At 44.9% G+C, this 144179-nt stretch overlaps 1 protein-coding gene across 3 annotated transcripts; it reads right to left on the bottom strand.

Annotated features, from left to right (window-relative positions):
- Window positions 1-34368: 34368 nt before the first annotated feature.
- On the bottom strand, window positions 34369-131985 carry LOC147626065 (uncharacterized). Of its 3 annotated transcripts, XR_015268768.1 has the most exons (9): window positions 131575-131985; window positions 96086-96201; window positions 95675-95743; window positions 95487-95555; window positions 95296-95370; window positions 62717-62800; window positions 35057-35322; window positions 34857-34911; window positions 34369-34726 (listed from the first exon to the last, which is right to left on the bottom strand). XR_015268768.1 is itself a non-coding variant. In XM_086817624.1 (7 exons), exons 1-7 carry the CDS (start codon window positions 131972-131974, stop codon window positions 35215-35217), a joined length of 921 nt encoding a protein of 306 aa, XP_086673750.1. In that variant the 5' UTR covers window positions 131975-131985; the 3' UTR covers window positions 34745-35214. The 3 variants fall into 3 exon arrangements, 1 of the variants encoding a protein (XP_086673750.1); XR_015268767.1 differs by lacking the exon at window positions 34369-34726 and having other exon boundaries at window positions 34745-34911; XM_086817624.1 differs by lacking the exon at window positions 34369-34726 and having other exon boundaries at window positions 34745-35322.
- Between the last annotated feature and the right edge of the window lie 12194 nt (window positions 131986-144179).

The following is a 144179-nucleotide window of genomic DNA, read 5'->3' as shown; positions in this document are numbered from 1 at the left end:
CTGATGTAGCTTTGTCTATCCCACCAGAGTTGATAAATGTCCATGCTGCAAAACACCATATGGTCTCCATCAGGATAGCCAAGCGCTACGGACTATTGTGGACATATGCGAGCATACTGAGAAAAATCATTTGGAATGAGGTCCGTGAAAGTGGCACTCAAAGGGGAGATATGATGAGAGATGAAATAACACATCATCTTCATCACATTCTCTATAGCAGTGGTTGCATGGAGGTCAACCAATTAGACATGATTTCTTTTATGGAAAATTTACATGTTGAAATTGGGGAGCATCTAAGTGGATATACTAGGGAATGTAAAGAACAAGCCAATTCATTAAAAGAACAAGTACGGCATTAAACTCAGAGGTATTAAGTCTAAAGATATATGTTAATCGACTCAATGCTATTATGAAAAAGATCAGCCGCATGTTGGAAATCAGGATAGTTGCCAAGAGATTTTGTGAGAGTATAATGTTTTTATCTCTAAGATTCCTCCCCAGCCTCTCAGGAAGTCCAGTATCTTCCCCTGTAGTCAAATCCCTCTTCAAAAATATAAAAGATCTTGTTTCTACCTGTTTTGACCTAGAGAGAGAAAATATTCTAGAGAGAGATTATTCAGATTTTGGATATTTTTGGATGGAAAAATATCTCTTTGTATTTAAATAAGTTCCCCCGAATAGAAGTTCAAAAAGATTTTCAGAAGGTGCATTAGAAATCAAGTATAATCTGTTCAAGAGGCCTTATCCTAGGGGTCGAGATTTTTTCGAAATTTTAAATTAAGGTTCCTATGGACCAATAAGATTCATCCAAATGTAGGGAGGAGATAAATGGAAGAATAAAAGGAAAATCCCCCAAAAATGAGTAAATACTCACATAAGATGAAGAGTTGACTAAGGACAAGGTTAATAGCTAAAAAAGAGAGATATTTAGAAGAAATGATACATTTTTGACACCTCAGTATGGGGGAATTTTCCTCATGAAGAAGGCGCCTATTTCACATGTGTAGGAGAGTTTTAAACTCCCAAATAATGAGATATTTTTATCTCTCCTCTCTCCTGTTTCAACTAGATCCAAAAAGTGGACTAAACTGACCCAAAAATGGTCAAAAATTGACCAAACTGATCTGGAAAATTCTAGAATCAGTTTGCTTGGTTAGAGGCTCACTTTCTCCTATAAATAGAAGCCTCCCCCTTTGTTGAAGTTTAATAGTATTTTTTGCACTGTTACCCTGCTTCTCCCAAGAGCCAAAAACTGTGAATTTACTCATAATTCATTAGTTTTTGACCTTTCCCTCTTCTAAAGATTGGTGGCCACTCTTGTTTCAAACAAGAGTAGATCCCTCAAACCATCAAGCCAAAGGAAAGCTCTCAAATTCTCCTTGTAAGTTGGAGATTCTTCTCTTTTCTATTTCGATTTATGGTTTTTATGATTTTTGTCTTCTCTAAAATGAATATGATGTTATGCCTCATTGAAAAAAAGGCATTTCCCTCTAATCTTTAGTAAATCCAACCATTCTTTATCCTAGATGAATGATTAATGGATAAAATCAAGTTTTTCATAATGTTTCTCTTAAATAAGTAGAAAATATTTACATTAGAATGATTTAAATACTCTTGGTGAAATTCTAATTAATTTTAGAGAAATACAAATTGAAAAATGGTCAACCATACAAAGGAGGTTATTGTAAAATTTTCTAAAATTGTGTAAAATAGGTTTTTTTTTAATTCAAAAAGAGTAATTCTCATCGTATATGTATTCTTAAAGTGTTATTTTTCATCCTAGGTATAGAAAAATGCATATTAAAAATATTTTATTAAAAAAGTATTACTTTCTTTAGAATTAAATTCTATGCATAGAAGTAAGCATATTGAAATTGTTAATTTGATTATAAAAGTGTTATATTCATCATAAATGATTTTATGCATAAATGAATGCATAAAAGAAATTCTTTTATATTAAAAGAGTGAATTTCATCATAAATGATTTGTATGCATAAACATATGCATAAAAGATATCTTTTATATTAAAAAAGTATGATTTTTATCATAAATAATTTTTAAAAATAAATGGATGCATAAAAGAAATTCTTTTATATTAAAAGAGTGATTTTTATCATAAATGATTTGTATGCATAAACATATACATAAAAGATATCTTTTATATTAAAAAAGTGTGATTTTCATCATAAATAATTTTTATGCATAAATGGATGCATAAAAGAAATTCTTTTATATTAAAAGAGAGATTTTCATCATAAATGATTGTATGCATAAACTTATGCACCATAAAAGATTTTTTTTATATTAAAAGTGTGATTTTCATCATAAATGATTTGTGTGCATAAACATATGCATAAAAGATTTATTTTTATATTAAAAGTGTGATTTTCATCATAAATGGATTTTATGCATAAATTAGATGCATAAGAGAAATTCTTTTATTCTAAAAGTGTAATTCCTACTTAATTGGATTTATGTATGGAAAGATGCATAAAGTTTCAAAAGAGTTATTTTCATCAATTTTGATTTTATGCATAGAAAGATGCATAAAGAAATCTATTTTTATTTCAAAAGAGTTATTTTCATCAATTTTGATTTTATGCATAAATAAATGCATAAAGAATTTTATTTTTATTTCAAAAGAGTTATTTTCATCAATTTTGATTCTATGCATAGAAAGATGCATAAGGAAATCTATTTTTATTTCAAAAGAGTTATTTTCATCAATTTTGATTTTATGCATAAATAAATGCATAAAGAATTTTTTTTTAATTCAAAAGAGTTATTTTCATCAATTTTGACTTTATGCAGCATAAAGAATTTTATTTTTAATTCAAAAGAGTTATTTTCATCAATTTTGATTTTATGCATAGAAAGATGCATAAAAGATTTATTTTTATTTCGAAAGTATTATTTTCATTGAAATTGAATTTATGCATAGATAGATGCATAAAAGATTTATTTTTATTTTGAAAGTGTTATTCTCATTAAAATGGAATTTATGCATAGTAAAATGCATAAAAGATTTTTTTTTGAAAGTGTTATTCTCATTAAAATGGAATTTAAGCATAGTTCCAAAGTGTTATTTTTCTTAAAATTAAATTTATGCCTAAATAGATACATAAAAGGATTTTTATAAAAGTGTTATTCCTACTAAATAGATGGCATAAAAGGATTTTTATAAAAGTGTTATTCCTACTAAAGTTGTCTTTATGCCTAATTAGATGCGTAAAGATTCTTTATATCAAAAAAATTAGAATTCTCTTACATTCTATAAATAGATGTGATGAGATGTGATAGGAATCAGATAGATGTAAATGGATGGATGAAAGTGATATGAATCAGATAAATGAAAATGGATGAATGGATGTGATGTCTTGTGAATTAGGATGTGAATGAACGGTATAGGATGTGAAGGAATGTGAATCGTGATATGAATGAATGATAAGGGATGTGAATGAATGACGGCATGTGAATCGGATGTGAATGGATGATGTGGTTTGACGTGTGAATGATGTAGGTTAATGTAGATTGATGTATGGATGATGTGGTTTGATGTGTGAATGACGTGGGTTGATGTAGATAGATGAATGGATGATGTGGATGTGGATGTATGGATGTGGATGTGGATGTATGAATGTGAATGGGGTTGTGTGGATGTATGAATGTAGATGTGGATGTGGATGTATGAATGTGAATGGAGATGTGGATGTATGAATGTGGATGTGGATATGGATGTATGGATGTGAATGTGGATGTGGATGTGGAAATGGATGAATGGATAATGTGGATGTGGATGTATGAATGTAGATGTGGATGTGGATGTGGATGTGGATGTATGGATGTGGATGTGGATGTGGATGTGGAAATGGATGTATGGATGTGGATGTGGAAATGGATGTATGGATGTGGATGTGGATGTGGATGTGGAAATGGATGTATGGATGTGGATGTGGATATGGATGTATGAATGTGAATGGGAATGTGTGGATGTATGAATGTAGATGTGGATGTGGATGTGGATGTGGATGTAGATGTGGATGTATGAATGGGGATGTGGATGTATGAATGTGAATGGGGATGTGGATGTATGAATGTGGATGTGGATATGGACGTATGAATGTGGATGTGAAAATGGATGTATGGATGTGAATGTGGATGTGGAAATGGATGTATGGATGTGGATGTGGATATGGATGTATGAATGTAGATGTGGATGTGGATGTGAATGTGGATGTGGATGTATGAATGTGAATGGAGATGTGAATGTATGATTGTGGATGTGGATATGGATATGGATGTGTATGTATGAATACGGATGTGGGAGTGGATATATGGATGTGGATGTACGAATGTGGATGTGTATGTAGAATAATGAATGCGAATGTGTATGTGAAATGATGTGACGTCGATATGAGTGAATGGATGAGATGTGATGACATGTGAATTGGATGATATGTGATGTGAATGAATCTGAGGTGATGAGATGGAAAATGATATGTTTGGATGACAATGAGTACACATATGAATGGAATGTGGAATAAGTAATGTGGACTGATGAGGGATAATGTGGAAAGACGAGAGTTCATTATAGAAACTGTATTTGTGACCTGTTTGTAAATGACTATTTTATGTCAAGAATGTTGGGGAAGCATTTTGACCATCTTGTGAGGATTAAGGTCGTGGAGACCTAACTGATAAAGTTGCAACAGCTGATGGGGAGAGTCAACAGAGGACGTCTCGCGTAGCATGGTCGACCGAGGTCTTGACTAGCCTCGGTTCCATTTAAATGGTGAGCTTCCGGTACGGTGGATGAGGGACCAAGGAAGCGGCCTATGAGTGAAGCGCTAGGTGACCTACGAAGGATCCTAGAGGGTGCTGACCATACGGTGCTCGGGCTCTGGGTCGCCAAAGATACCCACACGTGCGTCGTGAAAGATATTGAATCAAGGAGTAAGAGTTGTTTTCTGAAACCGGGCATGGATCTGGTTGATTGACCTTGCTGGTCCTTAACGGATGAGTCCATGACTCTTTTATATGGATCTGTTGGTTGATCTTGCTGATCTTCCACGGAGATTCCATTTTGTTATGTGAATATATTGCCCGTTATTATGAGCTAGGAACTATCGAAAAGGTCCCTGTGTGAACAGGTGGTGAGCGTTCTGGTTGCCAATGATGCCATAAGTACACCGATGAAGGAATGATTGGAAATAAGGATTCAGATTTTGAGGATTGTGATCAGTGACACAATGGTTTTATTAAAGGATTGTTTTAAAGATAGCTGATGCTGAGAAAAAGGCAATTTCATATGGGGTGTGTAAGTGGTGTGACTAGTGTTATGTTTGCATGAACATCCGGCTAGGGGGCCTGGGAACTCTTTTCCCTGGTACCCGGGATAAAACCTAACCAAATTCCTAATTGGGTCCCATCACTACAGTGGTTGGGTGGTTGGCTAACCTATGGGACTGGATGGGGTTAGGCTGGACTGATGGATTCGTAAATCGAGATTCAATTTCTGTTTAGTTTGATAGATGAAGTAAATTCCGAACAAAATTTGTTCTATGGAAAAGAATCAATGGTTGTGCCTCTCAATGAGGAAAAAAGCATTGGTCTCTATGATCCAACTACAGTCTTTTTTTCTGATCTGACTATGGGACTTATTACGAGTTCGGTCAGATGAGCTCAGTTAGTTAAGGCTTTTGACTACATTAGGGAAAAGTTATCTTGGTAGAATCGCCCGTGCTTTCCAGGCAAAGGAAGTTTTTTTGGGTTCGGTTTTAGAAAAACCGATGGATTAGTCTCTTGTCCGGATATCCGTGGGTGAGGCCCCAAGTGTGGGACCCTGCCCCGCGCAAGAAGTGCTACTTCCGCTCCCCTGAATTTGTTGCGCGGTGGGGACAGGGATCTTACAGTTGGTATCAGAGCTATTTGGCTAATGAGGATCAATCGAGAAGCCAAATATGTCAAAAATTTATCAAGAAGCACTAAAAGGTTGTAATTGTGTGATAAAATTCATACAATTTGATATTCAAACTAAAATTCATAAATTGGTGATTGGGTCTTCAGATGGAAGTACCGCAATTGTATGGAATCCCTAACTTGCTTGAGACCTAGACATGATGGTATTTACCTTATAGTTCCAAGAACCATGACTACCCGTATATACGGAGGGTATAACTACAGCTCTTTACTGGTTGTATATACGAGTAAATCTAAGACTTGAAATTATAAGCATTAATGCTATCCAAATGATGAATTCGAATGTGGTTGATATGATTTTTAAATTCTGGTTGAGAACTAATGAGTTGATTTGGATTCTGATTGAAAAATGATGATCCCTGAAATTTGGTTAAAATGTAATAAGCTGAGCAAAACCGCAATGAGGATGAATGGGACGAGTCCCTGTGATGATGTTCTTAACTAGAATGACGTTAATGACTTCAGCCAATCACTATGAGATTAGTGGATTGTCCTGGCAGATTGCTACTGTTAACTTTTTTTCAGTGGATCAAGTTAAGGGATGATAAATTAAAAATCTGAAAAATTAATATTCCCATGGAGGACTGTTCAGATGGAAAAACTAAGTCTAATGGACCATTATTGTGTTAAAGATATGAATGAGATATTCTGAATGAATTATTAACTGATAATGCATTCTATATGAGTATCTTTATCCCTTGATTCTGTGGGGAGCCGACCTATTTAGAGGACCCCAGAATCAGTTGAATCAAAAATCGAATTGAATCATAAATAAAGAGACTTAACAAGAATTTTCGTATTGATAGGGACATGGATCGAGGTCGTCGTGGTAGAAATGTTAACCCCCAACTCGATGAAAAAGAGCTCGACTTGGATGTTCGTAAAGCTCTTCATAGTTTGCAGCCTTGACCTTTCAAGGGTGAAGGGGAAAACTTGGGCGAGGCTATAGAGAAGTGGATTGAATCAATGGAAGAATACTTCGATGTCACCGGGTACAATGAGAAGAGCAAAATGGCTTTTGCAAGATTGAAGATAGTGGAGACAGCTAGAGTTCCATGGAGAAACCACTACGAGACAAACCGTCTCGACCAAAATACCCAAACCTGATCTCAAAATTTACCTAAGGACGAGGTTCTGTCCTCCCGGCTTTTTAGAAACAAAGATGAACGAATTCTTAGAGTTAACCCAGGGGAGTAGAACTATTGAAGCATATCACCAAGCATTCGCCCTCCTCCTCAGATACTCGCCTCCGCTGGATGAAGAACAGCTGATGGCCAGGTTCATTCAGGGACTGAACGAACCTTTGAATATCTTGGTGAAGAATGCCAAGCCAGTTTGGCCGAAGCAGTTCGGATGGCGAAGGATTTCGCCAAAGCCTTTGATGTCAAAGTCCCGCCAAAGCCAGCACCATCACCTTTCAAAAGGTTTTTATTCCCAGAAGATGATTCCAACCTTCCTCCGCCTAAAAGATATCAGGGTATATGGGAAGTTCCAGAATGGAAGAAATGTCCTTTTCCCAAAACTCAATCCCCTGGATTCCAACTTGAGAAGTTCCACCCTCGAACAAGAGAGTGAAATGCTATAACTATCAAGGGTTTGGATATCGCAGCATGGATTGCCCAACTCCTTTTGGATCAACGTTTTCAGGGCAAGAAAATCAGGGATCAAGATTCTAGACTCCAACCCCTTCCGTACACAGAGTAATCAGGGTTCTATCTGCCAAAATTAGGAAAATCCCAGAGGTAGACCCTCTATCCAACCTGCAGTTTCAATCCAAAGTAATGCAAGACCTCCACCTCAGAATAGGGGAGAACTCAAAGACAGTTGTTCCCAAATCAGCCGTCCACTTCCAAGGCAGTAACGCTGGAAGTGATTGAAGAAGAAGAAGAAGATGAAAGAGATCGTACTCCACGTGCGAGATGAGGACATCTCGTGTTTTTTAAGTGGGGTAGAATGTAAGATTCCTCCCCATCCTCTCAGGATGTCTAGTATCTTCCCCTGTAGTCAAATCCCTCTTCAGAAATATAAAAGATCTTGTTTCTACCTGTTTTGACCTAGAGAGAGAAAATATTCTAGAAAGAGATTATTCAGATTTTAGATATTTTTGGATGGAAAAATATCTCTTTGTATTTAAATAAGTTCCCCCGAAACAAAAGTTCAAAAAGATTTTCAAAAGGTACATTAGAAATCAAGTATAATCTGTTCAAGAGGCCTTATCCTAGGGTCAAGATTTTTTTGAAATTTTAAATTAAGGTTCCTATGGAACAATAAGATTCATCTAAATGTAGGGAGGAGATAAATGGAAGAATAAAAGAAAAATCTTCCAAAAATGAGTAGATATTCACATAAGATGAAGAGTTGACTAAGGACAAGGTTAATAGTTAAAAAAGAGAGATATTTAGAAGAAATGATGCATTTTTGTTACCTCAGTATGGGGGAATTTCCCTCATGAAGGAGACGCCTATTTCACATGTGTGGGAGAGTTTTAAACTCCCAAATAATGGGATATTTTTATCTCTCCTCTCTCCTGTTTCAACTAGATCCAAAAAATAGACTAAACTGACCAAAAAACGATCAAAAATTGACCAAACTGATTTGGAAAATTCTAGAATCAGTTTGCTTGGTTAGAGGCTCATTTTTCCTATAAATAGAAGCCTCCCCCTTTGTTGAAGCTTAATAGTGTTTTTTGCACTGTTACCCTGCTTCTCCCAAGAGCTAAAAACTGTGAATTTACTCATAATTCATTAGTTTTTGACCTTTCCCTCTTCTAAAGATTGGTGGCCAGTCTTGTTTCAAACAAGAGATCCCTCAAACCATCAAGCTAAAGGAAAGCTCTCAAATTCTCCTTGTGAGTTGGAGATTCTTCTCTTTTCTATTTCATTTTATGGTTTTTATGATTTTTGTCTTCTCTAAAATGAATATGATGTTATGCCTCATTGAAAAAAAGGTATTCCCCTCTCTTCTTTAGTAAATCCAACCATTCTTTATCCTAGATGAATGATTAATGGATAAAATCAAGTTTTTCATAATGTTTCTCTTAAATAAGTAGAAAATGTTTACATTAGAATGATTTAAATACTCTTGGTGAAATTCTAATTAATTTTAGAGGGTTAAAAATTAAACAATGGTTAGCCATACAAAGGAGGTTATGGCAAAATTTTCTAAAATTGTGTAAAATAAGTTTTTCTTTTTTTAATTCAAAAAGAGTAATTCCCATCGTGTATGTATTCTTAAAGTGTTATTTTTCATCCTAGGTATAGAAAAATGCATACTAAAAATATTTTATTAAAAAAGTGTTACTTTATTTAGAATAAATTCTATGCATAGAAGGAAGCATATTGAAATTGTTAATTTGATTATAAAAGTATTATATTCATCATAAATAATTTTATGCATAAAAGAAATTCTTTTATATTAAAAGAGTGATTTTCATCATAAATGATTTGTATGCATAAAAGATATCTTTTATATTTTTATATTAAAAGTGTGACTTTCATCATAAATGATTTTTATGCATAAATAGATGCATAAAAGAAATTCTTTTATATTAAAAAAGAGATTTTCATCACAAATGACTATATGCATGAACTTACGCATAAAAGATTTTTTTATATTAAAAGTTTACTTTTCATTATAAATGATTTGTATGCATAAAAGTTTTTTTTATATATTAAAAGTGTGATTTTCATCGTAAATGGATTTTATGCATAAATTAGATGCATAAGAGAAATTCTTTTATTCTAAAAGTGTAATTCCTACTAAATTGGATTTATGTATGGAAAGATGCATGAAGAATTTATTTTAATCCAAAAGTGTTATTCTCATCAATTTTGATTTTATGCATAAAAAGATGCATAAAGAAATCTATTTTTATTTCAAAAGAGTTATTTTCATCAATTTTGATTTTATGCATAGAAAGATGCATAAAGAAATCTATTTTTATTTCAAAAGAGTTATTTTCATCAATTTTGATTTTATGTATAAATAAATATATAAGGAATTTTATTTTTAATTCAAAAGAGTTATTTTCATCAATTTTGATTTTATGCATAGAAAGATGCATAAAGAAATATATTTTTAATTCAAAAGAGTTATTTTTATCAATTTTAATTTTATGCATAAATAAATGCATAAAGAATTTTATTTTTAATTCAAAAGAGTTATTTTCATCAATTTTGACTTTATGCATAAATAGATGCATAAAGAATTTTATTTTTATTTCAAAAGAGTTATTTTCATCAATTTTGATTTTATGCAAAGAAAGATGCATAAAAGATTTATTTTTATTTTGAAAGTATTAATTTTATTGAAATTGAATTTATGCATAGAAAGATGCATAAAAGATTTATTTTTATTTTGAAAGTATTAATTTTATTAAAATTAAATTTATGCATAGATAGATGCATAAAAGATTTATTTTTATTTTAAAAGTGCTCATTAAAATAAAATTTATCCATAGTAAAATGCATAAAAGATTTTTTTTATTTTGAAAGTGTTATTCTCATTAAAATGAAATTTATGTGCATAGTAAAATGCATAAAAGGTTTATTTTTAATTCGAAAGTGTTATTTTCCTTAAAATTAAATTTATGCCTAAATAGATGCATAAAAGGATTTTTATAAAAGTGTTATTCCTACTAAAGTTGTCTTTATGCCTAATTAGATGCGTAAAGAATCTTTATATCAAAAAATTAGAATTCTCTTACATTCTATAAATAGATGTGATGAGATGTGATAGGAATCAGATAGATGTAAATGGATGGATGGAAGTGATATGAATCAGATAAATGAAAATGGATGAATGGATGTGATGTCCTGTGAATTAGGATGTAAATGAATGGTATAAGATGTGAAGGAATGTGAATCGTGATATGAATGAATGATAAGGGATGTAAATGAATGATGGCATGTGAATCAGATGTGTATGGATGATGTGGTTTGACGTGTAAATGATGTAGGTTAACGTAGATTGATGTATGGATGATGTGGTTTGATGTGTGAATAATGTGGGTTGATGTAGATGTGGATGTCGAAATAGATGTATGGATGTGTGGATGTGGATGTGGATGTATGAATGTGAATGGGGATGTGTGAATGTATGAATGTAGATGTGGATGTGGATGTGGGATGTATGAATGTGAATGGGGATGTGGATGTGGATGTATGAATGTGGATGTGGATATGGATGTATGAATGTGGATGTGAAAATGGATGTATGGATGTGGATATGGATGTGAATGTGGATGTGAATGTGGATGTGGATGTGAAAATGGATGTATGGATGTGAATGTGAATGTGAAAATGGATGTATGGATGTGGATGTGGATATGGATGTATGAATGTGGATGTGAATGTGGATGTGGATGTATGAACGTGAATGGAGATGTGGATGTATGAATGTGGATGTGGATATGGATGTGTATGTCTGAATGCAGATGTGGAAGTGGATGTATGGATGTGGATGTACGAATGTGGATGTGTATGTAGAATAATGAATGCGAATGTGTATGTGGAATGATGTGATGTCGATATGAGTGAATGGATGAGATGTGATAACATGTGAATTGGGATGTGAATAAATGATATGTGATGTGAATGAATCTGAGGTGATGAGATGAAAAATGATACGTTTGGATGACAATGAGTACACATGAATGGAATGTGGAATAAGTAATGTGGACTGATGAGGGATAATGTGGAAAGACGAGAGTTCATTATAGAAACTGTATTTGTGACCTGTTTGTAAATGATTGTTTTATGTTAAGAATGCTGGGGAAGCATTTTGATCGTCTTGTGATTAAGGTCATGGAGACCTAACTGATAAAGTTGAAACAGTTGATGGAGAGTCAACAGAGGACGTCTCGCGTAGCATGGTCGACCGAGGTCTTGACCAGCCTCGGTTCGATTTAAATGATGAGCTTCCGGTACGGTGGATGAGGGATCAAGGAAGCGCCCTATGAGTGAAGCGCTAGGTGACCCTGCGAAGGATCCTGGAGGGTGCTGACCATACGGTGCTCGGGCTCTGGGTCATCGCAGATACCCACATGTGCATCGTGGAAGATATTGAATCAAGGACTAAGAGTTGTTTTCTGAAACCGAGCATGGATCTGGTTGATTGACCTTGCTAGTCCTCAACGGATGAGTCCATGACTCTTTTATATGGATCTGTTGGTTGATCTTGCTGATCTTCCACGGAGATTCCATTTTGTTATGTAAATATATTGCCGGTTACTATGAGCTAGGAACTATCGAAATGGCTCCTATGTGAACACGTGGTGAGCGTTCTGGTTGCCAATGATGCCATAAGTACACCGATGAAGGAATGATTGGAAATAAGGATTCAACCAGAGATTTTGAGGATTGTGATCAGTGACACAATGAATTCATTAAAGGATTGTTTTAAAGATAGCTGATGTTGAGAAAAAGGCAATTTCATATTGGGTGTGTAAGTGGTGTGACTAGTTTTATGTTTGCATGAACATCCGGCTAGGGGAACTGGGAACTCTTTTCCCTGGTACCTGGGACAAAACCTAACCAAATTCCTAATTGGATCCCATCACTACAGTGGTTGGGTGGTTGGCTAACCCATGGGACTGGATGGGGTTAGGCTGGACTGATGGATCCGTAAATTGAGACTCAATTTCTGTTTAGTTCGATAGATGAACCAAATTCCTAATTGGATCCCATCACTACAGTGGTTGGGTGGTTGGCTAACCCATGGGACTGGTGGATGGGGTTAGGCTGGACTGATGGATCTGTAAATTGAGACTCAATTTCTGTTTAGTTCGATAGATGAAGTAAATTCCAGACAAAAATTGTTCTATGGAAAAGAATCAACGGCTGTGCCTCTCAATGAGGAAAAAAGCGTTGGTCTTTATGATCCAAGTACAGTCTTTTTTTCGAGTTTAGGAAGTTTTTTCGAGTTTGGTTTTGAAAAAACCGATAGATTAGTCTCTTGTTTTGATATCCGTGGTGGGCAAGGCCCCGAGTGTGGGACCCCGCCCCGCACAAGAAGTGCTACTTCCGCTGCTAGCACCCCTGAATTTGTTGCGCGGTGGGGACAAGGATCTTACAGTTTGTATCATAGCTATTTGGCTAATGAGGATCAACCGAGAAGCCAAATATGTCAAAAATTTATCAAGAAGCACTAAAAGGTTGTAATTGTGTGATAGAATTTATACAATTTGATATTCAAACTGAAATTCGTAAATTGGTAATTGGGTCTTCAGATGGAAGTACGGCAATTGTATGGAATCCCTGACTTGCTTGAGACCTAGACATGATAGTATTTACCTTATAGTTCCAAGAACCATGACTACCTGTATATACCGAGGGTATAACTGTAACTCTTTACTAGCAGTATATACAAGTAAATCTAAGACTTGAAATTATAAGCATTAATGCTATCCAGATGATGAATTTGAATGTGGTTGATATGATTTTTAAATTGTGGTTGAGAACTTATGAGTTGATTTGGATTCTGATTGAAAAATGATGATACCTAAAATTTGGTTGAAATGTAATAAGCTGAGCGAAACCGCAATGAGGATGAATGGGACCGTGTGATGATGTTCTTAACTGGAATGACGTTAATGACTTCAGCCAATCACTATGAGATTAGTGGATTGTGCTAGCAAATTGCTACTGTTAACTTTTGTCCAGTGGATCAAGTTAAGAGATGATAAATTAAAAATCTGAAAAATTGAAATCTCGATGGAAAAAATTAGTCTAATGGACCATTATTGTATTAAAGATATGAATGAGATATTCTGAATGAATTATTAACTGATAATGCGTTCTATATGAGTATCTTTATCCCTTGATTCTGTGGAGAGCCGACCTATTTAGAGAACCCCGGAATCAATTGAATAAAAAATCGGATTGAATCATGATTCATAAATAAAGAGACTTAATAATAAGAATTTTCGTATTGATAGGAACATGGATCGAGGTCGTCAAGGTAGAAATGTTAACCCCTAACTCAATGAAGAAGATCTCGACCTAGATGTTCGTAAAACTCTTCATAGTTCGCAGCCTGGACCTTTCAAGGGTGAAGGGGAAAACTTGGGTGAGGCTGTTGAGAAGTGGATCGAATAAATGGAAGAATACTTCGATGTCACCGGGTACAATGAGAAGAGCAAAATGGCTCTTGCAAGGCTAAAGATAGTGGAGACAGCTAGAGTGGCATGGAGAAACCACTGCAAGACAAACCGTCTCGATCGAAATACCCAAACCTGGACTGATCTCAAAATTTACCTAAGGACGAGGTTCAATCCTCCCGGCTTTTTAGAAACAAAGATGAACGAATTCTTAGAGTTAACCCAGGGGAGTAGAACTATTGAAGCATATCACCAAGCACTCGCCCTCCTCCTCAGATACTCGCCTCCGCTGGATGAAGAACAGCTGATGGCCAGGTTCATTCGGGGACTGAACGAACCTTTGAATATCTTGGTAAAGAATGCCAAGCCAGTTTCCATGGCCGAAGCAGTTCGGATGGCGAAGGATTTTGCCAAAGCCTTTGATGTCAAAGTCCCGCCAAAGCCAGCACCATCACCTTTCAAAAGGTTTTTATTCCCAGAAGATGATTCCAACCTTCCTCCGCCTACGAGATATCAGAGTCAAACCTAGGATATGGGAAGTTCCAGAATGGAAGAAATGTCCTTTTCCTAAAACTCAATCCCCTGGATTTCAACTTCAGAAGTTCCACCCTTGAACAAGAGAGTGAAATGCTATAGCTATCAAGGGTGTGGACATCACAGCATGGATTGCCCAACTCCTTTTAGATCAACGTTTTCAGGGCAGGAAAATCAGGGATCAAGATTCCAGACTCCAACCCCTTCCGTACTAGAGTAATCAGGGTTCTATCTGCCAAAATTAGGGAAATCCCAGAGGTAGACCCTCTATCCAACCTGCAGTTTCAATCCAAAGTAATGCAAGACCTCCACCTCAGAATAGGGAAAGTCAAAGGAAGTTGTTCCCAAATCGGCCGTCCACTTCCAAGGCAGTAACGTTGGAAGAAGAAGAAGAAGAAGATGAAAGAGATCATACTCCACCACCAGCGAGATGAGGACATCTCGCGTTTTTTAAGTAGGGTAGAATGTAAGATTCCTCCCCAGCCTCTCAGGATGTCCAGTATCTTTCCCTGTAGTCAAATCACTCTTCAAAAATATAAAAGATCTTGTTTCTACCTGTTTTGGCCTAGAGAGAGAAAATATTCTAGAGAGAGATTATTTATATTTTGGATATTTTTGGATGAAAAAATATCTCTTTGTATTTAAATAAGTTCCCCCTGAAACAGAAGTTCAAAAAGATTTTCAGAAGGTGCATTAGAAATCAAGTATAATCTGTTCAAGTGACCTTATCCTAGGGGTCAAGATTTTTTCGTCGAAATTTTAAATTAAGGTTCCTATGGACCAATAAGACTCATCCAAATGTAGGGAGGAGATAAATAGAAGAATAAAAGAAAAATCAACCAAAAATGAGTAAATACTCACATAAGATGAAGAGTTGACTAAGGACAAGGTTAATAGTTAAAAAAGAGAGATATTTAGAAGAAATGATGCATTTTTGACACCTCAGTATGGGGGAATTCCCCTCATGAAGGAGGCGCCTATTTCACATGTGTGGGAGAGTTTTAAACTCCCAAATAATGAGATTTTTTTTTCTCTCCTCTCTCCTATTTCAACTAGATCCAAAAAATGGACTAAACTGACCCAAAAATAGTCAAAAATTGACCAAACTGATCTGGAAAATTCTAGAATCAGTTTGCTTGGTTAGAGGCTCATTTTTTCTATAAATAGAAGCCTCCCCCTTATTGAAGCTTAACAGTGTTTTTTGCACTGTTACCCTGCTTCTCCCAAGAGCCAAAAACTATGAATTTACTCATAATTCATTAGTTTTTGACCTTTCCCTCTTCTAAAGATTGGTAGCCACTCTTGTTCCAAACAAGAGTAGATCCCTCAAACCATCAAGCCAAAGGAAAGCTCTCAAATTCTCCTTGTAAGTTGGAGATTCTTCTCTTTTCTATTTCATTTTATGGTTTTTATGATTTTCGTCTTCTCTAAAATGAATATGATGTTATGCCTCATTGAAAAAAAGGCATTCCCCTCTCTTTTTTAGTAAATCTAACCATTCTTTATCCTAGATGAACGATTAATGGATAAAATCAAGTTTTTCATCATGTTTCTCTTAAATAAGTAGAAAATGTTTACATTAGAATGATTTAAATACTCTTGGTGAAATTCTAATTAATTTTATAGAGTTAAAAATTTTATATACTCTTAAATAAGTAGAAAATATTTTTACATTAGAATGATTTAAATACTCTTAGTGAAATTCTAATCAATTTTATAGAGTTAAAAATTAAAAAATGGTCAGTCATACAAAGGAGGTTATGGCAAAATTTTCTAAAATTGTGTAAAATAAGTTTTACTTTTTTTTATTCAAAAAGAGTAATTCCCATTGTATATGTTTTCTTAAAGTGTTATTTTTCATCCTAGGTATAGAAAAATGCATACTAAAAATATTTTATTAAAAAAAGTGTTACTTTCTTTAGAATTAAATTCTATGCATAGAAGGAAGCATATTAAAATTGTTAATTTGATTATAAAAGTGTTATATTCATCATAAATGATTTTATGCATAAATGGATGCATAAAAGAAATTCTTTTATATTAAAAGAGTGATTTTCATCATAAATGATTTGTATGCATAAAAGATATCTTTTATATTAAAAGTGTGATTTTCATCATAAATGATTTTTATGCATAAATAGCTGGATAAAAGAATTTCTTTTATATTAAAAGAGAGATTTTCATCATAAATGATTGTATGCATAAAAGATTTTTTTTACCATACGATGCTTGGTGGGCTCTGGGTCACCGAAGATACCCACTCGTGCGTCGTGGAAGATATTGAATCAAGGAGTAAGAGTTGTTTTCTGAAATCGGGCATAGATCTGGTTGATTGACCTTGCTGGTCCTCAACGGATGAGTCCATGACTCTTTTATATGGATCTGTTGATTGATCTTGCTGATCTTCCACGGAGATTCCATTTTGTTATGTGAATATATTACCGGTTACTATGAGCTAGGAACTATCGAAAAGGTCCCTGTGTGAACAGGTGGTGAGCGTTCTGGTTGCCAATGATGCCATAAGTCAACGATGAAGGAATGATTAGAAATAAGGAGTCAACTAAAGATTTTGAGGATTGTGATCAGTGACACAATGGTTTCATTAAAGGATTGTTTTAAAGATAGCTGATGCTCAGAAAAAGGCAATTTCATATTGGGTGTGTAAGTGGTGTGACTAGTTTTATGTTTGCATGAACATCCGGCTAGGGAGCTGGGAACTCTTTTCCCTGGTACCCGACACAAAACCTAACCAAATTCCCAATTGGATCCCATCACTACAGTGGTTGGGTGGTTGGCTAACCCATGGGATTGGATGGGGTTAGGCTGGACTGATGGATCCGTAAATTGAGACTCAATTTCTGTTTACTTCGATAGATGAAGTAAATTTCGGACAAAAATTGTTCTATGGAAAAGAATCAACGGCTGTGCCTCTCAATGAGGAAAAAAGCATTGGTCTCTATGATCCAAGTACAGTCTTTTTCCCTGATCTAACTATGGGACTTACGGGTTCAGTCAGATGAGCTCAGTTAGTTATGGCTTTTGACTACATTAGGGAAAAGTTATCTTGGTGGAATCGCCCGTGCTTTTCGGGCAAAGAAAGTTTTTTTGGGTTCGGTTTTGGAAAAACCGATGGATTAGTCTCTTGTCCGGATATCCGTGGGTGAGGCCCCGAGTGTGGGACCCTGCTCCGCGCAAGAAATGCTACTTCCGCTGCTAGCACCCCTGAATTTGTTGCGCGGTGGGGACAGGGATCTTACATTATCTAGGAAAATTTTGTATCAAAATTTTTTGCTTTGACTCTCCGGGAGATATTAATGAATTCCCTATTTTCTCGAAGTCTTTATATCTCCCTTTCTATTTTATTCTCTGACTCTTTCTTTCTTCATCTTCTCAACATATTTTATAGTTCTATGTTTTTTTCTTGCTCTCTCTCTCTCTCTCTCTCTCTCTCTCTCTCTCTCTCTCTCTTTGGAGTAATGCCTTTGTCGGCAAAGAAAGGTGAGAGATGGAGAGATATTATCACTTATTAGTGTAAATTTGATTGTATTTGTTAGACACCTTGTATATTATAAATCTCTCTAATAATTACATCATGTTTGCTAATTTGCTAGAGTGTATCCTTGTTTGAGAGTAGGTCATATGTGTGATATACATGCCAAGATCGTACATGAGGATAATGGCACTTGAAGTAGAATAAATGTAATAAGATAATAAATTTAAAAAGAAAATTAGTATTTTCTTTTTCTTTTTCAAAGGAGTTTGAAGATGGTTAGGAGCTGTATATACCTAAGCTCAAACCAAGTTCATTGGCTCTTCGAATTTTGGATGTAACACACGCATCTCGTCGTCGTAAACAAGGGCTAGCATTCGAAAATAAATTCATGCTAATTTAATGGAGTACTTCAATGTAAATGAAATTGAAACATTTAGAAGGGTTGAAGATAAGGAGCATAGAGAATTGTATGTTAGAATCCACTTGGATTCTAACATAGAATTCTATGCTAATTTAATGGAGTACTTCAATGTAAATGAAATTGAAACATTTAGAAGGGTTGAAGATGAGGAGCATAGAGAATTCTATGTTAGAATCCACTTGGATTCTAACATAGAGAATTCTATGCTAATTTAATGGAGTACTTCAATGTAAATGAAATCGAAACATTTAGAAGGGTTGAAGATGAGGAGCATAGAGAATTCTATGTTAGAATCCACTTGGATTCAAGTAATAGAGCAACTCCTACTGCTACGGTTCTTCAAGAACTACTGGGAAAAACATGATCTAAAAAAAGCATATTTAATCATTAAAATGGCTAATGGAACATCTTCGAGACCCATTGGGCTCTTGTGGAGAATGTTAAATTCAAACTTTTTACGTTTTGCTATCGTCATACATTTGTGGTCATGGACTTCCTACGCCAACTTGATACATATGACATAATATTGGGACGACCTTTCATGAGGGAATCCAAATTAGTGCATGATTGGGCCTTGGATCATGTGTATGTACACAGGGATTCACAAATCTTGAAGATTGATCTAAGAGCATGGAAAGCACACCCCATGGAAGGGCAATTGTTTGGTAATGATTCGATCACAAACGAAGCGAACCACATCCATATAAATATGCCAACCTACAAAGGGGGAAACCAAGGAGGAGGAGGAAATGAGAAAGTATGCGTCACTACCTCCTCCAGACTTCAGTGAAAATTGGATGCATGTGTTGGTTACTAGTGATGTAATACAGCCTAGGGGAACCCATTATTTGGAATCTGGAATCATCCCCATGACTTCTATCTGCATGGTTAATTAGCAGACACAGGAGGGGAGACATCAAGTACAGAAAGTATTGTGGCAAGAAGCCGTACTAGTGCTCAATGCCTCAGACGATGGTGGTGGCAGATACAAAAATGGTATCTAGCCCAACGAAACGCCATGCTACGAAGCAGACCTACGAATGCCCAATGGTTGAGATACCTTGAAGCTATGAAAGTACATGATGAATTCTCAAAGGAATGGAGCGAGGAGTTGAGTAAAATATCATTGGAACGGAGGCACAAAGAGAAAATTTCCCTTCAAGAAACCGATGCACCCAAGCTTATAAAAGCAGGGCGCCAAAAACGTAACAAGGCCTTAGCAGAGGCGGAGTGTGAGGCCAAGAAGATCATGGCAAAAGCCAAAAGCGACAATGAGGACAAACCAGACTTGCTTTCAGTACCCAACCATTTCAAGAACTATACGGTTTTGAGTGGTCCGGCTGACAACTACTAGGGTAAAAGAGGAGGGGTTGTCAACATCATATGATGGCCCGACAGAAGTCAAGGAGGTTGATATTGCGGGACCAGGGGAAGAAGCACGGCCCGTATACATTGCTAAAGATTTGACTCCTATAGGGAGGAAGGAGAGCTCATTGTTCTCCTCAAGGAATATAAGGATTGTTTCGCCTAGAATTACAAGGAAATGAAAGGGGTACCGCTGGAGGTGGTACAACATGCGATTTCAATCATGGAAGGTTCGAGACCAGCCATGCAGAAACCATATCAGATGAATCCTAAGTATGCAGCAATTGTAAAGGAGGAAATTGATAAGCTCATTTTTGCGGACTTTATCTATGAGATCGAACATACGGATTGGTTGTCACCAATTGTGATAGTGCCTAAAAAGAATGGAAAACTGAGAGTATGTGTCGATCTTAAAAAAGTAAATGCAGCCACTCGAAAGAATCATTACCCACCATTACCCTATACCGAACATGTTTTGAAAAGAGTGGCTCTGGGAGGGAAGCGTACAGCTTCTTGGATGGGTTTTCTAGGTACAATCAGGTGTCCATAGCACTAGAAGATCAACATAAGACAGCCTTCAATACAATGTGGGGGACATTTGCTTACAAGGTTATGCCATTCAGTCTCACAAATTTCCCTGCAACCTTTCAACGGTTGATGTGCACAGCTTTAAAGGACTACTTGCAAAAGTGGTTAGAGGTATTCATTGATGATCTATGTGCGCATTCTCGATGGGAAGATCATCTGGCCTGCTTGACGAAAGTGTTTGAACGTTGCCGATTATATCATATATCACTAAACCCTTTGAAGTGCCAGTTCTAGGTCAAGCATGGTGTGATATTGGGACACAGTCTCAAAGAATGGTATATCAACTGATGATAACAAGGTCAAACTGATCTTGGAGCTACCACCACCTACCAACTACAAAGGAGTGCAAAGGTTTATGGGTCATGTGGGGTATTATCGACGCTTCATCATTTTTTATGTTGAGATAGCCAGACCTTTGTACAAACTTCTCATTATCTTTGAGTGGACTGAGGAGTGTCAAGAAGCTTATGATCGTCTGAAGCAAGCCTTGGCAAGCGTGCCTATTTTGCGACCCCCCAATTGGGATCTCATATTTCATGTACACATCAATGCATCAAATTTTTCTATTGGTTACGTGCTAGTGAGTTCAAATTAGACTATCCAGTTTGCTTCGCTAGTCGTCAGTTGAATAATGCAGAGGTGAACTACACCACTACTACAGAGAGAAGAATTGGCCATGGTCTACGCCGTCAAGAAATATCAACATTATCTCTTGGCCAACAAATTTATATTTTTTGTAGACCATCAAGCCTTACTATATCTAGTGAATAAACCTTGCACCACGGGAAGAATCACCCGTTGTGGCTACTATTGTTGTTGGAATTTGACTTTACTGTCTCACAGTAAGGAAGGGAACACAGCATGTGTTGGCCGACCACTTGTCCAGAATTCCAAATGGGAAACCAACAACTAGTGTCGATGATGACCTTCCTGATATTGCTTGTTTATTCAAGTTGGACATGGTACCTGAGTGGAGCGAAGAGATCTTAGAGTATCTAGCTTATGGTTTTCCGTAGGACATGCCCTTGAAGAAAGATAAGATGCGGCGGCTTATCAAGCTTGTAGCACCATATCAATTGATTGCAGGAGAACTATATAGGCTAGGCAAGGACGATGTGCTTAGACGGTGCGTACGAGAGGATGAATTCGTAACCATATTGGAAGAGTCTCATTCAGGGATAGCAGGTGAGCATTTTGCTGGATAAATTAGAGCTCGAAAAGTGCTTCAAGCTGGACTCTGGTGGCCTACGTTATTCGAGGACGCTATAGAGTTCGTAAAAAGATGCGAGGAATGTCAACGATTTGCTATTCCACAACAAAAAGACAAGATGCCACTGACCCCCATCATCGTAAGGCAACCATTTGAGAAATGGGGGATAGATTTTGTGGGGCCGATTAGTCCAGCGGCACATCCATCCCAAGCCCGGTACATAATCGTCGTGATGGACTATTTCACGAAGTGGGTGGAAGCTAGAGCTTCGAAGAAAGCTGATGAGCGAATAACTATAAAATTTATATATGAGCAAATCATATCAAGGTTCAACTGCCCATTAGAATTAGTGAGAGTGATCGTGGTTCACATTTTATCAATGAGATGATTAATCATTTACTTGTAGGATTCTTAGTGATCCATTGAAAACATCACCTTACTATCCACAAGCCAATGGTCAAGCAGAAAGTACCAACAAGATTTTGTGTACCATCTTGAAGAAGCAAATCGAATAGATTGGGAGCATAAGCTGACAGCAACTCTCTGGGCCTACCGCACATCATATAAGATAGCGAGACGACGAGATATACTCCTTTTCGTCTAGCTTATGGTGTTGAAGAAGCGGTTATGCCCATGGAATACCTACTCCCCAGCTTAAATATTGTCGTACAAGAGCGTCTAATTGAGAATGCATTAGCTGAAAGACTAATTGACTTGGAAAAACTGGATGAGACCCGATTGATAGCATCACATGGGCTCATGGTCGAAAAGTTATGCAGGAAACACTGGTTTGATAAAAACCCTATGCAAAAAGAACTAAAAACGAGGGATCTTGTCCTCATGTATGGTGTGGGAAACACCAGGAAAAAGAAACTTAAATACCAAGGGCCTGGGACCATTCCGAGTATCGAAAATCACACCTCAGGGGTCTATTCGAATAGAAACAATTGATGGCATCCAAATAGAGGGCTATGTCAATGAGAGTAAACTAAAAACATATTTTGGACCATTGACCCAAGAGATGCTCTTGCAGGAACACCTCTCAAAACAACAGAAATAGCTTGCAAAAGAAAAAATCCAGCAAGCGCAAGAGGAAGCTAAGGCAAGTCAAAAGCTAAAATGCATAAAGGCCTAATACATGTCAACATGGCATCCGTAACCCTTGAGGACGAAGGGAATCTAAACATTGAGCCAACACGAGTCAAGTTGGGACTCACAATAGCTAAGGGCGTTGCAACAAGTATTTCATTAATAGAAACAGGGCTGATCTCATATGATACTTGGGTAGCCTTAGAAAAACCACACCTTGAACCCACGAATGCGCAAGTTCATAGTGTGCACCCAACCACAAAGGCCGAGGAATATTTAAATGTTAATATTTTCATCAGTAATAATTCCTTGGTCGGGAAGGTGTTTGTGATACCTGCAGGTACAATGGAGAAAGAGATGATCCTAGGACAATCCTGGATCTGTGCCAACAAGTGCAATATCCAATGGGAAGAAAGAACATCATCGTTGAGCATTGGTGAGAAGGTCATGTCCATACCATTATGGAACTCGACAAATTAAGGGAAACAAAGCACTACAGAGGTAACACCTTAGAAAATAGAACCTTCAACCGTTATGCTGAGTTTGCTTGCACAATACCCAAAATACAAGGGTACACATAAATGGGTGCTCAAAAATTAACTTAAGGATCAACCAGAGAGAAAGGACACAATGAGTAATGAAAGGACTCAGGGGAAAACACAATTCAAAAGTTGGCCATTGCCAACACCTACCAAGTGGCAGAACTCCAAGCACTTGCAAAGGCCTCATGCCAATCGTCAGCAATGGGTCCGAAAGGACCTACTGCACGCAAGCACAAGGCTACTATCAAGGCAATGCAGCAATATGGATACCCAAACCCAAGTCCATGGCCAAAACCATAAAAGATTCGAATCAATATACAAAGAGATGTGATGGCTTACAGCATCAACTCCCCGATCGAGCCAGCACCACACCTACTTTTCTGTGGAGGAGAAAGAAAATTCAACCAACTGAATTAAGAATGACCAAGGTAACAACAATACCTACTCTGACTATAGAATTGAACAAGAAATGTGAAGATAGAAGCAAAGAGGTTCCAAATGAAAACCATCCACAACCAGACGCAGCAACAAAATTGTTTAGTTAGATGGAAGCAACAATAAGGAGCTCCCACATAGAACTAAAAAGACTACATCAGCAAATGCCCAAAAGTACCCAGGTGAACCCTTGGTTTTCATGGTAATATCAAAGGGACAAGGTAAGCAATCCATCATCATATGCATGTGTGAGTGTTTGAACACGAAAAATAAAAATTCGATCTTATACACTCCACATGAAATTGCTAGAAAATGGTTCACACCGTGAACTACCCTACAGTCGTTCACGTCGTGAATCATTGTTTAGCGTTTCACGCCATGAAAGAGTGCAAAGAGTTTCACGCCGTGAAACAATAAAAACTGCGATAGCCAATTATGCAATGACACGTGGCTTTTCATTAAACGTAGCTACCCTGTCCGACGACTCTGTTATAAAATCAAATTTTCTTCTTTTTTCCTCACTTTGCATCATGTGAGAGCCATGTCTTCATCATCTGATAGCTATTTGCGTTCATCACGCACTGGCATTCAACCGCCTACCCAAGCCATTCAACCGCCTACCCAAGCCATTCAAGGTGGAAGCTTAACCTTTTTTCTTTTGTCTTTTCTTTCCTTTTTTCTCTTTTTTCTATGAGTTATCAATTGATTGTGTGTGTCCAAATATGTCTACTTGCGTTGAAATCAGTCGATTGAATGAACGAATGCCTGTCATCTTGTGTTGGATATAAATCAATTGTATGCAATCAATACATGTCGTTTTTCAATAGATGTATGTGCACACAGTTGTAAATTAACGACCCCTGCCAAGTCCCTGCTATTTCACGTCTATAGGATCACGTCCTACTGATTCACATCCCATTGTTTCACGTGGTTGTGTTTCATGTCGCACAGTTTTACGTCATGCACATTCACCTCATTGTGTTTCATGTCTTGCTATTTCATGTCTGCAGGCCACGCCACTAAGTTTCACAACCACAAATTCACGTCCCACTGTTTCACGTCTGCACATTCACGTCATTATGTTTCTTCACACCCTACAGTTTCACATCATGCACATTCACGTCATTATGTTTCACGTCTTGTTAGCCATCATTGAAGAAATTAAGGAACATGTCCAATAAGAATGGCTAAACACAAAGGTCAAAAATCATAAAAATATCGTTTAGAATTAATCCAAACAAAAATAACTACTAATACGAGGTACAATCGTATTAATAATATGTGAATAACCCACATCTATCTAATGTCAGCACGAGAAAACATACTTCAATATTAAATAACCCTCGAAAATATTAAATTCTTGAGAAAAAAATTATCATGATTTTTTTTCTAATTTTCTAGGATCTCAAAATATAATAATTTTGAATTTCACCAAACCTATCTTATGGCATTTCAAACCTATATTTTTTCAAAAAAAATTAGCAATTTAATTTACCAAAATACCATTGATACTTTGAAAATATCAATTTTTAAGATTTCTAAAAATAATTTCTAAAATATTTCTAATTTTTTCTAAGAATCGCGTCGTTCATGAAATTTCTAATTTCGCCCGAGAATTCTCAAATCTAATGAAAAATTTATATTTTTAATGAATTTTCTAATTTTTTGGATCAAAAAATATATTTTTAAAGAAATTTGAATAGTCACGGGCGCTCGAATGGACACACCACATGCCAAACACCAACCCCACATTTTCTCGAAATTTAACATAACCTTCGTCTAATTTTTGAGTTTTTTTTTTTAAAAATTAATTTACTCCGAACGCATTTAGAATACGAACCGTCAAAAAATTTCAGAATTCCAATGGTTTTTCCGGAATACGGAAAGCCAACAGTTTTGAGAAGTCCCACACATCTTATTTTTAAAAACCTCTCTCCTCTCAAGGATTCAAGCCTAGCAGATACACCAACAAAGGCAACTGAGAAAAACAAGCACTGAGAAACCAAGCTGCGGCGGATGGATAAGTAGTAGCACAAGCAACAATCACAGTACAAGAACTGGAGGCTCCCCAAGAGTCAAGTAAGAGACAACGAACGCCAGAACCTTCAAGTCCAAGCAAAAGTTGGAAGATAAAGCGCACCTGCGCCAGCAGCTAGCCTCCTTCCAAGACATGGATTATCAACAATTCATCCAGGAAACCATGGAAGGCCTAGAAGCGATCCTTCACGATCCACTTAAAGAATTGGAAGCTGAGTCAAGTATAAACTGGGAACAAGAGTAAAAGGTATGGTGTTGCTACCTATTAGCAACACACATGTTACATGACAAGAACGCCACTCTCTGGAAGCAGCTGAAAGATGCAAATACACAAGTACAAAGTGTAAAGGCAACCCTTGAGGCAGCAGAGTCAACTCACACGGAGGTTATCATGAAGAGTTTAAAGGCTGCAGAGAAACAATAACAGAGGTACAATTCCTTAGAAAGTAATAACCTCGTCTTCAGCCAGACAATTGTACAGAAGATCAACGAAAATGTTGACTTAAACGCAAAGCTGGAGCAAGCAAAAGATCAACTTCAAAAAGAGATCGCACACATAGAACCTCACAACTCTGCATGCCCGACAAATCAAAGAGTGCCAAAACAGTGCAAAGGCTAATGAAGATGTGCTTCACCACCAACAAATCGAGCAACTGACAGCCCAACTCAGAGCAAGAAAGAGTGCATAATCTGCAACAAGAAAGAGAACAAGCGAACAAAGCACATGGAGAAAAGATCAAAGCCCTCAACAAAACCATAAGTGCAAACCAGGTAGAGGCACAAAAGAATGAATTGGAGCATCAAGAGGCCATATCACAGCTTACAGTGCAACTATAAGACACTCAAAGATTGGCGGCACAAAGGCTCAATCAAATTACTGAAGCACAAGAAAGGGAAGCCACTGCCCGACGAGCACAAGAAGATGCAACAAGGAGATTTGAAGAGATGGATACTAAAAGGATGATCCAAGAAACGACCATCTCCAACCACCTCAACAATGCCAACTCTCGCCTGCATGATCTGGTACGTCAGCTAGCGGCCCAAGAAAGGAATCAACGCCCAGAGCCAACCAATGATCTGTGTATCTTCCTTGAGCGTGCCTCGGAGTTGGACCAGCTGCCAGTAACTCCTCGAGCCCCTCCTCACACTCTTACTTTGTTTTTATCTACACTAACACTCTCATTACTTCAGTATAATATAAACTTAGCTAAAGATATAAGCCTAGGTGAATTGACACTAATTAAACAAAATACTGAACACGATGCTGACCCAACAATCATCATGGGTATTTTAAGGGGTGACCTTATATTAACTAACCCTCAGGACATCTTCTTCTACCCCTTGCATCCTATAGTGCTAAACCTCCATAGTTGGTATCGCGTGCTCCAAAATTCAGAAATCCTAGACAACAGTATCGAAAAACTCGACCTGTTTGTTCCAGATGACATACCGACGCCAGTCAACTACGAGGTGGTTGCAAATACTTATCAATGGGTAATTAGTCATGCTTGCATGGCTGGAAGTGTACAATACTCACCAACATTTGAATCTCTGTGAGTCTACATTATATCATCTTGTCGGTATCCTTAAACTCTATACTAATATCCACAACATTTAGAAGCTATGCTCACCAATGTAAGATATAATTTTGATGCCACTCACATAAACTACCACTCACATAATTTTGATGCCACTCACATAAACTACCACTCACATAAACTACCACTCATATAATTTTGACGCCACTCACATAAACTACCATGATATTGATAATGAAGAAATTCCTGAAATACAAAACTTTTTTAAAGCCCGTAAGTCTAGCCACCCACCCCCTAGCACTGGTCAAGGTTAAGAAGAAGGACCCTCTCCAGTTTCAAAATCCACTTACCTTGTATATTCTAATATAGCCAGTAAGCTTCTCAATCCCTATCCTAGCGTGCCACCTACTAACTCCTCAAGCTGACTGTATTTACTCTTCTTTCTCTCCTCCGGAGTTAGATTTTTTCCCTAACACTCTCGCCCCGAGGAGGAACTGGCACCTAACCCATCTCCACCACGGCAACCTCAGGAGGTACGTGATCTCACTCCACAACATGATAATATTGCGCCTTTCACTAAAAATAATGTCTTGGATTCTTTGATAGCTGCAGAGTACGAGGAATATATTCGAGTATGCAATCTGCTTTTAAAGCCAAAACTCATGTTCAAAGTTCTCATGCAGATTGCTCCATTCGACCCTACCTGCCAGATCATGCCAGAAGCATACTCTACATACACACCAACAAGGTAATATTATGTACCATACCCTCTCCATGCCCACGTCCCGACTTAGAAGAATTACTCTCTTTGGCTGGAGAGGATACATTGTGGGCAAATGTCGCAAAACACACAAGGCTCGCCAACCCTCATTTAGCTGACTTGCTGGAAATTCACATTGTCACATTATAGAAGATGGAGAAAGATACATCCTGTGCACACGAGAGGTGGTTACGCCACCATCATCACTAATGAAGAACAGCCACAAATGACAGATTTTGAAATCCAACCCACATGGAGGAAGGAGTTTCTATCAGTTTCAAAATACAGCAGAGTATACATGAGCGCGCCACCAACAATGAGAGTAGATCCATTGTACATGCCTATCAAGAGACGGTGGACGCCACTGGAATTCCAAGAGGCCAAAAATAGGGACTCCCGTGTTTGTTATAACTTTCCTATCTTCACACCAACAACATTTGGCCATATTCAAGAACAAAGACAGTAAATTCTGACATGGATAAGAGCATGGCAAAGGATACCTGATCCTGCCATTTGTCAGGTTTATGAAATTATTGATGGTACTAATACACCAACCAAAAGAAACTATTGATGGTACTAATACACCAACCAAAAGAAACCTATGATGGCTTTGAAGCACAACACCTGAAGTTCGACATGAATCAAGGGCCTTCAGACAGAGGAATGATGTTGTACTATCACCGATTACGATGTTTTCCAGCCTACATGCATGTTACATTTGAAGACATGGTGGACACTGGATTTTGGAAGTCACACTCGGCATTCCGTCACACTCTTCTATGTAGTACAAGCTCATTTGTATGAATGCAAACATATCCTTTTTTTATCATGAATGCCTCACTTGTATTCCCACCTTAGTTTAAAATATGGTATCAGAGCATAGATCTTTATTTTAACCTTTGCATTCAATTTTTGGAGCCTTATATTTTGGATCCTTCTAGCAAATGCTAGCCCATCTCCATGTGGCGTCTTCATTTCTAGGACCGTCTTAATGGTGTAAGCTAATGGAACTTCTTCATGTTGGGTGTCTTTTGGGTCTTCTTCATTTTACCTTTACATTTTATAGTAGCGCCAATCGCTACTAGCTATACCCAAGTCATCGCACCTATAGCCTGCCTTCTAACCCGTGTCCATTGCAGCTTCTTTAGCTTACGTAGTAGAAACCCCTTCAATCAACTTTCATTTGCCCACTTTCATTTTTCTTCTAACTCGGCCATTGCAGCGCCCTTAGCTTGCGCAGCGCTTTCATTGTCTTACCAGTCTATAGGCCGATCATTACCTGCGTGCCTCGCCCGCTTTCACTACCTCTACCACCTTCAGTCGGCTACTAGCAGCAGAGATGAGCGTCCGCAAGGTTGGTGCTACCATCGCTGATACACACAATCTCCGCCAACCTCTGTACTGCCGTCTCCGCCAAAACCACTTCAATTGCTTGAAGGCAAAACCTTGGCTTTCCATATTTCTCGCAGTTTCATACAAGATCGCGCAACTTGCAGCCCTCTGCTCGTATAATCTTAGGTCTACCAGCCGGCTGCACAACCCTCCACATAGATTGCAATAAGGTTTGCCACATAGATTGCATTAAGGTTTAATCAAGCCTCAGGATAAGTCTTGATAAAAGCCTCTTATTAAAAAGGCTTGGAAAGAGCCTCCATCATCAAAACCACATGCTACAAAAATCTTTAAAAAAAAGAGGGGACATCTTGGATTCGAGCTTGCATTAGAGCAGAAATCGACAATAGAAGAAGAGCTTGGCAGAGGTCAAAAAGAAGGTACAAATCAATTTGAGACTTTTTTGTATTTTTTACAAAAATCCATCTTAACTAAAGCATTAATCTCAATTTTACATAATTTTTCAAAATTGAAAGCATTTGAGTGCCACAACTTGTAAAGGGTTTATAGACACTACCCCTAGCCTCTTATCTAAGTGGTAAGACTACCCTTAAATGGCATCTATCCTAATCATGGCTACCAACGCAAAGTTCCCCGACAAATTCAATGGTCAAGGTTTTCACACTTGGCAGACCAAAATCAAAGAGCATCTCATAGAGAAAAATCTTTGGGCATTAGTTAAACTAACAGAAGAGAAAGATGATGTGTCCACTAAAGCTATCATAGCCGCAAATCAAGCACGGGATAAACAAGCCTTAGGTATCATTATCACTACACCACTAGATGATAATTATATTCATTACATTGATGATTGTGACACTGCATTTAAAGCTTGGGACACTCTAGAGAAAACCTTTGCAGCACGAGCAAAGCACTTTAAAATAAGTCTAAAAATACAATTATGTAAACAAGTTAAAAAACATTATCATCCAACTTATGTATGTAAAAGCCCATGTGCCTGATGAGAATGCTATAGCCATCTTGCTTAAAGCAATATCAATAGACCGTGATATCTCAAGCACTTGCATTAAGCTACATCGTCGATAGTTGTCTATGTACTTTTCTAAATGAGGAGACCATGGTGGGCACAAGCCTAGTCCATGATACGACCTGTCACCTGGACTCTCCTCAAATCCACATGAAGTTTCTTTGACTCCACAACACATTGACCCACATTGCCTCCATCCCCAATGCTCCCTAACGCCAAATACCTTGAGCCACAAGGATGACCCAGCTCCATTGCAACTATGGACAAAGACAACTACCATGTATCTTGTGACACCCTATGAAAAGGGATGTTTAGAAAATGTCGAAGAAAGCAATTAAGTTGGTGAAATCTTTAAGTTGGTGGAGCACACACACAAGGACACACCTTTTTCCCATTGCACATGCACGTCAACTACATATTTCACTACGAGCACTTCTTTTTTTTCCATACCTCGCATTTCACGGCACACACAAATATATACAACTGCAACTAACCTTGTCAACACTGACACTCCGAGTACAACTCTAGATGGCGAGACCATGGTAAGTGCAAACCTAACCCATGCCATAGCGAACCATTGCTCTTGCATGTACCTCATATAAGCTTCAATGCATGCAACTTTTGCTTCAACTCTAATTCAACCCCAACAAAACCTTACCCCACCACCAAGAAGAAACCCAATCACTAGGCATCATCCTATGAGCTCAAGATATAATATCATGTCACGCTAAGAAAATCTAGACTATCATCTACCCATGCAAATCATTTCCACAACAAAAGGAAGCCTCGCATGAAGAACTTCTTTAACACCTTTACCCTTCATGCGCATCAACAAGCTACCTACCACTAAGGCTACCCAAAGCTCCTCACCAACATACCCTGCATTTGGTTATGATTCAATCTCGAACCATATCACTTAACCTCGTATGCCAACTTCAAGGCGTACCCTAGATCATCCACACCTTCCTACCTTGACAACAACACCAACTTGGTTGACATGAGGACGTTGTCACCATTAGGAGGGAGAGTATTTTAACCACTTTAGAGATTGACATGGTTTCAACCTGCCCTTGACCTAACGTAAGGGGCTTTGATCTTACCCACTCAAACAAAACTTGACCTATTTGTAAGACAACCATGGAACATATAAAACGACCTTAACTTGTACCTAATTTCAAACACGAAATTATAAGGACTTCGTGTACATACTTGATTAAAGACTAGTAATAGAAATTATACTATTTTTTAATTTGGTCGACCTAGTGTGAGAACTAGTCACTTGCATATAAGTCATTTGCAATACACAATCATTCCTTCGCAATACTACAATTCGATTCATGTATGCTAGATAGATGCTTACCTTATACTTTCGTGTACATACTTGATTAAAGACTAGTAATAGAAATCATGCTATTTTTTAATTTTGTCTACCTAGTGTGAGAACTAGTCACTTGCATATAGGTCATTTTTGCAATACACAATCATTCCTTTGCAATACTGCTATTCGATTCATGTATGCTAGATAGATGCTTGCTTGAATAGGTTTGTCTATAGTAGGTTATCATCTTGCATTAGCTTCCCCTTCATTCCTCGTCTTTAAAGAGGACCATGGCAATGGACTATCTCTTTTCACCGTCATCTAGGCATAGAGAGCTCTCCCTTCACCCCTTGCGCAAAGGTGCATTCCGGAGCGAGGACATCACGAAATAACAAACGTACCCACATAGAAAAGTTCCAATTTGTGACTCTAATGTAAAACCCAACAACTCATGCTTTAGCAAGACTAAGGTAAGCTTTTGACTTAAAGTGTGTGTGCAAACAAACATATATATGTATATATATATATAATGCATACATACATACATATATGTATGTATGTATGTATGTATATATGCATGTATACAAATATATATATATATATATATATAATTTACATATGCTTTATTTATTTATATTTATATTTATATTTATGTCTATATTTTGTAGACACACATATATACACATATACACACACATACATACATATATACACACACACATAAATATATATACATATATATGTATGTGTATAAGTATATGTATATATGTGTGTACAGAGGTACATATGTTTATATATATAAACATACATATAATGCACATACATGTATACATACATATATACACTTTTTCTTTTGGTGAAAACCACTATTTTATCTTATATTGGAGAAACCTCAAAACAAGAGGCTCTCATTCAAGTACATCCAAAAGTAGTGAAAAAACACTTCGTAGTTTTGCTGATCAATCTACTACAGCGCAAAACTATCATGCAATGACTGACATAATGATCCAACGGAAATAAATATACTTGTCATGCAAACACCTCTCATAATTACGATCCAACCATAATGTCTATATAGCCTAATATCTCATCTGCCCGAAGAGAAGAGCATATTCCTACAACCTGGAAGAAAATCTTCCAAACATTCAAAACATTTTTCCTAATGTGACTCCAAGGGATCTTATTGTCATATTTGAACATGGATGATTCAAAAACTCCTTTCTGTTAGTACAAAACCATAGCAAATGAATAGTACTCTCCATTTGATGATGGCACTGCAAACAATTTGGAGCCACAATTTTCCACTTTGCGAGACCAATCCTATGAGGCATCTCCATAAAAAAACCTTCTTTTTAAAGACAATTTGTTTTATCATATCTTCCCCAAATTACCTTTCTACCAATCTAAGGACTTATTCATATGCCACACCCTATCCGCATGTCCCTTTATCCATGGCTGTGGAAAAAATAATAGATATGTCCTTGCCACTATCAATCCATACACATTAAACTATGTAATATAACCTAGTCCAACTGTTTTTTAGCAACCAATCATCTTGTCTTTGCCTAAACGATATATAAGACATATTCCCATGTCCTACTAGAGCTAATCAACGAAAAGCCTCCATACACAACGGTAATGGGCTCCCAAATGCATCGTATTTGTGCTTGTGGAAACGTCAATGGTCTACCTTCAGTCGATATGCCATCTCCCACCTTACAAATTTCTTTTCGTACTAAAAAATAAGCTTTTCTTGGCTCAGCCACAACCAATGGCATATATGTGTTTCCAAGAGGCATTGGCTCATGTGCCCAATGCAAACCAAATGTATGAGCACAGACTTCCAACCTTCAAGGAATCTGAAAGAGTAAGAGCACCCTAGGATTTTTCCTTTTACCTCACCTACCAAGATATCCAAGTAGGAAAGATTCCAATGCCCAAATGAATCGACTTTGTAACACGTATACATTGCAACCAGCATCTGTGCTCATGGTTGTCCTTGTTCTACAAAAGTTATTATCATGGTACTTTTCCGAGCCAGTACATAGTAATGCACATTCAAAGTATTCAGTCCTCCATGCATTTTAGGGCTGCAACATGCACCATTTTAAGTAGCCTCAAAGCCTACTTATCAGAACTAGTTTTCCATAACAGTTCCATTGTTGATGACATGAATGTGCCGATCGTTTTTTTATCCCAAATCAACAATGGCAAGGAGAACTGCATGTAAACCATTATGATATAAATGTGCGTGTGTGAGAGGAGGGGGGGGGGGGGGGAGGGAGGTTGATTATTGGCACAATCTACATGACCTTTGCATGTCAAGGTGCGAATAATACAATCATCATAAAGGTTTATATATATGTGTGTGTGTGTGTGTGTGTGTGTGTGTTGGGGGGGGGGGGGATTATTGGCACAATCTACATGACCTTTGCATGTCAGGGTGCAATAATACAATCATCATAATGGTTTACATGCAGTTCTCCTTGCATAAATATGAACTTATGTGTTTTTTTCATTTATATCCCTCCACCAACGTATGGAAGGTCTATTTTCCATGTAAGCATTAATAAATTTATATCTCTTTTGTAGGCTAGTCAAGCTAGTGCAACTGTTACACACAAACCCATAAGTTGCCCTATGTTGCTCCCTCGGTTACAATGAAAAGTAACAACCAACCCTCATGTACAGTAATATGATTTTAAAAAACCTAGAAAACAGATAATAGTTACCACACATTTTGACCATTTACATCAAAAAGCACTGTCAATCAAGGATCTTGTTCAGGAGCATAGATCATAGTCACCAGAAACGAGAAACGGGAATGGAAACGTTTGAGGAATGGAAACAGAGAAACGAGTTAATAGGGGTGGAAATGGCCGTTTCCTATGACAACATCACTTGGGAAACGAGAAACCGCCATGGAAACGGATGGGGTCCTGAAACGGAGAAACGCGTTTTTAGGGGCTGAAACGGCTGTTTCCTATGACTATGACATAGATCCAAGCCTCTAAAATAATGTACACTTCGTGTGAACGTCACAGGCCCTTAGTGGAAAGAAATTCTTACAGTGAACAGGAATTGCCACAGATCAAGGTTAAGGCACGCATGATCTTCCAAAAATCTGCATAATGCAGATCAGCACAACCGAAACTCACATTTGCATGTGTTGATGCTTGTTGCCATAATCTACAAATGCATCCTCCTATATCACAGCATTAAAAGTCTGAAGACATATTTGTACAGTAAAAAAGATTTAATGATCGCACCTGATACCAAAGCAAGCTAAAATTCGTGTGTCGACTTTTACATGATTTTCTCAAGCATTGCACCATTGCTCTTGGCTTTGATCTTTAGTAAGTTTTTGTCTGAGGTCAGTTGTATTAAGATCCCCGTCCATCAAAACTTTCCCCCTTGAAATAGCAGCTTAATTCATTTCTGGATGAGATTTCAGGGCTTTGCCTTGCTCCAACTGCATCGTATCAATTTTTTTCAGCATGTCCATGACCGCCTCAGCAGGCCAAAATCCCTCAGCCTGGCATTCAAATATAGATTAAATACATCCCATTAGATACATGTCTTACCTGCACAAAACACAAGCACATCCTTGGGATCGCTTCACAATAACGAAGGGGAGGCAATTTCAGTACACCCAATACAGGACCTTTACCTCCAAGTCTTGTCTTTTCTTTGCTCTAGGAAGAGAAAATAAAATGTATACATATTTATTTTGGGAAAGGGAATTAACTGACGTGCAAATAGACTCCATTTGCTGCTGGTTCCAGCTAAATCTGGTCTTCAACTGCTGCTCTTTATAGCACTAAATGCAGAAACTGGAGGGCATCGGGAGCTATGTTGTAGCATGCCCCAGCCCCTGCTGGTCATCTTGATGGTCTGCAATAGAGGACTGTTCTTCTTTTCCCCAAGACGGACTGCCCTTTTTACTGTTCATGTTCGGTCTCATCAGCTACTACCCCCTTGAGGGCCTGCCCGGGCCTACCACAACTGTAGAAACCCCTCAAATTCCCAAACCTGCATCTGACTTTCATGCCAATTGCGTCTGATATTCGATTTGCTCATTTGTTCTCACATTGTCATGGGCCTTTGACTGCAGGCACACGAATCTCCTATCACACACGTGCACCTACTTCTACCCTAGTGCATCCTGTCTGTACACTAGATGGCCTTGTCCAAAAATCATTTAGGGTTCAAAATGGCCTAAATCTCTCCTAAACTACAATGTAAATGGCATAAGCAGACATAACAAGTGCATCTAAGACCTGATCTATGTGACAGATGTCAGGTAATGTTCCCAAAGACGGTGCTCTCCTTTGATGATGTGTTCCTCAGACAGGAACTTGAAAGGCGTACAGAAGAATGTGATAGAGGCTAGATATTGTGTTAAGAAAACGGTGATAATTGAATGACTTGTACAATGCATGAATAGGAGGCCTTTATAAAAAAGTCCTCGGTGGTGTAGTTATTGTTGGCCATCCGCGCTTACAGAGGAAAGCTAGCTAGCTATTGTGGCTTGAATAGAAGCAGTATGGCATGTTTAGCAGAGATAGAGACAGTAAGAGATAAAACAACAAGAGTTTCCCAAAACGAGATCAAAAAAGTCATGTGCCTCTCTGAAACTCTCCCCCCCACCCACCCCCTTCCTTTTCGCGGTGCTCATCACCTCTCCCCCTAGCTCTCCCAGCCCCTGCCCCTGCCCCTGCGCCCGCCCCCAACCCCCCCCCCCCCTTTTCCTTACTCTGCCCCCTGCGCCCTCCCCCTCCCAACCCGCCTTCCCCCTTCCCTACGCCCCTTCCTGCCAGCCTCGCTGCGCACCCCCCCCCCCCCCTTGCCCGTTGCTGCCCCGCGTTACCCTCTTCTCTCAGAACCGCCCCCTTTCCCTTTTCCACCTCCCCCCCTTGCTTTCTCTTTTCTTTTCCGTTTGCACCCCCCCCTCCCCCCCCCCCCTTTTCCTTCCTCTTTCTTCCGGTTTCTCACCCCCCTCCCCATGCTTGCTTTCCCCTCCCTCTTCCCACAGGAAGTCTCTTCAGTTTCTTTGGGGTGTTTTCAACAAGCCTCTGCATTTTCTGGTCTTTTCCCTCGGGAGGCTTCCATGGCAATCGCTCCGTCAACCCCGACCAAGGCCGTCATTGCTTGTTTATCCTTTCCCGAAGCAGCCCTTCAAATCTTCGCCACGACTGTTGCAGCACTAGAGGCCTCCACCCTAGTTTGCAAAATTGTTGGTAGTCGCCCCGCGCGCGCGGACAACTCAAGGATCTTTTGCAGGTGAACCTCATTGGCGTGCCTGCAAAGATCACAAACATCCACCCTTTGGGGTGTGGCTACTACCAAGTGGAGTTCGACTCATCAGAGGCATCAGACTGAGTCATGCAGCTGAGCCCCCTTGCATTGCGTACAGCACACGCCTTCTTTGCGCAGTGGCTACACGGCTTTGACCCTGCGTCTAACCCACTTGCTGGCGTGTCGGGCTTCTCAGTGACAGTTTGCTTCCCAAGATTTAGGAAGGAATACCTTCTGCTTCTCCCGGGGACTGATGGTGCCATTGGGAGAGTGATGGGATCCCCCTCCAGAGCTGCCTCAACCCTTGCACGGGCAGCTGGGATTCCATCCCTCGGCATCTGTGTTTCCTCGCCGGATTCAATGCCCCATGTTATATCTATCCCATGCCTCCAGGGAGACCCCATCCTTCAGCTATAGAGTATTCAGGCCTTCCAAGCCAATGTTTCATTTGCAGGTAGATGGGCCATCTAGCCAGAGCTTGCCCTTGACGTGTGTCCAGGAGAATCCCCCCCCCCTCCCCCCGGTATCCCATTCAGATCCTCACTAGGGAGTAGACAGAGTGGCAGGTTCTCAAATGGCGGAGCACTAGGTTCTGGCCGCAGACGACACAGCTACCGGAGAGTGGCAGCCGGTTGGCCGGACCCAGACTGTCAACCAACCACCAGGGCTGAGCACCGTCGGCATGCACGCCTAGTTGGCAGAGCCCAGGAGGATTCAGTTCTGTCAGAGAACCGTCATGAGCATTTATCACAGCACCCACCAACTGTTAGCATATTCATCCCCATATTCTGCCCATGTATTGTGCCCACATTTGATCCCTTTTATGGCCCTTGGTTGTGGGCTGGCCACCCTTACTTTCTCCTTATTTTTCCCCATTTTCTTGGTATTTCTCCGAGGTTGGGTGATGCATTGTTTGTTGTTCATGTGTTGATACACTCTCACCTTTTGTATCCTTCAATTATGAGATTATTGTGTCTCTTGCTCGGGATTGCTTTCATTGCAGTATATTCAGCTTATTAGCTTCATATCTCTCTCTCTCTCTCTCTTGCACTTCTCAAATCAGCACACTCTAGTGCACTCTTTCATGGTATCATCGCTCTAGGTTCAGAGTTTTCTCTGGATGGATGTGTGGATAATGTTCATGCGTACAGCAGATGCTGCACGTGAAGTTTGGAGGGCACTTGCAGATCTTTATGAGGACATAAGGTCTCCAGGTCGGATTTTGGCTTTGGAAAAACAACTTATGAATCTTTCAATTTCTACCTTTCCACCTTTATCTGCTTTTATCACGAAGATGAAAGATCTCTGGGACGAGCTTGTTGTAGGTGGCAAGGATATCTCTACAGAGGATATGGCTATTTGACTTCTCTCCAAGCTTCCAAAGAGGTTTGATGCTTTCTTTCAGTCTCTTGTTTCTTCTCCTTGTCCTGTTCCAGTCACTTGGGAGGAAGTTCTTCCCTTCATTATGTAGATTGAGTCTTGCTTTGAGGAGTGGACAGGCACCTCTAGTGGTTCTGATGGAGCTTTGGCTACTCGAGATAAAGGGAAGAATCGACAGAAGAAAGGGAAAGGGGATTTTGACAAGAACTCCAAGGACAACAACAAAGACAAAAATAAATCTTCTAAAAACAAGGATGTGGAGTATCACTACTCTGGCAAGAAGGGTCATAAACAACCCCAATGTTACAAAAAGAAGCAGGATGAAGAAGAAAATGACTCTACCTCTACAACGGTGTCCGAGACCAAGAAGGATGATGGTATTCTTTTATTAGCCGGTGCTCGTCGTGTACTGGCTCTTGTGACTTCTCAGTGTCAGTCTTGGATTGTGGATAGCGATGCTACTGCTCACATGACACCTCATCGGGATTGGTTCGAGGACTTTACTGCCAAGACAGGCAATATCACTTTGGGTGATTCTTCTTCCGTGCCAGTTCACGGACGTGCCACCATCCCCATCTTTTGCTCCTCCAAGGACGAGGTACTTCTCTGACGTTCTGTACATTCCACATTTGGCATTTAACCTTTTGTCAGTGAGTGCTCTTACAGCTCAAGCTGCGGAGGTGATCTTCTGTCTTCACAATATTACTATTCGTGATAAGGAGACCGGTAGCATCTTGGCTCAGGGAGTCCAGGATAGTGGCTTGTACAAGTTGACCGCTTTGCTCTCTACTGGTTCTTCTTCAGCTCTTTGGCATGCTCGGTTTGGCCATTTGAGCTATCAGCTTCTATAGCGAGCTTCAAAGGATGGGTTGGTTGAGAAGGTTTACTGACCATCAAGGCTCTAACTTCTGATTGTTCCTCTTGTTTACAAGGGAAGCAACACCAAGCCGCCTTTCCAAAGGAGGTGACACACAAATCTTCGACATCAATTGCTCTTGTTCATGCAAACTTATGTGGTCCTATAAGTACCGCGCCTTTCAGTAAGGCGTCGTACATGCTCGTGATGGTGGATGACACTCTCCTCAGCTGCCTTGGATAAGAACCTGGCTGTGGGTGCCTCAGTAGAGCAAAGCTACTCCTCCGAATCCAAGAAGGCAAGAATCCGAACCTCCGCATAGTCCCCTCCAAGAAGGGCAAATCCACTCTATCATAGGCCTTCTCAAAGCCGAGAAGCAAAACTGCAAGATCCTCTGTTATGTCCTGAACTAACATAGGGGTTAGCCGTATGCCCAAACCCCGAGTTAACTAAGCCTAGCTAGTTCTGGACGTAACATTAGGGCTTAGCCGTACGCCCAAGCCCTGAGTTAACTAACCCTATCTAGTTCGAGATGTAACATCCTCCCCCCTAAGCTTAGCGGCGGCGGCAGTTGCCTCCCCAAAAGGTAAAGATGTTATCCAGGATGCTACAATCCCGAATAAAGCCCATCTGTATGGCATGGATCAAGTCAAGTATGGGAGTGATGGTGGCTGACGGCAGTAGCTTATCGCCTTGGTGAGGATCTTGTATGCTTGCCCTCCATGAGTGATCGGCCTCCACTACAGATCTTGAGGCAGTCACCACCCTCTTTCTGGATGAGGCATATCCAACCCTAGGTTCATCAGGCACTCGGGAAGCAAGCCTATCTCCATGACCTCATTGAAAGCAGCCTGAATATTGGTTCCCATGAGATCCCAAAAGCAAAGGAAGAGGGATACCAGCAAGCCATCCTCTCACGCACTTCATTCCGGAACAAGAGTGTTGGAAACATGGCCAGGTCCAGGAGGGAGTGAGGGAGAGTGGAAGGAGAGGTGGAGAGATCAAGCCATGGTGTGTCAAAGCATACACATGGATATGGAAGAAAGAGAGAGAGAGAGAGAGAGAGAGATATTAAGCGTCTACTAAAGACCCAATGGGCCTATGAGACCAAAGTGATACAATGATGTCCATGCCATATCTCATCATGGAATGGAAAATAAAACAGAAAGAAAACATAAGTATAGCTATCTCACTGGGGTGATACAAAACTGTCCATGGAAACTCGTCATGGAATACTAAGAACATAAAAACATGGGAGCAACATCAGCTCCGAGTAGATGGTATACCACTCTCCAAAATGTCAAGCATGGGGCTGACGAGTATGGCCGAAAGGTCTCCCTCACCTATGCCACGTGGAGAGGTAGCTCGATGGCGACGGAGCATGTCCTGGATCTGAGCTGATGAGGTGACCATGGCCGACGGGGTGGTCGAGGGCCTCGGGCATGCTGGAGTGCAGAGGCTCGGTCCGAGATAACTCCTCTCAGACTGAGAGAGAGAAAGAAACAAAGAAAGAAAGAAAGATATATTAAGCGTCTACTAAAGACCCAATGGGCCTATGAGACCAAAGTGGTACAATAATGTCCATGGCATATCTCATCATGGAATGGAAAATAAAATAGAATGAAAACATAAATATAGCTATCTCACTAGGGGGGGGGGGGGGGGGAGGGGGGGGTCGTCAGGCACGCTGGAGTGCAGAGGCTCGGTCCGAGGTAACTCCTCTCGGGCGAGGTAGGTCCAGAGCAACTCGTGGAGGGTCCACAAGATCCACTATGTCGGTTTCCTCCACCTCTTGGGTCTGGAAGAAACTGGTGATGGTTGGCTGCCGAGGGAGGGGGCACGGTGGCTGGGGCCTGTCTCAAGAAGGTGTCCCTGTGTCTGCGGAGCTCAAGCAGGAAGAGGCCCAGGCAACGCTGGTCCTAGAAGTCAATGATCCTAGACAGTGGACCGAATCCCTCACGAAATAGACAGTGAAACCTCCCACGGATCTCATAGTATACTGGACAGCGGCATACATAATGCTCCTCCATCTCAACCTCTGTGTGGCATAGATGGCAGATCCTCTCCTCTCCGGGTGTCCGTACGAGCTTCCCGGCTCTGAAGATGCGCTCAACTCTACTTGTCTCCACTCTGAGGGGTGGGAAGAAACCCGTATCTGGCCAATCGCAATCCGCATGGCATGGGACATGTGAACACTCGAGTAGCCCGATTCCTGGATGAATCCATCCTAAGTGAGTGTGAGGAACTAGTCTCTGTAAAAGTGCATCTTCGTGGGGAGCTCGGGGGGTGTGATCCATGTGCAATGTGTGTAGAGGCTAAGAAGATCTGACCGGATAACCCGGTTGGTATCCTCGTGAGACAGCCGAAAAAAAGGGGAGTCCGAACTGTATTGAAGGGGGGGTAGGCGGTCCATGCAGAGCCCGTATACTGAGAACCAAGTGGAAACCAGTGCATACCGTACTCCAGAGTGCACCTCAAGTGCTAGCTGTCTAGAGGACTCCAGGGCAAGCCTCGAGTACCTGTGGGGATCCATGTGACTGATGCGATGAAGGTACGTGACTGTCTGGAAGAGTGCCTCCACTACCCTCGGGGCAACAGCAAACTCTGCCTGGATAATGTGGTGTGGGATTGATGGTTTGCTGCGGATCATACGGGAGAACATCATGACCTGGGGCCTCTCAACTTGCTGCCAATCCTCATCGGATAAATTTGGCCCCTAGAAAGCTGCTCCATACATCAAGGCTGGTGTGACGAGGGTGTCAAAAAGCCAGCCCTTCGTCCCGGGCTCTTGGAAATGTGCCTGGAAGCATTGCCGCTCAAGTAAGCTCAAGGATGCATATCCCCGCGTCACTCTGGCATGTGCTGCGGGAAGCATGGTAAAGCATGGGCCACTGAAAGTGACACCAAGGTAGACATAGGATGAGACAATCTCCATAGGATCCCCTCTATATGTGAAGCTCAATTTGGATGTGATGGGGCGGGAGGTATTGAAGACCATTACCTTGGTTTTACCAAGGTTAACAGAGAGGTCCCGTTGAGTGCAAAAGTCATGTAAGGCATCCAACTGTCTCTGAAGCCCTTCGGCTGCGTTTGAGAGGAGGACGATGTCATCTGCATAAAGTAGTATGGGGATCAATATGCCTGCCAGTGTGGGACCAACCCCACCTAATCCATCAATGAAGCTCGAGATCTCGTCAATAAAGAGGCCGAAAAGAGTGGGTGATAGAGGGCAGCCCTATTTCACCCCAATGGTGCTGGAAATCTCCTGTGATGTACATCCTGGGGCTCTCACTCGTCCGGTGACGGACTCATAGAGAGCGATGATGCTCCAAACCATGTCAGATGGGACTCCGATCTCTTGTAGACAGTGTAAGAGGCGGGCTCAGGGTATAGTATCAAAAGCTTTGCGGAAATCCACAAAGCAGCAGTAAATCCTCTGCTGTCGTGCTCTACCCTCTTTGATGATGGCACGGAGGATGAACGTGTGGTCAAGGGTAGAGTAGCTCTTTCGAAAGCCAGCCTGTCCTGAGGCTCTGCATCCCTGGCTCTTTGCAAATGAACTGAGCTCCGCCTCTAGCACTGATCCATAAAGCTTGGCCAATGTGTGGCCAATCATGATCGTCCTGCAGTTATTAGGATCAAGTGGATCTCCGGCTTTGAGGATGGGGGTGATAGTGTTGGTGGACCAAGAGGGTGGAAATCCTTCACAAAGGGGTCTATTGAACATGTAAGCTAGTAGGGGTGCCACGGTATCATTGGCTTGTACTCGGCAGTGAGTCCCTCATGATCCTGGGCTCGCCCATTGCGTAGTCTACGAATGGCCTTGAGGACCATGCCCTTTGTGAAGGTGGAGGTGGTGGGGCAGGAATCTGGTTGTGGGGGTAGGGGTGGCTAATGGGGGATATGATAGAGGGAGCGTGCATATAGGAGTGCCATGTGTCTGGGCAGGTGATAGGTGTGGGAGGGCGATGATCTCAGAGTTTCCTCCAAGCCTCTTTGCAGTTCGGCCCTAAGAAAAGTCCGTATAACTCATCCTCTTTTTGAGCATAGAACTCGCGTTTCTTGCGTTGGGTGAGCCTTTGAGAAATTTGTTGCGCTTGGCGCTTTGTGATTTGCCCAATCTGTACCTCATGCTTAAGCCGGGAGCGTGTGGCCCGGCATTCGTCATCATACCAACAGTTCTGGGGCATGGAACCGCAAGGTGGCTTGGCGGTTCGATGAAGACGTGAGTGTCGATGCCGAACACATATGCCTTGAGACAGGCATCAACGCTGAAAGATCCGATGGCTCCATGAGAGAAGCATAGGTTTAAGCTTGTGGGGTCTCAGCATCATAGGTTGAAGCACCTGTTGGTGCAGCTCGTGTCTCCTCCTTGAAGGAAGCAAAACATTGAAAGAAAGATTGATCCATTGAACATTTTACTAAAGAGTCATCTGATAGTAACGCACATGTTGATGAAGTAGATAAAGAAATTGCTAATGAAAACACACATGTTGCCTTTGTATATACCTAGATGAATCTAGGAACATGCCCAAATTCACCTTTAAGGAATGTGCATGTTATATACTCATGGTAGTCAACCCACAAGACTATATAACTATCAACTCCATTATGCTTAGTATAGACTAGATACTACGACATCCCCACTAACGTCATCAGTGTCCAATAGTGGGTGTAGATCTCTGTATCAAGATATGCTCTCACACACGCACTCCACACACACACACACATATACACATAAGAGCATATATCCACACAAAGCCCTTCGTACTAAGTTTCTGTCAAACCTCCGGAGATGCAGGGCAGACTCAGCCATAATGAAGATTAGTGTTTCCTTTGTATGCCTTCATGTTGTAGAATGTCTTCATGTTGTAGATTAGTGTAGAGGACCCTCGATGATAGCATGTGGGGGGACCCACCTCCACATGCTTGCAAAATTTGGTCACAATCAGAGCATGTTTGGGTTAGTAATTAGCGCCTGGTAAACAATATGATAGCCAGAGTGTTAAAAAATAAAAAAACCATAGGGTGCAGGACAACATATGGCAAGTAATAGGTCCTAAAAACACAGCATGTGAAGGGAGAAAAATTCAACATATAAAGGGGGTGGCTCATGAAGAGAAAAACGCATAGATGCTCATGGAAGGCTGAAAAAGCCAAAACCCTAAAAAACGCAGAAGGGGAGAACATGAAGCATGACCATGGAATGGAGCCTAGCTCTGATACCATGTTGGAAACATGGCGAGGTCCAAGAGGGAGTGAGTGAGAAAGAAAGAAAGAAAGAATGTCTATGGAAGACCCCAAGGGCCTATAAGACCAAAAGTAATACAATGGTACCATGGATATACTGAGCCATGGAAAACTGAAAGAAAAAGTGAAATGAAAAGATTTGATATTACATGTAATCAACAGATGATCCCGTGTAGAGCGAGATATGCTGTGAACAGCTATTGACGATACCCGCCTCGGCCAAAACCAATCTGATGGTGAAGTGAATGTCACGCCTTTGTGATGGGAGCATGTCATGTCGGCGGAGAACCTCACAAATCTGTCTCTGTGTGGTGATGGGTCTTGATGCTCTGGGTCGGGGACGTTTGGCTCACAGAATGGATCGAGCTCCCTCGCTAAGAACTCCTATGGGGCGTGGGGCTGGAGAATGGGTACGGGTGGTGGGCTCTGATGTCGTAGTAGAGGAACTATTGTGGGCAGTGGATTCCAATGTGGATATGTGTACCACAAAGAAATCTGTGATGGCTCTCTGTGAGGTATCCTGTCGGAGCCGGTGCTCTCTCAGCATGCTACCTCAACACTACATCCCTGTGTCGTCTGAGCTCCATCAAGTACATGCCCAAGCACCTTAGAATTGTATGACCCATGTGAGTGGTCCGAACCCCTCTCAGAAGAGGCAATGGAATCTCCCCTATATCTCATAGTAAGCCGGGCAGCTGAACATATAATGGGCCTCATCCTCTACTGCTCCTGTGATGCATATTGTGCATGTCCTCTCCTCATGTGGGATATTCTCAGCTCTAGCAGTCTCTACTCTGAGGAAGTGGGAGGATACCCTGAGCTGGCCGATTGTGATAAGCATAGCATGTGACATGTGTATCTGTATGTATCCCGGGATCTCAAAGCATGGAGTATAAGATCATCAACTTCATGCATAGCATGGACTAGGTGCTACAACATCCCTACTCACGTCATCAGTGCCCCAACCAAGAGGACATAATTTTTATATAGAGACCAACGAGCTGAGTTTTTGTGATGGGTATATAGGCTTCCCAAAGGTTGGATCTGTGATGGGTGTAGGTGCTCTTTTTTTTTTTCAAGAATGCACCAAGCTTCTGAGTTGTCCTCCCTCAAAAAGAGCTGGTGTAACTCTTGTTCTTGTCTGGCAAGAAATGCCCGTTTCTTTCGAGTGAGTGTACGGAAGATGCATTGCATCTTATGTGCTGAAATCAGCCCATGTTCCCTCTCGCGTAAGAGGCAAATCCTGGTGGTTTTGCACTCTTCATCATACCATCCATTATGGGGTTGGGATCCCACTGGCAAACTTGTGGAGCATGTGATGTAGGGGAAGCTGGCATGGGCAGAGTCATGGATGATGGAGGAGAGCTGGGATGTACCGGTGGAGATAGGGAGGGATAAGTCAAGAGTGAAATGTGGCAGGAGAGGTGGTCATCAGATGTGGTCAAGATCCTGATGGAAATGAATCCGGGTGAAGGTGGTGGCAGGGGGTGTGGGTGTGGGCGGTATGGTGGGGCATGAGATCGTGAAAGAAAGTAATGCGCGGTTAGCTAGTATGGGGGGAGGAGGAATGGTGAAGTCTAGGATGTGCGGTATAAGAGCGGGAGACCCCATGAGGTAATCCACCGTTCTACTGCCTCGCCCGTGCGGAAAAGATGTAAGGTTGTCCGACTACGGTCATCTGGACAGCCCATTATATATAACCAGCTCATGCATAGTCCCCCATCTCCAAGAAGTGTCTACCATATGGTATTGCATTCCCCATATCCTAGTTGGCCCTCTGGAGGGCCATCTCAGCCAAGTCAATTTCTGACAACATAATGGCATCTCCCATGAAGTCATATGTTTGCACTTGTTCCCCTTTTGTCCTTGCATTAAAGTCTCCTAATAGGAACTCTCCTTGTTCGGAGAACTTTGCAATGTCTGCAAATAATGGCGCATATGGATCTTCCCTTTCTCTGTCAACCTGCATGCATATTCTGATTTCTCTGGTGGGAAGTGGCATACTGCAATATGTATCTCTCAAGCCAGGTCTGGCTAATCGCATCCACATAAAGCGAGCCTCCTCATCATGTCTAACCATTATGAGCATGTCTCTCAAATGAGAGCGGAACAAGCATACCACTCCTCCCGAGCCACGCACCCCCCCCAGTGGTGCGTGTTTGTCCTCTGAAAGCTGACTCCCATGTGTAACCCTCCACTTTGGGTAGCCCTCTCTCATGTCTTTGATGCGTTTCTGTGTAGAAGAAAATATCCCTATCTGATGCATTTCTGTGTAGAAGATAATATCCCTACCTGGGTAAGTCTCTGTGAAGCCTCCTATGTCTGACCATAGAGTTCCATTGCAATTCCATACTCCCATCCTCAATGCATCTGTGGTCTCACAGACCCCGCACCGTCATGTGGGGCGTTTATCCGTGATGATGACTCCGTCATCACGATAAACGGGCCATTTTCTTTCCATAGCTTGAACTATCCCAGCTTTCCTATATTCCACCTTTAGGGAGACGAGGTCATCTCCAAGGTATATTTTGGTGGTTCGGAGAGTGGCCCTCTTCTTCAAGAAAGCCAAATGGGATTGCCATATCTTTGAACTTGAGGAGGAGAGGCCTCTCCCTCGTCAAGTCCTTATCTACAAAAGGGGTGTCAGTGAGGCCCATCTGTTTGCAAAAAGTCTCTCCGTCCTCTTTTGGTGAGTTGCCCGCTTGCAAGCCTCTTACTCGCACATGTAGAGCCCTAGATTGGCGAAGCTTCTCTTCCTCAACCATGGCCATCATGATGGATGTGGCATTTGGGGTGTGGACTGTCTTTGCTTTTTCACAACCTCAACCCATTTGGAGGTTTCTCCAACCTCTTCTTTGGTTTCTCCCATGTCTTTTCGGAGGCCTACATGCTCCTCTCGGAATCCTAATTTGGCCTCTTGAACCTCTGCTGTGATTGCCTCCTTAGCCTTCTCTAGTTCTGCCTCAAGTTTGGCATTGGCATCTCGCAATTGGGCAATCTCTAGAGCAAGGGCTTCTTGTGTGGCTAGCTCTCCTTCCTCTTTGCCATACTTCTGCATCTCTTCCTTGCATAATTCCATACATTTCTCCATGCATGCAGCCAGGCATGCGCCCTTCCAAGCTTCCATTTCTTGTCGCATTTCATCTTGCAGCTCTTTGTACATTTCCTCTACCCAGTTGTCTTTGCCTTGGATCTCAGTCCTAACAGCATGAATCTCCTTTTAATGCTGGTTCAGAGTCCTGTCTATCAGCTTCTTTTGTCTGAAAGTGCCTTCCGAGCCTGTTTTTCGATCTTGTTCACTCTGTCTTCAAGATAGAGCACCATTGTCATAGTCACCTACCTCAAGCTGTAGTCCAGGACTCAGGAGAACACGGAAGCCATCCCGATGCACGATGAGGTAAGGGTGGGAGTGGCTTTTGGTTGATGGATCAACCATATGTCCGGGGTAGGGACAATTTACATTACTGGGGACAAACAGACCGGATGGCGGGCGCGGAAACGAGAGGAGCGGCGCGCAGAGCAGATAGCAGGTACAGGCAGAAACGGCATGGCGGGGGCGAACAGAGCACACACCAGATGCACAGGCAAGCACAGGCGGAAACGGGATGACAAGGGGCGGACAGAGTGCAGACCAGATGCACAGGCGAAAAGGATGGCGGGGGGCGGACAGAGCGCAGACCACATGCACAGGCATGCACAGGCGGAAAAGATGGCGGGGGGTGGAGAGAGAGAGAGAGAGAGAGAGAGAGAGAGAAATGAAATGAAATGATATATTAACGTCTTCAAAAGGCCAAAATGACCTATGAGACCAAAAAGGTTACAACAATTGGTGGATCTGATACAATGTCTGTGTAAGAAAAGCTAAAAACAACTAACTGAAACTGAAATAACTGTGAGGAAAAGTACGGTACTAGGAGCTCCTAATGGATAACACCTGGGAGGAAAACTCCAGCAACAAAGGTAAGCATCATACACATCACTATCCAAAGATGTCTCTCATCGGTCGATTTTATTAACGTCTTCCAAAAGACCGAACTCGGCCTATGAGACAAATCGGAGTACCTGTATGGGGTATCCTCTGTCATCCCAACAAAATGAAAAAGTACTGAACAAAAAAAAGCTGAATCTGGGTGTGTAGGGGATGGAGCTCTAGTACTAGGAGAATGCAAAGCTATATGCATGGAGTATACAATCATGATATGCAACCTAGCTAGCTCCATCCTGTACCATACTGGGGGTATAAAATGGTATACATCAGTGAAGAGGGTGTCCACAGCTCCCTGGAGAACATGCCTGGGTGTGCTCTCAAGCGAGCCAGTCGCTCCGCACCCTCTCTGTGAAACTGAGCTCTGATCTCTGTCATCTCTCTCTGGTATAGGCGTGGTGTCCGAAAGCCAAGTGTCCTCTGTCTCCTGCGGGCTCTAAGCGTCTCTGTTCTCTGGAGAGTAATTCCCTGCCGTGTGGGGGCTGGGAGGGGGATGGATCTCTGAAAAAATGTAGTAATCTGTGTGTGTCGCCCCCCCTCTGGAGCTGTCTGAGCCTGTAATAATGTCTCTCTGTGGCGCTGTATGTCTAGAATGTATCTACCCAGTATGCGCTGGTCTGCTGCCTCAAAGATCTGGCGTAGGGAATGTGGCTCTCTGAATAAAATGGGATATCTCTCTCTGATGGCTGTATATGCTCTGCATTTGCATACATAATGCTCCTCACTCTCCACCTCCTCTCTGCACAATCTGCATACCCTCTCCTCTCGGGGGATCCGTGCTGCTCTGCGTCTGCATAGGACTGCTACTCCCCCCAACCCTCTCGAGGTACCTTGGCGTGTGGTCCTCCTGTATGCTGACTCCCACTGGAATCCCTCTACTCGAGGTAGCCCTCTCTCTGGGCTCTGATGTGTCTCTGTCAGAAGTATGATGTCTCTCCCCACCATAACATGCTCCAGTCGTCCAGGCTGCACCCATAGTGAACCATTACAGTTCCATACTGCCATGTGTATCTCTGTCAGTGGCCTGGTCTGTGTCCCATAGGCCCCAAACCGCTAATCCATGGGCCGGCCATCAATGATGACCCGACCATCTTGATAGAAGGCCTTCTTGCCTTCTCTCCTCGCGTGTAAGACTCGTGGCATGCAAGTTCTCCTATGCTCAAGCTGCATCCTCGTGAGATCATCATCCAAGAAAATAGGAGCTCCCTCTAAACCCCGTAGTATGACCCTCTTCCTCATGAAGGTGACCCTCTCCATCTCTCCTGCAAACTGTAGGATGAGGGCTCGCTTCCGTGTTGAGTCTTTCCCGGCTCTCCATGCTTTGGTGAAGGGGAGAGGGTGCTCTTCCTTGTAGCCGAGCTTCATGCATAGAAGATGTCCATCTTTCTCGGGAGTGGAGTCGGGTGTCTCGGCTATACCTATGACTCGAATGTTGAGGCGGCGGGCATGCCTCATCTTCTCCTCCTCAATGGTGGTGTGAATGATTTGGTGTTCTTCCCTTTGAGTCTCTTCCCTCACTTCTTTACGGATGTTCTTCTTCACCACCTCGACCCATCCTGATTGCTTGGCTTCGAGCTTTCCCTCCATGTCCTTTGTGATCTCCTTGGAGATCTCTTCTTTGATGGCCGTGAGAGTGTTGTCATTGATCTCTCCTTCTTCCGTCTCAGTATTCTTGATGGCTACCATTTCCACTTTCAATGCACTCACCTCCTCCTTGAGTGCCGTGTTCTCTTGTTCGAGGTTCGTGACCCGTGCTTCGAGAGCTATGATGTGCCGGTGTAGTTTGTTTTCCACCTCATTGAGGTTGGAATCGGATGTCTTCTTGTTCTCCTTGATTAGTGCCTTCATTGCCATCTCGAGGGCCTCGAGTTTCTCTTGGAGACTCGGGGCCATTCCTCCAGATCACTCTGCAGTCCTTCCCATAGGCAGGGAGGAGAGAGAGAGAGAGAGAGAGAGAGTTATGTTACTGCCTTGGGGGCCTGAGCAAGGGTGGGTGGGGAAAGGGGGGCAGATGAGCAAAGGCGAACAGTGCGAAAGGCAGGCCAGAGGCGAAATGGGCAGGCGAAATGTGCGAAAGGGGGCCAGAGGCGAAATGGGCAGATGAGCAAAGGCAAACAGTGCGAAAGGCAGGCCAGAGGCGAAATGGGCAAGCGAAATGTGCGAAAGGGGGCCAGAGGCGAAATGGGCAGGTGAGGGCCAGAGGCGAAATGTGCAGGCGAGGGCCAGATGAGCAAAGCCGAACAGTGCGAAAGGCAGGCCAGAGGCGAAATGGGCAGGCGAAATGTGCGAAAGGGGGCCAGAGGCGAAATGGGCAGGCGAGGGCCAGAGGCGAAATGTGCAGGCGAGGGCCAAATGAGCAAAGGCGAACAGAGAGAGAGAAAGAAAGTTGTATTAACGTCTTCAAAAGGTCAAAATGACCTATGAGACCAAAAGGTTACATTATATCCATGAGGTACACCATCCTGGGTACAAAATACTAATAAAGAAAGATACAAAAAATCTAGAACTATAAAATCTCATCTAGGTACATGAGCAAAGACCTCTCATATCACCCTAATACATCCCTCATGGGCCACTGTGACATGGTGCTCAAGGTGGTAAAACTGAGCCGGCATGAGAAGGTCTTACGATGATGGGAGATGATGACCTGGATCCTCCTGTGTGGCGTGATCGTGGGCGAGGGCCAAGGGGTTTGGGCCATCGAGCTCTGCATAACTCAAGGGCTCTGTCAAGTGTCACACCTCTCGGCCAAGCTCCTGCACTAGCCTATGGTCCGGGTATGATGGGTGGATCGGCCCTCGGAGTGCTGGTATGGAAGAAGTCAGTGAGAGCTCTCTGTGCTGGTCCTCGAGCAAGCAGTTGATCTGGATCTCACTAAGGACTCCCTGTGTCTACGGAGCTCTAGAAGAAAAAGTCCCACGCATCTCTGATCTGGAAGTCCATGATCCTGGAAAGTGGTCCGAACCCGGCTCGGAAGAGGTAGTGGAACCTCCCCCGAATCTCATAGTATACAGGGCATCCGCATATGTAATGATCCTCTGTCTTGGGCTCTATGTAACAGAGCTGGCATATCCTATCCTCTGGTGCGTCCGCCTTGGGCTAACAGAGCTGGCATATCCTATCCTCTGGTGCGTCCGCCTTGGGCCCATATCTGGTAGTCTCCACTCTCAGCGGGCCGAGGTGCGGATCTGGCCAATCGCACATCTCACCCCAAAAGATAGGTGTGTGTCCATGTAGGGTGGGCGGATGATGAAACCATCCTCTATCAGGCATAGGAGGTGATCTCTGTAGAAGGCCACCTTCGTCCCCAGTGGACGACTAGGTGAACTCCATGTCCTCTCAGTATCGAATCTAACAATGTCCTTCCTAATAACCCTGTTCCGCTATGTGCGGCTAAGAACAAATGACGGGGCCTCCATGTTGTACTGGAACGGGGGGCGTGCCTCCATCTACATGCCGTACATGCCAAACCAAGTGCCTACCTGTGCATACCAACACTATGTATCTCCCTCGAGTGTCAACCGTCTCGAGGACTCCAAGGCTAGCCGGGGGTATCTATCTAGTGGAAGCTCCCATAGCCTGTGCCAGTATGTCACTGTCTGGAATAGAGCCTCTGGCACTATCGGTGCAGCCCCCATCTCTGCCCGCAAAATCTCATGTGGCACTGATGGCTTACTCCTAATCAGGTGTGAGATCATCGCCACTAGGGGCCTCTCCTTCAGCTTCCAACCATCATATACCTCCTCTCTATCCGTCTCGTCCGGCTCTCTCCTCTCTCTCCTCCTGTGGTATAAGCTAGGACCTCAGATGGGGGCACCATACAGTAGTGCAAGTGTAACCAGAGTATCAAATAGCCAAAACTTCGTCCTCGGCTCTTGAAACTGTATCTGTGAGCATTGCCTCTCTAGCAAGCCAAGGGCTGCATATCCCCTCATCAATCTAGCTTCGGTCACCTTCCGCATCCACAACTGAGGTCCAACAAAAGTGATCCCAAGGTAGGGTAACATACTCCACTGTATGTAAACTGTACTGCAGATCCACCTATCCGCTGTGGGGAGGTATTAAAGATCATGACCTTGGTCTTTCCAAGGTTCACAGTGAGGTCCCGGTCCTCGCAAAAGGCCCGTAATGCATCCAAATGCCTCTGCAGCCCCTCTGGTGAATCAGAAATAAGAACAATATCATCTGCATACAAGAGGATAGGTATCAGGACTCCTGCTAAATGTGCTCCTCGTCCTCCCTGTCTGTCTATGTAATCCGAGATCTCGTCAATGTATAGACCAAATAGAGTAGGAGACAAGGGGCAGCCTTGCTTCACCCCAAAAGTGTTGTGTATGATCTCTGAGTCACCTCCTTGAGCCCGTACTCTACCTGTGACTGACTCATAGAGTGTAATGATCCCCCAAAGCATCTCTGCTGGCACTCCCATATCCTACAGTCTCCTCATCAGTCTGGCCCATGGGACAGTATCAAAAGCTTTGCAGAAATCCACAAAGCAGCAGTATATCCGATGCCCGTGAACTCTCCCCTCCTCAATGATCCCCTATAGTGTAAAGATATGATCTTGCAATAGACACAAGGAAGCAAGATTGCAAGAACTCAAGTGATACTCATTACTTTGGCAAGTATGAAATACAACCCAAGACCTTGCTTTTATAGGCACTAGGGTGCCCTTTAATCTCTTAATAAGAGGTGGTTCACACCTAATGTGTTCACACCAAGACTTACTAACCTTTCACACCACTAAGACTCTGATTATTCCAACAAAGAGGGCCTGAAGCGCCTCAGCTAGTTCCATGACTCAGAAGGGGGAATCCAGGTGAGTCCTAAAGGACTCTGAAACACGGCTGAATATGCCTCCAAACTAGCTGGCAGGCCTCCTCTCTCTGATCGGAATCCAGTTGAAGGCTGAGGCTACCTCTCTGACTTGCTGAGGCTCTAAGGCAATGGATCCATCCAGCCAGCAGAGAGCCCTGATCCCCTTCCCAACGGAAGTGAGGTCTTGAAGCAGCAAAGAACTCTTGGGAGACCCGATCCCCAGCCTGGGTCCAAAACGAAGCTCTTGCATGGTATCTATACTCAGGTATCTGTACTCAATCCTCAGCTCCTCCAAGCCCTCTAAAGCGGTGTGCGTATCTCTCTAACATAGGCGCTCTCCGGAGTCTTCTCCTGAAACCTCTGCAGTGAGGCTAGGCTACAGCGGAGACTCCTCTCCTGCACTTGGAAGGCCCTGAGTCTCTCTTGAGCAGCCATCTGAAGAAAGGAACTAATCTTGAATAATACGGCATCAAGATAAATCGCAACACTCCTTGAGAAGAAATTGTGGGAGGCCCGGATCTCCTCAATGCAGGCAGAAACAACTAGATCCTGAAGGAGGCAATCTGGAATCCATGCAGACTGCTGGCTAGCAATCTGTAAAACATAAGACGAAAATATGTCAGCCACCGCTGGGCTGGTAGGAGCTTGATTTTGCCCTTCCTTCTTGATGTGTTAGCATGACGAGATTAGTAATGTTAGGCAGATGATGTTAGTGCATATGTGAGCAGTTGGCCTCTGCTCAGGTGAGAAGCATAGGGGCATGATCTAAGAAGGTCGTGCTGGCTAAGATGCCTACCATCCCTCCTCTGTCACAGCCCCACTCATCCCACGTAGAAGTGGTCCAAGCATGAGAGGGTGGGCCTCTGAGCATGTCGAACTGAACGGGAGAAGGGAAGGCTGCCCTGCATGCGACCAAACTCCGGCAGGTGCCAAGTGTCCTAGGAGCCCTCAAATATGGAAGAGAAGCTTCTCCCAAGTGGAGCACTCAGATCCAGAAACAGTAGGGTTAGTGCTCCCTCCCTTCCGGTCTTCAGGGTCCTCCAAGTCTCCTCACATACACCGAGTGTCATCCACAAGGAGCCCCTGTCGAATGTGGAGTCAGGAGGAGGTGCACTTGGCAAGTTGGCAGCCCCATTGGGGGCGTAGATGTTGAGGAGACAAAGGTGAGTCTCCCCAATGCAAACAATCAACCATTGGGTGCGGCCGGGACAATCACGCCAGAATCCACTATCAATGGCACCGAGCTCTGGCTCAGGGGAGGAAGGAAGAAAAGGGACCGGGGGGAGGGGAAGGTGTACGAAACCACACTGTGGGCCTGTAATGCCTAGAGTGACACTGTCAACTCCTCGGGTGAGAAAAGCACCTCGGCTCCAAGTACAAAGGAAGGCCACGAGGTGCTCCTGGGTGTTGTAAAAATCACTCATAAGGCACTCCAAGCGCTCCACAGGGTGTGGATCCATCCAGATAGTGTGAATCGTCTCTGCCGGTGGGGTGCCTATGCCCTCCGTGGTTTCATTGCACTACACCCGCCAGACATGCCAGGTAGCAATGCTGCTAATGAGCTCCCATCATTGATCAGTGTGACTTTGCAAGGTCCGCAGAGCCACTGAAGCCATTGTGGCAATAGTAGAGGAGACTCTGGAATAAATCAGCTCAAGCAAGAGACCCTCACCGTCCTCCAGTCCCACATCTGAATTCTACGGCCCATTTTGTTTTGGGGAAGAGGGGGGGGGTGGGGGGCTTTGCACGATGGGCGTTTTTGCAGGGCATTTTGTGTTTGAGGCTAGGGGAGTCCGCTACTGCAAAGTTGATGTCAAGGAGAAGGTTCCTCCCCCCTCTGAGATCTGCAAGTCGCTCTGCCTGGGCAGGGGGAAGAAGCTGCCTGATGCACTCCAGTAGCATTCACACCATTGTCTGCTGTTTGCTATCCCTCAGACACCTACCTCCAATGTCCCCTTCCTGCCCTGTGTCACCATCATTGCTTTGCCAAATGGTCTATCTTCCTGCAGGTATAACAATATCGAATCTGTGGGTATGTGTCAGTTTGTGACTGAGTACTGCTGAGTTGTCAAAGATATGTTAAAAGTTGGATAGTATAAGTGATGGATGGTCACAAACATTTTTCAGCCAACTGATGAACATGACGAAGTTTTTTTTTTTTTTTTCCGAGAAAAGATCCTTTCATTAGTTATATAAAAACGCCCGTAGGGCTACAAAAGATCTCTCCTGCTCCTAAGAGAGACAGAGCAGCGAATACAGCATGGCAGCCCGGGAGACTCTCCCTAGGTGCTGCAAAATACAAGCATCAGTACAAAAAACTGAGCAGCTAAATCATACAATAGGGGGGGGAAGAGCCAAACAGGTGGCCTGTAGTGCCAACGGGGGGATCCCGTGTGTGAGGTGTAGAAAGGGCCACAACGCCAAGTGGTGTGAAAGGCCTGGCGCCGTAAGATCGCCTCATCCGAGTCTCCCCGGATGCGGTCGTACTGTCCTCGCAGGGTGTGGATCAACTCCTGCCAAATCCCCCGTACAGTCTCTGCTGGTGGCTCCAATCTCCCCTCAAAGGCCGTAAAGCACCGGGCCCTCCAGGTGAACCAGATGGTGAGGCTGCTGAGGAGCTCCCATCGTAAATCCCTCTCCTGTGTCCAGCTGGCGGACGAGAAATCCGGTGCCGGAACCAGGCGAGGCTAGCCCCTAATAAATCTGATGGCCTGACTGCCCTGCTCCATCTCATAGCCCATAGCAGGCCCTGACGAAGTCGACCAAGCAGCGGCACCCCACGTAAACATACCCTCTGGAGAGAGGGGGGCCAGAATACGCAGCATCCGCAGCCAAATCTGTTGTGCCTGAGGGCAATCCCAAAGGCAATGTCTCTGTGTCTCCATAGGGTGGCCGCATCGGACGCAGGCCGCCGGAAGACCGCTGTAAACAAGCCAAGTGCCAACTGCTGAGCCCCTGTGGGCGACCAGCCACTGAAAAGTCGAGATCCTGCGGGCCTGTCGACTAGCCCAGAGCCGAGCCCAGAAATCCTCCAAGAACTCCTGTGAGAGTCCCTGTAGTCGCCAATGCCCCGCTGCCGCTGGAGAAACCGTCCTCCTCGCCGTCAAAATATGCCGCCCCAGCCGAACAGTATACTGGAAAAAGGTGATCTCTGTGGCCTCAAGGGATGCATAAGGATCATGCCACTCGTACTCCCCAGGGTCCCACTGTAGCCGGGCCAAGGGGCGCGCTGCATATGCCCATATGCGCCAATCCGGGAGCACATCAGCAGGGTCGGGATCAATATGCCACTTCCGAGAAGCGGCGGCCACTACCCGAATCCTCTGAAAGGTGCACTCTGCAACCAAAGGCGACTCCACCTCCACTCTCTCGAGTCTGCCCCCATCCTGAATCTCATAGTAGTGGCATCTGCCATCCTCAGTGCAAGCTCTGACAGCAATCAGGATCTCCAACTGTGTAAAGGCTCCCATCCACCGTGGGGCCACTGGCTCGAGAGGCGTGAACCACTCCTCTATGAGTGCCTCCTGAATATCATCCCTCATAATCAACCCCCCTCTGAAGTGACTCAGCCTCTCCACCTGGATCTCCTCTGGTAGACTGCAGAAAGCCTGCCAGTCTCCAAAACTACGAGCTGGGCCTGCCGCTAAAGGTCCCCAGGCTAGACGAGGCCGAGAACCCAGCATATGACCCTGCTCCGTGCGAACCGCTGGGCTCCAGATGAGCGGCTGTCTGGCCCGCTCCTCAACACAAGAAGGAGGTCGCTGAGAGAGCCCCGGTCTCAGCAGCTCCCAAGCTCTCAGGATACTCAAAGCAAATCTGTCCTCCCATCCTCTACTGAGGCCTGTCCTCCTCATCTCTATGAAGATCCAGCGAATCTCTGGTGCCCAAGTACCCCCTGCTGGGGGCGCCCGAGCCTGCAGCCGCTGCAAGAGGAGCTCTTTCCAAGGCTCAGCGCCTGGAAGCAACCCCCGAACAATAAGCTTCCCCAATAAGGCTCTACTCTGATCGACTAGATCTATAATGCCCAAACCTCCCTGAGCCAGTGGAAGTGTAATAACTGCCCATGCAACCTTCGCCCGAGCTGGCTGACCGTCCCGCCCAGACCACAGAAAGTTCCTGATCAGCCTCTGTACCTGGCTGATGCAAGAGCTAGAGAAAATCTAGCAAGACGTAATGTACCACATGGTCGCTAACAGCACCTGATTTGCCACCACCACCCTTCCAGCCAAGGATAGTCGAGCTGTACTCCAATACAATAGCTTCTTCCGAATGCTCAGAAGAAGCGGGGCAATCTGGTGCTGAGGTGACAAATCTAGGCCAATCTGGCATCCCAAATACCGCACTCCTGTGCCTGGAGGAATCCATCTAAAACCGGGGTCCGGGCTCCATGCCGGAGTGGGAGCACTACTGATCCAAAAGGCCACTGTCTTGCGCCAATTGATCAATGCTCCCGAAGCTGCACTAAAAACCTGGAGCGACTGCTCAGCCCGAATAAGATTGCCCTCATGGCCATGCAAAAATAAGCCCGTGTCGTCTGCAAACTCAGCATCAAGCAGGTCCTCCCCCCGGACTGGGAGCTGCAGTCCTCTCAAACCAACCTCTTCTGCCGTCAAATACATACTCATAGCCTCCGCAAAGAAGAGAAAAAGGAAAGGGACGAGATGACACCCCTGACGGACTGATCTGGTCAGCTCAAAACTCGGCCCCCGTCCTCCTGCAATCAGCACACCTGGCTGCGAGCTGTGGAATACAGAGCTGCCACCCCTCTGATCCATCCTGGCTCAAAGCCTAGGCGAAGCATAGTGCCCTCTAAGAAACCCCAATCAACTCTATCGTATGCCTTCTCAAAATCGAGAAGCATCACGACCAAGTCCTCGCCAAGAAATCTAGCTCGGGCCATCGCCTCCCAGAAAGTAAAGATGTTGTCAAGGATACTGCGCTCCTTGACAAATCCTGTTTGAGTAGCATGAATCAACTCCCCCAGAAAGGGCTGGATCCTCAAACTCAAGGCCTTTGCTAAGACCTTGTAGACATAATTGAGGATCGTAATAGGCCTCCAATGCCGAATGTCATCTGATACTCCCTCCCCCTTGGGGATAAGATAGATCAAGCCCTCTGAAAAGCTCTGCGGCATCACCCCAGTGTCCAAAACATGCTGAAAGCCCCTGCGGAGGCCTGGCCCCAAAAGGTCCCAATAGCGCATAAAAAAGGCCGGCGTCAGTCCGTCCTCCCCTAGGCAACTATGTCGCGGCAGGACCGTCAAGGCCTCGGCAAGCTCAATCTCTGACAAAGGCGCACCTAGAACTGTACGCATATGGTCTGTGACCCTCCTATGCACATGGGCCCACACAGTCTGTCTGCAAACATCTCGATCCTCAGTGGCTGGCTCCGCTGAAAGCAGGTCACTATAAAATGCAGTGGCAATGGCTCTGATCTCCCCGAGCTCAGTAGCTACCGATCCATCCGGTCTACCAAGCTGGCGGACTCCTGCTCGCGCATGACGGGGTCCAGTGATCTCAAAAAACTCTGCAGTCACTCTATCACCAAGCTGCGTCCACTGAGAGGCCTGACGACGATAGTAAAACTCATGTTTCTGCTCCTCTACCTCTCTAACCTCCTGGCGTGCCTGGCTCAGCTGGGACGCCACCCACTCACATGCAGGCTGCTGCTCCTAAAGGCGCTGTAGCGAAGCAAGGCTGCGTCTCAGCCGTTGCTCCCGCTCGCGAATCTCTCCCAGTCGTGTCAAAACTGCAGCGTGTAGAAAAGAGCTAAGATCAATGAGTCCCTGGGCACACTGGCCCGCTGCATCCTGGTCAGAGCACTGACTATCATGCCAGATCCTCTCAATGTCCTCAGCGAGACTGGGATCTGTAAGTACCCTCTCTGGGATCCTCAACTGCAAGCTGGGCTCCCGTGTCCCCTCCTCCAATGTCAATATAACTGGCGCATGATCTGAAAATGAGGTGCCAGCGAGAATGCCGACGGAGCCCCCTCGCTCCCCTAACCAGTCGCCCACATAAAAGTGATCAATCTGTGATAGATTAGTCCCTCCCTGCCGGCGATCCGACCGAGAGAAACTAAGACTGTCCTGAGACCGGGAGAAAGCCCCATGCTGCCATGCATCGGTGATCCTCAATGACATGCAAAACCGGTCCCAAGCTGCAAGCTCCGTGCCGTGCACTGTAACATGACTGCCTCCCACCCTATCTGCCGGGTCCTCAAGCATGTTGAAGTCCCCCCCCACCCACCAATGTGCGGCCTCTGGCAATGCATCTGTAACCTGAGTCCAGAACTCTGCTCTGGCACTAGCATGATTGGGCGCATAGATGTTGAGTACACCCAATAGCTCATCATGCATCCTCAGAATGACATACTGTGCTCTACCAGGCACAATGATCCCTCGATCCACAATGGCCTGCCGCCATACATCTGCAATGACCATGCATACTCCTCCCTATCCACCCAAAGGACCAAACCCTGCAGACCAAAAAGTGTCCCATCTACCAGGCATCACCGAACCATATCTCCCGATCCTGCTCTCACCCAAGTGGTGCTCCTGCATCATCAAAATATCAATGCTGCCACCAACCACGCATCTCTGAAGCTCCTGCCTCAAGCAACCACGATAGCGTATAAAGTGTGCTCCGCCAAGGCCCTGTACATTCCATGAGATGATCCTCATGGATGCCCTGCTGAGGTGGATGCTGTCTCAGCCGTACGGCGGGCCTTCGCAAGCGGCTTGGATGGAGAGTAGTCCCCATCCGAACGGCTGCGAATCTGCCCACCCGGTGTACTGCAAGAATCCCGGATCAGGCGCCAGTGGCTGTGGCCCATGGCGACTGCCTCCCGCTCTGACAGAGCAACCTCGTGTATACACACATATCCAGGGTTGCGTGCCAAGTCTGCCACTGTGCGCACGACCAAATGCCGAATCCCTGAGGTATCCACACTCCCGGGATCCAAGAAAAAATGAGCCAACTCCCAAAGTCGTCCTATCACATCTGTCACCCCCAGATCGCTCATGTGATGAGAAAACTCAATTGCCTGAGTCTTCAAAGTGCTGAGAGCGAGCTCTAGAGTCCACTCCCGGTCGCAAGGGCCACATAAGAGGGAACGAGAAGGCCACCGCTGAGTCTAGTGCCTCCTCCCCGCGGGCCGGAGGTATCACTACATGAACTCGGATGGGTGCTAGCTCATGGGGGCCCTCTGCTCCAAAAAGCCGTGTGAAGGTATAATCAAAAGCCTCCGAGCGCTGTCTAATGCCAAGGCGACTCAGCCGACTGCGGATAGATGAAATCCGTGAAGCCCTAATTGGCATAGGTCTCCTCTATGATGCTCGAGCGAGGTCAGTGCTCAGCGCTCTCCGGACTGCAGGTGAGCGCCAGGGAACTGCCAGGGCCTCCCGGGAAGGTGAGGCGGGCGGAGGGGGAGGAGGGGGAGGCGAGGGAGGTGGAGAGGGAGCCGCTGCCGAAATCGGAGCGGAGACGGGAGGAGGCGATGGTGGAAGCGAGGCGGTGGGAGGGGACGGGGGTGGGGGGGGTGAAGGTGGGGGTGCTGGCATCTCCTGGTCCTCAGACGTCGCCGCGGGGGTCTCCTCCTGGAGGGGAGAAAAGATGTTCCTCACGGGGACCCAGTGAGGCTGAGACTGTGGCTGCTGCTGCAGCGGTCTCTGGGCGTGCTGCTGTGGCTGTCTCCCTCGGCGGCGCCCTTGTCCAGGCTACCACTCCGAGGTCTTTGTGGCCTGAGCAGGTGTCCCGGAGGCAGCCTGCCGAGCCGAATCTGTGGGCGGGCCATCAGTAGCCTGCTGCTGTGGTGAGGGTCGGGGTCTCTTGCGAGGACAGGCCTTGGCCAGGTGACCGACCTGCCTGCAAATGAAGCACTGGTTCGGGAGCCCCGAGAACTCCACTCTCTGATCTATCCACCCCCCCCTATCCTAGGTAGCTGAATGACCTTGGGAAGGGAGGAGATGTCAGACACCAACACTCTGACCGAAGGTAGCCCAGCTGCTCTGGCCACCACTGAAGCTGCTGAGGGGCCCGTCTCTAGTACCGAGCCCACCAATGCTCTGAGCCTGGAGAGGAGCGGAAGATACTCCCGCCGGAGACCAGGGAAACAAACTGTAACATGGAAGAGGCGCTCTCCCTGCTCCGCCGCTGCTGGGTCAAATCCATGCTGCCAAGGTCTGAAGAAAGCCCGAGCACCCCTGATGTCAAGGGGACTCATGGCAAGGACCTTGGCAACGCTCTAGGCGGCCTCGAACTCGATCTGACAATGTCCCCGGCCCAGGAGCTGTACATCCAGGATCTTGCCCACATCTGCAAGAAGGCGGGCCTGAAGAAGATCCCTGATCTCCCCTCTGCTGGGGCGAGTGCCGACTATACGGCAGATGGTGGAATGAGCCTGGAGGCGTTCCATCTCTGCGGTGAGGCTCGCTTCCTCTTCCGGCGAAAGAGAAAGCCTGATGGGGGTGACCTCAGGGGCGGGCGAGGGGGCTGCGGATGAGTCCCTCTGAGGCGGGGCAGGAGGAGCCTCCATAAGAGTCTGAAGCTGCAGCGAAGGCGAGGCGAAGGCGGGATCCTGCTGGAACCGAGCTGCACACAGAGAGGCAGGGTACGGAGCGAAAAAGGAAAACAAAACCCCAAGGGGGGGCGGAAGCAAGAAAAAGGAAGGAGGGGGGGGGTGGGAGAAGGCGAAGGAGAAAAAAAGAAAAAAACCCAAAAAAAGGGGGAAGGCGGGGGCTGCGCGCAAGAGGGATGGGAGGAAGCGAGCTGGCAGAGGGGGGGGGATGAGGCGCTGCAGAGGGGAGGGGGGGGGGGGGGGGGGGGGGGGGCGAAGACAAGGGGGGAGGCGCGAGGAGAGGAAGGCGAGCAGAGCAAGGCGGCGGCAGCAAGCGGAACAAAAAGGGGGGGGGGGGGGGGGCGCAGCAGCGGAAGCAGGCGGGGGGGGGGGGGGGCTAAAATGACAGGTGGCGGGCAATGCAGGGAAGGCGGAGGGGGGAAGGAGCAAGGGGAAGACGGGGGGCAAGCAGGCAGGGGGGGGGGCGACAGGCGCAGTGCAGTATCGCGAGCAGGGAGAGGGGAGGCGGGAGCTTCAGCGAGCGTTGAGTCGACCCGTTGACCAGAGTTCCTGAAATAATGGATGTTTGAATCTTGATGAACATGACGAAGTTGCAGAAGGTCTGAAACCCATTGACTGAGGGTGAGCACAAAAAGAGTACAGGCAGGCAGACAGAAGCCGGAAATATAAACAAAGTATCTCAGTTATACATTCTGACACAAAAACAAAGGAAACTCTCAGTGGACCTAAATAATTGAGTTAACATCTCACACACACCAACATTACCTGTCGTCTTCCTGTACCAGAAATGACAAATCTAAGCTCGAAGGCAGATGCTTGCTGACTGTCCAGAAGTCCCCAATTTCCAAGCTGTTCCAAATGCAAGAATATCAGTACACTGCATCATCTAGCCTCCTAAGAAAGCCTCGTAAGAAAATCCTTGTTAAGCTCTTTCATATTCTCAAAAATGCATAGCATGTCTAAACCAACGAAACTCCCCACAAGCCTAAATGTGTAAGTCAAGCTCCTCATTTTGGCTCTCTATTTACCTGAATTAATGCATGCAGGATTCCAACAGCCACAATACACATTTTGTTTTACTCAGAAGAACATGCGAGCATGGTCGAAAAATTAAAACCTTTTAGAAGGATCCATCCAATGAACCATAGGTCACCTTAGAAAACATAAAGGAACTTCACATCTTATGGTGGTCGTGAGCTAGCTGTAACCTTGGACTATGTGGGCAATCAATAATTAACTTGAGAAGCCTTGCCAGTATCCATACTTCGATTTCAGCAAGTAAGAACAAATGCAGATAGCCGATTTAGCCTCTGCCATGTGAGCATCACGAGAACATGTGCAGGCCACCAGCTCAAGTGGGGAGGAGCCTACCAGCCAGCTAGAGACTGGTATCATAAATCTAGGATTGCTCTTGCCTACATGAAGGGACCCCCTTCCAGCGTATGTATGTATATGTCACACACACTGTCATGTGCATGCCACATGGACATGGCTAATCCAAAGTTAACACAGGATTTGGCAGCTAATAAACAGCCTGTTTAGGACTCAGACCAGCAGCTAGCAGTCGTTTTCCCAGTCGGCAGCATTTGCAGTATTTGATGTGATTTTTCTCGCATTTATTGATAGGGAATTATCATCAGAGGACAGATTTCACTGGCCAACAGCATGAAAACTGGCTGACCAGCTTCTTGGGGTCCTATATAAGGCAAGGCATGGTTTTGTATCGACAAAACTAGTCGTGAGCTCGTTCCCGCTGATCATTGGCTGGCATTTCGGGCTTCCCAGTGACAGTTTGCTTCCCATGCCTTAGGAAGGAGTACCTTCCTCTTCTCCCGGTGATTGGTGGTGCAATCAAGAGAGTGATGGAATCCCCCCCACCACTGCCTCGGCCCTTGCATGGTGTTGTGCCATGGCACGTCTATGGTGTGAAACCATGCATGTGAGGCCATTAAATGCAAATCCAGATGCATGGGATTAAGTGCCACAGTGTACATGATATTCCGAGGGCTAGCAGAAGTCCCTGTGCCTGTGTACATATGGAATGCATGAAGTGTGGAGAGTTTTGCCCGGGGATGCCTTGGCAGATGTACAGGGTGAACGGTTTTGCTGTGAGCATGTGCAGGCCTGTCCGGAACGTAGTTTGCTGGAGATGGTTTCAGCTCCTCAGTCGCCTGATTGTGTGCACGTCCAATGTATAAGTGGGCATCGAAGATTGTATTTGAAGTGTATGGAAGGCATGGGCAATTAGGAAAGAGGGGCCAAGGTTGCCTTGTAGATGGTGTGAAAAGGAAAGTGATGTGGATGTAGCTTAGAGCATTTGGTGTGAAATGAAAGCATTACGTGGCACTAGTGAGAATAGCCATGTGGAAGGTTTACGCTGCTGCCAGCGTGCGCAGTCTAGAAGGTGGCGAGGAGAGGAAGAAAAGAGGGGGCCGCCGCGTTGATCTGCCCCCCCCCCCCCCCCTTCTCGAACGCTGTCAAGCCGTGCGCAGCTGCTGCAGGTATACACGGAGGGCCGCTTCGTGAGAAGATGGGGGGGTGATTCTGCAGAGATCGGGTGGTTTCGAAAAGGTTGCTATCTGGTTTTTGGAGGGTTCTGGGTGGAGGGAGTAGGCGTGGAAGACAAGCCAGCCGCCTTGTAGAAGAAGGCTGGGGGGAGAAGAGCTGTGGGGAGTCGATGCGTGGCCGCCTGGGGGTACGAAGAACAGACTGGTAATACTTCGGGGGGGTGCAGGCAAGCGGGGGGGGGCTCTGATTGATTTGCAGAGAAGAGGCGTGGAAGAGTCGTCGGGGGCTGCAACCAGAGTGTGGGGGCCTCCCTTGTGAAGAGCAGCAAAGAGGGAGCTGCTGCTGGCGTTACAGTGTGGTGGGGATATGCAGCGCAGCTGCTGACAGAGAGAGCCGACGGGCTACAAGTGGGGGGGGCTCTGATCGAACTGCAGAGGGCAGAGGCGCGGGAGAGTGTGCAGGCAAAGTAAAGGGAATTCGGCGGGGCTCTGAGGCGTAGCTGTGTGTGCAAGGTGGTGGTGACTGAGGTGCCGGCTGTAGAGAAGGAGCTGCGGTGGGAAGAGAAGAGACAGTACAGAGGTGGTGTGGGTTTTGCTGCTTCAAGGTGAAGGCGGTGGTCGTCTAGAAGCGCAGAGCAGAGGCGCAGTCGAAGGAGCCCAATTCAGGCGTGGAGGAGTCTCCATGTTGCAACCAAAGAAGGGGGGCCTCCAGTGTGAGGAGCAGCGCAGCTGCTGACAGAGAGGGCCTTGTGTGTGGGGGGGGAACCGCCTTATGAAGAGCTGCTGGGGGCTCTGAGGCGCAGCTAGTGTGGGCAGAACCGGGCTAGGGATTCTGTGGGGGGCTCTTGGGCGTGTGCAGCGGCTAGCGTGTGCAGAGGAGAGTGACTGGGGAGCAGCAGCCACAAGGGCTGGGAGTTTGTTACAGTGCAGAGGCGAGCACAGAGGGCCGCAAGGCTGTTGGATCGCGCCGAAATGGTCCATAAGCAGAGCCATGCTGCTGCTGTCGTGAAGATGTGGAGAGAAAGCCTGGGCTACATCAAGCTGCTGTTTTTTGTATGAGGAGGATGTGTCTCTTTCTTGTGGAAGATATCAAGTTGTGCTGAAGCTATGTTATGGGCTGCCGGCATATGTATATGCTGAAGATACGTATACCTTTGTATTTGATGATGTCTTGTGAGTTTTATTTGTTTTGTCTCATGAGTATTGTTGCATGTCAAACATATAGCATATGTTATGTGAAGATCTTTCATGATGATGAAGCTTTGATGATGATATATGAAGATGATGATGAGTTCTCCTGGCATAAGCCTTGTATCATCAGAGTCGAAGATGAGTGTGTCTTGTATGAGTTGTGGAGACAATCCCATTGAATGTATGCCTGAGACAAGAGGGGGCTCTGAGGCGCAGCTGTGTGTGCAAGGTGGTGGTGACTGAGGTGCCGGCTGTAGAGAAGGAGCTGCGGTGGGAAGAGAAGAGACAGTACAGAGGTGTTGTGGGTTTTGCTGCTTCAAGGTGAAGGCGGTGGTCGTCTAGAAGCGCAGAGCAGAGGCGCAGTCGAAGGAGCCCAATTCAGGCGTGGAGGAGTCTCCATGCTGCAACGAAAGAAGGGGGGCTTCCAGTGTGAGAAGCAGCGCAGCTGCTGACAGAGAGGGCCTTGTGTGTGGGGGGGACCGCCTTGGGAAGAGCTGCTGGGGGCTCTGAGGCGCAACTAGTGTGGGCAGAACCGGGCTAGGGATTCTGTGGGGGGCTCTTGGGCGTGTGCAGCGGCTAGCGTGTGCAGAGGAGAGTGACTGGGGAGCAGCAGCCACAAGGGCTGGGAGTTTGTTACAGTGCAGAGGCGAGCACAGAGGGCCGCAAGGCTGCTGGATCGCGCCGAAATGGTCCATAAGCAGAGCCATGCTGCTGCTGTCGTGAAGATGTGGAGAGAAAGCCTGGGCTACATCAAGCTGCTGTTTTTTGTATGAGGAGGATGTGTCTCTTTCTTGTGGAAGATATCAAGTTGTGCTGAAGCTATGTTATGGGCTGCCGGCATATGTATATGCTGAAGATACGTATACCTTTGTATTTGATGATGTCTTGTGAGTTTTATTTGTTTTGTCTCATGAGTATTGTTGCATGTCAAACATATTGTACAAACATATAGCATATGTTATGTGAAGATCTTTCATGATGATGAAGCTTTGATGATGATATATGAAGATGATGATGAGTTCTCCTGGCATAAGCCTTGTATCATCAGAGTCGAAGATGAGTGTGTCTTGTATGAGTTGTGGAGACAATCCCATTGAATGTATGCCTGAGACAAGAGATTGAGATAATACCATGCTATACCTTGTTCTATGAGAAGCTGAGAAGACATTTAATGCTTGGAATTTGAAGCAACTCTCACAGCCAAAAGTCTCGCACTTTCCCAGCAACACCGCCCACATCACGACAACGGGCAGCCGGGATCCCATCTCTCTGCATCTATGTTGCCTCGCCGGATTCAATGTCTCAGATGATATCTATTCCCAGTCTTCAGGGCAACCCCATTATGCAGAGACTGGAGTATTCCGGCCTTCCAGGCCAATATTTCATTTGCAAGCAGATGGGTCATCTGGCCAGAGCTTGCCCTTGCGTCAGTCTAGGAGACCGCCCCTGATGGTTCCCCCTCCTAGTTCCCGCACAGATCTGCACCGGGGGGCCAAGGGAGGAGAGGTTCCCAGGCCGCGGAGCACCGGGTATTGACCATGCATGACCCATCAGCCAGAGAGTGACGGACGGTTGGCTCCCGCCCGGGTCGCCGGCCGAGCACCAGAGCTGAGTGTCGCCGCCGTGCGCGCCAAGCTGGTAGCATGCAGGAGGATTCGGTTCTGTTAGAGAACCATCCGCTCGTAGAGAGCGGGCCCCCTCTAGTCACAGAAAGGGCCCCTCCGCGCCCCCCTCCCCCCCCCCCATTTGGCGGCCGATTCCTCGTCGCGGCTCCTCTTCCAGCCCTCAGTGCGCAGTGGGGCCGGTTGACCCCACCCTCTCTCCATCCCAACAGCCTTGCTCTCCGATGGATGCCTCTCAGCAACGTCCCTCTCCAGCCTCTCCGCCTGCCCACTCCCCCTCGCCTCCTCCCCACCCTCGCCTCCAACTCTACCCGCAGTCACTCCATTTTCCCCTTTCTCCCCCCCCCCTCCCCCCCCTCCTCTCTCTTTTTCCGCCTCTCCAAAGCATTCCTAACCGCCCCCTGCAGCCCCTGATCCGGAGAGGAGATGGCCAGCGAGCTCCATTCCTTGCCTGATTCATCGCTTCTCTGAGCTGATGGAGATGACCATTGCGGCCTCACCGGTGAGGGCTCTCCCACCTGAGTCTCTAGGCGGGCCCCCTAGGATCTTGGGGTAGCCTGTGGATTATAGTTTCTTCCGGTGTCTTCCGACGGAAAGAGGACAGTTTTGAGGAGACCGTAGCCCCTATTCGGATATGTGTGGTCTTGGACACCACTCCAGACCCTCTACGCCAGAGAATGGCGCGATGATTTTCTCTTTCCCCTTGAGTACCGCCCTGGGGACAAAATGGGATCCAAAGTCGGTGGCCGCTACCATTCAAGGCCAGGCAGTTGAGCTATCACATCATCTTCAAGCTCTCCGCATCACCGACGTTCTTACTCATCTATGGCCTTTGGCCAGGATGGAGTTTGGTGGATCAGCCCACAGAGACCAGGAAGGGGAGATGGTGACCTCCAACCTGGAGGTGCTGCTCTTTGTGTTCATGCTGCATACCTCTATCACAGTACCTCTCCCCCTTTCTTACAGGTATCTTCACTATGATCGATGGAGCACAGAGTATGCATACTCTCACGCTCGGACAAAGTGGCAATACATGGAGGGCAAGATCCACAACCACTTAGCACGACTTCACACCAAGACAAATTGTTACTATTCCCCATCTAAACCTGCGCCCAAGACTCTTCAAGTGGAGGGCAGTTCCAAAAGTTCCACCTCACACAAAGTTCGCCTGCCTAACGCCTGCCCACCTACAACGCTTCTTTTCTGTTTTCTCTCACCTGAAACTGTTTATACAGTTCAAAAACATCTTTCCTCTTCTTTGCAAAGCAAACAACCCTTTCTAGACCACAATCGCTATCATCACGGGTTCCTATGATGAAAAAAACAAGATACTGAATCTGAAAAACACCAGTATGCACAGAAAAAACAGCAAGCTTTTTGAACACGTACCTTTCTTCGATAGCATCTTTATGTGCTTGCTTGCAATTGAACAGGGATTGTCCATACCAATGCTGCATTGCATAGCATCTTTATGTGCTTGCATGCAATTGAAATTGCATGTTATTTTCATGCTTGCTTGACCAATGTGTAGTTCCAGGTAAGGGGACGCCCGCCCCCGAACCGTGGGTGTGAATCTGTCTACTGACATGGTTATGTGGCATGTGACAGGTATTGGTCATAAACCTAGCCTTAGGAGTTAGCACTAATTTATAAGTGAGTGTGTATTTGTTTTGGGCGACCAAAACTCACGTATAAATTATGACCAGCCCGGTGTTCACACACACTGATGTCCCGAGATGGACATAACCCAATGTCCACCGCCCAAACCTTATCCCCTTTGTACAAAGGGAGTAACCAGCCATGTGGCATGTGACAGGTGGTAAGTATTGGTCATAAACCTAGCCTTAGGAGTTAGCACTAATTTATAAGTGCCACCTACACTGGACAACTCGCCACCTCACTCCTCCTCTCTCTAGAGATTGGTGCCTCCTTCATGACGGCTATTCGGCTACATTTTCTGCACTTTCTCCTTCCCAACTCCATTTCCAAGCTTGCTAAGGTGTTTCTGAAACCGATCCCGTCAAGTGGGAAAGACTCCGTTGGACACCCACACGCTTAATAGCACAACTTTAAAACCACAAATTTGAAATGGACAACTTAAAACAACTTGAAATTTAAATGAAATGAAATGGAAAAATGGACACCAGCACTGGGGCCGGAACGGGCCGACCCCCCCCTCAATATCTGATATATTTATTGGGAGTAGTTAATGAATACAATGCTCCATGGGTTCCAAGAACCAGATGATGTCCATGTACATATGAAAACAGTACCGAACAAATAGGCTCGAAGTCGAATTTCGATGTAGAAGCTCGAAGCAGAACGACCACTAGTGTGGTCCAATCTCTACGGTCCTGTGCTTTCACTGGACTCCGCGGAGAGCGCCACACTGGTGTTCCGAGACCACGCACAGACAGGCGCTCTCGTACTAACGCCTGGCTCTCCCGATCTCAGCACCTTTGGACCAAGGTTCTCCAATAGAGCTTGGACAACCCGGCACCAAACGGGTGTTGGCCGAGCGGGATGAATCCCTTATCAGATTTAAACATAAAATACTTTACTTAAATCTGAAATTCACTTACTTGTAGATGGTTGATAGAAAACCAATACTCGTGGTATGATGAGGCCACCCTTGTTGAAGAAACAATTGCCTCGTGGTGAACCACCAAGACAAGTATCACCGCAAAAGACACAGCCGCCTGCTGTGAGAAAAGAAGCATCCACTTGCAAGGGAGGAGATGCCTGGCTGCAGTGTGGAGGAGCTCAAGCAAAGTCGCCTGAGGGTAGTGTTCTACTGGCTGGAACACAAGCGCACAGCCATAGCCGCCTGTAGGGACATGCGTAGCTTGGAGAGGTGCAGCCAGTAGAAGATGGGCAGCAGCCTGCAGCCGGTAGAGGATGGGCATCCTGCAAGAAGGCAGCGCAGCCTACAAGGAGTAGCAGCCAGTCGCCTGCAGAGAGGAGCACACCTGATTGCAACCAGTTCTGGCTGCCTGTAGAGGATCACATCCGCCTGGTTATTCAGAAACGCAGCCAGCAGCCTGGTTGCTGCAGGAGCAGAGGCACATAAAAATTCAGCAGCAGCCGCCTGGGAGCATGTTTGGTTGCAGCCAGTAGTGCAGGGGAAACAGTCGCCTGAGAGAGAGAAGGCGCAGGTTGGTGAATAAACGCTTGAAAGATGGAAGCGATTTATTTCTACGCTTGAAGGAGGGAGCCCTTTTTTTAATAAAATAAAAGTGAAGTTTACTTTGGTGATTCCCACGTTTGCATGTGGGTGGGGAGTTTGCGTAGGTGACCATGCCCACCCCCACACTCACTTAAGTGGGGCTCCCCACCTTGGCCCCTAAGTGGGTGCCCAAAGGGGGTGCCCACATTTAAGTGAATGTGAACACCTAACCTTATAAAATAAAAGGTTAGAATATGAAACATTAAAACAATATGTGCGACATACTTACCACCTGTTCACATGCACCAAAACTCGTCAGAATACAGAGCAGACTTCACGACTCACTGGCAGGCGTCCCCGCTCAGTAAGTAACACGTCAAGCAGGCAAACACACAAATACATGTCATGCGAAAACAGTTTCAAACATGCAAAATATGTGTGCATGTGCAAATAGTAACATGGACATATCTCCCGTTCATGGAACAAGTACAAAATATCTGTCGGCACAAAACTGGCACGACATAAAAACATAAAAACCTGGTCTTCCTATGGAGTGACAGTCCCATAGGTAAGACACAGTTCCAGGCACGAGTCTCCCTATGGTGTGACAGTCCCATAGGCAAAACACGGCACGAATACTGGCTCTTCCATGGCGTGACAATCCCATGGGTCGAACACAATCCAGGTCATACACGGGTGGCACGAGTCTAGCTCCCGTCCATACGACACCATCCTGCTAACACACGGGTGGCACCAGTCTGGCTCCCGTCCATGTCAGCAAAAATACTGGCCTCTTCACATGAGACACCGGCCTGGCCTCAAGTGAACGAGACGCAAAAAACTGGAGATGGACCAAATGGTCGGCCAATTGGTGGCATCCCCCCAGGCTTCTAAAGAGTTGACCTCAACTGAAAAGCCTCAAGATATGCCTGCAACAATTGCGGATAATCTACAAAATAATCCTCATTTACCCATTTGGCATCAATAGGCAAATAATTCTTAAACTTCACAAGGTATCTCCTGGAAAGCTTTCCTGCAGGTAGCTTTCTCTCCTTGTGAAAAACAATCTGTTCTGGCTGGAGGATCTCCTCAAGCTCTTCAATCTCTGGTGGATCTTCTGTGACAGGCTCATCAGGATCTGGCCCCACATATTTCCGAGATAGACTCACATGAAAAGCATTGTGAATCTTCCAATGACTAGGTAAAGCAAGCCTGTAGGACACTTCATTGATCTTGTGAATCACCTTGAAGGGTCCATAATAGCGAGGAGAAAGCTTAGGATATGATCCTTCTCGTCCTGGCCTCTTCCGAAGCCTAGCCTTCTCAAATTTCAGCAATACCCATTCACCCTCATGACTTCCATGTCCCTTCTATGCTTGTCAGCAGCCATTTTATGCTTATCCTGAGATCTTGCAATGGCTGTCCGCACCTGACCAAAGGCAACATCCAAGTCACGAACATATTCATCAGCTGCTGCAAAAATCTCATCCTTTGTACGAAGGATGCGTGGCAAGACCACTCTGCCATAAATAATCTCAAACGGAGCCTTGCCCGTGGAAGCATGGATCGTATTGTTGTAGGCAAACTCAACAAGTGGAAGATACTTCTCCCATGCAGTCTTTTGATCTGCCACATAACACTTCAACAAATCCAACACGGCTGAATTTGCAGCTTCACTTTGGCCACCCGTTTGGGCTTGATAACCTTCGTTGATAACATAAGAGGTATGTGAATGACCAGCCATCAAATCAGTCCATATATGGCAAAAATCAGCATCCAAATGATACAAATCTCTCATAGTAGATAAGTCTCCATGAGAGGCCACTGAGACTGCAGCAACATAAGGCCTCCTAGATAGTGCATCGGCCACCACATTTTTCTTTCCTGGGGTATGCACAATCTGAAAATGAAACATGGAAAGAAAATTTGCCATTCTCATCTGCTTCTCTGAAAGCTTGGTTTGAGATAGAAAATATCTCAAGCTTTGATGATTTGTCTTGACTACAAATTCAGTCCCAAGAAGGTAATGTTTCCAAATCTTTAAGAAGTGAATTACAGCCAAGAGCTCTTTCTCATAGTTATCAATATGAAGCTCAGCATCATGCAAACGACGGCTTTCGTATGCAACTGCATGCCCTTCTTGATTTAGGACAGCTCCTATGCAATCACCACAAGCATCACATTCAACCACGAATGACTTGTGCAAGTCAGGAACAATCAATACTGGACCACATATGATCGCATGCTTGAGCTGCAAGAAAGCATCCTGTTCCTTTGAAGTCCATTTGAAAGCAGTTTTCTTCTTCGTGAGATCATGTAGAGGAGTGGCAATCATAGCAAAATGCCTTATGAAACGCTTGTAATACGAACATAATCCTAGAAAACTACGTACTTGATGTACGTTTTGCAATTCGGGCCAATTCCGAATAGTCTCTATCTTTGCAGGATCCATTGTAACTCCATCTTTGGATACAATATGACCCAGATAATGAATCTCTGAAAGGAAAAACTCACTTTTCTTGGCATTAACGAAATGTTTATGCTTCCGCAACTCTTCGAACACTGTGACCAAATGAGTTCTGTGTTCCTGCTCATTCTTGGAGAAAACCAAGATATCATCAAAGAAGACTCCTGTAAACTTGCGATGGGGTCGGAATATCCTATCCATCATACGATTAAAAGTAGCAAGAGCATTGGTGAGACCAAAAGGCATTACCAAGAATTCATATAATCCGCAGGCTGTCCTGAATGCAGTCTTATGGACATCTTGTGGCACCACGCGTATCTGGTGATAACCACTCTTCAAATCAAGTCTGCTAAAGCAAGCTGAGCCATCAAGCTTATCCAAGATATCATCAATATGTGGAATTGGGAATCTGTTCTTGATGGTAAGCTTGTTTAAAGCTCTATAGTCCACACACATACGGAATGATCCGTCCTTCTTTTGAACAAGAAGCACCGGAGAGTAGTAAGGTGAGGAACTGGGCTGAACCAAACCTTTCTCTAAAAGCTCGTTGACTTGCTTCATGATTTCTTCTTGTTGTGCAGCACTCACTCGGTATGCGGGTTTGTTAGGTGGAGAACTACCCGGCACAAGATCTATGCGATGATCTTCGGGCCTTTGGGGAGGTAGTTCACCTGGCAATGAGTCAGCAAAACAGTCTTTGAATGCATTAAGAAAATTCAGCCTATCATTAGACATAGCATCCACATTTTGATGATTTGGTACAAGACTATCACGCACAAAAACCAAGTACGCAGAAAGATTCTTTTTCATTGCTTTATTAATTTGGATGTGTGATACAAGTGGGATGGAATCCCCTTCTTTGCCAGCATCAATAAAATGCATGCGCCTTTATGCATAAAAGAAATCATATTGGACTTGTAGTCTTTGCGGGGCTCAAGCCTATGGTGCCACGGCTTGCCCAACAATACATCACATCCATTCAGTGGAGCAACTAGGAAATGCTCATTATCAAGGTAGCCCTGGATATGGATGCGCAACTTCCCTATCAAAGGGGTAACCTGCACCTCTTTACCAATAAATGCAGCTTCGGCTTCAATCTGAGGTCCCATGTTTTCAACCTCAATACCCAATGCAGCTGCCATTTGCATAGAGATGAAATTGTCAGTTGCACAGTCATCAAACATAAAGAGTGCGGGCTGATCCTTGATTTGCTCCCAAGCTTTGCAAACCATTCGCTCTTTTGCATCATGACCTATATTTCCTTGCACATCAGGAACTGCATGTACATTAGCTTTGGTGTGCTTGTCCTCGTGCTTTGGTTTGCGATCTGGGCATTGCCGAAACATGTGGTCTTTGCTACCACAAGAAAAGCATTTTCCATCCTTGGCATATTGCTCTCTTTGCTCCAGGGTTAAGCCGAATTTGTTCTTCCTTGGGCCCTATTCTTTAGATGTGTTATTTTCAGCTTTACCACCCTTGTAGGGCTCCCGGAAGTTCTTTTTAGGTGACTGTCCACCCTTTTGCTGATTTGGGACAGCCTTGTCCTTTCCCTTGAAACCTCCTTGATCCTTTCCCTTGAAACCTCCTTGATCCTGCTTAATCTTGAGCACCAATTGCTCCGTAGCAAGAGCAGAAGCTGTGAGTTGTTGCAATGTATGTTTCGGGTGCAATTCAATACCCGATCTATATGCTGGTTGGAGTCCAGAACGAAACTTCCTCTTTCTTTCATCTTCAGTGATTTGCATGAAGGGAGTCACTTCCAGCAACACTTTCCAGAATTTGTTAACATACTGTTGCACACTTTCATTGTCTCTTTGTTCCAGCCTGTCCCACTTTTTAATGAGAGAGTTTGCTCTGCATTGGGTGGCAAGAACTGAGCATAAAATCTATCCTTGAATTCCTTCCAAGTGGAGATGGGATCCTTGGTGATCTTTTCAGTGATCCACCAATGAGCAGCAGTCCCTTTCAAAAACATGCTAGCATGGCGCACCTTTGACTTTTCTGTGAAATCCTCATCGCTAAAAGCAATGTCGAACTGTGCCACAAATGCTAACACCTTAGAAGCATCATGTTCACCATGAAAGACATCAAATTTGACAGATTTATCACCTGCTTTGAATTCCTTGAGCTTCCTCGCATGAGGCTCATGGTCTTCTCTTTTTCTTTTCCCCTTATCCAACGGGACAGCCCTATCTGCATGGGCTCCATGGGCCGTCATAGAAGTTTCATGAGGCACGGTGGCATGTGCTCCTCGAACTCGAAACTCAGATGAATGTGACTTACCTGCATATGGTAATGTCTCTCCATGAGACAATTCAGAAGGCAAAATTTTTCTGGAAGCAGACCTGTCACCATGAGATACATGTCTTGCATGCATGTGACTTTCATGCCCTCCATGAGCACTGGCATACATATATCTGTCAGGCTTAGTGCCTTGTGGAGAAGATGCATGTCGAGAGGTGACTGTCACCTCTTCCTTTTGCATAAAAGATTTCAGCCTTTGAGATGCGAGATCTCCATGCTTCAAACGAGGTGGATTTCTGAATTTCAGCTCTCCGTCATCCCCCTCTTTGATATCACCTTTGCGGAGAAGGTAGGCAAGTGCCAACTCCCTTGGTTTCTTGCCCACTTCCCGTGCCATGGACTCGAAAGTTACATCTACCATTGCATCAGCCTTCCTGGCTTCAATAGCACTTTGCACATGGGGATCTTCATGCAAAAACTTTAACTCTTGCTCTTGAGCCTACAAAAGTTTTCTCATATGTTCCATTTCAGCCCTCATAGCATTAGGCTCTTGTTCAAGCATGACTGTCTTTCCTGGAGACAGTCGACCCTTTGATTCACTATCATTAACCCTTTCAAGGGGCTTGTGCCTACCACGCAGGGCATCAGACCCACGAGAGGCACTAGATGGCCCCTCAAATTTGGCACTTCCAAAGGGTTGCCTTGGCTGTCCATTGTGTTTTAAGTTTGCTAAAAGCGGGATGTCCAGTACACAGGTTCGTTTCCCCACTAGGAGGGGAGAAACAACCGTGCTCTGATACCAATGAAACCGATCCCGTCAAGTGGGAAAGACTCCGTTGGACACCCACACGCTTAATAGCACAACTTTAAAACCACAAATTTGAAATGGACAACTTAAAACAACTTGAAATTTAAATGAAATGAAATGGAAAAATGGACACCAGCACTGGGGCCGGAACGGGCCGACCCCCCCCTCAATATATGATATATTTATTGGGAGTATTTAATGAATACAATGCTCCATGGGTTCCAAGAACCAGATGATGTCCATGTACATATGAAAACAGTACCAAACAAATAGGCTCGAAGTCGAATTTCGATGTAGAAGCTCGAAGCAGAACGACCACTAGTGTGGTCCAATCTCTACGGTCCTGTGCTTTCACTGGACTCCGCGGAGAGCGCCACACTGGTGTTCCGAGACCACGCACAGACAGGCGCTCTCGTACTAACGCCTGGCTCTCCCGATCTCAGCACCTTTGGACCGAGGTTCTCCAATAGAGCTTGGACAACCCGGCACCCAACGGGTGTTGCCGAGCGGGATGAATCCCTTATCAGATTTAAACATAAAATACTTTACTTAAGTCTGAAATTCACTTACTTGTAGATGGTTGATAGAAAACCAATACTCGTGATATGATGAGGCCACCCTTGTTGAAGAAACAATTGCCTCGTGGTGAACCACCAAGACAAGTATCACCGCAAAAGACACAGCCGCCTGCTGTGAGAAAAGAAGCATCCACTTGCAAGGGAGGAGATGCCTGGCTGCAGTGTGGAGGAGCTCAAGCAAAGTCGCCTGAGGGTAGTGTTCTACTGGCTGGAACACAAGCGCAGAGCCATAGCCGCCTGTAGGGACATGCGTAGCTTGGAGAGGTGCAGCCAGTAGAAGATGGGCAGCAGCCTGCAGCCGGTAGAGGATGGGCAGCCTGCAAGTACTATCACCTGGGAGAGTAGCTGCCTGTAGGAAGGGAGATGAAAGGAGAGAACACCCTCAGCTGCCTGCAAGAGAAGGCAACGCAGCCTGCAAGGAGTAGCAGCCAGTCGCCTGCAGAGAGGAGCACACCTGATTGCAACCAGTTCTGGCCGCCTGTAGAGGATCACATCCGCCTGGTTATTCAGAAACGCAGCCAGCAGCCTGGTTGCTGCAGGAGCAGAGGCACATAAAAATTCAGCAGCAGCCGCCTGGGAGCATGTTTGGTTGCAACCAGTAGTGCAGGGGAAACAGTCGCCTGAGAGAGAGAAGGCGCAGGTTGGTGAATAAACGCTTGAAAGATGGAAGCGATTTATTTCTACGCTTGAAGGAGGGAGCCCTTTTTTTAATAAAATAAAAGTGAAGTTTACTTTGGTGATTCCCACGCTTGCATGTGGGTAGGGAGTTTGGGTAGGTGACCATGCCCACCCCCACACTCACTTAAGTGGGGCTCCCCACCTTGGCCCCTAAGTGGGTGCCCAAAGGGGGTGCCCACATTTAAGTGAATGTGAACACCTAACCTTATAAAATAAAAGGTTAGAATATGAAACATTAAAACAATATGTGCGACATACTTACCACCTGTTCACATGCACCAAAACTCGTCAGAATACAGAGCAGACTTCACGACTCACTGGCAGGCGTCCCCGCTCAGTAAGTAACACGTCAAGCAGGCAAACACACAAATACATGTCATGCGAAAACAGTTTCAAACATGCAAAATATGTGTGCATGTGCAAATAGTAACATGGACATATCTCCCGTTCATGGAACAAGTACAAAATATCTGTCGGCACAAAACTGGCACGACATAAAAACATAAAAACCTGGTCTTCCTATGGAGTGACAGTCCCATAGGTAAGACACAGTTCCAGGCACGAGTCTCCCTATGGTGTGACAGTCCCATAGGCAAAACACGGCACGAATACTGGCTCTTCCATGGCGTGACAATCCCATGGGTCGAACACAGTCCAGGTCATACACGGGTGGCACGAGTCTGGCTCCCGTCCATACGACACCATCCTGCTAACACACGGGTGGCACCAGTCTGGCTCCCGTCCATGTCAGCAAAAATACTGGCCTCTTCACATGAGACACCGGCCTGGCCTCAAGTGAACGAGACGCAAAAAACTGGAGATGGACCAAATGGTCGGCCAATTGGTGACAGTTTCTCAAGCTTCCAAGAGTGTTTCCGGATGCTAATCACTCTCCTACACACTCCCACTGACTGAAATTCAGCAAAACAGCTCTCTGTATTGCTGTAATTTCTACTTTTTTTGCTAAAAACCCTAATTTCAGTCCTCCTTTCTCAAGTTGAACCATAGGGGAAGCTTTCCCAAGGTTCCCTTCATCCTCTTGAAGACGTTTGTCGCGAAGAAATGCAACAAATCGAAGATGTCAACACTCCAAGGACTTCCATCGCGAAGACTTCCGCTGTCATCGACTGGGAAAAGGTATGGGCGGTGGACATTAAGCTTTGTCCACCTCCGTACATCAGTGTGTGCGAACACAATCCTCATTCATGAGACTACATCAAAATAGACGTGTTCTAGGCAAGCACACGAGGTACCAGACCCAATGGAACACCAATCCTCCAAGCATTTCCAGGCATGTACACACAGGCACAAGTCCCAACGGAAAGCCAAGTCCACAGTATCACATGAGTGGCATCAATCCCCGGCATATGAATGTAACACGCGGAAGCTCTGGGAGTCTTCTTTCAGCCCTAAACACTCTTGGAAACCTTCTGATGCAAAAACGCACCATCTGATGCAAAAACGCAGGTAGAGAGAGAGGAGAGAGAGAGAGTGAGAAGTGCTGGAAATTCAGTATATACTATGGTACAAAAAGGGTACATATCTGCAGCCATGGGCTGCCTTCATAAAAAGGTGGTTAACACCAAAATCTGTCCCCTATGGGACCTCTAAGGATCCAAACCCCTAGTGGGATTGAATGAATAGAATGATGGGCACTTGGGCTATTTATAGCCCCTTGATATTCATGGGGAACTGGCCGACTGCTGGTCGGCCAGTTCATATATTCATAAATCCCTTTTTACTTCAGCCGACTGGTTATACTGCTTGCTCATGATGCGCCTGATGCTGCCCATGTCCTCTGATTCAGCCGACTGGTTCTGTGAGCAGCCGACAGCATCCCTTTGGTTCTTCTCCAAGCCTTGCTTCAGTCTACACTGCAGAGGTGCTCTGTGCTTTGTACTCCATCATCCTGGTTCTTCTACTAGGTTCATAGTCTTTATCTGTTTGCCTCTTTTGGATCTAGCCCTGAGAATGTCCATGGCATCTGTGATGCACATGACAATGAAAGTGCCATGGACGCCAATCCAATGTATATACATAATGAGAAAGCTCGGGTGGACCAGTTGGATGGCCAAATGGTGACAATATACCTTCCATCATAATGCTATTATTGATTATTAGGCACGTTTAGATCGATGGTATCTTCTGAATGCAACACACTATGATGTATTCACTAGCAAAATGTGGCTACATCACTCACTACAGCTTTCAGATCCTGCACCGCTATGGTTAGCATCGTATTTTTGAATGAGCACATGTGATTATTCCTTGAGGAATCCCAGATTGTAGATTGTCAACAATAGCTATCTCTTGGATAGATCATTTGCAAAAATGGTCAGAGATGTTTTGCATCCATTTTCCATGCATATGCATGAGGACCTGGATGTGCCCTGGTATAGCTTTGTATTAAGAATGCAAGCTGTTATACAAGATTATGATAGATGGTACTTGCAGGAAGAAAGACAAAGGGTGTCCACTGCTAAACACCTTTTGCAACAATACAAGCCACCATAGAATTTTGAATACCAAGGAGCACGACATTTTGTAGAATGTGCAACAAACCTTGAAACCCGATGACCAAAGAAAACTTTAAAAATGGCAAGTAAAAGCATGACAAAAACCATTGCTTGGCAAAGGTTGTTTCTCAAAAGCAACACAATGGTGAATGGACTACAAACAAGCTACAGCTTGAGGAGATATGTTTACAGCATTTTGCTAAGATGTTTGCGTTTCCACCTGCTACTATTACACAAGTTTGTGTCACCCATCAAACTCTGCTGGACACTGCGACAAGTATAATGACACAACAAGAGGCTCATGACTTTGAAACACCATTCACTGAAGATGAGCTTCATGATGCACTGAAAGCATTTGACATATGAAAATCTCCAGGATGGGATGGTCTTACTATAGAATTTTTCATGCATTCTGGGATCTTATGAAAAGCACTATCCTTTCCATGATAAATCATTGTTTGGACATCGAGATGATACCAACCAACCGACAGTTGCCTTGTCAAGTACAGAGACAGAGTACAGGGGCATTGCTATGGCAGCTTGTGAGGTAGTCTAGTTTTAAAAGCTACTTGGTGATACGGGTGAGCCCGTAGATAGGGTTGTTGTCATTTATTGTGACAACTGTTAGCATCAAGGAGACTCATAGGTGATGAGAAAGCTCATGATCGATGCATATTAGAGAGAGAAAGCAAAAGCTTAAATTGATCACAAATAGATTAAATTAATGACATCATAATTAAAACTAATGAGATAAAAACATGATGTTTAGCTTCCATTAGCATGTACCCCTTTATGAGCAAGATACAAGAGTGATTAGATCATGCTAATCAAGCTTAAGTGCTAAATACTCTCCATGATTCTAGCCTCCACATATTCTTCCCCAAGAGTAGCCCATGAATAATAGCTTCTTGCTCATCGCATAACTCATGGATTCACTCACCTTTATTGGCACATTTTACAACTACTGCGAGATTTTAACCTTTGACAAATGACCTAAGGCTTATGTTGTGCATCCATAAATCCCAAGTACATCAATTTGTCCGATAATCCCCCCTTCAAATTGATGACCCCAACCCCTAGTTATAGCCCATGGGATACTTCATGACTTGTCCACCCTTGTGGCAGCGTACATGACCCCAACCTAGAACTCACTCTAGTGTATAGGTTTACAAAGTAAGTGGAATTCAAAAGGCATATAATGAGTACAATGGATTAGGATGCAAGTGAGCGCTGGCCTAGAAGGCCCAATCAATTTCAACAACAAGGTTGGCCTCACGTGAGGCCTCAATAATATTGTATTCACCTTCTTCTTGACTGTCTTCTTCCACGAGTTGGCGGAGATCTTCTTCTTAATGTAGCAATCCTTCTCGAAGTGCCCTGGCCTACCACAAAAGTTACATTTACAATTTGCTTTGTTTTTTAAGGTACCCTTTGTTGATGTAGTCCCTTTGGATATATTCTTTGTGTAGTAAGCCTCATTATGGGAGAAGCGATGGCTTCTTCCATGTTTTTGCTTTATCTTCTTCTCTTCCTCCATCAAGGATACAGTGATGTCAACCAACTTTGGAGATGGTAGATTGGTGAGTGTAATGACTATGTTTCCATAGTCTTCCTGTAGTAGACTTTTAAGCAAAGCAATTCAAATATCTTCATCAATATTCATTTTAATACCTACAAGTTGAGTTGCGAGACTTTTCATGTGATTAAGATGTACAACAAGAGAGTCTTCTTTCATCATGTTGAGCTCAAACAGTTGAATTAGCACGCTACTCTTGGAGCTCTTGGCTTGCAGTCCAAAGAGTTTTTCCAACTCTTCCTAAGCTTCAAAGAATGTATCCATTCCATCGATATGCTGAATGAATTGATCACTCAGACCCAAAGCTATTATGGCAAGAGCTTTCTCGTCTTTGGACATTCATGTGGCTTCGGCTTCCCTCCTCGAAGGTTTCTTTTCTTTCCCGCATGCTATGTTCCATAGCCCCTTCCTCATAAGTGTAAATTTTACTTTGGTTTGCCATGTATGGAATGAATGACCCTCAAATGTATCAATTTTAACGAAAGTAGCCATGGCGAGAAAGAGGGAAGTGTGTTTACTTGATATTTAAGCCAAAATATCTTCATTAGGTATATTAATTAAATATTAATCAAGAGTTTACCAAAACTGCCTTCTGAGAAACTATCAAGGCTAGATCTCGAGTATAGCTCTGTTTTCTACATGATTTGATGCCACCAACGTATCGAGTGTCACCAAAAACCCTTAGGGGTGATTGGAATCAAGTTAAAAAGCTATGACAAGCTCGAATGGTCAACTTTGTCCAAATAATGTTAGTTTACTATTGCTTGGCTATTGTCGGCACAACAGACTGCATGTTTTGATGATTGGAGCTGGCTACGATTGCGCCTTTTAGCTGGAAAGAGAGTCCAAGTTGAGCTTTGAGCAATGATTGAGAGTGAAAGAAGAAATCGAGACTTCATGGCTGCAAGGTATGGAGGAGAAGATAAAAAAGACTTTTAAAAAATATTAATGGCTAATTAGTGATTAATCTTGTGATTAATTTAATCAATGCAAAAGGTGGGAATATTGATCTAAGCACTGATACCAATTGTTAGCATCAAGGGGACTCATAGGTGATGTGAAAGATCATGATTGATGCGTATTAGAGAGATAAAGCAAAAGGTTAAACTAATCACGAATGGATTAAATTATTGACATCATAATTAGAGCTAATGAGATAAAAAACTGATGTTCAGCTTCCATTAGCATGTACCCCTTTATAGGTAAGATACAAGAGTGATTAGATCATGCTAATCAAGCCTCACCATCAAGAACAGATTCCCAATCCCACACATAGATGACATCTTGCATAAGCTTGATGGTTCGGCTTGCTTCAACCGTATAGATTTGAAGAGTGGTTACCACCAGATTCGTGTGGTACCTCAGGATGTCCATAAAACTGCATTCAAGACAGCTTTTGGATTATATGAATTCTTGGTAATGCCTTTTGGCCTTGCCAACACCCCAGCAACATTCAACCGAATGATAGACAGGATATTTCGACCCCATTGTAAGTTTACAGGTGTATTCTTTGATGATATATTGGTTTTCTCCAAGAATGAGGAGGAGCATAAGATTCACTTGGCTACAGTGTTTGAAGAGTTACGAAAGCATAAACTCTTCATAAATGCTAAGAAAAGTGAGTTCTTCCTCTCAGAGATACACTATTTGGGGCACATCGTATCCAAAGAGGGTGTAAGAATGGATCCTGCTAAAATTGAAACCATTCGGAATTGGCCAGAGTTGCAAAATGTACATCAAGTGTGTAGCTTTCTTGGGTTGTGTTCATACTATAGGCGATTCATAAGGCATTTCACCAAGATTGCCTTGCCATTGCATGATCTTACAAAGAAGAAAGCCACCTTCAAATGGACTTCAAATGAGCAAGACGCTTTCTTGCAACTCAAAAATGCTATCATTTGTGGACCCGTGTTGATTGTTCTCGACTTGCAAAAGCCATTCACAGCGGAATGTAATGCCTGTGGGAATTGTATAGAGGCTGTCCTAAATCAAGAGGGTCATGCAGTTGCTTATGAAAGCCGTCAATTGCATGATGCTGAGATCCATATGGACATTTATGAAAAAGAGCTCTTGGTTGTAATTCATGCCTTAAAAATATGGAAGCCTTATCTTCTTGGGGCTAAATTTGTAGTCAAGACAAATCATCAAAGCTTGAGATATTTTCTATCTCAAACAAAGCTTTCGGAGAAGCAAATGAGAATGGCAAACTTTCTTTCCATGTTTCATTTTCAAATTGTACACACTCCGGAAAAGAAGAATCTAGTGGCAGATGCTTTGTCCAAGAAGCCTTATATAGCTATGGTTTCAGTGGCCTCTCATGGGGACTTATTTGCCATGCGTGATTTGTATCATTTGGATGCTGATTTTTTCCATATCTGGACTGATTTGATGGTGGCTGGTCACTTGCATACCTCTTATGTGATCAAAGAGGGCTACCTTATGAAGGATAACTGTTTATGTGTGGTGAAGGATATGCGTCCAAAGGTTTTGGAGGAATGTCACGCTCCACCTTATGCTGGTCATAGAGGTATTTTACCTACAACATGCATGATAGAAAGATATTTCTTTTGGCCAAACATGCGAAAAGACATTGAGGCATATATACGCGCATGTATTACTTGTCAAAAGTGAAATTTGATAGGCAAAAGCCTCCTAGTTTACTTCAGCCATTGCCTATTCCCTCGCAGCCACGGCAAATTTATGGGTGCGGGATGAACTACGGCAACGCCACGGCAAATTTGCCATTGGAGATAACTCTATTGTCCCCATTCTTGGCGAAGAGACAATGCCTCTTGTTCCGGATAGCAATGGAGGGAAGTACACCTCGAGAGTGCTATATGTGCCAAATTTAGGATTTCATCTCATTTCTGTACACGAGATTTGCGAATTGGACACTAAGGTGGAATTTATGGAGGACTCAGTAATCATTCAGGACCCTCTCACTAACAAGATCCTTTGGCAACGCATCGAGGACCATGGCCTCTACAAACTCAAGGCTCTTTACTCTCACACAGGTACCCGCACAAGTGATCTTTGGCATGCTAGATTTGGACATCTTCATTTGGAGGCCCTGCAGAAGGCTTTTCAAGAGCAGCTGGTGGATGGATTACCAGATGTTGGCACACGTGAGGGCCCTTGTCACTCTTGTCTCAAAGGGAAACAACATCGGGAGGAGGCTAAACGACGAGCTACGGCACCTCTGGAGTTGGTTCATGCAGATTTGTGTGGCCCAATCTCTTAGCTTTGCCAATTATGTTTTTCTCTTGGTTGATGATTTTAGCCGGTATACCTCGACCTATTTTCTCAAATCCAAAGATGATAATTTCGACAGATTCCAAACATGGAGAACCTTGGTGGAGAAACAATCCAGACACTCTGTCTTGACATTACGAGCCAACAAAGGAGGTGAGTTTACTTCTCGTCAATTTAACCAATATTGTGAGCTACATGGCATTCAACAAGAGTTTGCCAACACAGGCCTTCAGAGAATGGCGTGGTGGAGCGCAAGAACCGAATGGTGATTGAGATGGCTCGAACAATGTTGGAACATCGGCGTCTTCCTCAAAAGCTTTGGGCGGATGCAGTTGCTACTGCTGTTTATATTCTTAATCGGTCCCCTACTACTGTTGTTCCAAGACAAACCCCCTTTTAAGCCTACCTCGATAGAAAACCCACACTTTCTCACTTTCAAGTTTTTGGATCAGATGCATTTGTTCATGTACCTAATAATGACAAGGAGAACTAGACGCTAAGTCCAGGCATCATATTTTGGTTGGTTACAACTCAGAATTCAAAGGTTATTGGCTCTACAATCCTGCAACCTCGAAGATCATTGTTAGCAGAGAAGTGGTGGTTGATGAGACTTCATCTTCCATTGTAGAGGGAGCTTCTTCATCTTCGCAGGCTGATTCGACTCAGCCTCTCCTTGGTTCCTCACAGGATCCCCTGTTCCTCTTCCTCGACTTGACCCAGCACGTCCTCGAGCACCTCAGGCAGAGAAATCATCCGACATCGATCAAGAGGAGGAGATTTCGGTGGATCCTCCACAACAAGCTTCATCTCAAGAGCAGGGCTCGACTTCTGAGGGGGAATCTCGTCTTCCCAATTGGTTGTACCAGACATTGCGGAACTCAAGGGTAACACGGTTGCCTTTACCTCCAACACGGGGTCCCCGTCGATCGGAGCGTTGCGTACCACGACATCATCTCAGGAGAACCTGCACGTCAATTATGCACTGATGTCACGCATCCATAAGGAATCGGAACCTACCGACTTGGAAGCGGACCATGACTCTATTGAACGGAATCAAACTTGGGAGCTGGTTCCGAGACCGGCAAAGCGGAAGGTGATTGGTATCAAATGGGTCTATAAGACCAAGTACAAATCAAATGGGACTCTGGATAAGCACAAGGCCAGGCTTGTGGCAAAAGGCTATTGTCAGAAAGCTAGCCTGGATTTTAATGATACCTTTGCACTGACTGCTCAGATGGCAACCATACGGACTGTTCTTACTCTTGCTACACACTCTCATTGGCTCATCTTTCAGATGGATGCCAAGTCGGCATTCCTCAACGGGGAGCTAAAGGAGGAAGTTTACGTAGAACAGCCCTCGGGATTTCAGATTCCTAGTTTTAAAGGTATGGTCTACAGGCTAAAAAAGGCCTTATATGGTTTCAAAACAAGCCCCCAAGGCTTGGTATGAGAAGATTGATGCTTTCTTTCAACAAAAGGGTTTCAAGACGTCAGCACCTGATCCAAATCTCTACATTTATCCCAAGAAAGGGTTGTATACTCTTATCATTCTCTATGTCGACGACTTGATCATCACAAGCAGCCATGCAGCACACATTGCTCAGACAAAGGTTGCCCTCAGTCAAGAATTTGAGATGACACATCTTGGGTTGCTTCACTTCTTTCTTGGATTGGAGATTTTTCAACGTTCAGATGGCATATTCATTTCTTAGCAACGGCATGTTACAAAACTGCTAGAGGCTTTCACGATGACAGATTGTAAGCTCATCACTTCCCCCATGGATCCCGACATCAAACTTTCCTCTTCTGGATCCGATCCAGCGGTAGATGCACTTCTTTACAGGAAACTAGTTGGTTCCTTGATTTGGTTGCTCTACACACGACTTGATTGTGCATTTGTGGTGGGAACTCTTAGTGCTTTCATGCAGGAACCTTTGGACACTCTGTTAGAATTGTGCATCTCAATGTTCTGGGGCTTTACCATTTCTTTGTCCAGGGGCAGTCCTCTTGCACTATATAAGGAGTTCCCCATTATTCACTTGCACATAGTTCAACATCAAGTTGTTGGCAATTGCCATTGTAAAGCTTTACTGCTATTATAAAAGGTGATCTTGTCCAACTCATTCATCCAATTCACTTGCACATAGTTCAACATCCAGTTGCTGGCCATTGCCATTGTAAAGCTTTACTGCTATTATAAAAGGTGATCTTGTCCAACTCTCTCTATCTCCTTTGCACTCTCTCATATGTTTACTGTTTATGCTTCCACCTATGCTGTCTCCTTCATGGTATCATATGCTTAGGTCCAGGCTGCTCCAAACTTTGCAAATCTGCCCACCTTTCCCTCCTTTTGTTGTGCGTTTTTCTCCACATCTCTCCCGGCTGCAGATCTGTGACAACAGTGGGCTGCGTTTCCCCAACAGTGCTGCGTTTTCAGGTCCAGCCAGCTGGTTGTTTGCTGCAGGCCAGTTTTGGTGCTTGCGTTTTCTCCTACAGAGGCAATCCAACCAGTTCACTTGGCTGCGTTTTCTTCTACAGAGGTATAAGGTGGAGTTGTGGCTGTGTTTTCTGCACCAGCATCAGATTTGGTGAGTTCTCTTGCATGTGGAGTTGCCAGACAAGTGGCTGTACATTTTCTTCTTCCTCCACGACTCCCTACCCTTCCAGTAGGCGGTTCCCGGTGGATCTTGGACTGTTTTGCTGCTGTCCCACCTCTTTCTCTCTACGGTTTGAGAGGGGGCTGATTGTTCCTGGTGCCTCGTTTCGTTGGAAAGCACTTGAGAGAAGTGTTTGAGAGCTGAGATTTGTTCTTTGCTGCTGTGGATATGGCTCCCCCCCTGTACGAACAAAGATGACAAGTTGAAAGGACCCAACTATACTATTTGGAAGCTTCAGATGTGGGTCTGGTTCATCCACAAGGGTTTGTGGGACATTGTTCAGGGCACTAAAAGGAAGCCCGAGCGTCCTCAAAACTCTAGGAGGTGGACTCAAGATCAGGAGGATGAATTTGCTGTGGAATTTATTTCCTGAAGGCAATTCAATGCAATCTTTTCTCATGAAGGCCAAGGTTATCCATGACCAGTTACTGGCTATGGGTGCTGCTTTGTCCTCTTCTCAGCTGGCTACTCTTATCCTCACCAAGCTTCCTCCGGACTATGATGTTATTTCTCGATCTTTGCGGTGCCAGGTCACATCCACTCAGTTGGATTTTGATGATCTTAGCTCCCTACTTTTGGAGAACAAGTTCGTTCTCATCTCACAGGGTAAGTCGAAGGTGTCAGTCAACAATTCTGACCAGGCACTTTCCTCAATTCAAAAGAAAGGTCGGAGTCGTTACTTCTCGTGTGGGAAAAGAGAGCATCTGTCCAAAGATTGTTTGTCCAAGAAGAAGGACAAGAGGGCAAGGCTTCATCTCAGAGAAAAGGCAAAGATAGGATAGTGATACAGATTCTAGTACCACTTCTAGGGCTCCCAGGGCGCTTCCGGCTCAGGAGACTCCAGATGGTGTGCTTCTCTAGTACACATGTAGTTTCCCCCCATGTGCTTCCAGGCAGAAGAGGCTTGTGGACGGGAGAGGGGGCTGATTACAGCTCCGTCTACTGGTGCATGGGGACCGTGATTCGGAGTTCCAAGCATTAGACATCTGGCAAGACATGGTTATCTTTGGTACAACAGAGATTATGAACTGGATCTGTTCCAAGTTCATTGTTCGAGGCTTTTTGGGACGTGATGTGTTCCGTCCACTGTTGGGGATTATGGGCACGGTGTGTCCAACAGCTCATCATCTATTTTTTGGAGTTCACTGCACACTTGTGTGGGAATTCGTGGCCAAGCAAAGTTCCTTGCTGTTCGTGGTGGCATCTTCTTTCAAGGAAACAAGTTGGTAGATGCTTTCTCCAAGGTGATTCCACTATTCGTGATGCTGGAGGGTCCATGGTTGCATCTTCATCGACTTATCTTCTTCTGACTCTTGCACACACTGAGCTGCAAAGGGGGTGTTAGAATTGTGCATCTCAGTGTTCTGGGGCTTTACCATTTATTTGGTAGTTTACTGGATTTTTCTCCTATTTATTTGTCTAGCGGCAGTCGGCCAGCCCTAGAGGCAGTCGGCCAGTTCCCTCTTGCACTATATAAGGAGTTCCCCATCATTCACTCATTCATCCAATTCACTTGCACATAGTTCAACATCCAGTTGCTGGCCATTGCCATTGTAAAGCTATATTGTTGTTATAAAAGGTGATCTTGTCCAACTCTCTCTATCTCCTTGGCACTCTCTTATATGTTTACTGTTTATGCTTCCGCCTGTGCTATCTCCTTCACACTCATTGGTAGGCAACACTCCGCACATTGCGGTGCTCAAAAGATACCAAGGATTTTGACATTTTCTATGGCCAGGGAGCCACTTTACGTAGCTAGAGTGACTCCGATTGGGCTAGAGATGCAGATTCCCGATGATCATCTACACGGTAATGCTTTACTCTTGGATTTGGAGCCATTTCATCGATGAGTAAAAAGCAGCCTACGATGGTGCTTTTATCAACTGAGGCGTGGTATCGAGCGGCTTGTTCGCCTACTTGTGAGGTGATTTGGTTGCTAAGAATCTGGTATTTCATGCGCGGACCAAGCGAATTGAGATCCAGTACCACTCTGTGCGGGAGCAGATCTTGGAGGGAGACATTATGCCTGAATATTGTCCTACCCAGGACAACGCTACAAACTTAATCACCAAAGGATTATCTCAATCAGCTATCGGCTTTCATGGCAGCTCCTTGGGTCTTGGGCCACCCCCAGGACCTGCGAGGGGGTGTTAGCTTATATCATCTCCTAGTGGTGGCTTTTCTGGTGTTTACGGGGGCCATGCTCAAGCATTCCCCATATTTTTCCCCTATTTTATGGGCCTTTGATGTGGGTTGCCAACCCTTTTATGGAGTTTTTCACCTATTTTCAGGTCGTGTGAGGGACTAGGATGCAATCGGCCAGCTCATATAGAAGTTGTCATGGCCCTGTGAAAATGGAGCAGGACAAGTGTGGGCATGGTGGTTGCAGAGTCAGAATATTTTATGATTCACATGGGGGGTGCCCGGACAGAGTTTAAGATGTGTGGACATCCCTAGGTGTGAAGGGGGGAACTAAAAACATTAAGTTTTAATGTTTATTGGAGTTTGCCCCTAGGCCTTAGTGGCCCTAGGAACTTATTAAAGTTTGGGGCCCTAGGGATTAATTTGGGGAGGAGTGTTTCTCTCTCCTCTCTCTCTCTCTTCCCTTTTTGGGGAGTCGTGTAGCAAAAGTGGGAGTTCCTTCATGCGCATGTTTACTAGCGTGGAAAAGCTCAAGAGGAGAAAAGGCTGTTTTTTTGCTGTGTGCTGTTGCTGTTTTTCTGAGTGGAATCAGCCGTACAGCACTGTACGGCCAGAACTGGGCAAACATTCTCTCTCTTTCTCCTCTGTTGCTGGCTGCGCACAGAAACTGCTGCTGGAAACTCTGCGCACAGGCCAGTACAGGCTGTACCAGCAAGTGCACAGGCCGTACAGCCCTGTACGACAGCCGTACAGTGTACGGACAGGGCTGACGCATGCTTTTCTGAATTCTGTAGCTTCAGGCGGCGCTTGTCAGGTGGCTGGACAGACCTGAATACACAGGTTCAGGTTGGTACAAGAGTGGACAGCAGGTTGTTTGTGCAAGTACAACTCCTGGCACGTATCCCGAGGCGGTACAGACGGGTACAGTGCTGATTTTCAGATCTGTATTTTCAAGGACAGCATAGGAGTGAGCATCAGGAGGGAGGATATAGGCAAGTTCAAGCACACGTGTGAAGCAGGATTGTGGATACAAGTGCCTGCAAGCACAGATTGGTGCTGTTGCTTCCTCCAGTGTTGTTTCACGAGCTGAACTTGGTAAGCTCTGTTTCTGTTCATCTATCTCTCTTTCTACTGCTTGATGTCTGTTGCAGATATGTGTTATCTGGCCCCTTGTGAGAGGAGGGGTATGGCAGATTGACAAGGGATTAAGACAGAGATTGGACAGCACATGTATGTTTGAGCTGAGAAGATGTATCATGCACTTGAGTTATGCCAGATGTATGCCCATGGCTGGCCTGCTTTGTGATCTTGGCTGATCAGAGGGAGGCACAGTGTGTTGCTTGAGGACACAGATCTGTGTGCATAGATCCTCTGTGCTGAGAAGGATTTGTGGGCCGTCAGATTGGACTTACAGGTGTAAACTCTTGGCTGGTCTTTGTGTTGTACTCAGCCATACATATTATTTTTAATTGAATAAAGAAATACCGCAAGGGGCGCCAAGCTTTGGGGCCAACAGGTGTCGCTATGTTTTCAGATTTGGGCACTCTAGCTCCAATCTGTGTTTTGTTTCTCATCTGGACTACAAGTGGACGGGTGATTGCTCCTACCGCACTCTGGTTTTCTATCAGAGGCCGGTTTCAAGGTTCCGTCCCCGGGACTAATCATCAACTTTCTGAAGGGGGTGAGCTCGTGGTTGCTTTGAAGAAAGCCATCGCTGAAAATTCAGCAATCATGTCTGATACAGAGGAAGAGTACTTCTATCATGAAGAAGAAGAGCAAGAGACTTCTCCTGAAAGAGATGTATCTGAGGATATTTTTGCAGGAGAACAGGCTGCAGATGATGAGCCTTATGAGGATGTAAGGCAGCCAGAAGATGTGCATGGTAAAGAGGATGATGATGCTCGGTTCAAAGATCGCTTGGCTAGTGTTATGGATACTTTTATGCAGCTCACACAGAGTGAGAGATTTGCTGAATTTATGAGATCTCGTACAGAGCCCCGCACAGAGCCCCAGAAAAAGAAGAAGAAGGTTCGTTCAAAGAATCTTTCTCATGGTCATAGTGGTACCACTCCACAGGATCCATCTCCTGCACAGTTTCCGAACATGCAGCATGCTTTTGGTGCTAATCCACAGAGTTCCTTCTATGGACAGCCACCTATTCCTCAGCAGAATATGCATCCAGGCTATTTTGGTGGTGGCTCGGTGTTCCAATCCATGACTGGGGGATATCCTCAGGGAGGCATGGGTATGTATGGGCCTTTTGAAGCCAATTTTCAGCCTGGCATGCAAGGGAATATGTATGGTGGTATGCAGTCCGGTATGCAAGGAAATGTGTTTGGAAGCATGCAACCTGGGATGCAAGGCAATATGTTTGGTGGCATGCAGCCAGGTATGCAGCATGGAATGTTTGGAAACATGGCTGGGATGTATGGTATGCCTGGTGTTGGAATGGGAAATGTTGACCCAATGATGGGTATGAATGTTGGGGGCAGCAATCTCACGAAACCACTTCCATATGATAATCTAACGCCTATGGGAAAGGCGAAGGATTACAAGGAAGGGGGAGCTGCAGTGAAGTTTGACACTTTCAGTGGGGCCAAGGATAAATTGAAGGCACTTACCTTTTTACAACAGTTTGATGCTGCTTTTTCTGGTGGGAATTACACAGAGTCCTCGAAGGTGAGGAAAGCTGCCACTTTTCTCAAGGGCAATGCTTTGCAGTGGTGGTCTACTCTTCTTTTGCAGGGCATAGCACCCACCACATGGGTCCAATTCAAACAGGTTTTCTCTTCCGTATGGCTCACATCTACATTTGAAGTGGATGTTATGACCGCATGGCACAAGCTGGATGCTTCAAAGTGTGATAGTTTGGAGGATTATAACAAGAAGTTTTGGGAAGCTCTACTCCCAGTGACTTCTTATCGTGCCGTGCCATTATCTGAGCAGGTTGAGAAATATTGTTGTGGGCTGCCCAAGGAGGTACGAGATTATTGTATAAAGACAAGAGTAACGAATATGTCACAGATGATTGAAAATGCTATGACAGCTAATGCGTTACTCACAGGTGGTTCATCTGGGTTTAAAGGCAGTAAGAAATTGGGCAAGAAAGCTGAAAAATTTGGGCATGCTTCTCGTGATGCTAAAGGGTCTACAGAGACAAAGTATAAGAAGTTGCCAATGCCCAAGAGGACTTCTGAGGAAAGACAGGCTTTGAGAGATGCTCAAAAGTGTTTTTACTGTACTGAAGAGGGGCATATGTCATTCAATTGTCCCAAAAGAACGTCCAAGAAGGACCCTGACAATAAAGGAGAGCCCAAGCCAAAGAAACCAAAGCCTTCTGCAGGCTTAGTTCCTGATCTTGTGGGGGAGCAGCTAGGTGGTGAAGCTACAGAGTTGTGCAGGGCATGGGGCAAAGTGAGAGATCAGAATGCTTTGATCTTCTTTGACACAGGTGCTAGAGCCAACTTCATTTCACCAGATTTGGCTAGCCGATTGGGGATTCGCGCAGAGGAGATGGGGCCGTTACATGAGGCTAATATGGCTTGTCCAGGGTATGCAGAACCCGTTACTCCTATCATTGGGAAGCTTCGGCTTCATTTGCAGGGTTATGTGGACAGCGAGGAGTTCTTCATCATGCCTTTGGATGGCTGTGATGTTTTGTTGGGGATGCCATGGTGCCACAGGGTACATGCGGTGGTGGATACTTACAATAGGAAAATTACTCTGACTCATAGAGGGAAAGAGCATGTATTGGATATAAAACTCAAAGGGGAATCTGTTCCTATTGTATCCGCTTCGGCGATTTCATCAGTAATGAAAAAGCATCTTTCCGCGTACTTGATTTATGTAAAGGATACACAGGATGATGAGTCTAAGTCTAATTTGTCAATGTTAGATAAGGACAGGGCTGATTTCTTAAGTGGGTTTCAAGACTGTTTTTCCGAGTCATTGCCAGGAGAATTACCTCCTGAGAGGCCAGAAGATCATGCCATAGATCTGATTCCTGGTAGTACTCCACCGAATAGACCGCCGTATCGTGTTAGTGCAGCCCAACAGGAAGAGATTATGAGTCAGGTGCAGGAGCTTCTAAATAAGGGGTTGATTCAGCCTAGCTCATCACCCTTTTGCTCACCTGTGCTTTTAGTGCAGAAGAAGGATGGTTCTTGGCGCATGTGTATAGATTACAGGGCGTTGAATAAGAATACCATCAAGAATCGATTCCCCATACCGAGGATCGATGACATATTGGACCGCTTACAGGGCTCCACAGTTTTTAGTCGTATTGACTTGAAAAGCGGGTATCATCAGATACGCATTAGACCCGAGGATGTGCATAAGACAGCATTCCGAACCACGTTTGGGTTGTATGAGTTCTTGGTTATGCCCTTTGGTTTAACGAATGCGCCTACCACATTTAACAGAATGATGGACAGGATTTTCAGGCCTCATAGAGAGTTTGTGGGCACATTCTTTGATGATATGATTGTGCATTCACAAACTGAGGAAGAGCATAGAAGGCATTTGGCCATTGTGTTTGCAGAACTCAGAAACCATAGGTTGGTGGTTAATGGCAAGAAGAGTGAGTTTTTCTTGCAGGAAATACATTTCTTGGGGCATATTGTGTCTGGTCATGGAGTCCGTATGGATCCAGCCAAGGTTGAGGCAATACTTAATTGGCCAGCTTTGAGAACCGTGCATGATGTACGCATTATGCCAGATGTATGCCCATGGCTGGCCTGCTTTGTGATCTTGGCTGATCAGAGGGAGGCACAGTGTGTTGCTTGAGGACACAGATCTGTGTGCATAGATCCTCTGTGCTGAGAAGGATTTGTGGGCCGTCAAATTGGACTTACAGGTGTAAACTCTTGGCTGGTCTTTGTGTTGTACTCAGCCATACATATTATTTTTAATTGAATAAAGAAATACCGCAAGGGGCGCCAAGCTTTGGGGCCAACAGGTGTCGCTGTGTTTTCAGATTTGGGCACTCTAGCTCCAATCTGTGTTTTGTTTCTCATCTAGACTACAAGTGGACGGGTGATTGCTCCTACCGCACTCTGGTTTTCTATCAGAGGCCGGTTTCAGAAGTATATATATGTGCTGCCCTCTCCCTCACATTCCATCATTCCTTGATCATTCTTGATCATCATTCTTGTTGATCACGTTGGTGAGCACCTTCAGCCCTCTGCCTACGGAGTCCACTCCTCACCTACGGGCTGGTTGTATCCATTCTTTTCTTGAGGATTAATGCACCAGCGTTTTGTTGCTTTCTCTCATCTCTCTCTTGGAGATTCAGCGTTTTTGTCATTCATCTATATCTTTCCGCTGCCCTCTAACACATTTCTTTTTCTTTTTCTTTTTGAGGCTTTTATATGATTCTTTTTCTATTTATCTTGCTGGTTTACCACAAAGTCAAGGTTCAGGAGATCTACAAATATGGAGACCCAAACATGCATCAAATAGTGATGATCCATAGAGCCCCACACATGGATCAAATAGTGATGAGCCATAGAGCCCCAAATATGGATCAAATAGTGATGGATCACCCTGTGTTCGGTAATGCCAAAATGCCTGGTCAAACTCCCACTTCATCACACCCTCCTATTCAACCAGTTTCTAATTCTCCCCCCGGAGAACTGGATGATGCAATCCCAACAAGCATAGTTTCACATGCTTAGAAATTGAAAACCGATTGTGACCATGCAGTTCATTACAACTTCTTGATTATATAGTTAGACAGCTGACCACAAGTAAGAGCCTTCACCTATAAAAGTCCATTGAGACAGCACATTTCAACAAATATGCAAAGTTTTTTTATCTCAAAGAAGCCAGCATCGCAGCAGTCCTTGTAAACTAGACAATCCAAAACATAACTCCAATTCTTTGATTATTACTGGGCTGAAAAAACTAGATCAGAATTGAAATTAAGGCTTGACTGCAAACCTTCCAGAAATTTTGCAGGATTGCTACCCTTTTTTTGGGTATGCTGCACTCCATCCAAACACTCCCTTTCTCAACCTGAAGCCCACCATTGTGCAATCAAAGCGCAAGAAACTTTTTTTTTATGACTGATTTTCCCAAATGTAAAAGAAATGTTGGAAAAGAGATTTCGAAAAAAAATGCCTTGCTTTCACCTGCATAGCAATGTCATCTTTTCCAATAAACCCATCTTCATCCATGGTTGCAATGCCCTTGCGAAGAGTCTACGGCAACAAAACCTCAAAGATGATGAATATTTCCTAAGAATACAAGAAAAGCTTCCTTTTGCTTAATGTCAGGTTGCCCTCCATACATGCAAGGTATTTTAAAAAAACTCTGCTACCTGTATTAAGTGACAAAAGTCACTGAACTCAGATGCAGTTAGAGCTATGCTCCAGCCACCAGCACCTACCTGAGAATTTCGACTCATCAGCAAGTATACTTAAGAATAATAAAAGGGTCAGTAACAGTTATTTCATAGCATGAAAGCTTTTAAGTGAGTGCACATGGTATACAGAGTCCAGAGACACATTCATCATGCCACAATTTCCAAAAAGTGGATCAAGGAGTACATGAGGACAATAGAGCTTTTTCTACACGTTGTAATGGCTAGGAGCTTGAATTTGCATTTTTTGTCATGTCTAAAACCCTTATGAGTGTACGCATTGTCTAAACAGTTTGGAAAGGAAGGGGATTTTTTTTTTCACTAAAGGAACCTGAAAGGATCTGTGTACATAAAACAAATCAGAAATACCACTGCAGAGAAGCTTTCCTCAGAATCTGGTGCTGTTTCATAGCCAAGGCACCACTCTTGACCTTTAATAACTTCGAAACCATTTTCTTTCGGTGGCTCGTCCGTGAAGTAACAACCTTTGAGCACAAAAAAAACAAAACGTAGTTATGACATCCCTGATCAAGGCAATGGCATCATGAAATTTGTAGGCCTTCTATGAGAATCAAAGTAATAACTTAACGACATCGAGAATCAATGAAAAAAAAAGCAGCAGGAAAGACACATGAAGACCATATAGTGAGTTTGGCAACTACAGGAGCACGCAAAAAAATTGATAAGTGTGGCGCTGTCCTATGAATTCTCAAGAATCTTGAAACCTGTGTCATTAGGAAGTCTTGATTGAATCCAAAGCACAAAAATACAGTGCACATAGCTGTGTATCCAAGAATAATGTGAAATATAGGACTTCAAAACTCAGATGGAGTAAGAAATAGTCCTGTCAGGTGCAATTGTGTCCCAAAAAATAGTTATGACATCCCTGATCAAGGTGATGGCATCATGAAATTTGTAGGCCTTCTATGAGAATCAAAGTAATAACTTAACAACATCGAGAATCAACGGGGAAAAAAAGCAGCAGGAAAGACACATGAAGACCATATAGTGAGTTTGGCAACTAGAGGAGCATGCAAAAAATTTGATGAAGTGTGGCACTATCCTATGAATTCTCAAGAATCTTGAAACCTGTGTCATTAGGAAGTCTTGATTGAATCCAAAGCACAAAAATACAGTGCACATAGCTGTGTATCCAAGAATAATGTGAAATATAGGACTTCAAAACTCAGATGGAGTAAGAAAATGGTCCTTTGAGGTGCAATTGTGTCCCAAAAAATAACAATGGAAGTAGGGGAATTGCTTGCATGGAACATGTATTTCACTCTGTAACAAAAAGTGCAATTACATTACATACAAGAGCTAAAAGAGGGCATGGAGTAGTGCATGATGCAACCTATAGCACCCACTTGTACACTTACATTACCTGGAGGGCTCCTTAACCTTGCAATTCTACAAGTTAGACCCCCTTTTTGGGCATTAACACAAAGGATTGTAATCTTCTTAAAAACTGTAGAACACTTGTGCCTGTGTGCTAGGGTTTTCTAGAGAAAGAAAGAAGATCGCTGCGGAATCATACATACACCACACACAAGAGTCCTAAACTACCGCTCTATATTATGTACAAGAAAAAAGTAATACAACTAAAATTTAAGTAGAAGATGTGGCTGAGAATGAAGACGTCAAATCACAGCCCTATGACCTACTCTGCACTCCTAATTAGCACTTTGCCTACAGAGAAACTCTCTGTGAAGCCCAACATTGAGGAAAACATATGAATATGACAATTTGGCTACCCATACATATATATGCACCAACGCTCTTGGTCGGCCAAGTTGTACTGCTGTCCACCACCCAAATGTTGTGTCACTACCGCAACATCATCATTGCCACGTGTCACTTGCACTACCCGACTCTGCCTATCGACTGCTATCTAATGTCCGGTTGTGCTAAGAAAGCGAGAGAGAGAGAGAGAGAGAGAGAGAGAGCTGTATTAACGTCTACTAGAGGCCGAACTCGACCTATGAGACAAATCAATGTACAACTGCCAATGTCTTCTGGATGTCCAAAAAAAAAGGACAAAATGAACATGAAATAAAGTATGAAAGTACTGAGCTAGTGGGGGGGTGTGATGGATGGAGCACTACTGCTAGAGGCTCAGTATGCAACCTATATGCGTAGGGTATACAAGAATGCAATGCAGATCTGTCTAGCTCCAACCAGTACCATAATGGGGGTGTAATATGTGATACATAGGCGATGGCGAGGCAAAAATACCTCGGAGCATGATCTCCGGGTGTGAGTGTAAGTGAGCTAGCCGCTCCTGGATATGGTGCTGATGTCGAGCCCGTATCTCTGTGATCTCCCTCTGATGTAGTCTGGGAGTCTGGTAACCTGGTGCGCTCGGTCTCCGCCCGGCTCGGAGGTCCGCAGCGCGCTGAAGTGTAACCCCCTCCTGTGTCAGGGTAGGCACTGGGATAGATCTCTCGAAGAAATCAATGAGCTGGAGCTGTCGCCCACCTCTCCCTGTGGTATGAGTCCATATCAGTGTCTCTCTGTGGCACTGTGTCTCTAACAAGAACTGGCCAAATCTGCGCTGGTCTACGGACTCCATGATCTGGCAGACTAAGGGATGTCCACTGAAGATGGTGGTGTATCGCTCTCTAATGACACTATATGCTCTGCATCTACATACATAATGTTCCTCACTCTCAACCTCCTCTCTTGGCATAGTCTGCATATCCTCTCTACTCTGGGGATCCGTGCTACCCTACCTGCCTCAATCTCAAGCTGGTGTGATGACACTCTAAGCTAGCTAATCGCCACTCGGACACTGTGAGGCATGTACACATCCATGTATCCATGTCTCTGTATGAATCCATCCGCCGAGATACGCATAAACTGATCTCTATATTATAGCATCTTTGGCGGTAGAGGCTGACTGGGTGTAATCCAAGTCTCTTGAGTGTATCGCTGCCATAAATCGTGCCGAAGGAGTCTGTTCCTCTCACTGTGAGACAGCTGGATGTGTGGTGCATGTATATCATACTAGAAAGGTGGCAGGTGATCTATGTCAAGACCATGCTGAGTGAGCCATTGTATCATATGTGAATACCATGATCTCCTATCTCCACTCTCTGCGAGCTGCCTGGACGCCTCAAAAGCTCTATGTGAGAGTCGATCTGATGGCATATCTCTAATCCTCTCTATGAAGCAGATCGTCTGGAAGAGGGCCTCTACTAGCATAGGAGGTGCAGCAAACTCCGTCCGGACAATGTCATGTGGGACGGAGGGTTTGCTGCGGATCATCCGTGAGAGCATGAGAATCTGAGGCCTCTCTATCTGAGACCATGTGGAGGTGGCGAGCCCAGGTGCCCATACTACTGCAGCATACATCAAAGCAGGGGTGACAGTGTGTCAAACAACCACCCCTTCGTGCGGGGCTCCTGGAAGTGTGTCTGGTGACACTGTCTCTCTAGCATGGCTAGAGCTGCATACCCTCGTGTGAGTCTATCCCTGGCTGCCTGTGCAATAGTAAATCTTCCTGGCACACTCGTAAATGTAATCCCCAGGTACACATATAACTCTACCACCTCTACCTATCCTCCTGCTAGTGTGAAGATGGCCTGTCGTCGAACCGGTCCTGAGGTGTGGAAAATGTATGAGACCAAAGTGATACAATAATGTTCATGGCATATCTCATCATGGAATGGAAAATAAAATAGAAACAAAAACATAACTATCTCACTGGGTGATACAAATGGAATACCAAGAACATAGAGACATGAGAGGAGCATCAGCCCCCACTCTCCAAAATATCAAGCATGGTGCTAATGAGTATGGCCAAGAGGTCTCCCTCACCTACATCTCGTGGAAAGGTAGCTCGATGGCATTGGAGCAAGTTCTGGATCTGGAGCTCATGGGGGTATTGCGGCCGGAGTCCAAGGGGCTGGGGGCATCGGGCATGCTGGAATGCAGAGGCTGTGTGAAAACAGTATTTTCCCAGCCCTAAAAAGGGGATTTTTCTGGGTATTTTTGGTATTATTTGTCATCAGAGCCTACACCCTTCACGTCTCGCAGCACCCTTGTCATCAGAGCTTGCACCACCACCACTCGTGTCATGTGCAAGTTTGCCCATGGGCATGTCCAAAAGCTAGTCCAAAAGGTGCAGCCAGAAAAAGATCAGTTAGAAACAGAATTTAGGAGCATGTTATGCTGTTTTGGCAGGAGGATATCTGATGGAAGAGGTGGTGTTGCTGTCGGCCAACATAAGAATAGAATAATGAACATGTCGGCTGCATACCATGTGTCTTTTTGGACTTGAAGCTGGCCGACCAGTAGTCGCCCAGGCCATCAGTGATTTTCCAGCCTATAAATAGGCATGTTTGCTCATTGTTGTATTCATTCATTCCTCTAGGGAATGGGTCCTTAGGGTCCTTAGAGTAGGACTAGATTTTGGTGTTTATCACCTTTTGTATGAGGCAGCCTAGGGCTGTAGAAAAGTACCTTTTTGTACTATATGAAATATACTGAATTTCCAGCATGTCTCTCTCTCTCTCTACTCTCCCTTCTGTTTGCATCTTTGCATCAGCATGTTCTCAATAGTGTTTAGGGCTGAAAGAAGACCCCCAGACCTTCCGCGTGTTACATTGGTATCAGAGCATCAGGCTCAGCAAGGCTAAACGTTGTTTCAGCCCCATATGATGGTGTACAGGTCCAAGGTACAAGAAAGTGCACAGGTACGAAGCCCAAGGCAAGGAACACAAGATCGGGAAGAGCTCCCAGGAGGTTTGTTGGTGGTGTTCCACAAAGCCAGAGGGGATGGCAGTCTTGTGAGCCAGATAGGTTCTCGGGCAACGGTTCCAAGGGAGGATTATCCTCCAAGGGGTGGAGTGAGAGTGCCAGACTCATTTCTCAGGAATGAAGACCAAGACAGTGTTCAGAGTCAAGGCAGGAACGGATTGGGGACTCGATGGAACAGATGCATAGATCTTATTCAGAGTCAGAGTGGTTTTGGAGACCGGGACAGGTTTTCAGTGAAAAGGGTTGCCAGAGTTGGATGGATGACAGGGGGGTTCAGAAAAGTACCTTATTCTACTATGTGAAATATACTGAATTTCCAGCATGTCTCTCTCTCTCTCTACTCTCCCTTCTGTCTGCGTCTTTGCATCAGCCTGTTCTCAGTAGTGTTTAGGGCTGAAAGAAGACCCTCAGAGCTTTCGCGTTTACAACTCGGGAGAGGAGCCCTCTCTGCTCTTCATCTACCACCTCATGTACAGCAACACCCTTGTCACCAGAGCCTGCATCACCTCATCTTCCACTGCCACTACCACCTCAAAGTGCCTCTGCGTACACCGACGCGAGCCTTCGACACCGACCACCTCTCGGAGTGCTTTGCCTCACATCGACGCGAGCCTTTGTCATCGATCGTGCTTCAACTCCGACATCATTTCTGCTTCTACACTGGTCTTTCTACTCACAGTCACCTCACATCAGAGGGCTCTTGTACATATGTTCACTCACCATTATATATAGACTCACTCACCTATTTCATGCTATGTTGTTTTGCTCTGATCTTTTGTACATATAGTCCTTTCGTCCTTTTGCCCTCACAGCTCGGTCCGTGATAACTCCTCTCGGGCAATGTGGGTCCGGAGCAGCAGCCCAACGTCAGTCCACAAGATCCATTGTATGGGTGTCCTCCACCTCCTGGGTCTGGAAGAAACTGTCAGAATGCACAGCGGAAGACTAACGCACGTAGGAGACGCATCACCATCGAGCACCACGAACACCGCCAACAACGGGCACTCAAGCATCCCTCCACCGGGCTCCCATCTCCCGGTGAGCTGCCTCCCAATACACCAGCCGGAGGAGATGACTATGACAAGGTGCCACTCTAGCCTATATATGGCTCTTCAACTTCCCATGCTTCCACTTATGGGATAATCCAAGGCACCTTCTAGCCATAGATCACACGCTCGAAATCGCCTTCCAACACCCTCCCTCGATTCGAGGCTCTGCAAGCCACCGAGGCGCGAGGGGGTTGCCCAGGACCACACACGCCCGGGCTTTAATACCATGTCAAAATACGCAGTGGAGATGATAACCAAATCTGAGACCACAAGAGCAAGTAGATTGCAAAAAATAGACAGCACAAGAGAAGGAGAGAGATATGCGTGTAACTCTGCTCTATATACACAAGATCTCGAAGTGATACAAGATACAATGGCAAGGGGCTATGGGGCCATTTTATATGGCCCCAAGAGAGCAGTCGGCCAGTAGCAGGGGCAGCCGACAGGCACCCGACTGCACTCAACACCAGTCGGCCAGCAGAATGAAGTCGGCCAGCATCTAAGAGGTCCACTGTCACCAATTGGCCGACCATTTGGTCCATCTCCAGATTTTGTCTCTCGTTCACTTGAGGCCAGGCCAGTGTCTCATGTGAAGAGGCCAGTATTTTGCTGACATGGACGGGAGCCAGACTGGTGCCGCCCGTGTGTTAGCAGGATGGTGTCATATGGACGGGAGCCAGACTGGTGCCACCCGTGTATGACCTGGACTGTGTTCGACCCATGGGATTGTCACGCCATGGAAGAGCCAGTATTCGTGCCGTGTTTTGCCTATGGGACTGTCACACCATAGGGAAGCTCGTGCCTGGAACTGTGTCTTACCTATGGGACTGTCACTCCATAGGAAGACCAGGTTTTTATGTTTTAGTCGTGCCAGTTTTTGTGCCGACAGATATTTTGTACTTGTTCCATGAACGGGAGATATGTCCATGTTACTATTTGCACATGCACACATGTTTTGCATGTTTGAATTTGTTTTCGCATGACATGTATTTTTGTGTTTGCCTGCTTGACGTTTTACTTGCTGAGCGGGGACGCCTGCTAGTGAGTCGTGAAGTCTGCTCTGTCTTCTGACGAGTTTTAGTGCATGTGAACAGGTGGTAAGTATATTAACATGTTGTTTTAATTTTTAACCTTTTGATTTATAAGATTACAGGTTCACACCCACTTAAAAGTGGGCACCCCGTTTGGGCACCCACTTAGGGGCCAAGGTGGGGAGCCCCACTTAAGTGTGTGTGGGAGTGGGCATGGTCACCTACCACATCCCTTTGGAACTGGCCACCCACATGCAAACGTGGGGGGCCAGCCAAATCAAAGTGTTAACTCCACCTTAAGTTTTATAAAAAAAGCCTTCTCCTCCAAGCGTGAAACAACCCGGCGATCACCTTCTTACGTAGAGGAACCGGCGACCATCTCTTCGCATGTTTTCTGTGGCGGCTGTTGAACTGCTGCGCTTACTCATCCAGGCGACTGTTTGCAGCAACCAGCAAGTAATCAGACAGCTGCACCTCCCCAGGCTACGCATGCCCCTTCAGGCGGCTGTGGCTGTGCACCTCCAGACAGGCAGCCCAACAGGCTGCACTACCTGCCACAGCAGGTGGCTGTGCGCCTGTTTCCAGCCAGCAGAACCCTCCTCTTGCAGGCAGCTGCATGTGTGCACTCCCTTCATACCAGGCTGCACTTCATCCCCAGCAGGCGGCTGTCCCTCACAGCAGACAGCAACCCTCCACCTCTGGCGGGCGGCTGCCCTTTCCTCTTGCAGGCAGCTCTGTGTGTCCACTCGCTTCATAACAGGCTGCTCCTCCACGCCATCTTCTCTCCACGCTGCAGCCAGGTATCTTCTCCCTTGCAAGAGGGTACTCCTTCTCTCACAGCAGGCGGCTATGGTCTTTGCGGTGATACTTGTCTTGGTGGCTGCGCTAAGTTCACCACGAGGCGATTGTGCCACCCCAACAAGGTGGCTGTTTCTTCAACAAGAGGACTTCACATCTCCTGGGTGGCTACATCTTCTACACAAATACCACGGGTATCGGTCCTCTATCAGCCATCCACAAGTAAGTGAATTTCATATTTAAGTAAAGTATTTTGTGTTAAATCTGATAAGGGATTCCCGACTCCCTATACGGCCAACACCCGTTCGGTGCCGAGTAGTCCAAGTCTATTGGAGAACCTCGGTCCAAAGGTGCTGAGATCGGGAGAGCCAGGCGTTAGTACGAGAGCGCCTGTTTGTGCGTGGTCTCGGAACACCAGTGAGGCGCTCTCCGCGGAGTCCAGTGAAAGCACAGGACCATAGAGACTGGACCATGCTAGTGATCGTTCTGCTTCGAGTATCGACTTCGAGCGCCGACTTCAAGCATATTTGTTTGGTATTGTTTTCATATGTACATGGACATCATCTGGTTCTTGGAACCCATGGAGCATTGTATTTGTTAAATACTCCCAATAAATATATCGTATATTGAGGGGGGGGGTCGGCCCGTTCCGGCCCCAGTGCTAGTGTCCATCTTTCCATTTCATTTCATTTCAATTTCAAGTTGTATTAAGTTGTCCATTTCAAATTGTGGTTTTAAAGTTGTGCTATTAAGTGTGTGGGTGTCCAACGGAGTCTTCCCACTTGACGGGATCGGTTTCATTGGTATCAGAGCACGATTGTTTCCCTCTTCCTAGTGGGGAAACGAACCTCTGTACTGGACATCCCGCTTTTAGCACACTTTAAACACAATGGACAGCCAAGGCAACCCTTTGGAAGTGCCAAATTCGAGGGGCCATCTAGTGCCTCTCGTGGGTCTGATGCCCTGCAAGGAAGACACAAGCCCCTTGAAAGGGTTAATGATAGTGAATCAAAGGGTCGACTGTCTCCAGGAAAGACAGTCATGCTTGAACAAGAGCCTGATGCTATGAGGGCTGAAATGGAACATATGAGAAAACTTTTGCAGGCTCAAGAGCAAGAGTTAAAGTTTTTGCATGAAGATCCCCATGTGCAAAGTGCTATTGAAGCCAGGAAGGCTGATGCAATGGTAGATGTAACTTTCGAGTCCATGGCACGGGAAGTGGGCAAGAAACCAAGGGAGTTGGCACTTGCCTACCTTCTCCGTAAAGGTGATATCAAAGAGGGGGATGACGGAGAGCTGAAATTCAGAAATCCACCTCGTTTGAAGCATGGAGATCCCGCATCTCAAAGGCTGAAATCTTTTATGCAAAAGGGAGAGGTGACAGTCACCTCTCGACATGCATCTTCTCCACAAGGCACTAAGCCTGACAGATATATGTATGCCAGTGCTCATGGAGGGCATGAAAGTCACATGCATGCAAGACATGTATCTCATGGTGACAGGTCTGCTTCCAGAAAAATTTTGCCTTCTGAATTGTCTCATGGAGAGACATTACCATATGCAGGTAAGTCACATTCATCTGAGTTTCGAGTTCGAGGAGCACATGCCACCGTGCCTCATGAAACTTCTATGACGGCCCATGGAGCCCATGCAGATAGGGCTGCCCCGTTGGATAAGGGGAAAAGAAAAAGAGAAGACCATGAGCCTCATGCCAAGAAGCTCAAGGAATTCAAAGCAGGTGACAAATCTGTCAAATTTGATGTCTTTCATGGTGAACATGATGCTTCTAAAGTGTTAGCATTTGTGGCACAGTTCGACATTGCTTTTAGCGATGAGGACTTCACAGAAAAGTCAAAGGTACGCCATGCTAGCATGTTTTTGAAAGGGACCGCTGCTCATTGGTGGATCACTGAAAAGATCACCAAGGATCCCATCTCCACTTGGAAGGAATTTAAAGACAGATTCTATGCTCAGTTTTTGCAACCAAATGCGGAGCAAACTCTCACTCAAAAGTGGGACAGGCTGGAACAAAGAGACAATGAAAGCGTGCAACAGTATGTTAACAAGTTCTGGAAAGTGTTACTGGAAGTAACTCCCTTCATGCAAATCACTGAGGATGAAAGAAAAAGGAAGTTTCGTTCTGGACTGCAACCAGCATATCGATCGGGCATTGAATTGCACCCGAAACATACGTTGCAACAGCTCACAGCTTCTGCTCTTGCTACGGAGCAATTGGTGCTCAAGATTAAACAGGATCAAGGAGGTTCAAAAGGGAAAGACAAGGCTGTCCCAAATCTGCAAAAGGGTGGACAGCCACCTAAAAAGAACTTCCGGGACACCTACAAGGGTGGTAAAGCTGAAAATAACACATCTAAAGATCACGGCCCAAGGAAGAACAAATTCGGCTTAACTCCGGAGCAAAGAGAGCAATATGCCAAGGATGGAAAATGCTTTTCTTGTGGTAGCAAAGACCACATGTTCCGACAATGCCCAGATCGCAAACCAAAGCACGAGGACAAGCAGACCAAGGCTAATGTACATGCAGTTCCTGATGTGCAAGGAAATACAAGTCATGATGCAAAAGAGCGAATGGTTTGCAAGGCTTGAGGGCAAATCAAGGATCCATGTTTGATGACTGTGCAACTGACAACTTCATCTCTATGCAAACGGCAGCTGCATTGGGTATTGAGGTTGAGAACATGCGACCTCAGATTGAAGCCGAAGCTGCATTTATTGGTAAAGAGGTGCAGGTTACCCCATTGATAGGGAAGTTACGCATCCATATCCAGGGCTACCTTGATAATGAACATTTCCTAGTTGCTCCACTGAATGGATGTGATGTATTGTTGGGCAAGCCGTGGCATCATAGGCTTGAGCCCCGCAAAGACTACAAGTCCAATATGATTTCTTTTATGCATAAAGGCCGCATGCATTTTATTGATGCTGGCAAAGAAGGGAATTCCATCCCACTTGTATCACACATCCAAATTAATAAAGCAATGAAAAAGAGTCTTTCTGCGTACTTGGTTTTTATGCGAGATAGCCTTGTGCCAAATCATCAAAATGTGGATGCTATGTCTAATGATAGGCTGAATTTTCTTAATGCATTCAACAACTGTTTTGCTGATTCATTGCCAGGTGAACTACCTCCCCAAAGGCTCGAAGATCATCGCATAGATCTTGTGCCAGGTAGTTCTCCACCTAACAAACCCGCATACCGAGTGAGTGCTGCACAACAAGAAGAAATCATGAAGCAGGTAAACGAGCTTTTAGAGAAAGGTTTGGTTCAGCCCAGTTCCTCACCTTACTGCTCTCCTGTGCTTCTTGTTCAAAAGAAGGACGGATCATTCCGTATGTGTGTGGACTATAGAGCATTAAACAAGCTTACCATCAAGAACAGATTCCCAATTCCACGTATTGATGATATTTTGGATAAGCTTGATGGTTCGGCTTGCTTTAGCAGACTTGATTTGAAGAGTGGTTATCACCAGATACGCGCGGTGCCACAAGATGTCCATAAGACTGCATTCAGGACGGCCTTCAGATTATATGAATTTTTGGTAATGCCTTTTGGTCTCACTAATGCTCCTGCCACATTTAATCGAATGATGGATAGGATTTTCCGACCCCATCGCAAATTTACAAGGGTATTCTTTGATGATATCTTGGTTTTCTCCAAGAATGAGCAGGAACACAAACCTCATTTGGTCACAGTGTTCGAAGAGTTTCGGAAGCACAAACTTTTCATTAATGCCAAGAAAAGTGAGTTCTTCCTTTCAGAGATTCATTATTTGGGACATATTGTATCCAAGGATGGAGTTACAATGGATCCTGGAAAGATAGAGAACATTCGGAATTGGCCCGAATTGCAAAACGTACATCAAGTACGTAGTTTTCTGGGATTATGTTCGTATTACAGGCGTTTCATAAGGCATTTTGCTATGATTGTGTAATATGCGGAATACTTCGGAGAAGGATCGGTACTTCAAAACTCAGAAATCAGCACTCTTTTCGCGACGGAATTAACGCACAAACTGAAAGGAGATGTGCAGAAAATAGAGAGAGAAAGGGGAGATGGAGAGGACACAGTATTGGGTCCCAATTACCCTCTGTAGGGCCCCCACCACAGATGGTGTATTTGCTTTATTAGAATGATGTAAATCCGAAAACAAATACAGAAACTTGACCTTTTCTTGGCTGGAAAACCTGCCCTTGACCTTCAGTCCTTCACCCCTTTGCGTTAGCAACCTCTTGGCTGTCCTGGCCCTTGTATGCTTGATGCACTTGGTGAATTATGAGATGAGATCAATGATTATTGACTGGAGTATTTATACTCCCTTTTGCATCCAGTCGGCCAGCTAATAAAAGCCCCACGACTAGGTTCTTGTTTAATAAAGTGCTTTCACACTATGCCACATGCTGGCCATTCTGCGCAGCCTTCTGGGACAGCTCCTGACTGCTGGGCAATCAGCGCATGGGTGTGGGACTGCTCCCTACACCTGGCCGACCTGCTGGATAGGGCTTTAATCCCTGTCGGATGCCTGTCCAGAAGCTCTAGAGCTGGCCGACAGCCCTTCCAGCCCATGCCATGGCTGGTGGGCACAGCTTGGGCCCTCCTGGCCCCTTGGGGGTGGTTCTACACCTCCCCCATGCCCATACTACAAGTGCAAGTGCAAATCTTCGCACTGGGGTAGCCCTATGGGCTGGCCCCATCTCTACATGCAAACCTACATGCCTACAGATGTCTGGCATCCGGTTGCAAACCAGATACACAGAACATCTGACATCATTCCAGAGGGAGACTCACAGCGCGGACTGGCACTGCTTCATGTGCAGGACAGTGCACACCTGACCTTGGACTCATGTGCAGGACAATGCACACCTGACCTCGGACGACTGAGATGGATTCCTGGCTGACTCGTCCCGGACTGGGCTCACATGGGACCAGTTCACCATCCCAGGTCCTGCACCTTCTGTACAGAAATGTCTATGTGGCATCCAAGTGCGGGATGCACGTGACATCCCCTTCTGCTTAACTTGACGGAAGCTGCATAGCCTCCAAATAATCCGTCAATAATGCCGGATAGTCTTCGAAAAATTCTTTGTCGAGCCATACCGCTTCATGAGTTCCTCGGTCCTGAAACTTCGTGAGGAACTGTCGTAGTCTTCGGCCTGAGCCATGCTTGAAACGGTGCAGAAGGATCTGTTCTGGAACCATTACTTCTGCTTCATCAATAATGTCTGGTTCCGCTTCGTCTTTGACCTCTGAAGGGGGTGGACCTGCATATGGCTTTAACCAACTGACATGAAATACATCGTGCATAGTCCAACTCGGAGGTAGCTTTAACTGCATAGACACCTCATTAATCTTTTTCCGGATGGGAAATGGTCCGAAGCTCCTGAAAGACAACTTTGGGCATCGCTTGCCCACCTGCTTCAATCTTTGCTTCATAATCCGAAGATACACCCAATCCCCTTCCGAAAACTTCATGTCCCTTCGGTCTTTATTGGCCTGTCGAGTGTAGGCCTCTTGCGCTTTAGCCAATCTGTCTTTAACGGACTCTAGGATCTCCTGGTAAGACTCCGTCACTCTGTTCGCCTCCGGTACTCAAGACGAAGTCCTGGTTAACAACGACTGGAAAGGCCTTCCAAACGCTGCCTCATATGGAGTCCTGCCAATAGCTGAAGAAACAGAGTCATTCAAAACAGCTTGAACTAAAGGCAAAAACGATTCCCACTTACCTTGCTGATCGTGGACATAACACTTCAGCACATCAAAGGCCAATTGGTTGTATATCTCTGTCTGGCCATCTGTCTGTGGGTGGAATGCACTGGAAAAATTCAACTTAGTACCAAAATTATCAAACAATGCCCTCCAAAAATGACTGGTAAACTTGGCATCTCGGTCTGACACTATGGTCCTAGGAATCCCACCAATCGGGTACCAATGCCGAATGAATAGCTGGGCAACATCCTCGGCGGTCACATTGGCCCTGCAAGGAATAAGCATAACAAATTTGTTGAACCTATCAACAATCGTTAAACACTGCGTATTACGCTTACTCGGACTGGGAGGCAGATTTGTGACAAAGTCCATCGAAATGTCCTGGAAAGGACCCTCAGGAATTGGCAAAGGCTGTAACAACCCTATCTTCTTTCCACGAGGAGCTTTCACCTTTTGACAAATGTCACAGCGTTGTACATATGTAAACACATCACGCCTCATCTTTGGCCAATAGTATTGCCGTTCTAACTTCTCCAGAGTCGAATTCATGCCCCTATGACCACCTGTAATGGCGTCATGGGCATCATGGAGAAGAGCTGCCCGGAATGATTTCATGACACATAGTCGGCCTTTGTAGAAAAGCCAACCATCGCGTATCAGAAAATGGCATGGTCTTGTGGCATCCAATGCCTGTTCCCACTGTGTACCGAATTCCTCGGAATCCGCGTAAGTGTGCTTCATGTCTTCTAGTCCTGTACCAACAAGGTCAAGTCTAGTGGTCTGAATCGCAGATACTTGTCCCTTCCTGCTCAAAGCATCGGCCACTGGATTGGCCTTTCCTGGAAGGTACTCAATCATACCACCGAACTGCTGGAATATCTGACTCCAGCGGTGTTGTCGATCACTCCACTGTGCACTTGGCATCGTCTGAATCCAGCGCAATGCCTGATGGTCAGTGCGAACCTCGAAGTCACGGCCATACAAGAAATGTTTCCAATGTTTCAAGGCCTGAATAACTGCTAGGAGTTCACGATCATAGACTGAGTAGTTCTTTTCGACGGGCGGTAACTTACGAGACATGTAAGCTACTGGATGACCATTCTGTTGTAATACACCTCCAATTGCGATGTTACTCGCATCGGTGATCACTTGAAATGGTTCGTCCCACGAGGCAAGGGCTAAACAAGGCGCTTCTGACAAAGCCACCTTGAGGTTCTGGAATGCCTCCAACGCTCGTGGAGTCATTCGAATCTTTTGCCTTCTTGTTTTCACTCCCTTTAGCAGATCGGTCAGGTCTGTCGAGAGATCAGAAAACTTGTCAATGTGGGTGGAATATGCCTGGCATATACCCACAAATGATCTAATGTCATAAGCGGTCTGAGGTACTTCCCAGTTAACGATCTTGGCCACTTTAGCTGGATCAAGTCGAATGCCTTCGGCACTAATTATATATCCCAAGTAATGTACCTGGAACAGATAAAATTCCGACTTCTTTTCATTGACATAGAGCTCATTGCTTTCCAGCAACTTAAGGACTTTCTCCACATCAATGTCATGCTGCTCAACTGTAGCTGAAAATATGAGTATGTCGTCCAAAAATATGAACACACACACTCCGATCAACTCCCAGAAAATACGCATCATCATGCGGTTAAATGTAGCTGGGGCGTTCGTCAATCCAAATGGCATAACCACAAATTCATAGTGGGCCCGTTCTGTACGGAAGGCTGTCTTGGGGATGTCCCCCTCTACAATCCGTACCTGGTGGTACCCACTCTTTAAATCCAGTTTGGAGAACACCTTAGCTCCATTCAGCCTCTCGAGAATATAGTCAATTCGAGGCATCGGGAATCTGCTCTTGAAAGTCAGCTTGTTGAGTGCACGATAATCGACACACAACCGAGAAGACCCATCTTTCTTCTTGACAAATAAGATCGGCGCTGCAAATGGCGACACGCTGGGGCGGATGAAGCCAGCTTGCAACAATTCTTGGAGTTGGCGGTCCAACTCCGATTCCATTGCCTTGGAAAGGCGATAAGGAAACTTGCTCGGGGGTTCCGAGCCTAGGAGGAGGTCAATCTTGTGATCCTCCGGTCTGGACGGGGGAAGCTGGGGAGGGAGACTGTCCCGAAGAAAAATCTTCTGGAACTTTTCATGGAGAACCGAGTACTTCTCGGAAGCACTGGCCATCGTCTGGGCTGTCTGGATGTAAATCATCGCACACTGTGCGCCTTTCCTAACTGCTCGCTTAGCCTGCAAGTGGCTTATGAGCGGAAAGTTTGGAATACCTGGCTCACACTTAATGGTCACCGGGGTGTTTGACACATTCCGATCGATCTGGAACGTGTGCTTGTCCCACTTGACATCAGGAAGAAACTTGTGAAACCACTGGATACCCAAAATTATGTCTGCTCCTACAAGAGGGGCAACCATAAAGTCACGCACAAACTCTATGCCCTGAATCACTAACTTAGCACCTAGAGCTTCATACTTGACGCTCGTTGTCATACTTGTGCTAAAACCCTCAACCTGTTTGTCCACCGAAGTCAGCTCGAAACGGGCACGCCTAGCGGCCTGTTCCGTGACCACATCCTCTGTGCTGCCGCTGTCAAACAAGACAACAACTCTCTGGCCACCTATGTAGCCAAAGGACTTGAGCAATTCGTTGCGCTCATACTCCTGGTCATGGGCGCCCTTCTGCTTATCTTCGAGCTCTCGGCTAATAATTGCTCCAACTGAAGCACCGGGGGTTGAAGAACTAGGGGTAGCGGCTGGGGTCTGTGTGGGAGCTGTGCTCACCACGGAAGCTGTGGAGGCGGCGGCGGCCTTTGGAGGCTTCTTCGGACAATCCCGAGAAGTATGTCCTTTTGTGTGACAAAAGTAACATCTACCCTCCTTCCTGTACTGAGAAAGCTCCTCAGCACTCAACTTGCCACCTGTCTTGCCTGCCTCCGCTTTCTGGTTTGGAGTAAGCTTAGACGCATTGTTCGAGTTCTTGGAGCCAGAGGGTCCCGGGCTCTGTCCTGGGGAAGACCCCGTCTGGTTCTGGCTTTTGCCCCCCGAGGCGTTAGCCTTGGGAGAAGCCGGCTGAGAAGTCTTGGGCTTGCCACCATTGTGTTTCATTTCTGCACTCTGCGCAAGCGAGAGTGCGTCCTCAAAGGTGGCTGGCCTAAACATACGCACCTCCCATTGGATTTGAGTGTCCAGGCCATACAAAAACTGCCCTTTCTTGTCCGTATCAGATAAGCCTAATTGTAGACACAAGGTCGAAATTTTATTGGCAAACTGAAGGACTGGTTGCGCGTTCTGACGCGCTCCCCTGAACTCGTCTTCGAGTCGCTCAAGGTAGTGGGGCGGTAGAAACCGCTGCTTAAGGTCGCGGACGAACTCGTCCCACACATAAGCTGCCATACCTGCTTTGGTGTGGGCATGAGCCCACTGAGTCCACCAAGGAATGGCCTCACCTTCCAAGTACCAACTAGCTAAGATCACTTTGTCAATATCTATTTTCCTAACTGCGGCAAAGTAAGCTTCAAATTGATGTAACCATGAATAAAGAGTAGTGGGATCGAGTTTACCATTATACTTATTGAAATTCATTTTCTCGAAAAAATGATTCGAGGGCGCCGCCGGTGTCAATCTGGCGTCCAAAGCTCTGAGGTAACGCTCGTGTTCCACTCGTCACATGGCGTCGTCTTCGCGTTGTCGAATCTCCAATGCACGCATCTGCATCTCAAGCAAGGAGCTTGGCTACGGCTGTGACCCCTCGAGAGGGTCCCTGTGACGAGGATCTGGTATCTGGGGTACGGAAGGAGAGGGAGGAGGAGATGGAAAACGCGACGCTGGAGAGCGAGAACGCTCCTCCAGAGTCAAAATCCGCGCCTTTTGCTCATCCAACTTGGTTGTCTCGTCTGCGATTGCTCGCATCATCTGCTGGAACATGTCTGTTACACTCAAGCCGGGTGCCCTAGCTGGGCTGCCTGGTGCACTCTGGTCCCATGGTTCTGGTTCTCTCTCGTCGCCAAAGCTCGCCATAGCGGGAAAATGCAATTCCTTTCCAAGACGCAATCTGACCATCCACTATCTGTGTGGGAGACTTCCGGAGGCTTCCGGAGGCTAAAAACCAACCGTCCTTCGAGGGACAGGAGTCACTCCGAAAGGGGTAGTCCACCGGCGTCTAAAAACCAACCACACGAAAAAAAAAATTTCTGGTTTTCTTTGCTGAATCTTTGTCCTTGAAGTGAGCTCTGATACCACTGTAATATGCGGAATACTTCGGAGAAGGATCGGTACTTCAAAACTCAGAAATCAACACTCTTTTCGCGACGCAATTAACGCACAAACTGAAAGGAGATGTGCAGAAAATAGAGAGAGAAAGGGGAGATGGAGAGGACACAGTATTGGGTCCCAATTACCCTCTGTAGGGCCCCACCACGGATGGTGTATTTGCTTTATTAGAATGATGTAAATCTGAAAACAAATACAGAAACTTGACCTTTTCTTGGCTGGAAAACCTGCCCTTGACCTTCAGTCCTTCACCCCTTTGCGTTAGCAACCTCTTGGCTGTCCTGGCCCTTGTATGCTTGATGCACTTGGTGAATTATGAGATGAGATCAATGATTATTGGCTGGAGTATTTATACTCCCTTTTGCATCCAGTCGGCCAGCTAATAAAAGCCCCACGACTAGGTTCTTGTTTAATAAAGTGCTTTCACACTATGCCACATGCTGGCCATTCTGCGCAGCCTTCTGGGACAGCTCCTGACTGCTGGGCAATCAGCGCATGGGTGTGGGACTGCTCCCTACACCTGGCCGACCTGCTGGATAGGGCTTTAATCCCTGTCGGCTGCCTGTCCAGAAGCTCTAGAGCTGGCCGACAGCCCTTCCAGCCCATGCCATGGCTGGTGGGCACAGCTTGGGCCCTCCTGGCCCCTTGGGGGTGGTTCTACACCTCCCCCATGCCCATACTACAAGTGCAAGTGCAAATCTTCGCACTGGGGTAGCCCTATGGACTGGCCCCATCTCTACATGCAAACCTACATGCCTACATATGTCTAGCATCCGGTTGCAAACCAGATACACAGAACATCTGACATCATTCCAGAGGGAGACTCACAGCGCGGACTGGCACTGCTTCATGTGCAGGACAGTGCACACCTGACCTTGGACTCATGTGCATGACAATGCACACCTGACCTCGGACGACTGAGATGGATCCCTGGCTGACTCGTCCCGGACTGGGCTCACATGGGACCAGTTCACCATCCCAGGTCCTGCACCTTCTGTACAGAAATGTCTACGTGGCATCCAAGTGCGGGATGCACGTGACAGATTGCCACTCCTTTACATGATCTCACGAAGAAGAAAATCACTTTCAAATGGACTTCAAAGGAACAGGATGCTTTCTTGCAGCTCAAGCATGCTATCATATGTGGTCCAGTTTTGATTGTTCCTGACTTGCAGAAGTCATTCGTGGTTGAATGTGATGCTTGTGGTGATTGTATTGGAGCTGTCCTAAATCAAGAAGGGCATGGAGTTGCATACGAGAGCCGTCGTTTGCATGATGCTGAGCTTCATATGGATATCTATGAGAAAGAGCTCTTGGCTGTAATTCATGCCTTAAAGATATGGAAACATTACCTTCTTGGGGCTGAATTTGTAGTCAAGACAGATCATCAAAGCTTGAGATACTTTCTATCTCAAACAAAGCTTTCAAAGAAGCAGATGAGAATGGCAAACTTTCTTTCCATGTTTCATTTCCAGATTGTGCATACTCCAAGAAAGAAAAATGTAGTGGCCGATGCATTATCCAGGAGGCCTTATGTTGCTGCAGTCTCAATGGCCTCTCATGGAGACTTATCTGCTATGCGCGATTTGTATCATTTGGATGCTGATTTTTGCCATATATGGACTGATTTGATGGCTGGTCATTCACATGCCTCTTATGTTATCAACGAGGGTTATCTTATGAAGGATAATTGCCTATGTGTGGTGAAGGATTTGCGTCCAAAGGTTATGGACGAATGTCACGCTCCACCATATGCTGGTCATAGAGGTATCATGCCTACTACTCGCATGATTCGGAGATATTTCTTTTGGCCAAGCATGCGTAAAGACATTGAGGCTTATGTGCGTGCATGTATTACTTGCCAAAAGGTGAAATTTGACATGCAAAAACCTCCAGGTTTGCTTCAGCCATTGCCTATTCCCTCGCAACCTTGGGAAAGTATTACTATGGATTTTATTATGGATTTGCCTAGATCCGAGCATGGGAATGATGCTATTTGGACCACTGTGGACAGGTTTAGCAAGCAAGCTCATTTCTTGCCCGTCAAGAAAACCATTAAAGCTGATCATACGGTAAAGCTTTTTCTTGCTAATATTTTCAAGCATCATGGTATGCCTAAATCCATTGTTGGGGATAGAGATCCCAGGACTACAAGCCTCTTTTGGAGGGCTTTATTTGATAATATGGGTACTAAGCTTGAGTTTTCATCAGCTTATCATCCCCAAACGGATGGCCAAAGTGAAGCTGCAAATTCAGCCGTGCTGGATTTGTTGAAATGTTATGTGGCAGATCAAAAGACTGCATGGGAGAAGTATCTTCCACTTGTTGAGTTTGCCTACAACAATACAATCCATGCCTCCACGGGAAAGGCTCCGTTTGAGATTATTTATGGCAGAGTGGTTTTGCCACCCATCCTTCGTACAAAGGATGAGATTTTTGCAGCTGATGAATATGTTCGTGACTTGGATGTTGCCTTTGCTCAGGTGCGGACAGCCATTGCAAGATCTCAGGATAAGCATAAAATGGCTGCTGACAAGCACAGAAGGGACATGGAAGTCAAAGAAGGTGATTGGGTTTTGCTGAAATTTGAGAAGGCTAGGCTTCAGAAGAGGCCAGGACGAGAAGGATCATATCCTAAGCTTTCTCCTCGCTATTATGGACCCTTCAAGGTGATTCAAAAGATCAATGAAGTATCCTACAAACTTGCTTTACCTAGTCATTGGAAGATTCACAATGCTTTTCATGTGAGTCTATTTCGGAAATATGTGGGGCCAGATCCTGATGAGCCTGTCACAGAAGATCCGCCAGAGATTGAAGAGCTTAAGGAGATCCTCCAGCCAGAACAGATTGCTTTTCACAAGGAGAGAAAGCTACCTGCACGAAAGCTTTCCAAGAGATACATTGTGAAGTTTAAGAATTATTTGCCTATTGATGCCAACTGGGTAAATGAGGATTATTTTGTTGATTACCCACAGTTGTTGCAGGCATATCTTGAGGCTTTTCAGTTTAAAACAACTCTTTAGAAGCCCGGGGGGATGTCACCAATTGGCCGACCATTTGGTCCATCTCAAGATTTTGTCTCGTTCACTTGAGGCCAGGCCAGTGTCTCATGTGAAGAGGCCAGTATTTTGCTGACATGGACGGGAGCCAGACTGGTGCCACCCGTGTGTTAGCAGGATGGTGTCATATGGACGGGAGCCAGACTGGTGCCACCCGTGTATGACCTGGACTGTGTTCGACCCATGGGATTGTCACGCCATGGAAGAGCCAGTATTCGTGCCGTGTTTTGCCTATGGGACTGTCACACCATAGGGAGGCTCGTGCCTGGAACTGTGTCTTACCTATGGGACTGTCACTCCATAGGAAGACCAGGTTTTTATGTTTTACGTCGTGCCAGTTTTTGTGCCGACAGATATTTTGTACTTGTTCCATGAACGGGAGATATGTCCATGTTACTATTTGCACATGCACACATGTTTTGCATGTTTGAATTTGTTTTCGCATGACATGTATTTTTGTGTTTGCCTGCTTGACGTGTTACTTGCTGAGCGGGGACGCCTGCTAGTGAGTCGTGAAGTCTGCTCTGTCTTCTGACGAGTTTTAGTGCATGTGAACAGGTGGTAAGTATATTAACATGTTGTTTTAAATACTTTATTTTTAACCTTTTGATTTATAAGGTTACAGGTTCACACCCACTTAAAAGTGGGCACCCACTTAGGGGCCAAGGTGGGGAGCCCCACTTAAGTGTGTGTGGGAGTGGGCATGGTCACCTACCACATCCCTTTGGAACTGGCCACCCACATGCAAACGTGGGGGGGCCAGCCAAATCAAAGTGTTAACTCCACCTTAAGTTTTATAAAAAAAGCCTTCTCCTCCAAGCGTGAAACAACCCGGCGATCACCTTCTTACGTAGAGGAACCGGCGACCATCTCTTCGCATGTTTTCTGAGGCGGCTGTTGAACTGCTGCGCTTACTCATCCAGGCGACTGTTTGCAACAACCAGCAAGTAATCAGACAGCTGCACCTCCCCAGGCTACGCATGCCCCTTCAGGCGGCTGTGGCTGTGCACCTCCAGACAGGCAGCCCAACAGGCTGCGCTACCTGCCACAGCAGGTGGCTGTGCGCCTGTTTCCAGCCAGCAGAACCCTCCTCTTGCAGGCAGCTGCGTGTGTGCACTCCCTTCATACCAGGCTGCACTTCATCCCCAGCAGGCGGCTGTCCCTCACAGCAGACAGCTGCCCTCCACCTCCGACGGGCGGCTGCCCTTTCCTCTTGCAGGCAGCTCTGTGTGTCCACTCGCTTCATAACAGGCTGCTCCTCCACGCCATCTTCTCTCCACGCTGCAGCCAGGTATCTGTTAGAAGTCATCTCCTGTCTATTTGTATACACCAAGGCCTTTGTTGTGGGTGTGCCCGCCCTTATGAGGTGTTTTACCATTTTTCCACACTCTCCGTATTTTTCCCTATTTTTTCCCATTTTTCCTAGTGGTGGGAGGGCTGCCAGATGATGCCAGGAGCACCCCAGTGCTGGCCGATTGGATCTTCATCAGTCGTGGGCTTCAGGGCTGCTGGCCGACTGCTTTTTATCAGTCGTGGGCTTCAGGTATGCTGGCCGACAGCATCTATGCAGTCGTGGGATTTTTCTCCAGTCTCGTGGGCACTCTTGCTGCTGGCCGACTGCCCTATCTGGGATGTATATATAGCCCCTCAGCCCCCACCACTTTCTCATTCAGTTTTTCCGGGATCTTGTGTATAGAGAAGAGTTTACACACCTATCTCTCTGTGTTTCTTGTGCTGATTATTTTCTGCAGTCTACTTGCTCTTGTCTACCCAAGTTTGGTTATCATTTCCGCTGCATATTCTGACATGGTGTCAGAGCCCTAGGCTCTAGGAGATCTTGGGCGTTTTTCTGAGCAAGAGGGGGAGCAACAGGTTGCTGATTGGTGGACTGTTTCGGGCTGAACGGGAAGAGAAGGTGCAAGAGGAAGGCGGGCAAAGGTGCTGGACAGCCACTTGCAGATTTTCAGATTTTTCCCACCCACCCACCTTTTCAGGTTACTCTCCGCGATGGCAGATTTACTAGAGATGGCTGAGAAGCACGTGAAGATTCCGACTCTCCCCACGTTCCCAGTGGATCGTCCGTTGGCATCTGGAAGGTCATGATGGAGTTAGTTCTGGAGTCATATGACCTTGCTGATTTTATTATCATAGGGGTGCCACGGCCGGAAGCTGAGGAAGGGGAGTTATTATCGACGAGGAAGGACCGAGAAGCACAGGCACACATGTGGGATCGTGTCAACGCAAGGGTCCGGTCGTTTATTTTCCTCAATTGCACACCACAAGTGATCAGCCATGTGAAGCACATGACGCTGGCGAGAGGCATATGGGAGCACTTGGCTTCTTTGTACAACAGGGTGTCACCCATGAAACGGATATCCTTGGAAGTGCAGATGCGGGTTATGAACCCTGCAAAGTCTTCGACGATGCGGGAACACATTAACAAGCTGCAGGCCCTTCAGCAGGAAGTCCTTCAAGCTGGGAAAGAGATATCATCCGAAGATATGGCCATCACGTTACTTTCCCACTTGCTTGGTCAGTATTCTGCTTTCTATTCCTCGTTGATCACGAGTGGCAGGCTCAGCACCATTACTTGGGAGGAGCTTGTGCCAATGGTCTTGGACCAGGAGGAACGTTTCACGAACCCTCCTCACGGCGGAGGTTCGGAGGCCTTAACTGGCCAACGGTCGAAAGGCCGTAATACCAACAAGGGCAAAGGGAAGGCTTCACCGGAGAAGTCTTCTGAGAAGAAGCCAGATCCAGAACGAGAGAAGCTGAAGGCCGAAAGATCTTGTAATGATTGTGGCGAGAAAGGCCACTACCGGAGGAAGTGCCCTAAGCGGACAGGGAAGAGTGTTGATTCCTCAGCCTCAGCTGCGAAGACTCCGGCGTTTGTGCACTTAGAGATGGTGGACTCCGATGCTTCATCATCTTCGAGCGAGAAGGCAGTTGGCTTCACCGCGAAGGATACCCGGGAATGGATTCTCGACAGTGGTGCTTCCAGGCACATGACTCCATCCCGTGACTTCTTTCTGGATCTGAAACGGCAGTCAGGTCGTATCTTTATTGGCGATAACTCCACTATTCCGATACATAGTGAGGGCCGGATGGAGATTATTCCCGACGGCAAGGGGGGCAAGCATGCTTCCCGTGTTCTGGGTTTTCATCTTCTGTCAGTGCATGAGGTATGCAAGACTGGCTTTCGGGTGGAATTTGAGGAGCATTCAATTGCTCTAAGGGACCGTGAGACAGGCAAAGTTGTTTGGGAAGGCGGTGTGGAGAATGGCATCTACAAGCTCTCTGCACTCTCCTCATTGACAGGCTCTCAAGTCGGAGATTTGTGGCACTTTCGTTTTGGCCACTTAAATGTGGATGCTTTGCGGCGCGCCTTCCGGGACCAGATGGTGGTTGGCTTCCCAGATGTTGGTAATAGGCAAGGACGCTGCAGTTCTTGCATACGTGGTAAGCAGCACAGGGAATCCTTTCCGAAGCAGGCTTCCAGGCAGGCTTCGAAACCATTGGAGTTGATTCACACTGACTTGTGTGGACCACAGCAGATACCATCCTTGGGAGGATCTCTCTACTTCATGCTGCTTGTTGATGATTGTACCAGATTCACGTGGGTCTACTTTCTTTCCCAGAAGGACCAGGCTTTTGCTCGGTTCAAGGATTGGCACGTGATGGTGGAGAAAGAGTCTGGATTTCAGGTCAAGACTCTCAGGGCTGACAAAGGAGGTGAATTCTCCTCGACTGTATTTTTCCGGTTTTGTGCAGATCATGGCATCAAGAGGGAATTGGCCAATACCGGATCGCCTTCGGAGAATGGAGTTGTTGAACGTAAGAACAAGACTGTGGTAGAGATGGCGAGGACCATGCTGGAGCATCGTGATCTTCCTCGTCCACCTTGGGGTGAGGCTGTGGCAATGGCTGTCCATACCATTAACCGCTCTCCGACAACTTCTGTACCCCATATGACTCCATTTGAGGCATATTTTGGCAGGAAACCCGATGTCTCGCACTTCCGTGTCTTTGGGAGTGACGCGTATGTACATATTCTGAAGAAGCAAAGGGGGAAGCTTGACTCCAAGTCTCACAAGCTGGTATTTGTAGGGTATAACTCTCTTTCCAAGGGATACAGGTTGTATGATCCAGAGAGGAACGAGATTGTTGTCAGCCGGAATGTGGTCTTTGACGAGCATGTTCCAGCATCCACTGTCGAGGAGCCGCCACTTCTTGGAGATCCAGAGGAGTCTGATGATGATTCCCATTCTATCACTCCAGTTGATCCACCTCAGTCATCACAGGAGGTTGAGCCCGCAGCTGGAGTTGAGCCCCCGCAATCACCACAGGAAGCTCCACGATCTGTTCGAGTACCTAGGTGGTTGTTAGACACCCTTCGGGAGTCAGGTGTCACGGAGCTACCCTCCGAGTGGACCACAGAGGACGGCCCTCGAAGATCACATCGAGTCCGAGATAAAAGCAACACGGCGGAGCTTCTTCAGGTGAACTATGCTCTGATGTCTCGTATCATGCGGGATAAAGAGCCCACTTCCGTAAAGGAAGCCCTTTCACAGGATACTTGGAGGAAAGCCATGCAGGTGGAACTTGATGCCATCGAGAAGAACAACACTTGGGAGTTGGTACCGAGGCCGTCGAAGTGGTCAGTCATTGGTGTCAAATGGGTCTTTAAGACCAAGTACACGTCTGATGGGTCAGTGGACAAACACAAAGCCAGGCTTGTGGCTAAAGGTTATGCTCAGCGGCCAGGCATCGACTACGAGGATACCTTTGCACCGACAGCGCGGATGACCACGATTCGGACCGTTCTTGCCCTTGCTTCTTCTCAGAGGTGGCCTGTGTACCAGATGGATGTAAAATCTGCGTTCCTTAATGGTGACCTGCAGGAGGAGGTGTACGTTGAGCAGCCTCCAAGCTTTATTGTTCCAGGATCGGAAGGGATGGTTTACAGGTTACGTAAGGCCTTGTATGGTCTTAAGCAGGCTCCCAGGGCTTGGAATTAGAAGATTGATTCCTTCTTTATTCGGATTGGATTTCAGAGATGAGTTGCAGATCCGAACCTGTATCTCTTTCGGGAATGCGCCATGGTAACACTTATCATCCTTTATGTGGATGATCTCATTCTCACCGGCGGTCATGTGGAGCACATTGGAGTGACGAAGGCTGCCTTGTCAAAGGAGTTTGAGATGACCGACTTAGGCTTACTCCACTTCTTCTTGGGATTGGAGATCTGGCAGACCCAGAGGGGGTTTTTCGTCTCTCAGCAGCGGTATGTTCATGAGTTGCTTGAGGCCTTTGGGATGGAGAACTGCAAGCCTATTACTTCGCCGATGGACCCGAACACAAAGTTAACCATTACAGATCCTTGTGAGCCAGTTGTTGATGCCTCGCAGTACCGGAAGTTGGTTGGTTCATTGATCTGGTTGCTGAACACCAGATTGGACTTGAGCTTCTCCGTGGGGCTGTTGAGCTCTTTTATGCAGACGCCATTGAAGACTCATTGGGACGCAGGATTGCGCATCTTGCGGTATTTGCAGAGTACGAAGGATCTGGGACTCTTTTACACAGGAGGGAATGAAGTCAAGCTCCAAGGTTGGAGTGACTCAGATTGGGGAGGAGATCTATGTTAGCACTTTCATCCCCAGTTTCTGCTCTGTATGGTGCCCATTTGGTCCCCTTTTGTATGGCCCTTGCTTGTGGGCTGGCCACCCCTTTTTTTAGTATTTTTCTGGGATTTTTCCCAGCCATTCTGGCATTTTTCTAGGGAGCCATGTCCAACAGCTCCAGCCGGCCTGTTTCTATGCTCCAGTCGGCCAGCTCTTCCCCACTATAAATAGTGGGTGCTGGCCTCTCATTTTTCATAGAGTCTTGTACTTATTTGCTCCCTCACTTATGAGACTATAACTGTCTCTTGCTTGGGACTGTTTTGGTTCAGTATATTCAGCATAGTTTGCTCCATATCTCTCTCTCTCTTGCACTCTCTGTTCAGCACATTCTAGTGCCACTCTGCTTCCGCTCTGTGCACTCTTTCATGGTATCAGAGCTCTAGGTTTAGCAACCTTTCTGCTGCCCCAGATTCAGCCCTGTTTTCAGCACCTTCTCCTCTGCGTTTTCTTCCAGATCCATAGCCTTTATTGCTGCGTTTTCTGGACAGCACTCTGCTGGTCAGTTTTTCTTCAGATTGGTTTCACCGATTCAGCCGTCTGGCTCTTGGAGATCAGCGTTTCATTGCCCACTTGGAGATTGGACTGCAGGCGGCCTGTTTTCTACAGGACAGCACTTGTTCATTGCTGCGTTTTCCTCTCCAGTGGTCCTTTCCCTTTGCAGAGGGGGCTCGTGGTGTTGCAGGCTTTGGTGGCACACTTGGTACCTGTGGAGGACACCTTTTCTTCAGAGATTGTGCATTTCTTGAGATTGAGCCCAAGCTCTAGTGATGGCTGCTCCCACTTCTCTTCACATGTTTGCTGAGTCTGCCAAGTTGGATGGTTCCAACTACACCCTATGGAAGGTGAAGGTGAAATCGGCCTTGCGTGGCGTGGATCTCTGGGATTGGCTTGTTACACCAGCCAATGCCACCCCTCCCACCTTTGCTTCCGGTGGTGTGACTCAGGCACAGATTGATATTTGGCAGTCGAATGATCAACGTGTTTTCTCCTTCCTGATGTTGAGCTGTCAGGATGCTGTTCTCTCTCATGTGCGTACAGCTGATGCTGCACATGAAGTTTGGAAGGCTTTTGCAGATCTCTATGAGATTAAGTCTCCGGGTCGAATTTTGGCATTGGAAAAGCAACTTATGAACTTATCAGTTTCTGCGTTTCCATCTTTATCTGCTTTCATCTCGAAGATGAAAGATCTCCGGGACGAGCTTGCTGTTTGTGGCAAGGACATCTCCACAGAGGATATGGCTATTCGGCTGCTTTCCAAACTTCCAGAGAGGTTTGATGCATACTTTCAGTCTCTGGTTTCTTCTCCTCGTCCTGTTCCAGTTACTTGGGAGGAAGTTCTCCCCTCCATTATGCAGATAGAGTCTCGCTTTGAGGAGCGGACTGGCACCTCCGGTGGCGCTAATGGAGCTTTGGCAGCACGAGATAAAGGGAAGTCTCAACAAAAGAAAGGTAAAGGGGGTTCTGACAAGAACTCCAAGGATTCTGATAAGGATAAAGACAACAAATCTTCAAAGAATAAGGACATTGAATGTCACTATTGTGGCAAGAAGGGTCACAAGTCACCCCAATGTCACAAGAAGAAGCGTGATGAAGCAGCAAAGAACTCTTCCTCAACGGCGGTGTCTCAACCCAAGAAGGATGATGGAATTCTTCTCTTAGCAGGTACTCGGCGTATACTTGCTCTTGTGACTTCTCAGTCACGGTCTTGGATTGTTGATAGCGGTGCTACTGCTCATATGACACCCCATCGAGATTGGTTCGAGGACTTCACTGCCAGATCAGGCGAGATCACTCTGGGTGATTCTTCTTCTGTGCCAGTGCATGGTCATGGCACTATCCCCATCTTCCGTTCTGAAGAGGACAAGAGGTACTTCTCAGACGTTCTGTATATTCCAGATTTGGCTTTTAACCTTTTGTCAGTGAGTGCTCTTACAGCTCAGGGTGCGGAGGTGATCTTTTCTCGTTATGAGATTACCATTCGTGATAAAGCGACTGGTAGCATCTTGGCTCAGGGAGTCCAAGATAGTGGCCTCTACAAACTTACCGCTCTGCTTTCTTCTGGTGCTTCTTCTGCTCTTTGGCATGCTCGGTTTGGCCATTTGAGCTATCAGCTTCTGCAGCGAGCTTCGAAGGATGGGTTGGTTGATGGATTACCAACCATCAAGGCTCCGTCTTCTCCTTGTTCCTCTTGTTTACAGGGGAAGCAGCACCGAGCCGCCTTTCCGAAGGAGGCGACACACAGATCTTCGACATCACTTGCTCTCATTCATGCAGACTTATGTGGTCCTATGAGTACCGCGTCTTTGAGTAAGGCGTTGTACATGCTCGTGATGGTGGATGATTTTACCAGATATACTTGGGTTTTCTTTCTGAAGACCAAGGATGAGACTTTTCATCACTTCTGTGATTGGAAAGCCGAGGTGGAAAAAGAGACCGGTCACACGGTCAAGGCTCTCAGGACCGATGGAGGGGGTGAGTTTACATCCCAGGAGTTTAAGCAATATTGCAAGACACATGGCATTCGGAGACAACTTACTACTGCATATACTCCATCTCAGAATGGAGTTGCCGAGAGGAAGAATAGGACCATTATGGAGATGGCCCGCGCTATGCTTGAGCATTCTTCATTACCTCGACGTTTCTGGGCTGAGGCGGCTTCCACTGCTGTCTACATTCAGAATAGGTCTCCTACTGCTGCTCTTCCCGACAAAACTCCATATGAGGCTTTCCATGGTGAGAAGCCCTCCGTTGTTCATTTCCGGATATTTGGATGTACGGCGTATGTTCATGTGCCTAAGGAGCACCGCTCCAAGTTGGACTCGAAGTCTCAGCGCATGACTTTTCTCGGATACAGCACTGTGTCCAAAGCATATCGTCTTTATGATCCTCAAGCCGGTAAAGTTGTTGTGAGCCGTGATGTGGTGTTCGACGAGACTCCTACATCTTCAGAGGGGGGTGGTGAGCTTCTTCTTCCTGCACCTCCTTCTCCTCCTCCTACTCCTCCTCCTGCTCCCGCTGTTACTGTTACACCTCCAACTGAGGATTCTCAGTCAGATGATGATGACCCTGCTCCTCCTCCGGCGAGTTCGAGCAGATCTGTACCTGATTGGTATTATCAGACAGTTCGTGACTCTGGGTTACGTGAGCTTCCTTCTGCTCCTCTGCCTGGTTCTCTTCGATGTTCTTCCAGAGTTACAGGGAAACAAATTCATGAGGGCAACATGTTTGTTAATTATGCTCTTATGTCTACAATCATTAATGGTCCTTCTGATCCCACTTCTGTAGACGAGGCTCTTTCACATGAGTCTTGGCGTCATGCTATGCAGATAGAGCTGGATGCTATCGAACGGAATGGCACTTGGATTTTGGTGCCTCGGCCTCTGCAGCGTAAGGTGATTGGTGTGCGTTGGATTTTCAAATCAAAGTTCCGAGCTGATGGCAGCTTGGACAAGCACAAGGCGAGGTTGGTTGCCAAGGGTTATGCTCAGCGCCCTGGTGTCGACTTCGATGAGACTTTCGCTCCAACGGCCCGAATGACTACCATTCGCACCGTTCTTGCACTTGCAGGACATCATAGATGGCCCGTTTTCCAGATGGACGTCAAGTCGGCTTTCTTGAATGGAGAGCTTACACAGGAGGTTTATGTTGATCAGCCGCCAGGATTTGTTGTTCCGGGCAAACAGGATCATGTGTACCGGCTGAAGAAGGCTTTATATGGTCTCAAGCAGGCTCCGCGGGCTTGGTACCAGCGGATTGATGAGTTCTTTCAGAAGCTCGGCCTGCGCCGTTCTCATGCAGATTCGAACCTTTATATCCTCCTTGAAAGGGGGTTGATTGTTATCATTGTGGTCTATGTTGATGACCTCATCTTTACAGGTTCTTATTCTGTGCGGATCCGTTCTGTTATGGATGCTTTGGAGACAGAGTTTGAGATGACGGATCTGGGCCTCTTGCACTATTTTCTTGGCTTTGAGATTTGGCAGACCTCGAAGGGCATTTTCTTCTCTCAGCAGAAGTACACTCGGGAGATTCTCGACAGATTTCAGATGACTGGGTGCAAACCAGTATCTTCTCCTTTGGATATTGGTGAGAAGCTTTCTTCACTTGATGCTTCTCCAGGGACTGATCAGGGACAATATCGGGTTCTCGTCGGTTGTTTGGTATGGTTGACCTACTCCCGATTGGACATATGCTTCGCAGTCAGTTTATTGAGTTCCTTCTCATCCAAACCCCGTCAGCAGCATTGGCGGTGTGCTCTCAGAGTTCTTCGGTACTTACGTGGCACTCTGGATTTTGGCATCTTTTATGGCCAAGGACGCACTCTTGTTGGATGGTCTGACTCAGACTGGGCTGGAGATCCAGATACACGGCGTTCGACCACTGGTTGTGTTTTTTCACTTGGGTCTGGAGCCATTTCTTGGAGCAGTAAAAAGCAGCCTACTGTGGCGCTTTCCTCTACCGAGGCGGAGTACCGTGCAGTTTGCTATGCTGCATGTGAGGCGATATGGTTGCGGAGATTATTGGAGGAGCTTGGCTGTCCTCCTACCGGATCTACTCTTCTTTGGTGTGACAATCAGAGTTGCATCGCCATCGCCAAGAACCCTGTGTTTCATGCTCGGACGAAACACATTGAGATTCAGTATCACTATGTTCGTGAACGGGTTCTTGCTGGAGATTTGCGTTTGGAGTATTGTCCTTCCGCGGAGAATGCTGCAGATTTGTTCACCAAGCCGGTTTCTCAGGCTTCCTTGCCTCCTCATCTTCGGATTCTCGGAGTTTGTTCAGCATCTGGTGCTGAGAGGGGGTGTTAGCACTTTCATCCCCAGTTTCTGCTCTGTATGGTGCCCATTTGGTCCCCTTTTGTATGGCCCTTGCTTGTGGGCTGGCCACCCCTTTTTTAGTATTTTTCTGGGATTTTTCCCAACCATTCTGGCATTTTTCTAGGGAGCCATGTCCAACAGCTCCAGTCGGCCTGTTTCTATGCTCCAGTCGGCCAGCTCTTCCCCACTATAAATAGTGGGTGCTGGCCTCTCATTTTTCATAGAGTCTTGTACTTATTTGCTCCCTCACCCACACCTGGTCTACAGTCCCCTAGGGGTTGTGTAGCCAGTCGGCCACCTTTCCAGGAGCCCTAGGGCTGTCCTACAGCCCCTCCATGGCCATCCCATGGCTGATGGGTATAGCCAAGGCCTTCCTGGCCCCTATGGGGCTGGTTCTACACCTTCCCCATGCCCACATCTGTCCTTGGGGTAGCCCTATGGGCTGGCCCCTTTCCTATATGCAAACCCTAACTGTCTACACAGTGATCTGGCATCCAGTATCATACCAGATACACAGAACCACTGACATCATTCCAGAGGGAGACTCACAGCACGGACTGGCACTGTTTCATGTGCAGGACAATGCACACCTGACCTTGGACGCATGTGCAGGACAATGCACACCAAACCTCGAACGACTGGAATGGAACCCCAGCTGACTCGTCTCGAACTGGCTCACATGGGACCAGTTTTCCATCCCAGGTCCTGCACCTTCTGTACAAATATGTCTACGTGGCATCCAAGTGCGGGATGCACGTGACATTCTTGGGGTGACATACCCATGTCAAGAGTAGAGAGCAACCAAGGACCTAATGAAGGAAACAATTATGAGACTGATCCAGGACTTCAGGATGGGAATAACCATGATGGCAACCAAGGTCGTCGATCCATTACTCATGAGACCGACACCATGTCATCAAAAGAGTATAATGATTTTCAGCAATTCAAGTGTTTGCTCGAGGATGAAGAATTCCTTGCTTGGAGAGACAAAAGGGAACACGACAAAAGAAGGGCTCAAACGTTTGAAGACTTCATCAAGGATAGAGCCACCGAAGCCAAAGGAGTTAAAGCCGCCAAAGTCTATCTTCGTGCCAAAGGAATCACCGTTTTGCGAAAGGATCTAGAGCCACCAGGTCAGTCTGCAACAGCATGTCCTTGATTTAGGGACAGCTCCTACGCAACTACCACATGCAGCACATTCAACACTATGGTTTGTAATCTCCCTCTCATTTAGCTTGTAGCATGCGGTCATTTCCGACGTAGACATTGCGTCCCTAGGCCAACCAAAATACCATAATCTAAATATGGGCGCAAACCAAAATCCCCAGTCTCATATCTAACCTGCTGGCCCTTGGTAAAGACATTAGTCTCCTACCATGAGGTGCCAATCCACATGACCCTTGGCGTAAACATAAGTCTCCTACCATGAGGTGTCATGTCCACACTCTGGAGCCCTTTCATGGGTCCGAAAGTGCCCAAATAGTGACAACGAACCTCTAGTTCTGCAAGTTTTCAATCCCCAAGAGGTTCAACCTTCGCCAAATGTACAATACAGAAGGTCAAGCCCGACAAAACACTACCGGTAACTTACAGGAGGTCATCACAACACTGCACTGAATGTCAAAGGAGCTAGTGGTTTTTGATGAAGCATTGTGGTGCCAAGTGGTGTAAGGATGGAGTTGAAGCCAAATGGCCATAGGTGGCCATATAGGGACCTAGGATACACAACAGCTCAACCACATGGGGCCAATGGAAACGGAGATTGGTGCAAAAAAGCTTAGCAAAGGGGCAGCGCACATAGGTAGCACATAAAGTTGATCACAAAAGCACACAGCACTAGCCAAGGAGATGTACAACAACTAAAGTTTTAAAAACTGCTCAAAAACAGTGCTTTGTGGCACTGGGCAACAAACTTCTTCACAAAATCAGTCCCTTCTTTCCCTTTGTACATGAACTTCAAATTCCCTTTGAATTTCATGCATCTCACCCACCACCTTGCAAGTGGGTAGTGTTGGGTAGCACCCCGCACTTGTCATGACTACCTACACATGGGTGTGGCCATGCACTTGAGTGTCCACACGCATGAATGAGTTGGGCTCCCAATTTATAGAATGTCCATCCATTCCTTCATGAGTTTGTGACCTGCGACTTAAACATTATATTAAAAACACTAAAATACAAAGCAAAGTTCGTATCAAAGTTACCACGTCTTTACACACAAAGAAGGCTTGTTAGGTCTGGACAATGCAAGCACACATGTTCATGGGATAGTCCCAAGCGTGCTCGGACCCAATGGACACTTCACAAGTAGCATAAACTAGGCCATATCCATATCATTAAACAATCCTATGTCCTTTTTTTAACATAAAAAACATACAAGATGCAACGCACATGTTATATTGGACAATCTCCCATTCTCAAAAGCTTTTGGAGCAAGAAGCAAGAGGTTGAATTGGTGACAAAGCTTCGCTCCAAGAGTGGCCAGCCATGGAGGAACCTTTTTGTAAAACACTTGTGTCTATGCGCTAGGGTTCAGAGCAAAATGCAATGGACTCTACACGCAACACACACAAGAGTCCTAAAACTATTTTCTATATTATGTACAAGAAATAGTTTACAATTGAATTCATGTAAATACAGGAGATAGGGCTGAGTGAAAACGTCAACTACAACCCTGTGACCTTCTGAATACTCCTCGCTAGCATGCTCTTCGTCTACGGTGAAACACTCTATGAAGTCCAATGCTGAGAAATGCAGATGAGAATACCGATTTCCTAATATGCGCGCGCGCACACACACACACACACACACATATATATATATATGCATATATATACGCACACTACCCAATGTCTAGGCAATGCATACATATGTCTACAAGTGAGATGTGTCGCATTCTCCCCCACTTGCATTGCCCCTATCCTGTGCTGAATGGTGTCCATATAAGGTGCCCTTCATAAAAGGAAAAGATCCAAGCAAAGTTCATCCACGATACCCACGATCCCAAATGTCCATTGCGAAGGCTCCCATCCCATCCTTGCACAATGAAAGCACAAAGACCTGCCAGAAACCTATGGATGACCAACTCTTGCTTATCCAGTGCTTACTAGTTGTCCAACCGTTCTTGAAGAGACATTGCAAGCAGTTGAGTATTCTCTGATAGCCCCCAAGAAGAATAGTCTAGAGAAAGGCTTAACAAAACTCCGCTATCCATACTCCATACTACAATGCATCAACTCAGATGGATCACAACACCTACATGTAGCACCAACTCCAATGCACCGTGAAGGAAGAAAGCAAAAACAAGAACAATAATCCTTAGAAGTGCTGCACCAATTCTATATCCATCAATACTGATTGGCACCCATATGTCTAGACCACCATCTCCCTGTGAAACATACTCCAATATACCAAAGCTCTTGTCACTACAATCTCCAAGAAACCTATGCATTGTGAAGACACGCCCACTGGTATATCCTCCCAAGGTGAAGACAAATCCGGTGGATCCCCAAGGCGGTAGCCTAGTGGATAGGACTTTGGACTTTCTACACAAGAGGCCTTGAGTTCAAATCCTCTTGGAAACATCTTATACTAAGGGTGTGTTCACGTGCAGGTGGGCATGGCCGCACACCTTAGGCCGTCATCGTTTGATCGTCATGGCACTTGCTTCATCCTTCCTCTTCGGCGATCCTACGGCGACAACAATGTGCAATGCTTGTCCTTTAAGCTCACACTCTGGATTAGGGACAATGGTTGCCATGGACACCAAAGATCGTGACTCAACTTGCAACGCCCAGTTCTACCAAAGCTGGGGAGAGTGTTCACTCCAAGCAGCCGAGCGACTAACTTGTGGGGTTTGTCTCGCGGCTTGTCCACTGCCTATAAAGTGGCCAATATTTGGAAGGGTGGTATACCCCCTTGGGGTACTCAAGAGTGTGTGGTTGGTATGGTAGCCGGGTGAAATTCCCGTGTGCAATTGGAATAAGACCTCATTGAAAAAAAAAACGGTGGCATGTCCTCGTAGTGCCTCCATGACAATACACACTGAACAAACTCCCTGCAACATGAAGGAAGAAAGTTGAATGAAGAATAATACTTCTCCATGTGGAACATACTTCAAGTAATACAAAAACTCTGGCTGTTGTCAATACAATCTCCAAGAAATCTGTGCACCATGAAGACACACCCCCTAGCATATCCTTCCAAGGAGAGGACGAATCCGGTGACATCTCATATGGTGCCTCCTTGAAGCCAAACACTACACAAACTCCACCCAATGCAAAAGGCTAGTGAGATGAGTCCTCTTGTACTAGCCCCGAAACTGAAGCAACCACCACTTAGGCCAAAGACTGACATGAGAATTTTGGCATTTTGGAGTCACTACTTCCGCAAAGATGCGCCATACCAAGCGCATGCTTGACCCACCAGTAATACACCAAAAAACCCATATTTGCCATTCTTGGATAATGCCCCATATTTGCCATTCTTGCATGATGGTGGGCATGCATTGCCATGGAAGACCAGCCACCATTTATTAAGATCCAGTCCACCCTAACATATGTGGGAAGATTAAGGTCCACGCTCTAGACAGAAACATCAGCTGGAAACCACATCAGACCGTGTATGCCAAAACATGAAGAAGAGCACCTGTGAGATCGCATCGGAGGTGAGCCCCTGAATCCTCCTCTCCAAGAGCCTTGGTTTTGGGCAGAATCAGGACGCACCCACTCTCATCGCACTCAAGCTTTATCTCGCCAAATTCTTTATTATCTTCTTCATAATGAGGGACAACAATCCTGGCCCCATACTCTCCAGCGAACAGATTTTCCCCGCTGAAACCTTCCTCCCAATCGCCAGCCCGTGCTCTGCATCCGATTAACCAGTCGAAGGTTCTTTTATGGAGCTCGCAGGCACCCCAAGGGCGGAGCTTCAAGGGAACTTTTGGGTGGAAAAGAGAGGCAGCAGCGGTGGAAGAGCAGCAGACACTGCTGGATAAGAGCGACATTGCCAGTCTACTCGGGAAACGACAAACTTCGTTCTTCAACATTTAAAACAATATTAGAGTATATTACTTGAGAAGAACTTTATTCTTCGACATTTAAAACAAGACATATAAATATTAGAGTATTTATCTATCTATTAACCATGGACAACCAAAGTAAAAGAGGAAAAGAGGAGAGAAAAAAGAAATTTTGGATTTTTAAAAAATAAGAGGAAAAAATCTCTTCCATTGACTCTTTGTATTCTGATTGACTCTTTGTATTCCGATGACCCTTTATATTCTGATTGACCCTTTGTATTCAAAAAATAAATCCTAGATTTTAAAAAACTAAAAGGAAAAAATCCCTTCCATTGACCCTTGTATTCCATTCCTGCATTTCGCTTCTTAATGTCTTTTACATACCGCAGTAACGCGTGGGTTGAGTACTAGTTACATATTACCAAGACACAAGGAGAGGAGAGAACAAAGAAATCCTGGATTTCTAAAAAATAAGAGGAAAAAATCCCTTCGATTGACCCTTTGTATTCGATTGACCCGTTTGTATCCCGGTTTTCATTCATGTGTTTCACTTCTTGATTTCTTTTACACATCGCAGCAACGCGCGGGTTGAATACTGGTATTACTTATTAGGTGACGTGTGAGAAGTTTGTGCCTCTTTAGGAGTAGATTTGCCAACATGTTTGTTTAAAGGTGGTTTTTTGGGAAAAATAATATATTGATATATTGATATCTACAAGTTTACACAGCCCTTTACAAAAAACTTCCAACCACTTGTATATTCCTTCTAGTCCCAGTCCCTATTAAGAAGATCACAAACCACTTTCCACTTCTCATCTTCCCACACAAAAGAGGACATTCCCCAAGAAAGATGGAATCCCAACTATGTACAAGCAATCAACAACACTTCAAAGATAAACCCCTTGGCAGTCTATTCTTCAAAATACTCTCCTTTTGTCTAGATCTTCATCACATGTCTTCTCTTTCATAGGATTTTCAATCAAGGCCACAAAGATGTCCACTGGTTGCTTTTCCTTCATGCACCACCTTTTAGATCTGGGTCCGTATTTGGGATGTTTAGCTCTGACATCTTTCCAAGTATATACCTCCCCATCAATCAATCCGCATTAGGGAATCCTAGTATGTAATAACATCTCATCATCAGAGGCCTGAATCACCTAATCAGAGGTCCGTATTTGGGATGTTTAGCTCTGACATCTTTCCAAGTATATACCTGCCCCATCAATCAATCCGCATTAGGGAATCCTAGTATGTAATAACATCTCATCATCAGAGACCTGAATCACCTAATCCCTACCTGCAATGCTTGAACTACCTCAACATATAGAGTATTACTCATCTTATTAACATAGTAGACAAACCAACTGAAGTGCACACATTTGAACATCAAATCTGTTACTTCTACCGCCTGAGTAGTCCCTTTATTGAATATCAATAAATTCCTAAAAACCCAAATCTCCCACATGTAGTAATATCTTATAAAACAAATATTAGATCCACCTCCTTCATTATTATACCTAGTAACCAGTCCCCCCAATATCCTTTCACAACCCCAAGTTGCCTTCTACCCATTTACCTATTTTTCCCTAGAGACCCCTTATTGCAAGAAAATCCTAGAAGGCATGCTTTCCCTCTTCACTTGTTGTGCTGATTTGCATCTAGGGCATACCCCAGTAGTAGTGAAGTTCTTTCGAAGTAGTTTAAAGCTAAGATGTAGAGTCAGCAAGCATATTCTCCAAAGGAAGGTTTGAGCTTTCACTAGAATTAGTAAATTCCAGATTAGATTCCACCTCTTCCTCCAGGTGCTTAAGCATCAACTGACTTTCCAGATATTGTTACAATATTTCACATTAACTTCACTTTTACTTATCTCTTCGTATAGTGCCTTGGTAGTAATTCTATTCAATCTAACCCCATTGAACATAGTCCAATCCTGAAACCAGGAGGCTTATTTGAAGGCTATGGACCAGCAATTCTCAACCTCCTCCAACATAGAGCTCAGTATCTACACCTCCCTCTGCTCTAATCTAAACTCCCTCTCAACCTGTTGTATCTCCTTCCTACCTGAGAGAAATCCCAAACGTCACCTAACCTCCCTAAACCTTTGTTATTCAATCTCTTAGAAGCCCTTGTATCAAGGTAGGCCAGAGGGGGCTTAAACTTATGGGTCCACTAAATGTTCAGGCTTAACGAGGAGTTCCCAAAGACTCTAGTACATCCACTCTAACTAATTAGGCCCATCATCTCTTTCCAGTTTAGGCATAGAAACTTACAAAAGGGGGAATTCACAATTTTCAAAGGGGCATATGAGAATAGTTTCTCCTTCTAATCCAACCCAGTCCATTTGCCTTTAAGTTTTACTTCTGCATCTTCTATCACCTCTCTGGGCATCTTGGTCGAGATTCTTTCTTGTTAAAGAAATTTAGGGAGGCTGACTACCACTCTGATCTTGGCATGAGTAGGTAGATGCAATATGCCCAGGCCTCCCAAATTATTTGAAACAGCAACTTTGTCCTAGGCCAGCTAGGCAGAAGCCTTCTTACCATTATTACCATTTCTTCACAAAAAGTCTCTGATAGGAGCTATAATCCTTTTCCAATGGCATTTCTTGAATTCTATCACAGGGTAGAGAAACAAGATATAAGCATTAAGGACTGTATTTCGCCAATAGCTAGATCATGTCATGAAATGACACTCCAATCCCTTCCCATTTTCTAAGTTTATCTCACAACACCTTTCAATGGCCCAATTTTTCAGGTCCTTGTTACTCACCCCCACCCCAAAAGGCACTCCCAAATGTCTAATAATCCTTCCCTTTTGGATGACTTCACAACCCCATCTTTCCATATCAAAATTTCCCTCCTCAGTCAAGCTTATGATTTTAGATTTATGAATGTTACACTTGGATTCAGAGGCATTAGCAAAAAGTTGCACTATTTGAAGAGCATTTTCATTGTTAGCTTTCAAAAATAACAAGGAGTCATCAGCAAAGCATTAGATAATCAATTGTTTCCCATTTTTTAAGTTTTAACCTTGATATTAACCCTTTTCCACTAGCATCTTCTAAGGTTACTAAAACGGGTGATAAGCCATAGCAAACAGCAAGGGGGCCAAAGGACAGCCTTATCTCGCAGACATTCTGATCTCAAATCCCCAACCAGTCTCCCATTTAACAACAGTTTAGAGTGTGCTCCAGCTGTAAGAGTATATATGCAGGTAGCAATCCTGTTACCAAAGCCTAGTTTCTCCATCACTCTTGCCACACAAAGGACCAATGTATTCTATCAGAAGCTTTCTCTAGATCCAATTGGAAGATAACACATTCTTGACCTGTCCTTTGAGCTACATCCTTACCTAACATTGCTACAAAGATGTTATCACAGATGGATCTACACTTGTTGGACCTATGATGTTTGTTAGATATCACCTCTTGCAGAGAAGGACTGATTCTCAATGCTATTACCTTGGCTAATATCTTGAACAATACTGAGAGTAAGGTAAAAGGCCTCTAATGGTTAAATTGACTACTGCAAGCATGTAGTTTGTGGATTAGCATTACCATCCCTTCCCTCACGTCATTGTCCGCCATCTCCCCTGTGGAAAAGGCCTTCTTGTACAATAGGTGTTTAAATAGCATATTTAGTTCTCAATTTATTGGTAGGATAGTTTTTTCTATTATGATATGTAAGTAAATGCTCTAGGAATATCATCAGTTAGATTTGTATGTATGGTACTTATGATCTTGACTTAGTAGAAGAACTTTTATTTCGTTTTGTAAAGTTCAAAAACACTATTATTGAGCTAATTTGACTGCATCATAATATGTTCATAATGACAAAGTGACTACATCATAATTTGTTCATTTTTATAAAGTAAAACAATGCCATGCTCATTAGATCAATTAGACCATGTGTTTATGATTTTTTTATTGACACCCCAAACAAAGATTTTGACACTTATTCAAATTTAACCCTTACATATAGTTGATCGTTTGGGTATGTCAATAAGGCCACATAAAGTTTATAGGCATACATAAGATTTGGACAATTGGCCAAATCTATAGCATTTACACCCATGACATAGATTTGAATGAGTGACTAAAACTATCCATATATCCCCTTTTTCTCTCTGTTTGGCAAGTTTGTCATCTTCCACCTTTAGATGAACCTAACATTCCAAATACTAATCAATCTCCATCCTAGACAAGCCACTCAGCTGCCTCTTCTTTTGTAATGTATCTAGCAAATTACCCCAATATTTGCCGTTCGTGCCTTTTCTGTTGAGCTCTCAATTTACCCACCCTTCTGATGATGCCTTGTATCTCATTTGCAAACTTCCTCCAATATCCCTTTGCCTCTCCCTTACTCTTCAGCCTGTTAATGGCCTCTTCTGTAAGGAGTATAAACAAATCATCCTTGAGAAGATTGTTGTTCATCTTCAACATCCTCACTGGAAAGTTTCTGAGTTCATCCTCCCCCCAGCCAGCTAATTGCCACCCCCACATCATAGACATATAGTCAAAGAGCACATAAGAGGTTTCCGCTTTAGTAGATAGTCTGTGTGGCACCTAAGAGGCTTGATGACTTTAAAAAAATGCTATCAAGTCTAGAGGAGGAGCCCAGATATTGAAGACTAAAGTAGGTGTGTCCCCTAAGGTCAAAGAGCACATAAGAGGTTTCCACTTTAGTAGATAGTCTGTGTGGCACCTAAGAGGCTTGATGACTTTAAAAAAAATGCTATCAAGTCTAGAGGAGGAGCCCAGATATTGAAGACTAAAGTAGGTGTGTCCCAAGTTAGAACTTGCATTTTTCTTCTTATCCTTTAACCCCTTAATATTCCAAGTGCACCGCCTAATCATGATACCTTTTATCATTCTAAAGTAGTAGCACAGACCATCTCTATCTCCAGCCCTTCTTCCCCCCTGTCTCTACCCTTAGCTCCCGAACTCCTGTCTGAAGTTCCCTCCATGTAGTGTCTACTTGCCAATTAAACCTCCCCATGGAGGAGGTTTCACTCAATTTGTCTAAGGTTGTTCAGCTTAGATCTGTACCTAACTCTAGACTATCGGTGATCTTAAATATCTTTTCCCTCCATCCCCATCCCCATCTTCCCCTTTCCCTTCTCTACTTTATTAGCCTGTATATCCAATGTTTCCACTTTGCTACTCCCCACTAAGCCCTTTTCCTTCTTCCCTTCTTCAGTAACTTCCATATTATTGCCCAAACCACAATTCCTAGAAATATGACCAAAGTTCCCACATCTGAAGCATGCTCCTGGGAAGCTTCCAAACTTTACTCCATTTCCCCCAATTTCCCTAAATTCATTTCAAGTGATTTCGGTGTTTCGACTAGCGTGTTCCAAGAAACACAAACCTTATTTGAATGGTGGATGTTATCTTCATTGCTAGGCACAAATAGCATAGGACCTAAGGCACTTGCTAGTTCTTTCATAGCCGGCCTCAACCAGGGCAAAATGCCAATTATATCACCCCATATTGGGCATGATTCCCTAAGACTCCGATTCACATCAAATGTAGGATCAAACAGCATGGCATGAATCAACTTTGAGCCCATAAATAGTGAGGCTTTTGCAAAAAGATCGACCATTGTTTGACCTTGAACAAATAGGACATTGAAGAACCCTTTCCCCAAATAGAAGATTTGAGAAACAACTCTTTCATGAAATACTTCTTCGTGCAACTATCTACCTATTATGCTGCACATTGAGAACAAACCGACTTGCCTTCTAACCAACTATGGTGAGATGTTAATACATACCTTCCCTATACGTAGGTTTTCCTAGCATTGCTAAGTGTGTAATCGAGAAGATATTCAATCCTTCTATCATCTTTTTGCGACTTCTTCATCCTCTTTGTCACTCTCTTCATCTCATCCTCGGACTCCCATTTGCCCCATCCACCCTCCCTCGATCCTTCTAGTTGGTCCCAATCACTAGCCATCCTCCTGCTACTTGCATGCGCCAACCACACGCCCACAGAGCAGCCTGCTGTAGTACAAATGTGTGTGCCACCAAGTGTGAGCAATAACTCCACTTACCTATCTTAGCTAGCATCCTCTCCTAATTGTTTAAAAGTGGTTTAGTGTTAAGCTATATATCACTAGAATTTAGTCATGATATGTTGTAGCTTTGTATGTGATTAGTTTATTGGATTGGTGTCAATGTTGGATTCTCTTGTGATTATGAGTGGATTTGTGTTTGGGATTCTCTTGCGATTATGAGTGGATTTGTGTTTGGGATTGATTAAAATATGCTATGTAGTAGTCAAAAGAAATCTACTATGGTGGCTATTGGTGATTTGTAGATTGTGATTATGGTGGCTATTGATTGTGATTATGTGGATTTTATTGAATTGCTTGTAAAAAAATGTTGTGATTAGTATTTCAATTCTTGAGGTTGCATGTCTTGTAAATTTCATAAGAAGTTGCCCATGAAAAGAATGAATGCTTTTAAATTGGGTGTGTATGTTCCTTCATTATTAACTAATTGTGTTTCTTAGAGGTAAGTCCTATAACAATCTCTAATATGTGGCCTTTTAAAGATACATTGTTTAGTGATTAAATGATGTATCTACATCATTTAAATGACGTATCTACATCATGTTGACAATGCTTCCACGTATACTATACTAACCATTATAGATGAGTACTCTTACTTTTGCAAATGGAATCCAATTTGACACACCAAATGACATTGATTGTTTTAAGGCCTTTGAACTCAAGACAATGTTGTTTTTTTTTTGCATTTGATGATTTTTTTTAAATTTTAGCACCTCACTTTTTTGTTAAGAGCTTTAGCACAACGTAGACAAGCATAAATTCTAGGTGCTTTTATTAGGATCATGTTTATGGGATTTGGAAAAAAGGTTCCAACTTCGATGTTAGTTGCACAACACAATTGACTCTTGCGCATTAAGGTGTTAATATGATACACAAATGACTTGGTGTGTTTACAATAGTGCATTTATATGCATTAAGGAAGCTCGCAATACTTTTTTTTCTTTTCTCTCTTTCCTTACCTTTGATGGAATGGGGTTAAGCAATTAATCACAAATTAAACAGCTGACATCAGATTAAATTGCAAGAGAACTTGAACAACGACATAAATTGATTACCTACATAAGTCTTGGGCTTGCTTATATAGCCATCAAAATAAATGTCAATAGTGACCCTTGGGATATCCACATACCTCTTCCTATCCATTATAATCAATTGCAATGGACCTTAGTCTATCATTCATATAATTCTCTAACACATATAACTAATGAGAACTTCCTAGGTGTTAAATAAGTGAACATTATCTTTTAAATCTCCCCCTTCATAACCAAATTCTTTTTCTTCACACCCATCATGTCTTTGAAATACCCAAACTTGGCTTTTCCAAGTGGCTTTGTGAGAATATATGCTACTTGTTCTTCTATGGAGCAATAAGCAAGTACCACTTCTTTTGCTTAAACCTTTTAATGGATAAAATGATAATGTACTTCGATGTGTTTTTTCCTTGCATGAAAAATATGGTTTCTTTTTAGTTGAATATAGCTTTGGTTGTCACAAAATATAGTAGGATCTTCTTGATCCTTATCACAAAGTAATCTTCTCAACTAAACACATTCACACACTGCATTCTTGGTTGTATTATACTCCACTTCAGTGAAAGATAATTTCTTACTTTTTGCTTTTCCATGAAATAGATCCAAAGCCAAGAGATAAGACTTATGTGAATATTGATTTGTCGATGATTAATATTGCTTGCATAACCCACATCATAGAATCCTCACCATTAACACACTTTTCTACTCTCCAATGTTATTCTTTCATAGTAGCCATATGTTGAATTATGTTACTCACAACATAAGCTATGTTAGGATGAATAGTTTTCACATATATCAAGATCCCCCCAAATAGTATTATCAATACTTGATTAATGTGTAAAACATGAAAGCTTCCCAATTATAGCATGTTACAATGGCAAGAATAGTTCAAATTGTGTTCATTTTAACAAATGGAAAAGTTTTCATTTTTAAAAAAAGGGGTAAAGTTTTCTTTTTTTTTTCTTTTAAACGGAAATTTGAGTACAAGTGCACTTTGAGACATGCACACACACACACACACACACCCACACCACCACCACCACCACAATAACCACCACCATGTACATCTCATCACATCAAGTGGCTAGTGAGGTTCAACTGTACCATCATGCTAGGTTTTATCGAACACCTTATCCAACTAATATTTGCTTGAACATATCCCTTTGCTCCTAACCTTACCTTATGCTTATCATGCAACCATCTAGTTTGTACTTCAGCTTATAGACTCGTTTGGTTCATATTACCTTCTTTCCCTTTGGAAGTGGAACAAACTTCCATGTATTATTCTCCAAGATTGATCTATATTCCTTGTCTATTAATTCTTTCCATTTCTTACTTTAATGAGCTTCTACATAGATATTATGCAATCCATTTTCCATTAATGTAAAGTTCACATACCCTTTCCATCCAAGAGCAGTTGTATGTTACCATGAGTAGGAATTCATCCTTGTGCTCTCTTGGACTACTTCCTTAGTTGGGAAAGTTTCTTCCTCTTTCCCTACTTCCATTTACCCGCCATTGTGCTTGTTTCTTGATGTGCCCTCTTTTCCATAATAATAACAAGGGCCTTTGATTTCATTCCATTTTCATTAAATGATAGTTCAAAGTTTCCTCTTCCTCTAGAATTGTAAATCAATTATACATTTGTTGTTATTGTCCTCGATGGCCATGTAAGGCCCCTAACCATAGGCTAGGCCCTAAGAGATGATAGTGAAAGTCTAGCCAAGAGGCTCATGGAATTCTTACATTTGGGGCCTTACCTTAACAATATCTTGATGGGTGGCTATCCCAAGTGATTCCTCTTATCACTTAAGAAACACTTGATTTAGCCAGAAAGGAAGGTGATTCCATGATTTGGGTTTATAACAGAACCTAAATGAGGGAGTTAAAGATTAACTTTAAATCTTTTCAAATTCCCTTAGCTAGCCCTCTCCATTCACAGAGAGTTTGGCTAACCACCCGACCACCTAACTGGGATATCTAGTCAAAACTCACCCTCTCATAATTAAATCACATTTTGTTTCACTCATGAACCTCACCATAATGATTTTACTCATGCATCCATCATCACTTGTAAGCACCATGTCCTGGTGGGGCACTCCCTTTAAGACTCTTCACTTGGCTCCAAATTCACACTAAAAATATATCATGGGCACAACATCCGGGTCCACTCAAAATATCTCCTAGGAACTTCATCTTTTGTGACTCTACTAAGGAGGTAATGGCCTTAGTAGACGGTTGATCATGGCAACCAAGGGAGTTATGGCCTCAATAGATGGTCAATCATGGCAACCTCCCATGGTCCCATGTCAACAACAGGACCCTATTGACTACCCAAGGGGTCTCGACCTAAATAGACACTCAGATATGATATATTAAGGAAATGTTCTACCTTAGGCAATTGACTCCCCCATGAGAATGCACGCATGGGTGTGATAAAATTCCATTCTTGTATGAGGAGTGATCTCAATGCACTTTGGGCAGTCAACATATACTTTTCAAAACATAATCCATATATAAAACTAATCTCTTAATCTACCAAAATAAGATTTCAAACAATTTATAAGAACTTTTATTCCCACTTAGTGAGACTCCTCATATATGGAGGGCACTGTAGAAAGTACACGAACATGCTTCTCCATGAAAGTCGATAATTTCTCCCTTATTGCCTCAGTCCAAGCCACAACACAATGGTTTCCCTCCCAGACAAAAAATATACGGCCAGCTAGACTAGTTAGCTCAGGATGGTGGACAACTCTGTCATCCTCGAAGGCTTGGTTCACCTCCCTCCAAATTGAATCCCACCCAATATCATCATCAACTCACTATTTCTCTCTACACAAAGTCCACATTGACACTATAAACACCCCCTTCTCTGCAAAATGTCCCTCATAGCCAAAAGAAACTTTCAACCTAGAAGTGTCATCATAAAGGCCTCTCACTTTTGCATATGGAATCAATCTACATAAAGGAATGGGTGGACACACAGAACATGAGAACAGTCTAGTCTTTTGTGCAATATATCTTCCCCCTACTGCATATCAACAAACTTTTCTCATCCTTGGGATCTTCTTTCTTTGAATTCTATGGCCTTACAACAAATGGAACTATCTACATCTCACGCTCCGTCCTAATTAAGTCATCTTCCTTCTCCCTATCATAGCCCTTGTTGTCAGTGAGAACATCAACAACCCCATCATCTATTTCCAACCCTTTATCTTCCTGTGTATCTACTCCAGTCTCCTTTTCAACCCTCTTTGATCTTCCTCCCCTTCCTCTCTTACTAGACTTAGGTGGACTACCAATTGGACTTCTCTTCTTGGACACCATTGCCCTGTAAAGACATCCAATGCATTTATTACACTCATGATTAACATTGCCTCAGACAATGTGCTCATTGCCATGGCCATGATGGCTATGTAACCAAAACAAAGGTTGGAAGAGCATGCGCCAACGCGGGCTGCTTCCAGCCCCTTTCTTTAGGTTACATGGCCATCGCGATGACCTCCTTTGAGAGAAGCCTTCATTACCTTAGCCATGATGGCCATGCAACCTAAAAAAAAGAGGCTCATTTCCATGGCCATGATGGCCATGTAACCTCAGAAAACGTGCTCATTGCCCCCTTTTTTAAAGGCTACATGGCCATAGAAATGACCTCCTTTGAGAGAAGCTTTCAATACCTTGGCCACCATGATGACCATGATTTCCAAGAAAAAAAGGGGCTAGAAGCGGCCCCCCGTGCGGGCCACTTCCAGCCCCTTTTTTTTCTGGAAATCATGGCCAAGGTAATGAAAGGCAACATCACAACTAACACAACACAACCATACACAACACAACCACCACAACACAACCATACACAACACAACCACCACGACCCAACACAACACAACCACCATTGACCCACGGCCATTTCTGAGTAACAAAAAAAGGGGGCTGGAAGTAGCTCACATCGGTGCAGGACGGTTCTAGCCCACTTTTTTTTAAAAGAACCATGGCAATGATGCATAATCAACATAAACACCCATGACATTTCTCTGAGCATCATAATCAACATAATCATAATCAACATAAACATAATCATAATCAACATCATCTCTTAGATTTTTGGCACAAGCAACCTAAAAAGGGAGCTGGAAGTCGGCACGCATGATGCTTCCAACCCCCTTCTTTTTAAGAACCATGGCCCACACCAGCGTGGGATGCTTCCAGCCCCCTTAAAAAAAAAAGAATTCCAAGCCACGATGCACAAGAAATGGCCTTCTTGCCATAAGCCCAATTGGTTAAATGTCAAAGAGTAGGAGTTAGGCAACATTATGGGCAAGAGATCCCCTTGATTGGATGCACAAACTAGCCATAGTAAGCTCCCAAATATATTGACTATAGCAAGCATCAAAATTCAGCAAACTTTCCAAGCTTCTATGGTGAGCTAGCCAAGCAACCCCTTTAGATTAGTAATTCTTTAAAAAAGGGGGACTAGAAGCGGCCCACACTGGCGTGGGACGCTTCCAACCACCCCTTTTTTAAAGAATTGTAGGCCATGATGTACTTCTTGCCATAACCAACAAAACCATAACATTAAAAAAGAGGGGGCTGAAAGCAGCCCGTGCTGCGCGGGCCGCTCCCAACCCCCCTTTTTTTTAAGAAACAATGGCAAGAAGTACATAAGGCAAATAGTCAAGAGGGCACCAGCATAGGCATGCAATAGAAATCTTTAAGAAAACACAATTGCAAGAAGGCAATTCAGAAAGAAAAAAGATTCTACAAGAAAAACCTTTTTGGAGGTTTTAGATTTGTTCTGTGGAGGAGAGAGTGGTAGGCCAATTCGATTTTTGGAGGAGAGAGTTGCTTGAGAAGGGAACATAACAATACTAAGAGGAAGAGTAAGAGAGAAAGAGATAGGAAATGTAGGGTTTTCAGAGAAGAGAATGTGAGAAAGAGAGAGCAAAAGAGACACATTTAGACTATGCACTTGATTTTTGGCTGGTCGGTAGTGTCTAACTCTTGGGTGGTCGGGTACGAAGCCGTCGCACTCATTCTTGGGAGTTTTGGAGCGTTATTACTTGCCCATCACTTTTTGGATTCAGATTCTGTATATTGGGGCCACGTTCTCTATATAGTAATTAG

This window comes from Cibotium barometz, chromosome 23 (assembly GCF_041138505.1).
Source record: "Cibotium barometz isolate CiBa-2024 chromosome 23, ASM4113850v1, whole genome shotgun sequence".
NCBI lineage: Eukaryota > Viridiplantae > Streptophyta > Polypodiopsida > Cyatheales > Cibotiaceae > Cibotium > Cibotium barometz.
The sequence above is the reverse complement of the archived record's forward strand: the minus strand, read 5'-3'. Positions and strand labels throughout refer to the sequence as shown.

Bases quoted from the DNA above. Each gene is read 5' to 3' on its own strand.
- LOC147626065 (XM_086817624.1), bottom strand. From the start codon at position 131,974: ATGTTGAAGAACGAAGTTTGTCGTTTCCCGAGTAGACTGGCAATGTCG. The intron at 95,744-96,085 runs GTATTTCTGATT...CGAAATTCTCAG, and splicing joins AGGAAAGCTTCTCTGCAGTG to GTAGGTGCTGGTGGCTGGAG. The intron at 35,323-62,716 runs GTAATGTTGGTG...TTTGAATGCCAG, and splicing joins CTGGTACAGGAAGACGACAG to GCTGAGGGATTTTGGCCTGC.